General features: G+C 37.8%; 8 protein-coding genes and 4 pseudogenes across 12 annotated transcripts; 5 read left to right on the forward strand and 7 right to left on the reverse strand.

The window, feature by feature from the left end:
- Nucleotides 1–626: 626 nt before the first annotated feature.
- Nucleotides 627–4014, reverse strand: LOC149004074 (small ubiquitin-related modifier 1-like). Its single transcript, XM_089169535.1, has 3 exons — nt 3751–4014; nt 1549–1698; nt 627–1371 (listed from the first exon to the last, which is right to left on the reverse strand). The coding sequence occupies exons 1-3, from the start codon at nt 3832–3834 to the stop codon at nt 1291–1293; spliced, it is 315 nt and encodes a 104-aa protein (XP_089025661.1). The 5' UTR covers nt 3835–4014; the 3' UTR covers nt 627–1290.
- Nucleotides 4015–8474: 4460 nt separating this feature from the next.
- On the forward strand, nt 8475–10850 carry LOC149004075 (glucan endo-1,3-beta-glucosidase-like). Its single transcript, XM_089169677.1, has 3 exons — nt 8475–8657; nt 8740–10092; nt 10362–10850. The coding sequence occupies exons 1-3, from the start codon at nt 8522–8524 to the stop codon at nt 10403–10405; spliced, it is 1533 nt and encodes a 510-aa protein (XP_089025803.1). The 5' UTR covers nt 8475–8521; the 3' UTR covers nt 10406–10850.
- Nucleotides 10851–14678: 3828 nt separating this feature from the next.
- LOC149004076 (ENTH/ANTH/VHS superfamily protein) lies at nt 14679–17055 on the forward strand. The gene has a single exon (XM_089168554.1). It carries the CDS (start codon nt 15087–15089, stop codon nt 16965–16967), a length of 1881 nt encoding a protein of 626 aa, XP_089024680.1. The 5' UTR covers nt 14679–15086; the 3' UTR covers nt 16968–17055.
- A 4505-nt stretch (nt 17056–21560) lies between these two features.
- On the reverse strand, nt 21561–25542 carry LOC149004077 (ARM repeat superfamily protein). The gene is made up of 2 exons (XM_089169143.1): nt 23447–25542; nt 21561–23323 (listed from the first exon to the last, which is right to left on the reverse strand). The coding sequence occupies exon 1, from the start codon at nt 25182–25184 to the stop codon at nt 23472–23474; it is 1713 nt and encodes a 570-aa protein (XP_089025269.1). The 5' UTR covers nt 25185–25542; the 3' UTR covers nt 21561–23323; nt 23447–23471.
- A 9451-nt stretch (nt 25543–34993) lies between these two features.
- On the forward strand, nt 34994–35608 carry LOC149004078 (uncharacterized). Its single transcript, XM_089168534.1, has one exon. The coding sequence runs from the start codon at nt 34994–34996 to the stop codon at nt 35606–35608; it is 615 nt and encodes a 204-aa protein (XP_089024660.1).
- A 288-nt stretch (nt 35609–35896) lies between these two features.
- LOC149004079 (uncharacterized) lies at nt 35897–51588 on the forward strand. 2 transcript variants are annotated; one of them, XM_089168087.1, is made up of 14 exons: nt 35897–36178; nt 36257–36891; nt 37236–37396; nt 40412–40472; nt 40952–41017; nt 41870–41955; nt 43430–43496; nt 47853–48065; nt 48778–48843; nt 48926–49005; nt 49086–49206; nt 49359–49422; nt 50200–50258; nt 51065–51588. In XM_089168087.1, the coding sequence occupies exons 1-11, from the start codon at nt 36037–36039 to the stop codon at nt 49198–49200; spliced, it is 1692 nt and encodes a 563-aa protein (XP_089024213.1). In that variant the 5' UTR covers nt 35897–36036; the 3' UTR covers nt 49201–49206; nt 49359–49422; nt 50200–50258; nt 51065–51588. The 2 variants fall into 2 exon arrangements, with proteins under 2 accessions (XP_089024213.1, XP_089024214.1); XM_089168088.1 differs by lacking the exon at nt 50200–50258.
- A 61-nt stretch (nt 51589–51649) lies between these two features.
- LOC149004080 (light-induced protein, chloroplastic-like) lies at nt 51650–53338 on the reverse strand. Its single transcript, XM_089168089.1, is given in 4 exon segments — nt 51650–52138; nt 52258–52453; nt 52540–52991; nt 52993–53338. Coding segments are annotated over 4 exon segments (1029 nt in total). The 5' UTR covers nt 53059–53338; the 3' UTR covers nt 51650–51823.
- Nucleotides 53339–62762: 9424 nt separating this feature from the next.
- On the forward strand, nt 62763–64197 carry LOC149004081 (uncharacterized). 3 transcript variants are annotated; one of them, XM_089169457.1, is made up of 3 exons: nt 62763–62930; nt 63053–63143; nt 63276–64197. In XM_089169457.1, exon 3 carries the CDS (start codon nt 63348–63350, stop codon nt 64008–64010), a length of 663 nt encoding a protein of 220 aa, XP_089025583.1. In that variant the 5' UTR covers nt 62763–62930; nt 63053–63143; nt 63276–63347; the 3' UTR covers nt 64011–64197. The 3 variants fall into 3 exon arrangements, with proteins under 3 accessions (XP_089025583.1, XP_089025582.1, XP_089025584.1); XM_089169456.1 differs by having other exon boundaries at nt 63056–63143; XM_089169458.1 differs by having other exon boundaries at nt 62763–63161.
- A 139-nt stretch (nt 64198–64336) lies between these two features.
- Nucleotides 64337–66978, reverse strand: LOC149004082 (L-type lectin-domain containing receptor kinase IV.2 pseudogene; annotated as a pseudogene).
- Nucleotides 66979–67589: 611 nt separating this feature from the next.
- On the reverse strand, nt 67590–69064 carry LOC149004083 (uncharacterized; annotated as a pseudogene). Its single transcript, XR_016175708.1, has 2 exons — nt 68904–69064; nt 67590–68708 (listed from the first exon to the last, which is right to left on the reverse strand). The product of XR_016175708.1 is annotated as an uncharacterized LOC149004083 (transcript).
- A 13064-nt stretch (nt 69065–82128) lies between these two features.
- Nucleotides 82129–84352, reverse strand: LOC149004084 (L-type lectin-domain containing receptor kinase IV.2 pseudogene; annotated as a pseudogene).
- An 11869-nt stretch (nt 84353–96221) lies between these two features.
- Nucleotides 96222–98615, reverse strand: LOC149004085 (L-type lectin-domain containing receptor kinase IV.2 pseudogene; annotated as a pseudogene).
- Between the last annotated feature and the right edge of the window lie 8450 nt (nt 98616–107065).

Consider the following 107065-nt stretch of genomic DNA (forward strand, 5'->3'; position numbering starts at 1 on the left):
CGAAACTTTATCAGATATCCAATTATAATCCGTATTCAAATCCGAAACTTTATCAGATATCCAATAATAATCCGTTTCGATAAACTATCCGATTATTGATTGATAATTGTCACTTTTTTATATTTTTTTATTATAAATTTCTAATTTTCCATTATCGAATATCAATTTCCAAATCCATATCCAATTAACATCCATCTATTTTTAAAGAAAAAAAATGTTAAATACTTTACTTTATCAGGATAAATTTTTATCCAAATATTATGCAATCCGATAAACAATTATCCGAATCCGAATCTAGTTGCTTAGCAAACGGATATTTTCCAGTAAGAAAATTCCAACTACAAATACCCTTAAACGAATATGAATTCGGAGGCAAATTTCGACTATCTATTTACAGGTCTAACAGCGAGCGTGTTCCTCAACTAGATTCGGATTATTCCTCAACTAGAGCGTGTTCCTCACGTACTGAGTATTCTTGGAGATTCTTGGCGCTGTAGCTTGGTGGTTACCCTACAAATCCAATATGGATCTTTAAGCCCCTAACACATCGGGCAACTTCTATTAGAAGGGGGGGGGGAAACGCATTGTTACAAATATTTACACATGGCGACCATTCCTGCTATAAAAATGCTCCCATTTTTTTGTGGTTTCCTAAGACACATTTCAAACACCCTACATATAACCTCATAGGATTCATTTGACCTCTTGTTTTTCCCAACACTTTCTAAACCGTCCAGTCATTTTACCAGGCAACGTGAACTCATACGTTACTACCAACGCCAGCGAGACCAATACATAAAAACCAGCACCAGCAATAACGACAAGTATCTTGAACCAAACAGGATTTTTTTTGTCAGCAGCCGTGACAAGGACCGTTTCAAATGGCCAGCATGTACAAATCCTAATCCAGTTATTACTTCCACAGCATCCACATCAAGGCAAACGGGTAAGACAGAAGTGCATATGGCATTATGCATGATGCATTCAGGATTTGACAATTTCCGTAATCGTGTGAGCAGGTTCTAATGACTAATGAGAGACATAAGGCAGCACTATAGTAAGAAATCACAATATACTTCCAAGAGATGACGACTGATGGCATCTCTGTTACTATTCAAGGAACTTTTAGTCCTGGACTTTCTACATTAAAATTCTTCAGCTACTCTTTTTACATACCAAGAAGCTTCCTTGCAAGCCTAGGATTAGAAAAGAAGAAATTCCATGGAAAACCAATTACCGATTATATCCATATGTGATCTGGTCTTCCATCAAAACCTGGAACTAATCCACCTAACCATTTATAGCAGCACCCAAAGCGCCGCCTGTCTGGTGCAGCATAGCATCAATCTCATCCCCATCTTCCATTTCCAGCTGTTACCAATAAATAGAATTAGAGCATAGCATTTGACAACAGCAATCCAAATACTAATCCAAAGAACATAGGAGACAAGGAATGAGTTTCTTCTTTTCTTTTTGGGGCAGGGAATGGGGGAGAGAAGAAAACCGGACGGGAAGGGGCGGAGGAGGGGGGATGTAAGAAAGAGAGACCTCATCAGGAGTCTGCTCTCCTCGCAGACGACGACCATCAAACAGAAAGGCAATTGAGTTGATCTCCACAGATTGGCGATCACAGTATGCATTCATGAGCTTCCGCAGTTGAGTGCTTCTCTTGATCCTAAAGAAAACTTCATTCCCATCCTAGAAGCAGATGCAGCAAGACCAACAGAAATAAGTATTGCAGGAATGAGTTCACAACTATGGTTTTATTCAAAACATGATGGTGAAATCCTAAAATTTGAACCAGAATAGATCAGTACAATCCAAACTCTGATCAATTTTCACAGCCCTCTTCTTAATCGCTCATGATGGCATGACCCTTATTAATGAATTCCCTCCCCCACCCCTTCCTCCCTTTTAGACACTGAAACTAGCAAAAAAAGAATCAATGGAAGTCACCTCTTGTAGGAAGATTTACATGCAATGCTGAGTAAAAACAATACAAAATTAATATATCTGAGAAAATCTTTGCTTCTTTTTTTCAATTCCAAATTCTAGCGTTAAGCTGATTCTACCCGAATTCTGTATCTTAAAACTTTGAGAAAATAATAGCTCTGGAGCAAATTGAACCAGCAAAAACAGTCATAACCATTGAAACCATTACAAAAATACCACTGGAAAACATAACTGAATTATATAATAATAATTTGGAAATAAAATATGACTGGGAAATACTAGGAATAGGGATAGCGAAAATAGGGCCAAGAGCATTTAGTATTAATTAGCAGGTTCATTTACTGCTGGTTCAGGACTAAAAGAAATAAGCATTTTTTTTTAATTCAAAATGTAAAACAAAGCCAAGAGAATGTCACCTAGGTTGACATAAAAAAAGAACAAATTCAGGCTCATGCTAAACCTGGAAATTTTTCAATGTGCCCATTTGGCAGTACTCATAGCCCTATAAGAACAACAATGCCCATCTGTTCTACCAGAAATAACATTTGGTGCAATCTTCTGTCTTAGTAGCTGTGTGCATAAGTGAACATTCACAATACAGTCATTACATCGAAACATGAAAATAAAAAAGAATGAACAGCCCGTACAGATCAGCCACAGTCTGGAGGTCTGAACACCACATCCAGAGCAGGTGAAAGAACAACATAATATTGGATCACTGTCTAGATTCCAGAAACAATGAAATCCATTAAAAAACCATGTTGTGTTGCATTAAATCAGACCCACAACCTACTTATCCAACATTGCAAATATACCCAGTAAAACACAAATCGCCAGTAACAAAAGCCATCTCAATTTAATAGAACTGTGGTTTACACCCACATTAGTTGTTCATACTACAAGGAACACGTTTAGATAATCCCTACTTCAGAATCAACTCAACAACTCCCAAGAAGAGTTCCTCACTAAGAAGCCTGTCAAACGAGGGGTGCTATTGTCTTCTATTATAAGAGAGCAGCAAGCAGTTTCATTAAATGAATCTAAGTCAAACACTATCCTTATGGAAAAGGAACTTGAGTAACAAACTGCAATTTCAAGAAGTGACACAATTGGAACAAGAACCCAATTATTAACCAACATGGGAGATTTATAAACTAGAATACAGAATTGTTCTCAGATATATTAGGATCTCAAAGATTGGAACTATCTTCCACCCATTCATGCACGCATTTCTGTAACTACCAACGCATATACAGGTTCACCATTTGATTCCAACACTACCAGTGTTCCGATGACAAGAATGAAGACCTGCTACCACCGTGGCTCCACATGCGAGGAAAAATAAAAGAAAGACCCGCAACAAGATGGAAAATAACTCCAAAAAACAACTGAAACCTAAGCACACCTATCTAATCCGCAAATACCACATATAGATAACCTCTCAGAATTCGCTCATCAAAGAAAAAGATGAAGGCTAAAGTTCCAATTACATTACGAATGAGGAGTTTCGAATAAGTCCTAAAATCAAGACATTCTTGTAGCTACGGAAAACTCTAACATCAAAGAAACTGACAAATACAAAGTAGCAAAGTAAAGATCTGTACAAAACATTTTGCAGGATTCTTTTACCCCCCCCCCCCCCCAGGTAGATTAAATATGCCCCATACATCAAAACCCTAGAATCAAAATGGAAGGAAAGGAAAGGAAATCAATAAAATGAAATTAAGCACCAGAACAAAACCCTAACCAAACCGAATCGGGAAAGAACAGCGAGAAGCAAGGGAAAGAGGATCAGACCTGGCCCTTGACCTTGAGATTGATATGAGCCCCAGACTGATCGTTGGGCTTCTTATCTTCTTCCTGGTTTGTCACACCCGACATTCTCTCCCACTTTCTTTTAGGCCAGTGACGAAGCGAGAGCGAGACGATGAGGCTTTGTCTTCCTCCCTCCTGCTACTGCTGCAAATCCACGCAACCAGATCGGGACTTCGGAGTTGCTGCTTCGTCTCTTTCTCTTTTCTGCTTTGTTCTTGGGTAGAAAAGAATAATGATATACGAGCACAAATGAATCGAACGGCTCGGATTTTATAAAGATTTCATTTTCCAACATCCATCAATGCAAAAATGAAACGACGGCTCGGAAATACGTGATGGTTCGATTTCCAACATCGTCATCATTGCATTGCAAACCATCTCTATTCTCCTGCTTTCGTTCTCATTGGTCTTCGTGTTGGTGTAGGTACTACACAACCATCTAGCTCTTGATCTAGCTCAGCCTTGCTCTGTTGTTGTATATGTGGGCCCAGGTGTGAAATGATTGATGCCTTTTTGAACACAGTCATTGATAGACTTAGATTCTCCCCTGGCTCAACCGGCAGTTTTCCCAGATTTACTATGGGCTTGGGCATACTGTAGACTGTGGACCAAGACCAACTGTAGCCTTACACAGTCAATCTTGTTTTTGGGATGTCAAGCCCAAGCCCAAGCCCAAGCTCAACCATTTTTCAAACTTGAATTAACGCGGGTTTTTCTTGGGTTGAGTTGGGTTGGGCTCACCTAGGTTATATCAGACAAGAAATTATGAAGTCTGAAAAAAATTAAGTCCAAACTTGCTTTTGCTGAAAAAGGGAAAAAAAATTAAAAACTTGCACTACCCAAACTTGAAAAGAAAAGGGTCCAAAGTCCTAATTTAAGAGCTTGGGTTTTACCAAGTGAGCCCACCCATTAAGGTTATCTTTTCTATTTTCTATCTTTTGTGATTAATTTTCTTGTAATTCCTTATTATAATTTTCAGAGCTGATTTAAGAATCATTAGTGAAGAACTCTATTTTCTTCTAAAATCTCTTCAAAATTTTAGGAAAAATCTAGTAGTTTTTTGGAATTTGAGATTCACGTTGTTACACTAAAAATATGAATTAGATTTATGGGTAGATTTCAAATCTAGAGATTTCAAATAACTATATATTTGCAAATTCACAAAAATCACAATTTATAAAATTAAATGTTTGGTTGTGGAATGAAATCCACAATTTCATTCCCATCCTAAACATCTAATTTGATCAACTATAATTCTTGTGATTGTGTAAATGTATAGATTTTTTGAAATCTCTAGATATTCCCCTGAAATCTCCAGATTCACGTTTTTAGTGTAAAAAGGTGAATCTCTAGATTTTCTCAATCTAAAGATTTCTTCAACCAAAGTTTAGGATTCTCGAAATCATGAGTCCAGTCTTTGAAATCTCTGGATTCATGTAACCAGACAGGCCTATTTCAAATATTTAGAGATTTCAAATCTATTGAGTCATAATTTATAAAATTAACTGTTTGGTTAATCAAATATGTGGAATGAAATATTTGGAATCATCAATGATTTTTGTGAAATGCACAAATGTTTAATATTTTTATAGTAGGGATGAAATCTATGGATTTCACCCGATACCCATAAATCTATAGATTCACATTTTTAATGTAAAAATATGAATATTTAGATTCCATGAATCTAGAGATTTTCACAACCAAACGAGTATAAATATAGCATTCATGAATCCAGAGATTTGAAATCTCTGGATTCATGTAACCAAACATGCCCTTAATCTGATTTTTAGTAACTGCCCTTACGAGGAAATTAGGTAATTTATGGAGGATAACAATCCTAAATCCCTCGTTATTCAATCAACCACAATTCATCTTGACCCCCCTTATCCAGGTTGTTGTCTAGGCTAGTGCCATGTGGTGGTGTTTATTGGGCCTACTGTTGGTTCAACACTATGAATTTCATTAAATCCGTGTTGCTCAAAAAATGGTTTCATTCATTTCAAAAGAAAATCGATTTCTTTTTTCACTTGATATAGTTATATATGTACACATGATATTTTGAGCAGTTGGGATTTAATGAAATCTATGTCTCATCCAACCAAAGGTGAACACCATAGGCACTACCACGTCAGTGGCACTAGCCTAGCAAACATTCTAATGCAAAACTCACAGCTCATCCTAATTTTATAGGTAGATTTTTCAGATCATTCGTGCGATAGCACCCAATCACCCACTAGGGCGGAATCATCAAACTTAATCTTCACCACTCAACAAAACATGCGAACTATGTTTTTCTTTTGTAAAGATGTATGATTTTCAAACCATATAAATATGGTATTAGGCGTGATAAGGATGGTTTTTCATCATGTCCTTAATTGTCTCTAATTTGAATTCTTTCCATATCATTTTATCCCCTCATTTGAATTATTTCAATATCATTTCATCTTCTCATTTGATTTCTTTCCATTTATCACTCCTCTCATTAGAATTCTTTCCATATCATTTCATCTTCTCATTTGAATTCTTTCCATTCATCACTCTTTACATTTGAATTCTTTCCATATACCATCTCATCCTTCCATTTCATCAATATCCTAATTTGGCTTTGGCTTGATTTGGTTTCTCTATTAAATCATTTCCATACAAACATTTTCATGTATCATATTTTCATATAAATATTTCCATGTATTGTATTTCTATGTTTTATATCTTTCTTTTATTATTCATAGTTATCTATATATTTGAGGTTCTCTAATATGAAATCATTCAACCATTTTTTTCATTGATGTTGTTTCTTAATATATGGTCATATGACTATATGAAACAGAGTTATGTGAATTTCTTTACATGTAGAATTTTATGTGTGAACCAGAGACATTAAAGTCTATGTAACCTTGAACCATATGCCAAAAATTTCTGACTATAGACGTAAATTTGGTATTCAATTAATCTTATCCAAACTTGTTTTGTAGTCTTACATTCTTACCTACTCCACAATGTTTTGAACTCCTTTCTCCTGTCACCATATTTCCACCTGCCTAAATTTTAAATGTCAAGTAGATGAACCATATCTGAATATCCTGCTCTGCTCTGCTCTGCCAGCCTCCATTTTAATACAGTTTTTGGTGATGGTGGGTGGATCATAGTCGTCTGATAGATCTATAGTTCCTTCTCATATATATATCTCCACCTGTTTACACCTGCAATACCTTTGTGGTGACTTCATGCATCAGTTCTTGTTCAGGAAAAATGGAAAATGGGTGACAGAACTCAAAAGTATCTCCAAACAAAAGTCTTTCTTCCTCACTTGTAAATTACCAACCTATAGGATTTCTTCACTTTACACGAAATTCTTTCTTTCTAATTAGAAAAATATTTCAGGAGCCGTGTTTGTTTTTCTTCTTCTTCTTTGTCTACAATGATGGAAGTCCCACAAATTTATTTTCATTGATTCTCCTGTTATCCAGACGTATCAATGCAAACCAAATCTGAAAAATGCAGTTTAGAAAACAGGGAGGATTAGAAGAGTACGGATCCTCATCCCATCGGGAGCACACACTGCTCCCCCATAGCTTTCCAACCACACAAATACGTAGGGCCCACAGGTGAAAAACACTTTTTGAAAAAAAAAAAAACTTCAAATTTTCATCTATGGGCCTTACGTGTTTGTGTGGTTGGGAAGCCGTCGCAGAGCAGTCTGTGCTCCTTCGACGGGGTGAAGATCCGGAATTGGATCAAATTTATTTTAATCTTGAACTTTAAATATTGGTTAATTAGCCTTATGATTTTTTTGATAGATTGATTGGGTGCTGTACAATTAAAGTGCAATACCTGCAACGAAGTCGAGATTTTGATATCAACCGTCCATTTCAAAAAATTTATTTTTACACTTATGAGGAAAAAATGATCGACAATCTCTACAGTTTGCGGCACAATTGCACAATACTGGCTTGTTGTCTATACTGGACTAGACCGGTTAAATTACCCACTCGAGTCTGAGATTATTTAAAATTTACTTAATTTTATTTTTAATTTTTGAAAAAATTGAGATGTCTGAATTAGTTTATTTTTATTTTTATTGTGTTCTCGAATTAATTCAAAATGTTTGATAGGTTTTACGTTTTCCAAGGTTGATAACCTATTGTTGGGTTTATAAACCCCAAAAGAAACCATATGTTCAGAAAAATGGAATCTTTCAAGGACACGTGTCTGGTCAATAAGAAAGATAAGACATCAAATTATCGGTATAACAAGACAGAATTGTAAGGAAGGACTCTTTAAACGGTCAAGTTGGTGGCAACGTTCATAATGCCGAAAAAGACACACATTTTTATCACCGTTATAACGGTCGTCAAAAAAAATAAAAACAAATATTTTTACGTCCCAAAAATTTAATTATTTCATTTTATAAGTATTTTAACGGTCGGATGAAATGACCCTACAAGCAAGGTTTTACTTGGCTGCGCAATTCTGTACAGCCTATGATTCAGATCTTAACATAAAATCTTGACCACACGTTTTGTTTTGTCGTTCAACTATACTATACAAGAAAAAATCACTTAAGCGAGATAAAATAAATTATCAAAATTTCGATCTATACGTTAAGCTGCAGTTTGGTTACATGTCATGAAGCGGGACCCACCACAAAGAGCCTCTATGATCCCTCCCTCCATTCTCTCCACTCTCCCCACGTCGAAGTCTAGATATCGTTACTGGTTCCCCCAGAAACATCTCATTCTGAGTCTATAAATTGATGTGTTCACAGAGGAAAGAAAGCTTCTCTGCTCTCCATAACTTCTTCTTCTCTTTGTTCTCTCCAAATCAGATCATGGAACGTCTCTGTTTTCCTTGTTTGTTCTTATTTCTCTGCATCTTCTCATTTGCAGCAGGTAATATAATCCTAGTTCAATCACTAATCACTATGTTTTTCTGTGTAATCTTCTTGGTTTTTAACGATTTGATGATTTGCAGATGCTGGTTCCATTGGAGTGAACTATGGGCGAATAGCAAATGATCTTCCTCCTGCAGCAAAGGTGGTTCAGCTCCTGAAGTCTCAGGGTTTGGATAAGGTTAAGGTCTACGATACTGATCCTGCAACGCTCAAAGCCCTGGCTGGTTCGGGCATCAAGGTGGTCGTGGATTTACCAAACGAACAGCTCTCCAAGGCTTCTAAGAATCCATCTTTCTGCAACAATTGGGTCCAGAAGAACATTGTTGCTTACTACCCAGCAACACAAATCTACGCCATTGCAGTCGGCAACGAAGTTTTTGCAGATCCGGCGAACACGACAAACTATCTTGTTCCAGCAATGCGCAACATCTACGCTGCGCTCGTCAAATTCAAACTCGATTCTTCCATCAAGGTGTCTTCACCTGTAGCCCTAAGTGCTCTCCAGAACTCTTACCCTCCTTCTGCGGGATCCTTCAAACAGGAGTTAATCGAACCGGTCATCAAACCGATGCTGCAATTTCTGAGCCAGACAGGATCGTATCTCATGGCGAATGCTTACCCTTTCTTCGCTTACATTGATAATTCCGATGTTATCTCCTTGGATTACGCTCTGTTCAGGAACAATACTGGCCAGGTTGATTCCGGCAGTGGATTACGTTATTACAGTCTCTTCGATGCACAAATCGATGCTGTGTTTGCGGCAATGTCGGCTTTGAAGTTCGATTCCGTTGGATTGATGGTGACGGAGACAGGATGGCCGTCGAAGGGAGATTCCAATGAGATCGGTGCGAGCCCAGAAAATGCAGCGGCTTACAATGGCAACCTCGTGAAGAGGATTCTCACCGGCGGAGGAACTCCGTTGAGGCCCAAGGCGGAGATTGAGGTGTTCTTATTTGCTCTGTTCAACGAGAACCAGAAACCAGGAGCTACCTCAGAGAGGAATTACGGGCTTTTCTACCCGAACGAGCAGAAGGTATACAACATACCATTGACGATGCAGGCCGTGACACAAAAGGGATCTGTGAGCGGCGGAGGGAATAACCAAGCACCCACAACCGCACCAGCACCCACAGCCGCACCCTCACCTGCAAAGGGCAGCGGCGGCACCTCTGTATCGACGAACTTGGCTGGGCAAACGTGGTGTATTGCTAATAATCAAGTAGGGAATGAGAAGTTGCAGGCGGCTTTGAATTATGCGTGCGGTGAGGGAGGAGCAGATTGTAGCCAGATCCAACCGAATGGGTTTTGTTACGATCCGAATACACTGGAAGCACACGCTTCGTTCGCATTCAATAGTTACTACCAGAAGAATGGCAGACGCACTGGAACCTGTGATTTCCAAGGAGCTGCTTTCGTCGTTTCCCAACCACCCAGTAAGTGTTCGATCTTTTTCTCACTCGTCAGCCATTGATGATTATTGTAACCCATTTGGACGAGAGACCAGTTGCAGGTGAAGGTGATGGTGACTGTAGAGAAAAGTTCCCTTTCCCTCTGGTTTTTTCAAAATTTTCACCTTTCACTTTCACATTCAAAAGGGTTTCCCTATCTGGTTTCGATTTCTGAGAAATTTTGGGTTTTGTTTTCACCTGAGAAGTGCAAATTGATGACTAATCTATATTTCTCTTGTTGTTTTTGTTTGCAGAGTATGGGAAATGCGATTTCACAGCTACTGCTACTGGTAATTAGACATGGAGGAAAGATATGTAATTTTTTGAGATTTCGTTCGTATTATTTATTATTGGTAGAGAGAGATAGAGAGATTATTTAGAAATTTATTAGAGTGCATTGATGGGAGTTGTAGACTCTTAATATTAGATGGTGGTTATGGTTACAAGAACTACCCAAGATCCAACATTCTTCTGGATATGATCCTATATTCTTCTGTACCATTTTCCAGATTCTACTTTTGTAATTAAGAAAACCTACTTATTCATTAAATCGATAATTAAGAAATAACTGGATCCATCACCCAATGTTGATCATCCATTTAAAGTGTGATGATATCTCCGCAAGAACTCATAATAGAAGTTCCACCCAAGAGAAAATTATGAATATAGCTATCAACCTAATTGAGTGATAGCCATTATGAGAGGTGAAGGATTTCTTTGAGGCCAAAGTGTTTATACTTGAAGATAATTGGCAAAAAGTACATATATTAAGTATATCAAATTGGAAGAGACAGTCGAAAATACTTCTTAAATTTGCATAATTGTACATTTTGTTTCAAATCATGGTTAAATAATTTCATATAATCCTTTTAGCATAATTTTGGAATGTCTATACTTTTTGTCAATTATGTTGGGATATCGCTGAAATATTTTCTTGTCAAAATGTAATAGACATTTATAATAGAGTGTTTTTACGTGTGGATCCTCTCTTAGTGGACCACAAACTAATGTTGAATCCATTTAGTATATTCAAATTTCAAATGTGAAAGGATCAAAATGTCTTTCAAATTACTTATTGCATTAATGGACCCCATTTTTTGATTTTTTTTTTTTTTTTTGGTACTAAGGAGCTTTATTATGAGTCAGGATCATCTTCCTCTTCCCGACCACAAAATCAATGGGGCCCACAAGTGAAAAATACTTTTTAGAAAAAAATAAAAAATTTCACCTGTGGGTTCCATTGTGTTTTTGTGGTTGAGAAGCCATCAGGAGCACAAAGGGGTGATGATCCCGATTCTTTATTAAGCCGGGGGATGGGGATATTAATATACCTCAGCGAAATTCAAACACACGACCTCTTCACTAAGAGGTGTTGGTTTCAACCACTAGAACAGATCTACGTTGGTTAACCCAACATTAGTTTATCGTCCATTGAAAAAACTTGTAAAAAAACTCTTTATAATATTGACAAAGATAATTCAGATAATTCATCCATATCTAATAGACTAATATGATAACTTTTGAAATAATAAAGACATTCCAAAAATTGACATTTTATCCGTTGTACTCCTTCCCAAATTTAATATATACCTGTTCGTCATTCCGATAATTAATTAATTTCATGAATTATCTCTTTTTCCATGAGCGAGTAACAGATAGAATCTATTAGTTTCCATGAGCAGTTAACAGCTTGCGTTTTAAATCCATAGGCAACGTTGCTTCTGTTCTGGTAATTCCTCAGCTACATATATACAGTAAAGGAAGGTAGGTAATTAAGTAGGTAGAGAAGTTGAGAATTGAGAAATGGTTGTTCATTTCTTGCTGGTTTCCTTTGAGCCGAAAGTGCTTGTAACTACTAAAAGAATAAAGCTTTTGTCATCTTCTCTGTGATTTCCACTGTATTTTGGCTCAAGCAAAGTACAGCTTAGTGATAGTGAAATTGATGATCATGATGAACCGTCCCATTTGGATGATTACAAAAAAGAAGAACTGGGTTTGGTCACCGAAGGCCCAATGAGTAGCTGGAACCTTTGTAAATAAGATAAAGAGTGTCTTTTTCCAGATCAAGTAACAACACTTTAGCTCCCTTCTGTAGATCTCTGGGTCATTTTTCTATTCTGAAGCAATCAGTAATCATCTTCTTGCCTTTAGCCTTGCTCAGATTCTCCTCTGGCTCAAACAAATGATACAGAAACATGAGTGGTGACCGACCACATGCAGTACTATTTGCTTGTGTTCCTGGAAACCTTGTTTTTCTTCAACACAATCGAACACATCATTGTTTCATTTGCTTGCTTGGGTCTCCCCAGAAAAAGTTGACACTTTATTTCATCTCATCTCCAACCACTATAACTACTCCACCAATCTTCTTTGAAAATTCTATCCAAGTTGGTGGCATCATGATCGATCCAGATCCAACCAGAATCGGTAATGATCCTTGAAACATAGACTCGTTTGATGACTTAATTACCAAATACTCTTTGTTTTGAGAAACACCAAAAACAAAAACACTTTTTTGGGCGGTTGATAAAACTTATTTTTGAAGTCCAAACACTATCTATAGACAAATTGAAGAACTATATCCAAGTACGTGAGGATTTTAACGGATTATCATGTTTAGAGTGCCAAATTTCATAAATATCATTTCTAACACTTAAACCCAATTCATGTGCTACTTTTGTTTTGGAAAACAGCTGCAACAATTATTCGAAAGTGTTTCTCAAAGCAGGTATATTCATAAATTTCAATTTATGTTGTAAAAAGCATGCAAAAACAAAAAGGTTTTATCAAACTATCAAATGTTTTTCTATCTCTAAAAGTTAGAAACATCAAAAATATTCTTTGGTGAGTTATGCTAACCATTGTACAAAATGTGTGATCCCTCCAAAGCTAAAATTTATTTTTTGAATATAAGATTTTAAGGATATAATTGACATTCAATATAGTTTTTATATAATGAGAAGTAATGTCATATTTTTTAACTTCCTAATTTTAATAAAGGGCAAAATTGACATTAAGTTTATTCTAAATCGGTCTAGCACCAACAGAGTATCCACTCTGAATTCTGGCATGGTCCATAATTCGCTTTACGGATGCATGTTTAGGCCACTCAGTCCAACCCATCAGAAGCCTGAGAAGGACTTGGGCTATCATGGGCTTTAGTCATGGTCGGCCCAGGAGAGGGATAAAGTGGGGCTATAATAATTTCTCATTTTTTTATAATATTTCAATCACAATTTTTCTGCATTTCCTGGCCCAGCTTGAGTCGAGACCAGTTCCTGATGTGACTGTTGCAGACCATGTCATACATGTACAACATTAAAATAGATAATGACTAGATAAAAATTCTCTATTGTGGTGTTCATGCTCATATGTTCTTCAAGTTGGCCAATTGACATGATAACTAAGCTGTTTAGATTGACTTCAGAAACCCAAAGCATAATGCCTAGGCCCATTGAATTCTCAAACCCTCCTTCCCAAGCAATGTATACATCCACAAATATGGAACTATAAATTTTAGTATGGGCTTCTATATATATATATATATAATTTATTTATGTGTAGGGACCCACATCTAAGTATTGAGAAAATAATTTAGAGATAAGATCCTAATAAATTTCTCATGGGCCCACACAATGTATGATAAAAAAACATTACGAGAATTGGTGATTTGGACTCACCTAAAAGTTCTAAACCTTTCTTTTGCCTCCATAGTTTTGGCAAGCTTACCTTTTACCTATACATGGTCAAAATGTATTGATTACCAAGCCAAAACTAGTTCGACCCAATTAAATTAAACCAAATTGACGAATTCTAGATGACCTCCTTGTCAAAAGGAGTTCAAGTGCTTTCCCGATGCTAATTTATCATACTCTTTTTTTTTAAATCTATAATATCTCTAATTTTTTACATTAGTAGATGAATGTAGGCCACACATGATACATGTGATATAAAGCATTAGAGGAGCACTAACGAGAAGATGATTGAGACTCTAGTAAACACTCCTACCCTTTGGCAAAAAAAAAAAAAGTGTGGATCATCTCCCATGACGGTGTGCTCTTCCTGAAGGTATTACAAGTTACAACTACAAATTATGTAGAACTCACAAATAAAAAATAATAAAACCTTTAGAAAAAAAGAAAAAAAAACCATTAGCCGAACCCTACGAGTCCTCCTGTAATTCATGTCAACGACTGTCAAGGGAGCACAGAGGAAGACAATTTGGACTTAAAATAAAGGGACACCCTACCTTAGACAAACATCTATCAATTTTCATGTTAAGGTGTTACTTAGACTGGTTTACCTGGGTCCGACTCCAAAGGGGAGTCCAACTATACTATTACCCAAAAAGGAAAATAGAAGAAATGTACACGTTTTAAAAATGGGAAAAATAAATTCAACGTGGAAAAATGAAAAGTTAGGTGCGGAATATATGGCCCACAACACCGGTGGTTCCAAATAAAGGAAATAGGAAAAGGAAATAGGAAGAGGTCAACGAAATTGTGAGTCCTCCTCACGTCCATTGTACTGGAAAGACAAATCTTTGCCAAAAAAAAAAAAAACTCTCTCTCTCTGTCTATATTTTTCTGAGGTAAACCGTAAACGCGAACTCATGTGTCTATCCTTGTCAACCATTCGAAAACTACTCTTCTTCTTCGTCTTTTCCTTCCCTTCATTCCCAATTCAATACCTGTAATCTCCTCTTCCTTTCCTCCTCTCTCGCTTCTTTCTCTCTTCCTCCGTTTTCGCTTGCTTAATTAATAATGTGAACCAATCAAACTCCTCCTAAGGAAACAAATTAACCCAGAAACAAGAAAATAAGGAGAAGAAGTGGTGGCGTAATTGGGTCTCTGAAACTCTTTTGCCACCTTCTTCTTCTCCTCCTCCTCCTCTGTATCAACAAATTCTGTACGTATAAGCTCTGTTACCTTCTGGGCGGAGAAGAGAAGACGAGGAGGAATTATTGATTAAGAGTAAAGATGTCAAGCAAGCTGAGGAAGGCAATAGGTGCAGTGAAGGATCAGACGAGCATTGGGCTTGCATTGGTAGCCAAGAACAACTCGTCTAACCTGGAAATTGCGATTCTCAAAGCTACAACTCATGATGCAGTGCCAATTGAAGAGAAGTATGTGAAGGAGATTCTCCAACACGTCTCCTCTTCCAAGCATTACGCAGCTGCCTGTGCTCAAGCCATCGCTAGGCGAATCGGTCGAACACGCAAATGGATAGTGGCACTCAAATCCCTGATGCTTGTCCTTAGAATTTTCCAAGATGGAGACCTTCATTTCCCATGCGAAGTTCTCCTCACCATGAAATCTGGAGGAAAGATCTTGAATCTCTCAAGCTTCAGAGATGATTCCAACTCAAGCCCTTGGGACTTCACCGCTTACATTCGCACCTTCGCTCTCTATCTCGACAAGCGTCTCGAGGGTTTTCTCACGGGTAAGCTTCAGCGCAGGGCTGTCTATAAAGAAGAGATGATGAGAAGACGCAGCAGTGGCCAGCGCAGCAGGAACGAGTCTGTTTGCGACATGAAACCCCCTGTTTTGCTGGATCGAATCGCTCACTGGCAATGCCTGCTCGATCGTGCCATCGCTACGAGACCCACCGGTGCCGCAAAATACGACCGTATGGTTCAGATCTCTCTCTACTCCATCGCCAGAGAGAGCTTCGATCTCTACCGTGACATCTCCGACGGCCTAGCTCTTTTACTCGACAGCTTCTTCCACCTCCAATATCAATCCTGTTCCGATGCGTTTGAGGCTTGCATCAAAGCCTCCAAGCAGTTCGATGAATTAGGTGGGTTTTACGCCTTGTGCAAGGAAATCGGTGCAGGACGCTCGTCGGAATATCCAAGTGTTCAGAAGATCTCCGATGAACTCATTGACACTTTGAGGGAATTCCTAAAAGATAGCGCGTCTTTCCCTACTGGGGCTCCCAAGCCGCCGCTCCAACCTGCTGCCTATTTGCTTCTTCCTTCTCCTTCACCACCACCACCTGATTGCTCTGCATCGACTTCTGGGCGGCTTGAAACTGTTGATCGAAATTCCAATGTGGGTTCCGAGATTCACAACAGACACGCTTCTCTGGAGGACCTAATCAGTGTGACTGATGCAGGAGGCTACCCATCCAAGTCGATGGATGAATACCAATATGAGAAATTTTCCAGATTTGATGAACTTACGGGTGTGGATACGAATTCGAATGCAAATATGAATACAGCTTGGACGCCTTCCATGGATCTGGACCTTGTTTTCTTCGACGACGATGATGATGTTCAGCACCCATCGCAGTCTATAGAATATGCAACCAGCGAAGGAAGAGAAGGGTGGGAGCTTGTTCTGGCAGAGACCGCGAGCGACATATCCATGCCATCTTCAGCTCAAGCAAGTTCTCGCTTCGAACCCTCGTTACTAGATAGCCTTGAGAGCCTTTACAGCAATCAGGCTCTTGTGGTTCAGCCTCAGCAACCCATCTACAACCCCTTCCTGCAAGACACTTGTGACATTGCAGAGACATCAACCTTTGCGGACATTGGAGAGACATCAACCTTTGCGGACATTGCAGAGATATCAACCTTTGCGGCTCCACAAGCAGCATTTGACGCCATTGTTGCCGTCTCCGATACCTCATCTCCTCTTCCCACATTTCAGGCAACCCCAACATTCTCTGCTCAGGTACCTGATGACTTCTTGCCATCCAAGTGGCCCGTAGAAGATGATCCTTTCGCGCCGCTTCCTTCTCCAACAGCTCAAATCTTGGAAAGTTCCACAAATCAACAACAACAACTGCTACTTGAACAGCAATTGTGGTTACAGAACCAAAACGAAATCATAGCTAGGCATGTAAATATCACATAAAATTTTGTTGGTACATAATATTACATAATTCATCTCCAAATTTCCTGTATTATTTCATTACAGAATGCATTAGTCCATATAAAATGATTCAAAGAAACGAAAATTCTTTTCAGTTCATTAATTTGGGCTTAAATTTTAACTCACAAGCCATGGAGCGCAGAAATAGATCAAACCATCCGCACCCATAGGGCCATCTGAGCCAGAGTCAGCAACCGTTTTCCTCAGTTAAAATAAAGAGAATTCTAGGAAATAGGAAAAACAAAGATACATCATCATGGCACAACTGAAAAAATGGCATACACTTTCAAAACAGTTGGTGGTTGTGCAACGAACTGACCTATAACATAGACCTTTGCCATGCGGCCATGGTTAAACACCAAGGCCTGATTCACTGAACAAGAAATCTAACTGTGATTTTGAAGCTGCCAAAAACTTCTCAATAGACCTGGGCTTCTGCCCATTCTGTTCATGCATAGGTCCAATCTTTTGATTGGCTGGCCCAGCCCAAGGTGGATGTTATGTGGTTCAGTCTAGATATGATAATTAGATTTGTTCAGCTTAAAATGAGATAAGTTGATTCCTTAATTGGTTCACCATTTTTATATCCATTTTCTAATCTCTTCTAATGGAGCTCCTTGGTGACGCATGATTATTGTCAAGCTTTGTCTCATTTCAGAAGCAACTCAACCTCAGATTTAGTGGGCTTGATTGCAATTACATATCCAGGCCATTTTGAGCTGACCGTTGGGGCCCCAAACAAAGACCCTTGCTCCTTTTGGTGAACATGGCTTGAAAACCCAGGTTCTCATTTGTGGTTTCAACAACATTGAATTTTCCATTGACAGGAGCCTTTATTAGGCTTCTTGCTTTTGGTGGTTTCAGGTTCAGGCACCACATTTGTTTTTACATTCCTGATCTGAGTAGGACAAGGTTGATGTTAAACCAAAAGGGTCTACAAAAATCCACATTATTTAAGACAAAATCCAACTGTAAAAATGATTGAATCAGCATCAATCACTCTTTTTTCTACAGAATATCGACATGAAATTTATCTTCCCAAAACTTGTCATCTGGGAGGTGTTAGTGTTAGGTGAAGAGCAGCAACAACTAGAATTTATCATGCAATTATATGAGCGAAAGAGAGATGTTGACTTGGTATATGGGAGTAGTTGGGTGAAAGAGCACCACTTGACAAGAAGATTTCATGCAAGAAAATCTGGCTTTTGGATTTCCCCATTGACATGTTGGTTTTCTCTTCATTCTTCACAAAATTCAGTTTTTTATCCTTGTTTTTATGTTGAGCTTGATGTTGGAAACGGCGAAGTTGATCTAAGATACCCAACTTCCAATGGAATAAGCAAATAAAATCGATCTAACATTGAAAGATCCTATAAATACAGTATTAATCCAAGTGAAATTAAAAAACGTTCTTGGTTTCAGAATGGACGTTAGTTGTTACTTTGTGAAAGTGAATCCCCAGTTCCCCATCAAATGGCATGAGCAGACACATTGCTGAAAAGCCGAATAAAGGTTGGCTTTGTTGTTGGGAGGAGCAGCACCCGTAAGTTTTGACTTCTCTGCATTCGAGACAAAAAGGATTAACTTAAGACTGCATCAAATCAAGAGACCACTAACCACCATTCTCTTCTCTTCTCTACTCACCAGCCTTCGTGCTTCCGCTTTCAGATTTGTGGGTGAAACTTTCAGAGCGTGACCTGACTCATTAGCTAAAGGTCCACAAAGTCGTCCTTGGTATCTTCGTCCTCTCCAAGGATGCAGGTTAGGAGTATCAATCAGGCCAAGACTTCAATGCTGCCCATTAAATGCGCAGCACCTACCGGCAATAGTTGAGTTCGATCTCGACTATCAATCTTGCGGGTAGTTGAACCGATCAATTAGGGCATTCCATGCTTGTGTGTTTTCTAGAAGCATTCTATACTTGACTAGTCTCACACATTGAAATAACCCATTATCTGAATTTAAACTTCCATCAGCTGTTGAGTTCTCTGGAGTGATCCCATTTTGATTTGATTTTTGTGATTGTAGTCCAGTCAGTCTGTACCCAACCCTGCCCTAGGGAGCCTCAAACCATCGAACTTAAACCTTAACCAACACTCCCATGGATTGAGAATTCCAAACCCAAAACTTACCCTTGATTTTTCTAAGCCACACCTGCATTAATTTACCAGGTCATGTGAGTCCTGTTTTACTTTTATCCTGATGAGACCCTGATTTTTAACCCTGAAAATAAAGCAAAATGCATGGTTAAAGTTGAACTCTTACTTTTCTTTATTATTAGTATTAGTTGGTTATGAATATTAGTATTTACCAACTAAGCTAATTCATTGAGATAGTTAAATACTTGGTGAAATAATTATTAACACTCAATTTAATTCTAATTTAACTAAATTAACACAGGATCAGACAATGCCAGATTAGGTTAGCCTGAGGGTTAAACTAGAATCTAGCCGACCTTGCCAAGGTCAGTCATTTTGTAACTCAAACCCGTCCTAGGGGTTAAAAAGTTGGGCAAAGTTTGTATCAAGCTCAAGACAAGTTTGTGTAGTAGTATTAGCTATTTGAATTTCACATAGTAATGATATATTTTATATATAAGTTTTATTTATTTTTTAAGTTCACCGAAAATTAGATGAAAAATTAAATTTCAACAAATACGAAATTATCTGGGATTAGCATTCGTGTTATTACATGGATTGATGACGACAATTTGTCAATGCAGGGTTAGTTGAGTGGTAAAGATCCATACTTCTCAGTGAAGAGGTCCTGGATTAGATCCTTGTAGACGGCATTACATTTCCAGTATAAAAAAAAAAACTCTAGTACCAAAAAAATGAAAAAATAATAATAATTAAAGAAGTCTCTACCAAAAAATTAATAATAATTAAAGAAGTCTATCTTCTTATTTAAAATTTTCACTTCCCTTTCTTTCCATTTAATTACTTTCATCAAAACAAGCAATGACAACAGTGTCCCACAAATCTTTATCCGTTCCTCAGATGATGAATAGATTTTGATCCCATCTGGGCATATCTTATTACAACTTATCCAGATCTAGTCACACCATGTTCTTGATCCCGGTTTTCTCTTCTAAGAACATCAAGCACATGATGGTCTTTTGCATGATGACATGGTCGTCATTCAATCAGCACATGGTCCTGTGGACCATAAATTGCAGAACTGGTTCTTTATGATGCAGAGACTGACACACAATAATACTCGGATCTAATAGGACTTGGCTACTCTTACTTGGACCCCTACTATACTGAGCTCCAATTAAATTACAATCAAGTCCTGTACAACGACACAAATTCTTAAGGGCAATGAGATTTTTTCGAGACACCAATTCTTGGACGAGTGTGGATCATCTTCGCAGACTAGGACCACTCCTGATATGATTTTATACGCACAAATATATGATTTGGACTTAATGCGGAGAATTTGATCTTGACCATTCGTGTCACAAGTAAGTGAAAGCAAAACAAACGGTTGAGATTTCGATCTCGATCCATAGTGTGCACAGTGCTGCGTATTAAATGTGCGACACTGAAGTCAAATTACAAATATATCCATGGGACCAATAAGTAAGAAAATAGAAAAGAAATTTAACGAAGTAGGACCATTGCAAGTGCCCTGTGGCTGAAAAGCGACGGAGGAGAGCATCCGAACTCTTTTGGCTTAGTTGGTTTATTGAGACTGTGATACTTGATTTCTGCAAACCATACTACCAGAAAGTTCGCACAAAGAGCTCCAACTAAAGCAAGAAACAGTCGTTACAGATCCGACTTCCTTAATTGCAGGTAAATATTAACTTTCCCCTCTTGAGTTCTGAAAATTCAGTAAAATGGCATTAGTTGCCCTAGAAGCAATTTTTTTTCTTCTATTTGGTAGAAGCCTTAAAAGCAGGAAGCAGCAACATACAACAGTCATGATTCCGCGCCATAACTGTCATTCTAAGTTCTAACTGCCTTAGAATAGCTAATAATGGAAACCACAGGAGGAAAGAGTCAGAGAGTTAGCTTTACAGCTTGTTTACGCAGAATCCTGAAGTTTTTCGCATGATTTATAGCCAGAAAAGCCACGTACATTACTTTTATCTGTGTGTGTAGGAGAGAGAGAGAGAGGAATGGGAGACCGAAGACATGTGAAGACTGATAACCATTGGACCACAAAAGATCAGAGTGGGACCCCCACCACCGTATCTAACTCTTAGCTTCTTCACCAAACACTATACAAAACTTTCCCATGTGATGTCGCTGTTTGCTTCTTTCTCCCTCTCATGTGATGTCGCTGTTTGCTCCTGACCCCTTCTCCAATCCAACTGTATTTTCTTTTTCTTTCTTTTTTTCCCAGTAAATTTGCTCCCACTATCCCTCAACTACCTCACATCTTCTAAACAAACAGATCATTCAACCATTCAAGTTTAGAGAGCATAGCCCACGAAATACAGCTTCTGGTGCGGTTGACTTGTTGGCCCAGCTCATCTTGACATGCCATGTTCACAAATAAACAGTTTTAAAGAGTGGAATAAATATCTGCATTGGTCCCAGCCTTACTGATTTCGACCCAAATACATAAACTCCGTTTTCATTCTGTAATGATCATATGTCTTACGGTTATAGACTTAATATCATTTCCTCTTCATGATAGAGAGAGAGAGAGAGAGAGAAAGACTAGGTAAAAAGAAAAGGAACGAGGGCAAAATAGGAGTCCTGTAATTTCTCCTCTGGTGATCTTATTAAACCAGATGAAGGCCAAGAAATCAACCATATGGACCCCCAGACTAAGAAATTGGGACAGGTTTTCTTCATGTCCCCGCCCCATGTAGAGAGCCCCACACATCCATTATTATTACTTCTTACAATATTGAATCTGGGAGGAAAGGGAAAAAGACTGCATCATTTTAACTTGGTTTCTTTTTCATTCTTTACCATTCCAACCAGATCAATCTGGGGCCAACCCATCACGAGAGACCACTATTATATGCCTTGATTCCAGCAAATACACTCTAATAAGGAAAGAAAGGCTAGCCTTTTGGACTTTTCCTCCCTAGAAGCTTGGCCAGTCTAATAATACCTTCAGACAAAGCAAACGGATCCCATTCTTATGCCTTCCGAGATTTCCTCCTGCGAATCTCATGGCATGGCCGACCTATGTTTAGAAATCCAAGTACCAACCCATCAGGTTAATTTGTTGTAGGAAGTACATTTCTTTACAGATTTGTCTACTACTTACAAGTATGGTTCCAAAGTCTTCCATTTACAAATCAAATCCAAGGCCATGCTAAACCTGAGTTCTAGAAACATGCCATAAAGATTCAAATGAATCAGGATCAGTGAAGAAGAATTTCTATCAACCATGGCCATCATATCAGTATTGGTCTATGATTATTCCGGCCAGACTCATTGAAAGGTTGGGTTAACCTATCAATCACTCTTTTCCAGAGAGTGCTTAAGGCTTGGGTACAATATAAGCAGGAGAACCCACAGTCCCCACCAGGGCCACCACTCCATATTTGGAACAACGAAGACAATTGAAGCTTTTCTCCTTCTACCATACCTTGGTGCTGAAGTATGACCTATATCCATGTGCCTGTGTGCATTCAAGACTGATTCAGTGACTTCCACATGGAAAAGTTATTATGTCATTCATCAATGACATTTCCTTTTCCTAACTCTTGACAGTAATTAGTGAAACTCACCACAATTTCATTGCTAAAAAAACACCATACATAAAGGAAAGAGAAAATAAAGGAACCAGAAAATGGAGATCCACTAATTTTTTTTGTTTATACAACATTGTAACACACCAAATTAAAAGAAAAACAAGTGAAAACTCAACACTCATTCACAAAATCAACCATCCATAAAAAAAAAAAAAAAAAAAGTAAAGGAATGGCTCCTTACAGTTACAGATAATGTAGAGATCCCTCACCCATGTACATCATCAAACAAACCTTAAATTAAATCCTCACAAGTCAAACAATAATAATCAACAAAATAAATTCCTAAACAAAAATCTATACCTATATATATGTATATAGAAGTTAAGAAAGAGGATACTCCTTAAAAAACCGCATCCATGCTTCTATTTTGTCACTTTTATATACCATAGAGAACAACTAGAAACCCTTATTTCTCTTCTCCCTATGAAAAAGGCTGGAGACATTCCTTTTCTTCTTCTTTTTTCCCTTTCTTTTTCTTAGGTTTCTTGTTTCCTAGAAGATAATTAAAATAATGTTAAAATCTTGGAGTATTCGAAATGTGTTTGTGTTTCTTACTTTCATGTCTGGGGAAAGTAGAAATCCTCGACGGTTAGCATTACAAACCAACGAGTCCCTGTAGAAAATTACCAAACAGAAACAAACGAAATATTAACAATTCATATCCTATCCTTAAAACGGTATCTTAATAGATCTGACGGTTAATATAATCAAATGAAAAAGTGAACTTTTTAATTACCTTTGTGGGTTAGTATCTTTTGTCACTATTCCTTCCAAGTCCTGGTAAAAATGTTCTTGATTCGGTTACCGGAGAGTCTGTGTAAAGCCTTTTTTGCGCCGGCGACGTCAATGTCAGCGAGTTTCTGCAGGTGTGGAAAAGCTCCCGCCGCTGCAATCCTCTTCCGACTACCCTTGCCGCTTCCGGCCAAGATCGCTGAGATCACCGCCACCGGAAGTTTTTTGCAGACTGATTCGTTCCTTGGATCCAACATCTGAACCAATCTCAGCACACTCTTTTCGTCTCTCGCCAGTTCCTTCCGATTCGATCGAACAGTTAGCAGAGAGACAAGAGCTTGTGCTGCTACATCCTGCAAACCTGCGGGTTTCGAAGATTCAAGCATTCTCACGAGTGAAGTCATGCACCCTGCCATAGCCCGCTTACTTCCGTCGCTTACTGATAGGTTAGCGAGTAGAGATGCAGAGATTTGCTGAACCGTTAGGTTTCCGTTCTTGATCAGATCGAAGAGACGCATCAGGAATGGGGAAGACGATGACAAGATCCTCGCTGCTGAAGCCGAAGCAGAGAGTGCGTAAATAGCTCGTAGGACTTGTTCTATTGTATCTGGACTCGTTGATTCCTGTAACAACTGAAGAAGTCTCTGTAATCCTCCTTCATCTTGAATGGAAACCCTACAATCTTCGCCCGATGAGGCAAGCATCCAAAGGCAACCGGCAGCTTTCTCTTGGGCGGAGCCGGTGCCTGAAATCAGTAACTGGACCAGAACAGGCACCACGCCTTCCTCCGCGAGAGCTAACCTGATGTCTTCGACGCTGACAACATTCTTTATCGCACCGGCGGCGTGCATCTGCGTGACAGGCGATCCCGATCGACACGCCTCTACCAAAACAGGGACGCCGCCGTATGCAGAGATCGCCCATGCATTTTCGAGGTCGGCGGTGATCGCCTCGACCGCCATCGCGGCCTTCTCCTTCAAACCAGAAGAGCCCGTCTCGAGAAGACGAAGCAGAGGACCCAAACCCCCTTCCTCGAAAACGCAGTTCCTGGATGAATCGCTGGCAGTAGCAAGGAGAGAAACAGCTAAGGCCGCTTGCTCTCGGACCGAGGGATACGGATTGCTGGAGTCGAGCAAATGAACTAAGCAACCAACATCGCCCTCTTTTGGAACCAAAACAGCAGCCTTGTCGTCTTCTCTGAGGAGCTGAAGCAGCGAATCAAGAGCCTTCTTCTTGAACTCAATCCCTCCGATCTGCAAGCGAGCGAAGAGGTCGCGTATGAAAAAACCTAACTCCTCTTTGCCGGATCCCGGACCGGGTTGGGAGAGAACGATTGCATTCGTTTGACGGAGGACGCCCGATTTAAGGAGCAAGTCAAGGTCGTGGAGTATAGAAGAGAGGGAAGCGGAAGCCATATCGAGGTCACTCTGCAAGAGAAGCTTGCCGCCGGTGTAGGAGGAGGAGTCATGGCAGAGGTCGGAGAGGGACTTCGTCTTGTGAAGGGTTGAAAGAAGGTTGGGGAGTAAGTCATGGAGGAGTGGATTCTCCGACCAGTGAGGGCAATCGGAGATATCAGAAACGGAGGAACGGAGAGAGGTGAGCTTGGTCCGAATAACCTGCCATCGACCAACAAAAGACTTAACGGAGAGAGAAGAGAGTAGGAGAAGCGGAAGGAGTTGGTTGATGAGTTCTAAGACTTCGATTGGTGTCTGCGGCTGCGCTGAATCGGCGGCGGGATGCATTTGCGCCGGAGCCCGGCCAGGTTCCGAAATGAATCTTGATTTTGCTCAGCACTTCTCAGGTGTTCGATACATATCTTCCGCTATGGTTTGGTAAATCACTGCGTGAGAAGGAGAAAAATCCTCGTTGTGTTCGTCGAAGCTCGAAGCAGACCTAACCAAGAGTTGGAACAGAGCGGGAAGAAGAAGCAGAAAGAGGCGGAAAAAGGGACGAAATGAGTAAAAATGAGACCAGTATTTCCTGTTAAGTGTGTTGAATACTCAGAATCTGTTGACGGAACGCATAGCCTGGACCGCTTGAACCAAGCGGCGCGATTGGATTGGATAGTGGACAAGGCACGTGAATCTACAAGGCACCGTTACTTCCCTCTTATCGTTTTTTAATGAATAGATATATTCTTTGTTTCTCCGTTCTTCCATAAGGCTGTAGAGGAAGAGTTGACGTTGGGTTATTATATCCAATGGAGAATGTGCGACGTATTCGTTGACGTCAGATTGGTATATATTGACTTTCATACTTTATTTCGACGGTTGAATAGATAGCAGTTAATTACCAAATAAAAACAGAGGATAGCAATCCCGAGGGGTGGCTCAATTGGCAAAAAGACCAACGCTTCCACATTCGAGGTCAGAATTTGAATCCCCTCGAGGTCAGAGGCGAAGCCCTGCCTATATTAATTATATAAAAAAGCGTCTTGAGGATGTAGTCCACGAGTCGTGGTGCACGCAAGCTGGCCCGAATGAACCTCATTCAAAAAAAAAGAGGATAGTAGTTCCAAGAGTTCCATAACTCTGGATCCGTAAAAAACGGAGACCAATATGAGGTACATTTCTGACAACGAAATGGACCATCCATTTTCTTGCAGAACTGATTGATGTGACTAAAATGAATTTTAACCTAATGTGATGTTAGGACACATGGCACACCGCACTCATCTGATGTGATGTTGGAACACTTTTAACCTGATGTGATGTTGGGACACATGGCACACCCCCACATATTTGTAAGGAATGGATAGTGCATTTTGTGACAAGGAAATGGACCTGAAAATTTTCCGTATGTAAGGTTGATAGCTGATCTCAAGTCTCATTTGATCATCTCATGCCATATATGTACATAACATGAGGAACGTGCACATTTATGCAGAGAAAGAAATTTGATATGTACCACATGAAGCAGTTGAGTAGCAAACTACTAAAACGACGGATGGATGATGGATTTCACAACATTGAAGTCATTACAAAATGATCATTAGGGTCGTTACGCGTTTACATCAAGTAGTTCATTTTTTACCAAAAAAAAAAAAAAATAGTTCATTTGACCAAAACTTTTCCTTCATAGAATTGACCATTTATATAAATATATGTTGGGTAGGATTATTAATAACGTATACCATAGGAAAGATCAAATCTTTGACTTCTGAGTAAAAGCGTGTTTGGCAATTGGTCAATGAATTCTTTTAGCGTTATTTACTTTTATAATACTGAAAAATAGCTAATAGTATTTGGTATATGGTCGTTCCAATTTTCATGTTTGAGAAAGGTTTTTGCACAGACAGCTGTGACTTGTTTCGTCGTTCTCAAAAATAAAAATTATGTCTTAAAATTACGCACAAATAAAGACACTCAATCTAAATTTCATATACATATAATTTTTAAATCTTTTTTACCATCATGGGTGAATCCGTCTTCCTAAAGTCATGATATAAGTCGATAAAACATGGCTAAAATCATTCTTAAGAATAATAGTTACCAAAAACGAGTTTGTTCCATAGACAATCTCAAGTGTTCTTAGCACAAATTTGATTAAACAGTCAAAATTGTTCTCAGACTACCTTTTTTGATAAAACGCTAAATTATTTTTTTCATAAAGAACATCGTTTTCAGAAAATATGGTTACCAAGATTTGTTGGTTTAAATTTAATCAATCTTTTATGGTGATCCTGACTGAATTTGACAAAAAAAAAATGATATCATTCTCGATTCTCAATTTCAATTTCAATCTGATCCGGTCGATCAATTTCCGTTATCATCTCAGCGCGATATTTTGATTGTGGAAAGCCCCCAAAGTCCCAAACGCGTTTACTTGTGGATAGTCCCGGCAATACTCCAGTTTAATTGCACTGGTTGGTCCACACATCAAAGTTTTTTTTTTTTTTATAACAAAGGCGGTTGAAGCCGCAACCTCTCCACTGAGAGTTGAGGTTTAATGTTCAATGCCTCAAACCTCAATTTCCAATCATAGGAAATGGCAATAAGACCCCTAACCATCGAGGCAAGGACTACTTTCCTGCCGGAAAGCGCAATGGATCAAATAAATCCACCAAAGCCCATCACCAATACAACTGAGCCCGTAATTGGATTTTCTTGAAGCAAAGCTGACTTCTAACCCGTCATGGGCCTGGAGGAGAATCCTAAAAGGGAGAAAGGTGTTGAAGGCTGGTCTATTATGGAGGGTTGGTAAGGGGAATAAAATTTAAGGTGTGGGAGAACAGTTGGATCCCTACAAATCTTGGGTCTGAGGTCTTATACCAGGAGAATAGAAGCCCTACAATTACTTGGGTTGCTGATTTAATTGACCAAGACTTGAGAAGGTGGAGAGAAGAAAAAGTTAGGGAGTGTTTTCATCATGAAGATGTTGAGGCTATTTTGCAGATTCATCTAGCTCTTTTCCCCAAGGAAGATCAACAAGTCTGGGGTCCAACTTCGAATGGTCTATTTTCTACTAAATCTGCATATCATTTACTTTATGATGATCTTGACAAACATAATTCCCAATTCAGAGGGGCTGAATTAGTACAAATGCAAACCCCAAATGTGGTGTGGAGATCAATATGGAATGTTAGAGCACCCCCAAAAATTCAATGCTTCCTGTGGAGGTCCCTATCTGATGGTTTGGCGATTGTTGTTGCATTGAAAAAATTAGACAAATTAATGTTAACTCTTGCTGCCTCTAGGGTGGGGAAGAAGATGAAACTATTGAACATCTTCTATTGAACTGTCATGTGGCTAGGCTTGTCTCTTGGTTTTTCAGCCCCATCCTCTAATCTCTCTCTCCCCTCTTTCATGTAATCATGGAGCAGGTTGGGAATGGACAAGAATGATAGCCAAAGCACAAGGCAAGGTGCAAGTTACTCTTCAAAGGAAAAAAGTTGTCCCCGATGGAAATTCTCAATCAAGTTGTCGCGAGTGCTAAGAAATTTGTATGCCAATTTAATCTCGAATGCACCAGCTAAGGAGTCTGAGGAAGCTGTGGATTGATCACAAGTTTGGGAACATCCTCCATCAAGATGTTTCAAGCTAAACACAAATGTAGCCATCAAGGGCTGCAAAGGGCACCTCGGGTGTGTGATTCATAAAGACACTGGGGAATTCACTGTAGCAACGTCAATTCCCAACACCTTCAAAACAATTCTGGAGGGTAAAGCTTTAACTATCCGAGAAGGTTTGATGCTAGCACTTGCGAAGGGGATCAATGATATCTTGATGGAAAATGACCGAAAGGAGCTGATCAGGATGCTAAACCTTGAGACATAAGTTCCTTTTAGACTGTTAAACATTGTGAAGGATGTCACCCACATATCATCATTTTTTCTTTCTTGTTCTTTTGGTTTTATTTCTTTTAGACCGATTTGGTTTTAATGCTCTTTTTTTTTTTTTTTGGTAGGAGATTTTAACGTTACTTAGAAAGTAGATTTATAGACTTTAAGTACTCTTTGTTTGTAATTTTACAAATACCATGTGTTGAGATCATGCAATGGCAAACAATAATTTGAAATGACCCCCTCCAACCTTTTGTGTATACCTTTCACATACATATGCACAAGTAGCTGTATACCAAGGTATGGAGAAAGATATACCAATTGAGAGGAGTAATATATCTTATAATATATATATATATATAACTAATCAGTTTTTGAACTGGATAATATGAAGTAGTGAATTAAATGTTAAAATTGTGATGTTTATTATAAATGCTAATCATGTGAGACACTTTAAGAGTATTTCATTTCTTTTTTATTTTTTCTTAGTAATTTTGAAATACTTTGTTCATACACTATGCATGATCTTTATTGGAAAAAAATATAGGGACACTCCAAGATAATTGGCAAAAAACATAGATACCCCAAAACTATGTCAAATTGGCAATGACCTCCTTTATATATATATATTTATATATATATATATATATATATATTTAATAAACATTGATTAGTTTAAATTAATGACAGATATACCTTAATTGTATTGTTTTATATCTTATAATATAAAATGAAGAATTAAAGATAAAGCAACAATATGAAATTAAAGATTCGATCTTTTTTTGGGGCAACATCATAAAATAACAAGAGATTAATAATAAGTAGGAATTATGAAATTATCCAACGATGACTTAATGAGATTTGCTAATGGGGGAGTGTACCATTGTGAAAGTTTAAGAGACACGTTTGGTTGTCTTTGTCAAGTTGATATCTTTTTGAGGTGTCTATAATTTTTATGAATTGTCTTGGGTGTCTCTTAAATTTTATTTTATTTTATATTATTATTATTATTATTTTTTAAGAAATAAATTATGCATGATTGAAGATAATATATAATCATACAAAAACCCGCATCATAATCAAAATATTTGTGGCTATTGTATTTAGTTATTCTATGTTTTAGTTTTAATACAATGATTTTCAATTTATATTTTTTGAATAATATATTTGACATATTGAAGGCAATTGAAATACTACTAATCTGTAAGAAGAAAATCTCAGGTAAATTTTTATTTCTAATATCATAACAGTATGAATTAAATTATAATATTTATTTTTAATTAGTTGAATGATTTTTCAAATTCTTCAATTACAACATGTAACGTATTTCAATATATGTATTGGGTGCTTCTTCACCTATTCTTTTTATCATGAATTATAATTTTGAAAATTTACTAAAATAGAGAAGAAAAAAAAACTATAATTTTGAGTATTATTATATAAATTAGTTGAATAAAGTTACAAATTTATAATTGTGGAGCAAAGTTATATTGAAATAGTTATGATATAAAATTAATTTGATAAGAGGACTTATATCTATAATTTTTAATTTATTTTTTATTTTCTTCCAATTGTGGGTAAATAACTTATTTTATCTCCTACAATTGGGATGAGTGGAGAAAATAACTACTTAATTAAATTAAGCACAAATGATAATAATGAAAAATATGTAATATTACAAAAATTAATTAATATAGAAGATAAAAAATGATTATCAAGTAATTATGTATTATTGAACAAAAGATCACAATTAATATTCATTAATATTATATTGTGAAATAAAATTATAATTTCAGGTAGGAGAAGATCACCTCAACATGGAGATGCCCTTGGGAAATTTGGTTTAAGTGTAATAGCGATGTTGCTATTAATATTTTTTCCAATAATAGGGTCATTAAATATCAAGCAATAAAATTTAGAAGTTGATTCGCAAGACGGTCCCGAGTTTACGAGGTATTGGAAGCCAAACTTATTGTAATCAGAAAACGAGTGAAACAGGTGTTGGAGATGGTAGTAAGTTTGACCATTGCTTGTTGAATTTGATTCGCTTAAAGCCATTTGACTTTTGGAATACAGACCACAAGAGTGGGAAAGGTTTGAAGGGATCGTCAGGAAAATCATTTGCATGTTCAATTCATATAAACATGTGTCTTTCAAACATGTGGGAAAAAATAGTAACAAGACTGCCGAGTGGATATCCAAAACGCCTTTGGTGACAAAAGATTAACTATATCTACTCCCGCGGCCTCCTATGGAAGATGAGGAAATTCCTATAAAAGATTTACATTGTAGTATCTCTGTAATTTCACTTGTTTTGCTTTTGATTTTGCATTTTGGGACATCTTACCTCGTAAATCAATAAATGTACAAAAAAAGAAATTACCGTTGTAAGCATTATTTACTTTTATACGAATTTTGATTACCAAAAAAATAAAAATGTTTATATGTATGGTATGGATTTAAATTCTCTTTGACTTTATGTTTATAGGACTCTTTGTTTGTAATTTTATAAATACCATGTGTTTACATCATGCAATTGCAAACAATAATTTGAAATGACCCCCTCCAACCTTTTCTGCTTATGGTAAACTTTCATATATATGGTAACTAATTAGTTTTCAAATTTATATACAGAATTATTAATAGATCTTTTTGTCTATAAAGTTCAAACATTCAATAAAACTTGTTAAAACTAAATTGGATAAGCTCTCAATCAAATATCAAATAAACCAATTACAAATAATATTAATAGATGACATTAATTATAAGGTTATAAATATTTTAAACTGTATAATGTGAAGTATGAATTAAATGTTAAAAATTGTGGTGTTTATTGTAAATGCTAATCACGTGAGACGCTTTAGAAGTATTTCATTTCTTTTTTATTTTTTCTTAGTAATTTTGAACTACTTTTTTCATACAATATGGATGATATTTATTGGGAAAAATTTAGGAACACTCCAAGATAATTGGCGAAAAACACAAATACCTTAAAACTATGTCAAATTGACAATGATGATTTTATTTTTATTTTTTTATAAACATTGACTAGTTTAAATAAATGACAAATATACCTTAGTTGTATTGTTTTATATCTTATAATATAAAATGAAAAATTAAAGATAAAGCAATAAGATGAAATTATAAATTCAATCTATTTTTGGGCAACATCATAAATAATGAGAGAATAATAGTAAGTAGAAATTATGAGATTATCTAACAATGACTTAATGAGATTTGCTGAGTGTACCATTATGAAAATTTAAGATACATCTTTGGTTGTCTTTGTCAAATTGATGTATTTTTGAAGTGTCTATCATTTTTGTGAATTGTCTTGGGGTATTTCTTAATTTTTTTTTTAAGAAATAAATTATGCATGATTGAGGATAATAAATAATCATACAAAAACCGCATTCATAATCCAAATATTTGCGACTATTATATTCAGTTATTTTATATATTTAGTTATAGATTAACACAATAATTTTCAATTTATCTTCTTTTGAAGAATATGTTTGACATATTGGAGGCAATTGAAATACTACTAACTTATAAGAAGAAAATCCCAGGTAAATTTTTATTTTTAATATCATAACAATATGAATTAAATTACACTGTTTATTTTAATTAATTGAATGATTTTTCAAATTCTTCAATTACAACATGCAATGTATTTCAATATATGTATTGGGTGCTTTTTCACCAATTATTTTTATTATGAATTATAATTTTGAAGTTTTACCAAAATAGAAAAAAAAACTATAATTTTGAGTGTTATTATATAAATTAGTTGAATAAAGTTACAAATTTGTAATTGTGGAGCAAAGTTATATTGAAATAGTTATGATATAAAGTTAATTTGAAAAGACGACTTATATCTATTATTGTTATTTTCTTCCAATGGTGGGTAAATAACTTATTTTATCTCCTACAATTTGGATGAATGGAGAGAATAACTACTTAATTAAATTAAGCACAAATGATAACAAATGAAAAATTATGTACTATTACAAAAATTAACTAATATAGAACACAAAAAATGATTATCAAGTAATTATGTATTATTGAACATTAGATCACAATTAATATTCATTAATATTATATTGTGAAATAAAATTATAATTTCAGGTAAGAGAAGTTCATTTCAAGATGGAGATGCCCTTAGAAAAATTGTTTCTAATGTAATAAAGATGTTGCTGTTAATATTCTCTCAAGTAGCACAGTCATTAGAGATCAAGCAAAAAACTTTAGAAGATCAGTTGTAAAATGATCTTGGGTTTACCAGGTATTGGAAGCCAAATTTATTGCACTTAGTAAAGGAGTGAAATAAGCATTGGAAATGGGAGCAAGCTTGGCCATTGTTGGTTAAATCTGACTAGCTTAAAAGCCATTTGATTTATGGAATACAAGCCACAAAAGCAGGGAATATTTGAAGGGATTGTCAAGGAAATCTTAAACATGTTTATTTCACATGAACATATGTGTTTCAAACATGTGAAGAAGAGATTAACAAACCTGCAGAGTGGATATCTAAAATGCCTTTAGTGACAAAAAATGAACTAGTTCTAGTCACACAGCTTCCTATGGAACTTGAGGAAATTCTTAGCCAAGATTTAGATGGCAGCAGCTCTGAAATTTAACGTTGCTTTTCCTTTTGCATTTTGGGTCTTCTGACATTTAAATGTTAAAAAAAAAAAGAAGAAAAAAAAATTATAGTTGTAGCCTTGTAAGTATTATTTACTTTTTATACGAATCAAATGTTTAATGATTTTATTATGAATATGGCGGAAAATCAAGGGTTAATTAAAGGAATCAGTGTAAAGAACAGGGCCCCTCGTATCTCCCATCTCCTCTTCGGTGACGATTGCTTGTTGTTTTCTGAAGTTAATCTTCATCAGGTTAGCCACCTCAAAGCTTGCATGGACCTTTATTGTCAAGCTAGTGGCCAAGCAATCAATGATAGCAAGTCATCTTTTACCTTCAGCCCTAATACTCCGGTTCGTTTTCGAAGATGGTTTGCTCGGGTTCTGAAGATAAAATATGGTGAGGGTCCCTCTAAGTACTTGGCCTCCCTTCGATTTTGGTGTCAAGAAATCGGAGATCTTCAAAGAAGTTGGGGAAGTTTTCAAGAGAACCAGGGTGGGCGGTTACTTTCCCGCGGGCGGGAGGTCCTCATCAAATCTGTGGCCTCCGCTATTCCTTCATATGCGGGTCTCATTTCCTCTTCCGGCGACTCTTCATAATGATTTGAGGAGTCAATGTCAAGCTTCTTTGGGGTCGGGAGGAGGAACACGGGTACATTGGATGTCTTGGTCTGGCTGTAGATCTAAAGACAAGGGGGGCTGGTTTTCGTGATCCTATCCTTCATAATCGGGCTCTATTGGCTAAAGTAGCTTGGCGATTATGGGCTCGGCTGACTTCATGTGGGCAAAATTTATAAAGCTGTGTACTATCCCCGGTGTGACTTTATGGAGGCTCGGAAGGATCTTGTTCTTCGTGGGCATGGCGAGTATTATTGGGAGAGAAATCCTCCGTTTGGGTCTCATAAATCTGATTGGTAATGGTGAAAAACTCAAATTTGGGACTCTAATTGGATTCCGGATTAATTAATTTCAAGGTGGTCTCTGGAAGCCTAGAGGATGTTCACTTCATGGGTCTCTCGAACTTATCGAGCCCACTACTAGATCTTGGAATAGAGGTTTGCTACAACAATTATTTACAATCTGGAAGTGAATGCTATTCTAAAAATTCATCTCGGCAATTTACCATCCGATGATTCGATAATCTGGGAGGTGCTTCAACGGTGTTTTCTCTATAAAGTCTGCTTACCATGTGCAATGCAATCACAGAGATGCCCAAGCTATGAGAGCTCCTTCATCCTCTCACCGCCACGAGATGGGAAGAGGTTTCAATTGAGTCTTGGAAGAGAATTTGGAAAGCTCAATGTTATCCTAAAGTCCGGTCTTTTGTGTGGAAGGCCATTAATCAAGCCACGGCTACGTGAAAATCTCCAAATCGGACGGTCGAGGTGACTTTACCTAGAAGATGTGGCATCGAGTCGAGTCCATTGATCATCTCCTGTTTGATTGCGATTTCTCTCGTGCTATATGGTTTGGTATGGGGCTGTCAGGTCTGATAGAGTCGCAGACTCGAAATCACTCGATAAACGTCATCAACAATTGGGGCAACCTGCGGTTTCCAAATTCATTAGTGAGCGGAGAGACATTAAGCATATTCTTCTTTACCGCTGGTTCATATGGTTAGCAAGAAATGATCCGGACTGGGGGCCCCGAACAAATTGTGAAAAAATCCAAGAAAGCTTGCAACGAATTCTGGAATGCACGACGCCATTGCGATGAGGTTCCGGTTGTGGCTAGGAGTTGGATCCCTCCTTCGGTTCTTGCAATCAAAATCAATACCGATTTCTCCGCTTCTGTCTCTGAAAATCTAGCAGGTTTGGGCTTCATCGCAAGAGATAACGTTGGTGCTTGTGTGTATGCGGCCTCTATTCCTTGCTCGGTCTCTTCTATTCTCGCAGGTGAAGCTCTTGCACTACGGGAAGCTCTTTGCTGGTCCTCTCAGGAAGGTCTCAAGAACATCGTGTTTGAATGCGATTCTTTTACCCTTTGCAGAGTCGTGGTAGACCCGTTTCTTCCCCTTGAGTTGGATGCTATTCGTGTGGTAGAGGATGTGAGAAGGTTGCTTTCTCTTGAACCAACTTGGTCGGTTCAATATGTTTCTAGGTGGGCTAACTCTGTAGCCGATTCCCTAGCTAGGAAGGCCCGGTCCATGGCAAGTAGGACTGTCTGGTCTAATTCTGTTCCTTGGCTTCTTGAAGCTTGTAATCAGGATGTCTTGGGTTTTTCTTGCCCTTTTGCTAATTAAAAGTATGTTTACCAAAAAAAAATAAAAAATGTTTAATGATTTTTACTAAAATAATTCTCTTGACTTTATGTTTAAAAACATGGTACGGATCTACCAAAATAAAAAAACCCTACCCGGTTACCCTGGTCGGTCCCAACCCATGGGTCGACAAGCGTGAATCCCAAGTCGGCAATTCCTAAGTTCTATTTCTATCCAAAGAGAGGCATCGAAAACGGGTGTGGATTTTGTCCGGGTCTAGATATTTCGGGCCAAGTTTCACCCCGGGACAGATTGAGCTGAGTATGATGAGGCCACGCCATGGCCGCCACAGTGGTGGTGCGAAAGTGGTGATGGTTGCTGTGTAGTTCAAAACTGACTGAAGCAGGCGCAGCAGCAGAAGAAGGAGAAGTGCAGAACAATTTGATGAGCGACGGAACGAATAGAGAATAATGTCGAAGAAGGCGTGGAAGATCATTCCGCGTCCATTGTTAGAGACGGTGCTGAACAATCATGTCCAGCACCACCGTGTCTCCCAACCTCTCATTCTTCACGGCCCGAGAGGAGCCGGCAAAACTACTCTCATCCTCAATCGTAATCTCTCCCTCAATTCAATCTTCAAATCTATATCTTTTATCCTTGTCAATTGAATCTTACTTTTTGTTCTTTCAGGTCTTCTCGACGACTGGAACAAAGGCCCCCATATCACCGGCTACGTCGATTTTGGTCTGTCCGGCGATGATCATCATCACAGCAATGAATCCTTTCCATGGTCCTCTTGGTCCAATTTTCCGCCGCCCACCCTTCCTTCTCTTCGTTCACAGCTTGAATGCTGTCTTGAATCAATGGTCGAAAAGGGTGTTCGTCTCGGTACCATTGGCTCTCAGCAAGTCTTCTCTACTCTCAATAAATGGTTCAGTCTGAATTCCCCCCTTCGCCGCATTCTTCAAAACCACACTCGTAGCTCTCTTACCCTTGACGACAAGGTTCCCACATCGGTATTATGGTCCAGGGCTTTATACGCGCTATCTACTCGATCAAAAGCCAGTGAGATTGATGCGATCATTGGGTTGGATGAGAAAGGTAAGGATATGACACTCGAAGAGACCTCATATTTCAGAGAAGCTCTGCTGTCTCTTCGGCTTGCCAAGGAGGTTATTCAAATTCATCAGAGCTGGAGAGCAAATGCAGTTGCCCACTTGAATAGAACTGGTGGGTTCTCGAGGCCCCTGGCCAATTCTTCTACTGATTGGCCATATTTGCTGTTGGAACTTCTCTCTGCCGCTGCTGAGTCTGATTACTTCCAGGTAAATAGATATAGGTTTCTTTTTTGAAGAGAGAAACAAAAACTTTCATTGGCAATGGGTTTCTTTTGAAGACAGAACATAGAACTTTCGCTAGCAATAACCTAAAACACTAGATAGCACATGATACCCTTGAGTCAGAAGCTACTCAGTCTCAAGCATCCTAAGTCACCAGCTCCTGTACATATCCGCGTTGACATGTGAGAAACTAAACCACGGATAGAAACCACAGCTAACAATAAGAATTTAATCTGGTTGGCGCTTCTAATTGCTCGTTTAATCTTATGATACTGATTTTAAAAATGCTCAATTGACTGATAGAATTGTACCCTTACCATATTGAACAGCCAAAGCTGGTCATAAACAATATCGAGGTTCTCCGGAATGCAGTCCTAACTGATGATTCAACAGTGTCTGCATCAATGTATCATGACAGTCTTCTTTGGAGATTAATAGCATTGGGTGTGAATGAAAGGTGCTTGCCAGTCATACTTTTAACATCTGATAGGTAAGTGTTAATCTTTCATTTGTGTTTCTGGTCATTTGATCTTCTCAGCTTATGTGACAGTTGATATTTTGATATATGGTAGTGTTCTTCTTTTTGGAATTTCACCCACAAATAAGAAGTAATTAACTTGACTAGCTGTACACATTTAAATAAGAAGCCTTTATTTTAATTAAAGGCAATGCTACACAGTTAGACACTAAAACACACCAAGCTTAATTGGAATTCATTTGGAGTTCAAGTTCAGTGGTTTAACTTTGAATATGCGTTTCTATCAAGCTAAAACTCTCAAGTTTCTGTCGATTGACCTGGCTGTTACCAATCAAATTAGCTGTGCTCATATGAGCAACTATACCTCCTCAAGGAGTTTGTTTGGAAGAGGACAAGGAGAGTGGGGAAGAAACCAAGACGGCTCCTTTAGTGATGGGCAACTTGGCTGAAACTCCTGGACTTCTAATGAATCTCTAAAAGCACTTTTAGTAAGATTAGAGTTCTTATGGATCTCTAAAAACTTTTTCTTTTTTTCTTTTCTTAATAGAATTTGACTTCTTATCGGACAGGAAAAAAAAAGGATCTCTAAACATTGATAATGCTAACTCTGACGTCACAGAGTTATATAAATTTCATTGATATTGAAACCGACAGATAGGGTGCTATAATCATATTCTTTGATTAAATGAACTATATTCAGTTGACTTTCCAAAATGCATTGTAATTGTGAGTTGGTGGCCAGAGTCCAGTGTCCTTCTCATAGGAAGAAGTGAAATAAATGAGGAGTCTGTTTGGCTGGTCTCCATGGCATGAGGAACTTTGCCAACTAGTTACATTGCTCCCCACTCGGTCCCTATGGAGAAAATAGATATTGGTTATGCTATATCAAGGGTCTAAGGTGATGCAACCAGCGCCTCTCACAGTCAAACAAATAGGCTTGGCCTTGGCCCCATTGAAGTATGAGAATCACTTGTCTGATGACTTCCTTGTGAAACATTTAACAGAAACTGCCATAATATAAACATGCTATCAGATTTTATTCCTCAGAGATTAAACAATTTAGAGAAATTTTTATTGCTCACAGAACTATTTTGTATAAGAAGCGTGGCATTAAGTTCTGGGATGTCTGATGCAGTCCATCATCCCTCCTTGTTTCCTTGTATTCATCTCTGATTTATGGTATATTCTCCTATCAATAGACCTTTCCTGTTATCCATTTATGCATCCTTCAGCCATGTTTTTTCATTCTGTTTCTGGTTACCTTTCCCTCTGAACCAAAGTTTCATTTTGTGCCATGGTATGGTAAGAAGCTGTAGTGGTGCTGGTGTTTAATTGACCTTTCCCGTTATCCATTTATTCATCCTTCAGTCATGTTTTTTCTATTCTGTTTGTGGTTACCTTTGGTTTTCCAAGATAAATTTTACTCACGTTCCCTCTGAACCAAAGTTTCATTTTGCGCCATGGTATGGTAGGAGGCTGTAGTGGTGCTGGTGTTTAATTGAACCTATTTGTTACATAGTCACAAAGCGGATTAATAATGAAAATTTACACGAAACCTTTGGATCTTGGGGGCATTGTGTTTTACTTTTATATTTGGGACCAACTTTCTCAACATCCATAGTGAAGAATTCTCTATCCTCATATTTCATTGAATCAGGATAAGACCTTTGATTTGCCTCACTGTAGGTGAAGTAAAACTTTCTCATTATATGTGACATACTTTTAGATTATCAATGGGCAGATGCTATTGTCTTTGGGTTGATCTGTTCATCTTTGTATTGCTGTATAATAAATTCAAAGGGGGAAAGGTTCATATTCACAACCAGCAGATGGCTTTTGTTGGTTCACTTGTCAATCATGCCCTAATTGTTCTATTGATGTTTACAATATGGGATGGCATTTCTTGTCTTTTTACACTAGAATTCGATAGCAGATAGTTTATGTTCCATCAAATACCATGGCTGTGGTTTTGGATGATCTTTTCTCCATGAAACCAATATAAAGCACTGAAGCTGCTAGTGTTTAACCTTGGTCTGCAACTTCACTATTGGATGGTTGTTGTTCCTTTCCTGAGCGAACCTGAACCACAACTAAGTGCTGGCACTGATGGCCCATATTTGAGTGCATGGTACTCAGATAACTCTTTTCTTTTCTAATGTTGAGGGGGGGGGGGGGGAGATTTTCCCCCTTTCAGAGTATCCATAATATTTTAATCTATTGTAGACTTGTTGTATTTCTGGGCAGAGGCAAAACCAGGTATCCATGATCACTCCTTTGAAGACTTCAGTTTAGGTTTCTTTAGACTGAACAAGGATTTGATGAGGATGATGGCTGCATACCTTTGCTTTTTTTTCCCCTCAGTATTTACAGGCCATACAAATCCCCCCCCCCCCCCCCCCAAACAATCCCACATTTAAGAAAAAATAATAATAAGTGCCACAGTTGTTTTAACCCCAACGCTGAACTGCTATATTGGTAGGGGATGTGATACTTCTGTTGCTGTTGAGAGCTTATTGTCCTTTTTGATCCTTGTTAAAGTAAGATGGATTTCTAAGATCAAGTGACTAAAATCACAAAATTGTGAATACTGGAGGATGAAGATGATCCCTGCTGAAGGTTGTTAGTTACGGCAAATGAGGTCACAGGGGAATTTGAAGTTTCTCCCTTGCTGTTACCCTATTTTCTGATGTTATAAATCTGCCCATCTAATGTTTGAGTAGTGTTGATGGGAAGGGTAGGTTTTGGGGCAGAATTACTCATTTGAATTCCACAATGTATTTAACTTAGGGGCATGAAGAACTTGTGAATCATACACTAAACTTTGTGACTATTTCCAGGATTTAATTGATAAGATCTACTACTTCATTATAATCAGCCCCCAAATGTTTATGTTTGTTTTCCCTTCTGTTTGCTAATTCCTAAAACTCTACCTCTAGAAGTCCTCTAATTGAACCTTTTTTTTTCCTTCTTCCTGAAGCCTTTTTTATTATCTATTTAGTGGCTCTAATACATGTTCATGTTTCTCAGCTACTACTCATACCGAGCCTATATGGATTTTGGACATCCAGACATATTCATCTCTCGTGAGGTATCCTAGTTAAATTATTTGAACTTCCCTCTGTTTTTACTTTGATGATAAAGAACAACATCTAAGACAGAATTGAGATGCATCCTCTCCTACAGACATTTGACAACAATCAGGGTCAGTGGTTCAGGCTTCCAAATCAGATATCTTTATATGCCACATCCTTTGTTATCATTTTCCATATTAGATATTGTAATGAGGATGGTTCATAAACACTTCGATGGCATTTGAGATTTCTATGGGGAACACTCCATTTTGCCACTTGATGCATGATTTTAGAGAAAGCAGTGGCTGGCTTTCTGTTATTGTGTCCAAATCTTAGCATTCACTAATGGAGAAGGCCTGCCAAATATCTGTCTTGTCGTGTATTTATGTGTTTCTGTTGCCAGTTTTGACATAATTTTATCTAATCATCAGTTCAAATGCATGAGATTGCTTAGTGGCTAAATATGTCTAACTTCTGTTATAAATTTGACATGAAGGCTTTTGGATGGACTCCTCAAGAAGCTAAAATGCATATGGTTACTGATTTCTTCACTGAATCTGAGGTGTGGTTCTTTTCTCCTTGTCACTAAATTTTTTTTGTAAGAAGTATGCAAAATCTTATGCTTTAATCATCAGTTTGCTACTGTTTGGATTCGTGTAGCTTTCTTGTTGCATAAATGTATTGATCTTTTGTGTCTTCATGTCTTATTTACTATGATCAGTGGCACATGAAACAAGTGTATTTCATTTTTTTCATGTGTCAATCTGAAGCATCAAAATGGGTTTACCCATTGCAATCTGAGGTGTGGTTCTTTTCTCCTTGTCACTAATTTCTTTTTGTAAGAAGTATGCAAAATCTTATGCTTTAATCATCTATTTGCTACTGTTTGGATTCGTGTAGCATTCTTGTTGCATAAATGTATTGATCTTTTGAGTCTTCATGTCTTATTTACTCTGATCTGTGGCACATGAAACAAGTGTATTTCATTTTTTTCATGTGTCAATCTGAAGCATCAAAATGGGCTTACCCATTGCTCAAGGATCCCACCTTGAGATGGCTGGGGAGGATCATATTGATGCAAAGTTACTGCTGCCTTTGCAGAGAGGCTGTTTTGAGACCTGAACCAACTTGGTCATATTGTAGCAACCTTTGTGTTGCACCAAGGCAACTCCCTTGATCTGGAACATCAAACTTCATTTTCCTCCTCATCTCTTCCCAACTCCCAGGAGGAAACTGGGATAAGAAAAGAAAAAAAGGGTGGATTCTTTTTTCTTTTCACGCATTGATGATTTTCACTTCAGACGTCCAGATTTCATGTTGAAAGAAGAAAGGGCCAAGTTCGTGCTGTCACATGTGTTGTGCATTTTACTTCAAAATTTTGAAGTTCTAATATTGTGTTTGTTGGATTTTGTAGTGGCGGCTGATTGCTGAGGTGCTTGGACCAAATCCACGGCATCTCTCTGAACTTTATGCTCTAAAACTAAGCAGTTATAGTGAGAAGTGAGTACTCTTTGTTCTTTGCTTAGCAAGTATCTTCTACTTTAGTAGTGGCAAGAATCCTCATGTATTGACATCATAGCATACAGAAAATAATGTAAAACTGGAACTGAAATAGGTCCAAACCTAGGCAGGATCAAATAGAAAACCTGCAGATAACAAGAAAGAGAATAATAGCTGAGGAAACCTTAACTTCTTTCTTGAAAACTGATGGTAGGGTTTTCTCTGCTGATTCGGTTGGAGACTGTATCCTGGAAGAGGGAATCTGTCATCTTGATTTAGAAATCTTCAAGAAATTGATATGACAATTAGTTGAAACCCAAAAGTTTTTAGCCCTCCTGAACTTGATTTAACTGAACTTGGGATTTGGAATCATGAACCGGGTGGAAGGAGATGAAATAACAAAGAAAAGCAGATTAAAAACAAGATGCCAACTAAACTATTGAAGTAATGACTTATATACATTAGAAGACACAGTGACACTGAAGTTGAGTTATAAACCTACCGCTTTTTGTTGGAAATTAATTGACAACCATGTTGGAAAACCCTATGCATTTAAGTGTAGCTTTTAAAGTTCTAGTTTTGTTAATATGCTGAAGTTCCAACTCAAAGCAATCTAAGCATAATGTCTGTATCTTGAACCTTTTGGCATTAAGACTCCCGTCTCCTCCCCCCCATGGGGAAAAAATAGAGAAAAATTTCTGTATTGGTGCTCAAGTCAGTAAACCTGCTACAGCTTTGGGAAAAAGGGTGATAATCTAATCTGTGATTCTCATTCAAAAAGAGTTGAATAGAATCTCATGTTAATTGGGTGGATTCAGTTGGAGTTGCCCTTCTTGTAGGTAGTCTTATCCAATTGGGATTCTGGGCATGCCCAGCTAATGGCTTCCTTGGTTATATGTCATTCTCATGGTTCTAAACTGGCATGCTTGGAGGCAGATGAATAATTCATTCTGCAAGTCACTAGGGAAATCAATCTTTAGGACACAGACACACACAGACACACATATCTTGCATTTTGATTTTCTCATATATAATGTCATACATTTATGAAGGTTTTTTTTTTTTTTTTTGGGGGGGGGGGGGGGGGAGATGTTTGGTGTTGTCAAAATAAAGTTTCAAACCACTACAGGAAATTAATGCCCATTTTTGTCATTTGACTGGCTTATATCCTATTTATCTAAAGTCCGGTTCTAATTGTATATTATTTGCTCTAGAAATTTGATGTTGATGGGGAAATATCATGCAGGATCAAATTGGACCATTTTTTTTTCCCAAAGATTCTGCAATAGTGGGTTTTGTATTATCAACATCTACCCATCCAAAGTGCTATCATTTGTAATTAGTAGATGAGACTAAAACCATAAATATGAAAATAATAGGGGTAGAAGGTATTGGGCAAACTATGTAGTTGCTGCTCATCTTTTTAGCAGTCAAGCTGTTTCACATACAAGGATTGCCTTGTTCCTACTTGCAGGCTTATTGAGGATGGTGGTAAGAGTACGTTTGAGGATATTCTAGATGCATACCTGGCATATTTGCAAGTAAGTAGTATTTCAAACATATTCAATTTGGGAATGCTTTTCTTCTTCTTTTTCTTTTTATTTTAAAGAAATGACTTATCTATTTGAAAATGTTAGCCTTGGTTACCCTCTGCAAGGTTAATATTTTGAACGTCTGCTTCAACATATATGCATCCATGGGAATGTATAAATGATTTTGATGATGCAGTGAAAAACAACAATAACAAACCCAGGCTTATCCCAACATAATGGGGTCAACTGCGTGGATCCGAGCAAAAACAAAATAAGAAAATAGGTGGATCCAGATGGGAATAGAATTTAAGAAGGTAAAAAATAAGAACCACTGCCAGCAGAACTGGAAAATCTTAGCTAAATGGGGTCAGCTACATGAATCCTTACCCTCCCTGGTTTATCAGAGGTTATACTTTGGACAAGCCCAAGGCTGAGCATGTCATTTTGACACCTCCTATGGTCAATTTACGTCTGCCCGAGGCTAAGCATTTAAATCAATGATGCGTGTATGCACATACAATAAATATGGAGTGGGTGGTGGGAACTGAACAGGCATCATTAGCTTGCAAGGCTAGTATTAGATAAAGAAAAAACAATACAAAGAGTGAAAGAGAAGTGCTTATCAAGCCTTGACCTTTTAATTCTTTTTGTAGGCAAAATATATTTAATATATTGTTGTGCTTTTGGTTCTGATGCTCTTTAATTTTCCCACCCTGTCCTACCAGAAGTACTTCTCTGAACTGTTAACATATCAGTCATGTAGAACTTATTGCTACATTTGCTTTTTGAAACACCTGACTTCCATAATATATTACAACTGCGTATCCTAATGGTTGAGTTGTTAAGCAAGGGCTACAATAATGTATGTCAACCCATAACAACACCCCCCACAATGCAGGTACACACACACATGTTGCTGTCTGTGACACCATCAGGTGATGCCGTTTTCATGTAGAGGCAAAAGGACAATGTGTACGGACACAACAATGCATAACACAAGCCCCCTCACATTTTTACCAGGAATTGTACACCCATCCTCCGTGCTCTTGTACCATGTTACAGCTGCTTATCCCAAAATCTGATCTATTAAGGGTTAAAAGACAATGTATATCAACACATAACAGTAACCTATAACCGTTGTTCTTTTTTCTGCTTAGATGATATTGTAATTTGTTTCAGCAAATATATATATTTTTATCAATTAAAAAGGGTAATTTTCATTTGGACCCCCTAGGTTTGGTCCAAGTCATTTTTTATCCAAAAAAAGTAATACTTTGCATTTGGCTCCCCTGTGGTATAAAAAACAAAACAATTAAAAATACACCATTTTTTTAACCAAAATGCCCTTGCATCCTTCACTGTTAGGATTGCATCATGTAGGAGACTTTCAATCCAACAGTTCTAATAAAAAAAGATGGATATACTTATAATTATGATTCTTTTTTTTTTAATCTTACATTCAAGGATTTTAACATGTCAAATTGACAAAATTAAACCCTTGGTTGAAAACTCGATGAAACCCTAAGATAGAAGACAAAACCTATTTCTCTCTCCTCCCTTTATCTTCTCGTCTCTCATGTCTCAGGGAAGTTTTGTGGTTCTGCGAGTACTCACATCCCCCCGCCTCCGCCACCAATCCCTTCAAAGGGATCCTCACTCGAAGGAGGTCAGAGATCTTCCCCAGCTCAACAGATCAGGCCACGTTCGTTCCTATTTTTCCCACACAAGAAAATGCAAAACCTGAGTCTAGTTGTTTGATCAATATAGGGGAAACCTAGAGCATCCAACAGTGAAATCTCAACCATCAGATTTCACTCTCAAATGAGCATTTAAAATATCTCTACTGTGTTTTCCACTCTTCTCCCTGCATTTACGGATTCATTCTTTTCTAAATTTTCATTTTTTTGACTTTTCTGTTATAGCATTAGAACACACCCAGGGGGGGGGGTTGGTTTTTAATCCTTTCCCATGTCTCTGTTAGTACCAGCAGGGTGTTATATTTCAATCAGTCCATATTCCTTCCATTCATGAACGAAACTGTTAAGACTTCAATAGTAGGTTCTGGAACAGGGTATTGCAATAATCCATGTGGGAAGATCACATGGGAAGAGAGTCCGTAGGGGTCCTTGAGGGGGTTATATAGCGTGAAACCGTAATTAGAGAGGGGGGAAGAGAAATGAGTTGGGTGTTTAGGGCAAGCTTGCTTGCGGTAGTGAACTGGGGTTAGCTTGCTGGATAGGTAGCAGTGGGCACCGTCATGTTGTTTGTAAGGGAGTTCTCAGTTCATTAATGAATTCAATTGCATTTGTTTGTTAATTAGTGGCTACTCCATTCCTGTTTTACCAATTTTGTGGGTGAGTGTGTGAGGTTGCAGCGCTGAGGCATGAACTTGTTGCTGAAATTTGTAGGGGAACTACCAAAGTTGCCAGAGGATTTAGAGGAGTTATTCAGGGTCTTATCAGAAACCTTCTAGTGTCCCATATCGTCATTTTCTGTTTTTTGGAGAAGCAGCATATTCTCTCTCTCTCTCTCTACCTTGGGGCTTTCATGGGGTTTCATTCAAGGGCTGGATTTTATAAATTTGAAATTTTAAAACCCTGCAATGTAAAATAAAATAATCATAGTTACAAATAGTACCTTGTCTTTTTCTATTGGAACCGTTGGATCGAAGTTTCTAATGTGGCACAATCTTGTCAACCGTGCAACCACAAAAGAAATCCATTGAAGAAAGGAAACCAAAAAAGCGTAGGGTATTTTGGTCATAGAAATGATGGTGGGTCATTAGTTGGTCATTTTTTTGGTACCACAGAGGAGCCAAAGGGAAAGTATCACTTTTTTTGGATAAAAATGACTTAGACCAAACCTCAAGGGGTCCAAATAAAAATTACCCATTAAAAAACATGGTTGTCTTTAAGCTTCTGTTTGGGCATCATATGCACTGCAGGTAGTGACTTTGCTCTTCCCACTCCTAACTAGTGTGGAATACATCCATACTCCTCATGTGTAAGTGGTCATAACAACCCATCCAGGTGGAGGAATCCACGGAGACAAGCTTGGAAACCTTCTTGTTGCCATGTCTGATTCCATCCCAAGAGTCAGGGCGTTAGGTGGAAGCAGTGACAGGTAGATGGAAACATGGACATCTTCACACTGAATGGGTGTGGGCTTTTGACAGGGTTATGAAAACTACTATCAGTGTCCATTTGGAAACTCTCTTATTTTCCACTGGAAAAGTCTGTGCAGAGTCAACCATAACGCATGGGATCTTTCACAGACGGAATACCCCCAGACGGAATACCCCCACCCCTTGGGTATTGTTTATAGGGTTCTTTTGTTGTTGTTGTTGTTGTTGATTATTTTCTGTTCTTTTGTGTAGTTGTTGTTTTTTCTTGTGTGTGTGTGGGGGGGGGGGGGGGTTTGTATGCAGGGTGTGATGGGGCCTCAAAATCTTGAGCTAGTGGTTAATTTTTTGGGAAATATACAAGAAAGGGGTTTTGGGATTCAAGGGTAGATGATATAGATATTCATAATAGAGTCTGAATGATGTAACTAGTTGCTGGTTATGGTTATAGTTCAGAATGTTGAGAAATAGGATGAGATAGAAGTTTCGCATTATGAACATTGGTCTGTTTTCTTCAGTTCTGGCTTATTGACTCGTTATTTTGAGTTTGGTCAGCTTTTTGTTCTTGTAAAATATATGGAACTATCGCCTTACAGATCAAATAAATTGAAAAGTGAGCGTTCAATTTAAAGAATCCACACTATCACAAAAAAAATAAAATCATGCTTTATTATTTTAAATTACTGGGAATTGTAAAATTAGGACTGCTGCAACACTGTAGTTTCTGTTCACTAAAACAGTGACCATCATGTCTAGAGAAAAGTAGTAAACATTGTATTGACACTCCCTTCTCCCCACTCTCCACGAAAAAAGAAGGAAAAGAAAAACTAATTACCAAGAAACCAAAGAAAATTACTCTCTGCCTGTCCAATTTATTGGTGTCAACAGGATTGCTTTGCTGGACTGTTAAACTGTTGCCCTAGATTGACTCCATGGTGAAGAGATGAGATCAGATGTATCTTTATCCTTCCATGTTGAGTAACACACTAATATTCTAAGTCCCCATAGCAGGGGTTTTATTCTTTATTGTGCAATTAGCTTAGCATATATTATATGCAATGATACACGGACATTACAGCTTGTATTGATATTTATATGTTGATTTTACTTTCCAATCGAGACATGTAGTGCATCTTTTGTTTCTTATTTTACTTTTCTTTGTTCTTGGGGTTGATTCAGTTGTTCTGTTCTTTCCAGTAAATCACTGCGCATACTTTTACTGAGCCTTTCACATTCTGATATAGGTGACTGTGGTGAATCCTGCCATGGAATCAACACTGTCTAGGCTGCAAAAGTTCGCTGTTGATGTGTACAATGGAAGGATCTCAAAAGATCGATTGCGTTTTGGTGCTCCATGGAGACATCCCCCCCACACAGACGATCCTGCACTTTGTTTAGAGTGGGCCAAGATTCAGTTAACTGATTTCATACAATCTCTTGTGAATGCTGAATTTGGGGTAATTTGTTTCCCGTTCCCCCTTAGTGCTTCTTTTGAATTCCCTTCTCTCTTGCTTGTGGACTACTAACTAGTGTCAGAAGGAATATTAAAATTTTCATGTATTTAATTGTTATGCTTAATACCTAATGGCACTTAAGAACATTCATTTGTTTATTTAGCATTTCATGAATCATCATTGCTTGATTCTATGTCCATTACTTAGGTGAAAAGTCCCCTTGTTCCCAAGCATGTGCATTTATGCCTGGCCAGCTAACATTTTGTGTCAGTTGTGATGAAAAATGAATAGAGGGGGCTTTTGTCACATTTGCTGCTGGCAATAAAACAATCAGTTAGTTTGTTTTGACATGAATCCTGAAATATTTTCTACTAGATAGTGGAATGTTTGAAATGGCATGGGCTTCTGTTGAGCAGGCTCTAGGGAGTTGGGTGAGGCTTTGTTTTGTTTATGATGCTGATTTACCAAAGGATGATGCATGGTCTTGTTAAGGTGGATTTTTGCCTTGTGGATGAACTTTCTAGTTGCAAAAATAAATGAAACTGATCAATGACAGAAATAATTGGAACCCATCTTAGGTTCTTGTGTTTATCTTCTAATGGCAGATATGACTGGAACTTATTTTAGGTTCATGTCTTTATTTTGTCTAAATACCTAATCAGATTTCATGCTGAGTTTACTTTATGTGTGTTGTTGCCTGTTTGCCTTCTTGCAGTTTAATTATTTGGCTGATTGTAGCCTAGAAATCCTGGATGATCCTTCTGCAGTCGCAATGATGGAGGTACTTCTCTAGTTCCATTCATGATTTTTTGCTTTCTTGATTCCTGATTATGTGATGTTTTCTGAGATGAACCTGCTTTCAGGTTGGTTTACTCTACGCGCAGCGGGATCCATCCTTCATTCGTCCAGTATCTCGAGGCATTCAAAGGTGTCTTGTCAGATGGTAAGCAATTTGAACATTAGTCCAAAGAGGCCTGTAATTGATATCTTTCATGTTCAAATTCTACTTTGCCTGGAGTGCAGGCTTGTCAAGGAAAGGATGAATATGTCCTTTCAGCAGTTAGGAAAGTACCTGTGGCAGAGAATAGTACGAGGCCGAAGTTATCGCCATTTGATGAAGGAAGCTGGATACAAGTAGTCTGAAGTATGTACCAGGTTTCAGTCTTGTTTAGCTTGAAGTCAGTTCATTTTCATTTGCTCATGAGCCAGCTCAAGGTTTAGTGTCTTGGGAACTGGAAAGAAATAACTATTCTTTTCCAAGTTGTGGCTTACAAAATTTTATGGACTTTTACGCAGGTTAGCTTGCCAAAGGATCATTTATATTGATGGCGTGTCCTCTTGTACTCCAGGAGGTTCACATGTAAGTATTTGTTGAGGATATCTTACTGTCAAATGTTAATTTATAACCTCCTTTTCATTGAAGGGTGATTTTGATGCGTGCAAGTTCAACTTGGTTATCATGACTGATGAGTAATCCTATTATCCATTCAATGGGGCTAAAGGTATCCTACAGGGTAATGATTGGATTTTGATTGAAAGTTAGCATTGCAGATATGATGCCTTGGACTGACCCAAACTCAACTGGGTTTCCAGATAGAGATAAGCCAGCTGTAGTCTGAATCATGGGTTTATAGAATTTGATAGGAACCCTCCTATCTGAACTAAGATTGAATTAATATTACTAGAGTAATAAAAATGAACACTTTGATAAGAAAATAGCAAGATAGTCTGGATATAATGGTGCTAGTCACTCCCTACAGTAACATGCTGTCCTCAGTTGATGGCTGCCCCAAAAACACTCATAAAATATCTGATATCCTTTCGTCATGCCATCCCCACTTTTACAACCAGCCAGCAGTTGGTTATGGTAACCTTCTCTCTCCTCCACATGCCATGCCCCCAAGGCCCTAACATTACCACCCCCCTTGAATTTCACCTTGTCCTCAAGGTGAGGGAAGATTAAAAGCTTGGTCTTCACATGCTTGCTGAACAGCCATGCTCTGATACCAGAATTTTCTTCCTCAGCTTCAACATAGGTTTTATATGCTTATTTCAGTCTTAAATGATGTTTGCTCCCTGTTGTAATGGCATTTGGACCTAGTATCTGAATTTTCTTTTTTCCATCCCCATTATCAAGCAACAAGCATTGGTGGAATTCTGCAAGAAGGAATTTTTGTTTCAAGCTATTCTTGTGAGGTACAATCTTTCCAAGTTATATTTCTCATTCATTTGGTGTTTTACTTGTGTTCTTCATGTCTGGTTGCAATTGACCTAGGGGAGAATCTTGTTGTTATCTTATACCCACCAAATGCAATATATATTAGAGGAAAGAAGTGACCTGTTGCTGGTAAAAGCTGATAATTATTTCAGACTTCCACCAATTTCTTGTTCAGGAGGGCATGGGTCCCTTGCTAGTTTTATTCTTATTGAACAAGTGGTAGAGGATCTGAGATTTCAGAGCCCTGTGTAGAGCATATAAAATTCAAAGTTAAGCTGAGGAGGGGCATGACTTCTCTACAGGATGCATGGCTATTTTCTCTGCTACCACTGTGCTGGAATATCTGTAATATTTTCTTGACTTCAGCTCACATTTCATATCTGGGGCCCTTGCAGATCCTCCTGGAAATGGATTTGGTTTGTATATGAAGTAATGAAAAATGGAGTTTGATGTGGTTGGCTGGTTGGTGTAAAATGCATTCTCCTATGGAATTGCAAATACTTCTCTCCTCTGGCGAGAAAGTGATTGCAACATCACTCTCTTGCTAACTGTTTGCAGACTAAATGTCGGGAGTTGATCTTGTGAAGCTTTTAGCAATTGGTGTTGGGTGTTTAATGATGCCATTTTTTAATGGTGGTTTACAATTGACGGAAAATGTCTATTTGAAAATTTAAATTTATGATGAGTTTCTTGTCTACAGTCAGACATTTTCACAGTTGCATATTTGGGTCTCTAGTTTCAGCCAAGTGGTGAAGCCTAATGGTTTCTTGCTTTCTGTTTGCAGGTAGTGTTGTTGCAATTACTGGCATTAGTTTCTCATTCATGTTAAAAGACTTGAGACTTTTGCCTGCTTTTTCTGACTGACTACTGAAAAATGACTATTCAATTGGTGCAATAACACGAGTTCACCATGTACTTTGTCAATAAACTTGGATGGAAAGGTGTCCAAGCTTTTGCCTAAATAGTATTAAGTTCAGTTGTGGACTTCGTCAATTTATGATCTTTACTTCCAAAGAAAAAGGATAATGTTTCTGATTGCTGACCAAAGCCAAACATGCAAGAACAAAGTTGATGGTATGGCACTTTAGTGGTTGCTAGTCTGGATGGTACCTTCAATTGGCTCAACAGGGATCAACTACTTCTGAGATCATGTACTGTAATCTGTACTCAGGATGATGCTTGTAAATTTGAATATCATATGAAACTTAGATGAACAATGTTTCACTTCTGTGTAATTTTGTTGGCTGATGTATCACATTGGTTAGCATATTCTTTCTTTATTTTAGTTTTAAAATAATTTATTTTGTTCATGAATTTGTTACCAAGCCCTGGCATGTCTGCTTGTCAAAAGAACAAGATTGTATGGATACAAAAGCCCAACGTTCATAGGAATGTTTAGGTTTTCAATAGTTACAAGCTTGTATTTTTGAACCAGTATTATCCACTAGTCCATAACATGTCACACAATTTACAATCAGCAACACCTTTCACTCTACCCCCACCCCAAAAAATAAAACAAAAAAGAAGTCAGCAACACCCTTATTTAGGAGGTCAAGAGGTAGCTGCCTTCTTTGATGAGTACAAACACACTGCCAGCATCACCCCTGGTTATGCGCAGTTCATCATCAAGATATGTGGTGAGTAACCATGACTGGGCATTGTCGTTGGTGATAGGAATCTTCAGGGGTGGTTGGCTGGAGATGGTTCTTACAACAGATGAAGCAGTATCTTGAAGTGAGGTGATCAGGCCTCTAAAGGGAGCGAGGTCAATCTTCTGCCCTAGAACATCCACGCTTTCTGGTGTCTCAATGGAGTCCGTTAACTGGGGTGTTCCAATTATGCCTTCTTCGAACTTGATCTGCACACATGAGTTTTATTAACATACAGAAGATCTATCTTGGCCTTTCCCATTTCAGATTTGCAGGTCTTAGTTTCAGAGTATAGTTAATGTAGATTTCTGGGTTCTTAACTACTAACCTGGACGCGCTTGGGGCTTCGGATTTCGAATTTGGCATTGGTGACGAAGGAAGTTGTGGCCAAAGGTCCACTGAAATAGACTGAATTCTGGACTGTGAAGTTTTCTGAGTCGATCGTTTGGGATATTTCCTCCACCTTCACTAAAGGTAGTATTCCTCTCGAAAACAAGGGGAACAAGCCCGAGAACGAAGTGTACCTGCACAACCGCCCGCCATGAATATTACATCCCATCAGTAATCAAGAAAGACTCACGAGGACTTATTAACAAGCAAAAATACTCACGCAAGAATCCATTTGCCATTGAGAAGAGTCAAAGCTTCGGTGGGAGCAGGGGTTGGATTTAGGGCTTCAAGCTGCGTGATGAGCTCGACGATCTCGGCTCTCGTCTCACTGGAGGCCGTCAAACCTCTTTCGGTGCCATAGAGTGAATCTACCAGAGCCTTCTTGAGTTGATCCACTTTACTGGGTTCTTGAGGCGGCTGAGGCTGCTGAGGCGGCTTCTCTTCCTCTCCCAGCGCCGTTGCAACCGCTTCACCAGTCCATTCTTCGTTTTCAGGTCCCCACTCGTCGTCGTTATCGTTCGCTGCCGCTCGTATCCTCAGAATCGGTCGTCTAACCTGACGATTCGCCTTGCCGATCGAAATTCTCGATCCTGCAACCTCCGCGCCCTTCGCTGACGGCTTCGCTACAGAATGAACTGTAACAGTGGACATCAAAATTTTCTTCCTGAAAGCACAGATGAAGCTGCGTTGGGTTCGCAGACAAGAAGGGATTGCAAGATGAAACTCCTGCCATTGCCATTTCTCTTATTCTGTGGTGGTCAATCTATTACACAAAGGCAGTAGATGGAAGAGAAGGGTTTGCAGATTATTCAAAGAATTTTCTCGGAGATGAAATCTATTAATTGAGTCCTGAATCGATTCATAAATATAATGTTGGGGGTAGGTGTGGAGAATCGAGGTTCAGTTCAGCGCAAATTGCATTTGCAGTCGTCGGATTGAGATTACGTTTCATCTCTATCACTTGTTTTGTGACGGTCACATAAAAAATTTCGACCGACATCTTGATTCGATGACTGCACGTCTGCACCTTTTGAGTAGTGAACATTTGCCGAAGCAAAATCCGGGTGTGGAGTTGTGGACTGTGGAAGGGCAAAAATCTCCGTCCATGATTGATATTTTGACACGTGGATGAAAGACGAAAACAAATCTTCTGGTGGTAACCGCCAATCGCCATCCACATCGGAAGATCGACACAAACTTTGCTGCTAGACCTTTCTACACATATCTAGAAGGTTCTTATTAAAGTATTTTATGATTTTTTTTTTCTTGTTTCATTTGGTTGTGGGTGAAAGAAGGAAGGAAATACAACGATTTGAAGTATTCGGCTCCTGTATTTTTTATTTTTTTGGTAATCAAAGTCTTTATTTCATAAAAAAAAAAGTGATATAAGAATTGGAGCCGAGCAAAACTCAAGCAACTAATTAGAGTAACATGTCGATAACTCGTGTATGAAACCAAGTGGGCTTTCTAAATTAGATGATCCACAATTATATTGGATCTTTAAGAAATATTCTTGAAATTGAAGCCCAAAAACTTAGTGGCGAGAAGTCTTATATCTTCTAAAATGGGCAAAATCTAGGTCGGAGTAGGGGAGTTGACAACCAAAACACAATTTACGAATTGTTTGCAATTTGACTCCACCTCAATGAAGTCAAAACCATTCGCCAAAGCTTCAAGAATTCTAGTTCTTAAAGATGTTGCTTCTCTTTCTAGGATTGAGGTGAATTGCTTCAGTTTTGACACAACAACTAATGGTTTTTCAAGTGCATCTCATATGATGATTTTCATTTCACCTGTTCTTGTCTTTGGCATCCAAGATACATCAACATTAAGTTTGACAAATGGATGAAGTGGACATCTCCTGCTAGCACCTTGTTGAGCCGTTGCCTCATGCGTGTGTAGCTTCCTAACATTCGAGCTATTAAAGGCATCTCAGAATTTTGTGTGGGCAAATTCAGCAGCTAAGACAACTTCCTATTAAATCCATTTCTTTTTTTCCCCAATCACCCTTGAGTTTCTTGCTTTGCACAAGAACTAGAGATCGAATAAAGGAAATAGTTTTTTTTTTTAAATTTTTTTCCCATCATGTGAAACTAGATAACTCACCTGATCCCAACTTTTCAACCAATCTGCCATGCTAGTATGCTGTCAATTTATAGAGGCTTGCCACATTAAATGGGGGTTGCATTGTTTATTTATCATGTTAGTCTTTTAGGATGGGTTCCTTACAAAAATATATGATGGAAAAGTATGGGAGAAATATAGAGACCTCTATCCTTGACAGATGAAAGTTTTCCAAACTAATTTGAAGCCCTCATAAAATTGAAGCACAATGTCTTGAATTGAAATTGTTTATTTCTCATAGACCTATTGTTGTGGATAAAATTTGTACCGAACTGGGTCTACTTTCAGTTCAATCTTCAACCCCGGCGAATACGGCTCAGCCACGGTCAAGTCATGGATCTCGGTTAGCCCCAACCCCATGGTTGGGACCGGTTCTTGGTTTAAACCATCAGTTGTGTGAGGATGACTGACTTTATAGTTATAAAATATAGACGTAACCTTGAAGAGTTTGGGATACGTGATTGAGTTATAAACGGTTACTGCTACTCTGAGGAGGGGGCAATCGTGTTAAACATAGAAATTGGACACTACTTCCACCTTCAAGAAAAGGGGAAAACCCTACAATCAGATGTCCACCAAGAAGGATCATGAACTAATCCAACGACCGAGAAAAAGAGGTAAATCCTATATAATGTAACAATCACTACAAAGGGGAGGTAACTGAATCGTTCTTCTATTCTATCTCTCAATTAAGCTCTGCAACTTGCCAGAGCTTTGTGATCAGTTCCATTACTGACTTAGCCACTACAATCGGATGGCCACCAAGAAGGATCATGAACAAATCCAACGACCGAGAACAAGAGGTAAACCCTATATAATGTAGCAATCGCTACAAAGGGGAGGTAACTGAATCGTTCTTCTATTCTATCTCTCAATTAAGCTCTGCAACTTGCCAGAGCTCTATGATCAGTTCCATTACTGACTTAGCCTTCGGAGGTGGCTTCCCGACCCTGGGGTTGGGACACGTCTAACCTTGTTTTGCAGGTTCATCTTCAGGGATCTAATTAAAGGCTAAGCAGATTTTGGACGCATCACCTATACATTTGATGTGCCTGATATATTATCAGGTTATCAAACATGAAGCTTCATCCATCCATGTATATGATGGAGAATTTAAACCAAACTCAAGCAATAACTACGGAAGTTGAAGTTATCTATGATAATGAGTCTTAATAGTCAGTTCTTTCATATTAATTTTACTGAAAAACATTATTTCAGTTTATCCATGATTTGTTATTTTTTTTAATTTTTTGGTGTCTGAAGTTCATCTGGGCCAGCTTGCGCGCACCTCAATTACATCCTTACAGAGAGCTTTGTTGTCCGCAATGGTCGAATCCATGACCTCTCCACTAAGAAGTATAGATCTCACCACTTACCAACCTTGTATTGACAATCCATGATTTGTACATATGTTATTGTCTACGGGTAAACAAGAAATTGTAAACGATGACATTGGTTTATTTATATGTGATATTCTTAGTTTAGCTCAGTTGTGGGTTTTCTTTATGTTATACTGCCAGCAACCGGATCTGTGAAGTCCAAATATATATTTTTCATGCTTAATTTCTATCTTTTTTTGGTGTGGGGTAATATGCCTAATTTCTATCATGCATGGTTGAATGGGAGATGAGCTTCTTGTTTAATGGTAGGTAGAAATACAATTGGGTTAAGCATTAAGTCTGGGAGAAGTTGAAAATGCGACACATGATGTTGGTCAGAGATTAATCTTAATTTTGACTAAGCCAAATCTGATATGGTTCTTATACAAAAGCATGCATTAATGGATTCTTAGGGGTTTCTTCTTTCAATTCATATTCTAGCACGGGTGCGTTGGCAGGCCCTTTTGCCTACTGTGCTATTTATGATTTTACATTTCGTTTTTCAGAGAAGATTTTGCAATTTCTGGTATTAAGAAGAATAAAAAGGTAATGAATTCTGATAGCTAGCGGTGGGTTAGAATCAGGGAGATAGAAGCAGGAAGGAGCAGATGGAGAAATCTGAAAGAACGACTGGGATTTGAGGGGATGGAAGGAATGATCTGTGGAGCTTCTTGGAGCTTTTTAAGGCTTCGGATATGGCAGTGAGAGACAGTGACAAAAAGGAGGTGGAGGAAGAAGCGGGAGACCAAGATTGAGTATAGGCAATGGAAATGGTGGAGGAAACAGAAATGCAGGCGGGGATGAACTTGGCCACGGCCCTGGCAGCAGAACGTCATCTCGGCGCCGCCCAGGATTTAAAAGGAACCACCACTTCCGACGTTGCTCCGTAGCTACCACAACCACTACCCCATGCATGTACACCATTAACCTTTAGGGTTTCTCTAATAAAACTGCTGCAAGAGAAAGGTGAGAGTGGAAGGAATATGTTGCGTCTGTATGGAGAGGCGGAAAGGTGCAGCTTTCATACCATATAACGGAGAGAGCTGGTTGGGGAAGAGTGATCCTAGAAGGAGTACGAGGTAGTGGTGTTGGAGAATGAAATCCAAGAAGGCGATCTTGGCAGCTTCGTTATGAGCTTCATCGGAGGTTTTGCAGAACCCAGTGATTGGAAAGGAGACTCCATTGATGGTGACCGAAGATCTAAACTAAGGGTACTAAGGGGTGTCATTGGGCCAATATGCAATTGCCATTCTTTCTCATGGCAGAGCACTTGTAGCTTCGATTTATCCATTTTGTTGGACTAATTTCGCTTTCGTCACATCTTCTATTTTGACTGAAACAAAGACACGAATAAGAAAGCAATGCATACCAGCAAATGCAGGGTTGGTTGAGTGGTAAAGGTCCATACTTCTCAGTGTAGAGATCGTGGATTCAACCCTTGCAAACGGCATTAAATTTCCAGTATTAAAAATGTACACCATAAACCCTTCCCCTAGAGTTACAAGGGAACTTGCTCTCCCACAGCTTACCATAAATACCTGCATGCTTTTCTCACTTCCTCCAAAATTCTAGACATCTTTAAATTTGATAGTTAGCTCATGCTAGGCTCACTATAGGCCTTCGAGCTTCTAGAGTATGATTCGATTTGATGAATCGTCTCGTTTTCTCGGTTGGGGTCTATATATGTATTTTATGTTTGTCTACTATATTATTGAAACACTTAAAATTTTAAATTAGGGTCTTTGATGAGAGTTAAAATTTGGGTTTTTGATGAGAGTTCTTGTAAAACTATTTTTGACGATTAGTTGTGAGATCTCTTTTTGTACTTCTTGTATATAGTGAAAATCTCTTCCTTTTCGTCCGTGACGTAACACATTGCATTGAAGTGTGAACAACGTTAAATCTTTATGTGTTTTTATTTTATTTATTTCTTGATTTACTATTTTGTGATATTTGTTTCAACACTACGCTAAAGTAGCAATTGGGTGAGCAAAATGAAAGAGGAGGGTTGTAGAGTGGTCAAAGTATTTTCTACCGAGATGAAATCTTTTTTATGTAACAAAGTCGCTTTTTATATATAGGGAAATTGGAGTTGGGATATTACATATGTCGGTAAGGATTGAACCCACAATCTCTCCAGGTGAGTTCTCAACCACTGCACTATCCTTCCATTGGCACCGAGATGAAGTCTTATTAATAGAGCGATGAACCAATCCATTCATGGTTTACCAAAAAAAAACCCGATCCATTCATGAATATGGTGTGGGGTTGGTGAGAATCTCCGGCCATGATTGATATGTTGGCATGTGAAGGGAAAGGGGATGTTTGTGGTTGCTAACCACCATCACCATCAGGAGATTAACGCCAAACTCATCCAACCAAATTAAATGGTGATTTGGCCAAGTATTTATTAACTGAAATACCCCTTAGACACCTTATTCGCGTACCTAAAAAAAATGATTTGGGTGAAAATTGTAAATCACCAGTTGTTGACCTTTCTTATACATATCTTGAAGGTTCTTAGAGTATTTTATGATTTTCTATTTTTACTTTGTTTTGATTGTGGGGTTTAAGTGTGGTTGAAGTAACGGTTCAACTTTGGTGCTGTGCATTAAATGCGTCTCACTATGCTGTCAATAGTCGAAATCTAAATCTCAACCATTCGTCTCGCTTTTAGCCACCTACGAGATGGACGGTCGAGATTTCGATCTCAACCCTTGATAGCAAGTGTTGTGCATTTACTGCACAACGTTCAAGTCTGCCTTGTGAAGTAAAGCCTACAATTTGAAGAGTTTGTATCTTCAATCCGCCACGATAGAGGCGGAGCAAAGATTTAATATCATAAGGAGACCAAGTAATTATATTTTATACAAAACACAATGAATTTTATATTTATTATCTTTATTGTTAATTTTTTTTTCCCAATCGGGTCGAAATACTAACATTTACACATGGTCTGAGGAGAAATTTCAAAATTCCACAAAAAAAATATGGGAAATTTCAGAAAATTAGGGGGACTGGGGGAGGGATAAAAAATGTTAATGTTTCACTTATGGAAATAGGTCTATAAGGAAAATTTCAACAAATTGGGGTGGGGGATATAGCCCCCTGACTTCAATGTAGTTCTGTCCATAAGTGTGGTATGTGCTCTTCTTATCTTTAATTCATCTTGTAATGATTCAGAGGTGAGCACCCTTCTTGATATGTGATAGAAAATTCAGAAGAGAGTACAAATCTTTGCCGATACTTAAGAAAAATCTAAGTTCAATTTGAAGCATTGCTTTCAAATATCACCAACCATACTACACAATACAATTGCCATTACATTTTGAATTGAAAAATGTTGACTTCTCATCAATCTATGCATCTCATGGGTCCGACTTAAGGATTTATATTGAATAAAAGGATTGTCGGACTGAAAGATTTGTGGAGTCCAAATACATATGCTTCATGCTTTTAATTCCTATCATGATTGAACAAGAGATGAGCTTTTAGTTCATGGTAGGCAGGATTAAAATTGGGTCAACCATAAGTCTAGAAGTTGAAAATTCGATCATTGATCTTAATTTCTAGAACTATGATCATATTAGAATTGGTTTGAGATTAATCTCAACTTTGACTAAGCCATATCTTATGTGGTTATTAAACAAAAACAGACATTAATGGATCCTTGGGGGTTTCTTCTTTCAATTCATATTCTAGCAAGGGGTGAATCATGCAAAATTTTTTTTACATTTGTGTTGTCCCTAAAATCTTAGGTTGATTAATGGAATAAGTTTCTCTTTCTTTTCTTCAATATGTTTTTCTTTGTAGATTCTTGTGATTGGATGGAACACCAAATCATTGACAATAGAGAAGATGATAATGGGATCACATTTTGGATGGTTACTTGAAAAAAAATTCAATCATAAGAGCAAATGGTTGAAGAAAGAAATCTTAAACAAATGGTTAACTTTTCCTTAATCTGAGTTCTCTATCAATCACCGCGAGGGGGGGAAAAATATTTGACATGCAGCTGCTAGGTTATTATGATCATGAATTCATAGATAAAAAGAAAATTCTCTCTATTCGCAAAGGAAAATTTTCTCCTAATACTTATATCATTAATAAAAAATAATGTATTTTCAATTAAATTAAGTCAAAAAAATAGTTTGGATGTTGTTTTTGGGTTAGAAAATTTGGATGCGTTATAGGAAGGGCATTCCAATGTTATTCGTTTTGTTTTGGGTATAGGCTTTATAATCTCATGATCAGTGTGGATCAATATTGGTAATTTTTACAAACTATTGGTGCAAGAAATGTTATCTTGGCTTCAAGGTTCGCTCCCGATCCAGCTCCAGCTCTTGAGATTAGAACAAGGTGAAAGTGGGCCGCCTCTGAGGACGGGAAGTCACCTCCGACGATCTAGTTAACTCAGGCCAGCAAATGATAAACTCCATTGAGGAGGAAAGACCCCAAGAGATGATGAAGATCAAGCTCTTGAAGGGTTAGAATGCTAAAGAGTGAAGGTTGGAAAATGTAAAGTTTATCCTTCTTCTTGCCTCTCTTCTCCCTTATAAATTGGATCTTTTACCTTTTATCGTGATTTCCTGGCTGTCGATTGAACAAGACAAAGGTCCCTTCAGCCATCTCTGTCATTTGGCGAGTAAAAGCCGACAGACCTCCTGTCGTCTTTGGGCTCGAGGAGATTCAAGGCCCTGCAAGGTGTTGATCTCATTCGGATATACTGGCTAAACACGTTGGCCACCTACCACTAAGATCTCCTGACGAAGATAAGTGAACTTGACGCCCCGGGCCGACAAAGAACGGGCCTGACCCTATTCAAGTGGGCCAGAAATATCTGTGACTATAACACAAACCAAGAGAGTAAAATGTTATGTAAATTCAATGGAACAATTCTACCTAATCTAGATTCAAAGCATCTATAAATACATGTATTGACTATGATTGATCCCAATATTATTTTCAATACATTATTTATGGTCACACGTTTGACAAAAGGGGAAAAAAATGATCGGACATGCCTATCTAATCCCTTGCTGTAATGCAATCAACCAATAAAGTCTAATTTGATTAAAGAGTGCTCCAAAACCAAAATTAAGAACGACTCTTTAATTCAAACCAAATTGATTATGAAAACAAAGTTTTTCTTTTTCTTTAATATGATTTAAAAAAAAAAATAATAATTACTATTACCTCCTTATACTATACCTTTAATTACTATTTTATTTTCTATACTTTTTGAAATTACTAATTCAACCTCTAACTTTGTGTGTGATTAATGTTGCCCTATTTGCCTTTGAAATTACTAATTCAACCTTTAACATTTATCTGTAATTACTGTTGTCTTCTTTGCTGTTAAATTATGATTTCTTAGCATATTTATTTATTTAAAATTTCTAAATTAATTGTACGATTTTATATGGTTTTTTTACACTTTATATTAAATTACATTACTAACCTAAGTAATTAGGAAAAATTTAAACTTAATTTAACAATCTTCTTTCTAGTCAAAATAGAGAGAGAGAAAAAGAAAAAAAAACTCATTTTCAATTTTATATATCTACTTTTCAATTTGGCAATAAAAAAAATAGTAATTCCTAATTTTTGGTATTATTTTTAAAATATTTATTATTTACTTTCCCGTTAGTATTATCAATTTTATGAAGTTTATACTTCCAATAGATTTTATTTATTTATTATTTAATTTGATGTTAACAATTTTAAGAAGTTCCTAATACCAATAGGGTGCTCTTTTTCTTTTTCTTTTTTTTTTTAATTTAAAATGATAAAAATATACATGTAAAATTATTTCATATGATTTTTTTTTTAAAAATGAAGATAATATTATCTTTGACTTTCTTAATTATAAAATGATAGAATAGACATTAAACATTCAATCATAAACTTAACACCGTTAGAATTGAGGGGGATAATAGTAATTTCATAAAAAGTAATGTTCTTTTAGTAATTAAGTTATAATACAAGAGAACAATAATAATTATCCAAAAAACAATCCATCATAACTAAAATGTAATTCATATAAATTAAACCAAAACAAATCATAATGAACCTTATTATTATATAGTTTTTTTTGATAGAATACTAGAATATTTATAGGAAAAAATATCCTATGCTTTGCACGTCAATGCATTTTTATACTAAATGATTGGTTGAGAATAAAATCTTAATTTTAAAATTGTTTTTTTGATCTGAGGTTCATTCGCGCCAACTTATGCGCACCAGGATTACATCCTCAGAGGAACGCCTCTATGTGGAAGCGTTGGTATTTTACCAGCCACCTCAATAGTCTTGTATTTTCTTTGTTTTCTCAGCCAATCATTTAGTATATATATGCACTGTTATGTACACCAAAGACTTGGGTACAACCGATGATATTTTCCTGAATATATAGCTATGGTTATCTGAATTGTTTATTTGCATGTTCTTTATTTGATAATGCATAGATTCCACAATTGAAATTCATCTTCTAATTTTGTTCCAAATTGTCATCAATTAAAAAAAAATTCCTTCCTAACTTTTGCCTGTTTTAATAAATTATTGTCACCTAATTTTTCTTAATCAATTCTTTTTTTATTTCTCTTTAATTTTACAAGTTTTTTTTTGGTGGTAAGAGAAAATTCCGATAATTGCGGGTAATAATTTTAAGGGAAGGGTAATTATGGTATTCAGAGGAACTTTAATTATTCATTTATTTGTGTTGTCATTCTCAGATAATGCCCCTGGCAAACTTTGGTTTCCGCGCTCTGGTGTCGATGACTTTTGACTTCTCGTTATGGCTGGCGAGGAGAATCTATGGAAGAACGAGGGAAAAAAAAGAAGTGTAGAAGACAAATTAACTTAAATTAATTAATTTAATTAAAGTATAAAAACAGAAATGATTAAAGAATTTATACTTCTTCTGATTGCAAGAAACACTTTCTTCTTTAAAACTCTCATTTTTTTTTTCTTCCTTCTCCTCTTCCTCTCTCCCCTTCTTCTTCTTCTTCCTCTGTTTTGTTCTTTCTCAAAAGTTTTATTGAATTGAACTCTCTATAACGGAAACTGGAAAGGAGATCCGAATATAATACTTTGTCATGTCTCCAAAGTAAGAGAAAGCCCATTTCCCTCCTTCCCAACTCCCTCTTTCTGCTTTTGCAATAAATTTCTAAATTCAACTTGTGTTTCTTCTTCTGTTTAACTTTGGGGTCTCTTTCTTATTTGAATTAGAAGGTGGTAGAGTTGCTGTTCTTGAAGGAGCTGGTGCATATTTTTTCTTATCTGGGGAAGAATCACCATTCAATTCGACTGTGATATGCAGGTCATGTACTTTCTCCTGGTAACCCAATTTGTCTTTGGCTTCATTGACTTTTTTAATCATTATTGCTGTTTATGCTATTTATGATATTATATTTCGTTTCTGATGATGAGAGAAAGGGTTCCGCAATTGCAGGTATTAAGAAGAATGGCAAGCTAGCAGAAAGGGCTCAACAAATTCTGATAGTTGTGGGTTAGAATCTGAGAGATGGAAGGAATACAAGGAGGAGCTAGCAGATGGAGGAGTTTGAAAGAACGGCTGGGGTTTAAGGGAATGGGATGCTGTGGAGCTTCTTGGAGCTTCAAGGCATCGGATATGGCCGTGAGAGAGAGCGACGACGAGGAGGTGGAGGAAGAAGGGGGAGACCAAGATCGAGTTCAAGCAATGGAAATGGCGGAGGAAACTGAGTTTCTGGATCCGGGTTGCATGAATCAGGACAACCCGCCGGCTGCGGCGGCGGGGATGAACTTGGCGACGGCGTTGGCAGCAGAACGTCATCTCCGGGCGGCCCAGGATTTAGATGGAACCACCACTTCCGACTTTGCTCCGGAGACGACTCCGGCGGTTACAGCTACCACAGCCACTACCCCTGGTACGCCATTAACGTTAAGGGTTTCTCTAATGAAACTGCTGGAAGAAGAAGGGGAAGGATTGGAAGGAGTTGCAGTGAACGGAGAGAAAGAAGGAGAAGGTGGAGGAGGAGGAGGAAGTGACGGAATGTGTTGCGTCTGTATGGGGAGGCGTAAAGGTGCAGCTTTCATACCATGTGGACACACATTTTGCAGGGTCTGTTCAAGGGAGATCTGGTTGAATCGAGGTTCTTGTCCCCTCTGTAATCGTTCCATTCTTGAGATTCTCGACATTTTCTAGATCATTCTTTCTTTCTCTCTCCTCCTCGTGACTTTTCCATTATAGGTTTATCAAAAAAAAAAAGACTTTTCCATTATAATATTATTACTGTAATTGTTTGTTGATGATGATCCATGGAAATGAGCTGTGTTACATATATGAAGATCATATAGAAGAAAGATTATGTTTTTTTTTTTTCTTTTTTCCTTCTATAATCCCATTCTGTGGTCTTTAAATCATTTCCTACCTCCAATTATCTCTCAATTATCGTTCCAATAATTCCACATTTCATTAATTAATTACTTAATACTGGGTTTGTTGGGAATTGGAAAAAGGATATGACCTGCGCATGACTGGATAACTGTTGTCAATGGCAACCGAAACTAGGATGTATTTGGTTATATCCATTAATTTTTTCAAGCCCATTAGGCCCATTTCTAATTTAAGCACATTTTTTCCCTAGCCCATTTGATTTGTCACGTGCTGAAAATTCTCCATCACGTGAAAGGTGTCACGTACTTACGCGACAATTGAGGTTTGTCACATTACTTTCCAAGACAACTGAAATTCCTCTTAACTATTCAATTGGAATTTTCCTTCTCATGTGGTTCACAAAGCCACTACTTGGCACTACGTCAGCTTTGGAACTTTGGCAGGTGATACAACACTGAGCCCAAGCCCAAGCCCTCCATTACTTTTGGGGCTGTTTTAGTTTGGGCCCCCATTACTTTCGTTTCACTCAGGTTTAAAGCGAAAACAGCTCTGGTATTCTAATAGCATTTTGATTAGAAAGGCAACAGGGGTCAATGACTTACATGAGTTACACTTGCGTCAACGTGCTCCGGAGAGTATCGACGAGTCCTGAACAGATAGTGATGAAGACGATGCAAAATCATCAGTGTTTTTGACATCCATATATGTTAAGCCATTAGAACCCAAAGTAAGACATGAGGGATCTGGTAGAGAAAATGGAAGCTCTCCCTCCAAATACTGCACAATTTGTCGCATGGTTGGCCTTGCAGCTGGATCCCAACTTGAGCAAAGATATCCCAGCTTCAACACCATCTCCATTTCCGTCTCCACATAATTCATTCCCAATTTAGGATCCACAGCATCAAGAATTGCCCCTCTTCTCCAGCAATGAAACACCCAATCCACCAGCACCACATACTCATCTGCTACTTTTTGGCATATTGGCCTCCTTCCACAGCCAACTTCCAACATAAAAGGCCCCAAATGCATAAACATCTGTACTCGTATTAGGTTTGCCGGTTCTTGAAAGTTCTGGTGCAAGATAACCAAGCGTTCCAACTACATGTGTTGTTTGAGGTTCAATTCCATGGCCATACGATCTTGCAAGTCCAAAATCACCCAGTCTTGCATTGAATTCGCTGTCCAATAGAACATTACTGGACTTCACATCTCTGTGAATCACAACCTGCTCGCATTCTTCGTGAAGATAAAATAGAGCAGAAGCCACGCCTCTAATAATTTGAAATCTTTGACTCCAACTCAGCAACGGCATTGATGGATCGAATAGAAACTTGTTTAGACTTCTATTAGGCATATATTCGTAAACCAAGATGAGTTCTGCTTTACGTCGGCAATACCCCAAGAGTGTTACCAGATTACGATGTCGTAGTTTACCTATTGTAACAATTTCGGCTACAAATTCCTTCATCCCCTGTGTCGATTCATGAGATATTTTCTTCACTGCAACTTCGACTTTGGAGGTGGGTAATACGCCTCTATACACTTGACCAAAGCCACCAACACCCAGCATCTCCTTTGGCTTAAACCCTCCAGTGGCCATGTAGAGATCTTTATACTTGAACCTAGTAGGTCCGTATTCTAGTTCCCATTCTTCAAGCACTTCTTCATATTTACGCTTTCTTTTCAACACAATCTGGAAGCCAAACACCATGGCCAACACCAAAACAGCAGTAATTATCGGAAGTCCAATGATCAGATGCTGCTGGTTATGTTTTTGTTTAGATTCTTGTAGGGGCAGTGAGGGAAGTAGGGTGAGATTGAGTTGTTCTGCTTGGGCGTTCAATTTGAAGCTCCATCCCAACACATAGTGGGATCCGGTAAGCTCACCAGTAGAGGACGAAAAACCAACAAACGTGGGTTCCGTCAACACCGTAGAAAGATCTAAAGACAGAGATAGCAGGGGAAGAGCCGGTTTAGAGACGAAAATTGGAGCTAATGTGACGTTAAGCTCTCTGTGTACACCATCATAATCAATCCAGACTTGCATGGAGTGGCCACTGATGAGGCTTAGGTTTTGGGGCTTACCATTCTTATCGAAATAGGATGCTGGTGTGGAAGCAACAGACACCAATCCATTGATATCGACACCGACGTGGTTGTCGTTGATGTCTTGGAACCCAGGATTTTTGAAGGTGTCGAGCTCTACTGCGAATACATGATTGCTTGAACTGCCAACATTAGACTCGTTGAACAGGCCAAGATATCTATTTGGAAAAGCGTAAGGAAGCCCCATGGTTGGTGCCATAACAAAGGCGATCCCGTGACTACTCTGATTGGGGGTTTGGGGGACGATGGCGAAGACAAAAGTAGTAGAAAAGGAAAGAAAATCACCTGGGGAGGATGAGGATGAGGATTTATTGTGGAGATGAATCGGATTACGGTAGAAGGCTTGGCCCTTCTGTAGCATGGTGGCGTTGGTCAGCACGAGGAGGCCATTGGGTTCGATCTTGGCCAAGCTGTCCACCTGCATATCAGCACTTCCGAACCCATTATAAGTGAAATCGATTTCTTCTCCTGGAGAGGCTACCCCAGCTCTGCCGAGCAACCACAAAGCTATAATGACCTTGAAAACGAAAAACATGGCAGCACTGCTGCTCACACCGGAGATTTTTTTAATTTTTCCCAAACTCTCTTTAAAAATAATTAAACATGAAAGACTTATCTTCGGTAAAGTCAAAAACCAGGAACACGCAAAGCGTGGTCTACAAGAAAAGGCGGTATAACTTTTTTTTTTTTTTTGGTAAACAAAGGCGGTATAACTTCACTGATTGAAACAACTTTTATCTGGACAAAATAAAAAAAATAAAATAAAAAAATAAAAAAAATCCCACTAAAGCCACAATCAATAACATTAAATGATCAATCAATGAATAATGAGAACCACCCAACAGGCGAACACCACCAGCCAATTAGAACAAAAAAAAAGTTTTAACATTTTATTACGAGTGTCAGCGGTTCGAGTTGGGCCAGTTCGGCTGGGACTAACAGTTTCGAGCTACAAAACACTGAGTCTAAACACGGTCCATTAAGAAAATAATGATTTCAGATCGGTGCAGTTTGGGTTTGGGTTTGGACTGACTAACGGTTTGAGCTAACGATTTAGAATTGAGTTTACTAACAGTTTGGGCTTGGGTTTACTAACGGTATGTTTGGAGTACGTTGTTGATTTGTAGAATTTATCAAAAGCAATGAACGCATATAAGCATTAAGTTCTCTCAAAATCTTTTGTGTAAAGTGTTCAAAACTAAATTGTTTTTCTACAAAGAAGTAAAAATTATATAATTAATATACAAGAGAAAGTTGGCATCTTAATGAATTTTAGTGGGTTGTTTTTGCTTATTCTCCTTTCCCTTCCTGACACTTATATAAAAATGGATCAAAATAAAGCATTAAAAGATATAAAAACAAAAAGAAAAAATAATAATCCATCTTGTTCAAATTTTTTTATCCTTTCTCCACCGATCCAATCGATAAAGTATAAAAACAAAAATTTTTGTACTTCGATCAATGAGCAGTGAAAGCTTTCCTGGTTTTCCTAACACCTTATTTTATCATTTCTAGATATAAATCTTTATATACCGACGGCGACGATTCAGATCGATCCTTGCTTTGAATAGAAAAGAAAATAATAAGGGTTGAATAAAGAATAAGAATTTCAAGAAATTAAATTTTAATACGTTTCATTATCTTTAAATAAAAAATAATAAAAATTCAACTAAAAAGTTAAATTCTAATGTTTCCCCTTAATCTTTGCTCTCGTGAGCCAATTTGTACCATATCGAATTGCTATTTCGCCAATCATCATTATCAACTTCGTTATCATCCACTGGCACCTCCTTTCTATCAACTTCGTTAGCATCCACCACCACAGGCACTTTCTTTCTGGAAGGTAGCCCTGTGATCACATAGAAAACCAAGAAAATACAGAGAACGAGGAAGAATATGAAGCCAATTATAGTAAAAGACACCCAGAGAGCAACGGAGGAAGCTAACACTGCGATGGTGCCTGAAATGAATGCTAGCTACCATTCCAACAAGGCCCACAGAAGTAAGAAACACAGCAAGCGAAAGTAAACCTGCCCGTTTTTTAAGACGATAATCGATTATGATTATGAAGTGGGTTGCAATTGAGGCGGCTGAGAAACAGAAAGCAAGAGAATTCGATACGAGGAATGCTTGGAACGCTGTCTTCTTTGTCAAAGTCGCCATTCCTTGATGTGGGGCATCAGCTCTGTATCCACCAGGCATGTTCAAACCAGCTGCAAAGCTTACTGTGGCAATAAGTGTCGCCGCAATCAAATGGATACTTGCTTTGTCCTTTATGCGCTGTGATACATCATTCTTTCCTGTTTCTCCAGCCTCACTATCTACCATAGCTTTTTTCGTTGCTACTTCTTCTACCATGGCTTTTTTCGAATCTTCAATTTTCGGTGGTAGTTCTGGGATCTGCAGAAAGTGCAAAACATAAGGTATATGTGAGGGTGCATGGGTGCAGCTAGCTGGATTGATTGTTTGTATGGAGTAGTCACCGTTTTTACATTTCAGCAAATCCTTCAATTATTAATAAGCCAGCTGAGCAGGGGAAGTGGGAACCATTTAAGTAGCTAGCTAGCTAGGGAGTGTACGTAGAATGCTTTTTACCTCATGATCATCACTGTGCTCCGGCTCGGATTCAATCGGAAGCTTGCCTGCAGTCACCTCTTGAAGGAGAGTTATGTTCCCATCAACTGCACCACCATCTACTCTGGGATCATCCATGATTGTGCTAGTCGATGCGTTTTCTCTGCTTTCGAGGAATTCGATCACCGAGGAGGGAAAGATGAACCAAGAACAAAAAGACCTAAAATGCAGGAGATATATATGAGGTTGTACGTTGGAGTCAAGTCAAGTCAACGAAGATAAGGTAGCATGGAAAAAAGCTGGTTCACAGGTCAATATTCCTATACCCCACTGCCCACTGTGAGAGGAGTCCGGATCAGCTATCCCGATTCTGTGCTTCCCCACGGCTTTACCACCATAAATACAGGGGTTTTTTTTTTTAATTATTTTTACTTGTGGGTCCCACCAAATTTGTGTTGGTAAAGCCATCGGAGAGCACTAAAAGCTGGTTCACTGCTCATTGAGTCATTCCTAACTCCCCCCCCATAGTGAGAGACAACATCTTTGATTGTCCTCTGCAATTACTTTGTAGAGCGAGCGTGGGGCGGTGGGTGTGTACTGTACTGTGTTCCTTCCTTCATCTCCTTCGGCGAAGCAGAAAAGGAAGAAAATGAGGGATGCATGGCCAAGGATTAAATGAGGAAGCTTCTTGGATTTTAGAATTTGAAAACTCTGGGTTTCTAAGGTTGAAGAAATAAAATTCCTTTGTGATGGTATTTTCTTCATAATGTCAATACACTAAGGCTGCGTTTGTTTGTAAAGGTGGGGTGGGAAAAAAAAATGTGGGTCCCATGTGTAGTGGGGTGAGGGAGAAGGAAAGGAAAAGAAAGGGTTTTGTGAAAAAGTGAAAGGGGTGGGTCCCACTTTTTACTTTTCCCAATTTTTCCAGTAAGTCCCACCAAATATGTGAGGTTTTAAAATGGCATGGGGTGGGAAAGTTGGACTGCCACATCAGCAGACAAGTTTCCTTGATTTAAAGGAAACTTGTCTCCCACTTTTCCACCCCAAGCAACCAAATAATATACCATTTTGAGATTTAAAGGAAAAGTAAGAAATTTACACGTTTTTCAAGAATTTTCACACCTCTTTTTTCCCACCCCATCTTTATTCCAACAAACAAACGCAGCCTAATAGAATTCGACAATTTGAAGGGTTCAAATTCTCTACAATTCTTACCTCCTACAATTTTTTGTGATTCATATTTAGATTGTGATACGTGACAATTAATTAATCAAGGGCCATGATTAGAAACTAACTAAGAATTTAACCTAATAAATCTTTAAATGTCTCCCAATTTTGTCTCTCATCTTTTTTTCGAAACTTAATTCTAGGGATTTGTTAGGTTCAATTACACTTCAACGCCTTCCTATTTGCCTTTGTTACTACTTTCCAATTGCATGCTTAAAGTTTTCACTTTTTGGTTGATCAGAATCATTTCCTTTGTTTCTAATATCCAACTAGGGTATGCAAATTGAGGGTTTAGAGTGAGTTAGAACAAGACACTATTTCAAAAATTTACAAAACATTGAAAAAATTTGAATGTGAAAATTACATGATTAGCTACTTATAGGGTTTTTTTTTGTTTTTATAAAAATAGTTACTCAATGTTTCAACAAACAAAACTAACTAGAACTAAATTTAAATTTACAAAACTAACAAAAATAGTGATTTTTCATCTCATTTGAACATTTTTTTTATCCTTAAAATTACCCACATCAAAGGGAAGAATCACTATTTTTTCATATCTTTTAAACATTTTCACCCTTATGTCAGAATGATCAATTTTAGGGATAAAATTGTCTAAAGAGATAAAAAAAAAAAAAAAAATCACTAATTTAATAAATTTTGTAAATACAAATTCAATTTTAACTAATTTTATTAAGTAAAATATTGAATAATTACTTTTGTAAAGAAAAACATAAAACGTAAAAGCAACTAACCACGTAATTATTATTTTTAATTTCAACAATTGAATATAATATCGATGTCATGGTGCAGATCTAAATCCATGTAGTGGAATCTCACCGTTGGATTTTGGCCATGCCAACATAGATGGGACACTATCAAATCATATGCTATGAATTTCTTGTTGATTGATCTTACAACAATGTGAAGATCATTGCACAGTACATCAGGGATCCATAATCACCCTCCCTAGTGCAGGATGGACCTTGGGTCAAGTCCCACTCTTGGGATGTCTCTCTAGTAAATTATTTCTTGCAGTTGAATTTGTGGCTCTGCTTGGATTTTTCCACAGCTGCCAATTTTGAACACTTTTCAGGCTTTGAACACGTCAAATATTTGAGCGGTTCAATTATTTTATTTATTTATTTATTTTTGAAAATGATTTAGATTGATGATAAACAAGTAATTAGTTTTCAGCGTAATGGTTGGTAGATCACAATTGTAACTGGAGGTCAATAAAAATGCATTGTAAAAATACCTTTTTACAAATTTTGTTCAATGAAACTTGAAAGCCTTAGACACTAAATTTGCTGCTCTCGTCGTTTCTTCTTCTTCTATTTGACACATTTAATAATAAAAATGAAGTTATCCTAAGCATCCCCACGGGTGTTGAAAAGCCAAATATAAAAAATGTCAAGATTAAACAGTAGGGTTTAGTGAAAACTTAGGCATAAAGTTGATTAACTTTATTGATGATTTCCTGTTAGTTTCTTCTTCTTTTCTCCCAAGCACTCAACACGCATGTCAATCCAGAGTCATATAACTGGATTTTCAGCAAAGATCAGTCATTGCTGCCCATTTTCATTCACACCTGCAGGACTTTTCTTGGGTAGAAGAGAGAAGGGTTGTTAGGTTTCAGAATCATCGACTCTGATTTGAGAAAAACCCAAATCTCAGAGAGGGGCAACCACCCTCAGAACCTGCAGGACTTCCGAGTGAGAACCCCCACCCTACTTATTTGGTACTTCCGCTTCCTTAATCAGGGTAATGGGTCCCGCCTCACCTTGTTGGGGACCATCTGTGTAGAAAATGAAACAAAGAAAAACCCAAACACAATAGAAAAATACTACCATATGTATAAAACCACATTTCAACATTTCATTTCATTTCATTTCAACATGGTTTGCTTGCCTCATTAAACACATGGGCGACCTTGAAGCTAACTGTAATAATTTGTTGCAGTTGTTACCCCCACCAGGTCTACTGCATGAGGAGAGTATGAGAGATATTTATTAGAGACACTGAATTTTAAATTTTGAATCATATATAAGAACATTTAACCAGCAACAAAGCCACAAGGCATCCGATTATGAATTTCCTTTAATTCCAAGGCCTTGGTTAATAATCAATCCATCAATTATGCCTAAAAACCACACATAGATAACGGTAAAATCACCATTTTCAAAACAACATAACAACGAAACACACATCTAAATGCATATATATCAATTTATTAGTTTTCACTGAGTTCTCCCACTAAACAAGCATGAATTTAATTAATAACAAATCATAAGATCAATTAAATTGAAAATAATAGTAATGTGAATGAATAAGTTCAATTTTCAAAATATATATAAACTACAAAGAGAAATAGGCTTTATCTCCTAGAATACTCTTTCTTCCCATTCTTTAGCGACTTTTTTCTCCAGCCAAGATTTATGTGCATTAAAGTCTCTTTTAAAATGCCATTTTTTATCACACCAATAACATGTAATATCATCATGGTTCTTCTTTTCTTTGTTATATGGATGATACTTTCTTTTTTTAAAGAATGTTGTTTGTTCTTGTGAAACCTACTAACAGATGTCTTGTAGTCTTCAACCAGATTTATAGTATTGATTCTTGTCTTTTTTTTTAAAGTACATATGGAAATGAAGTCTTTCATGGTCTTTTCCTTTGTCTACATATTGAGTGAAGTTTTAAGCGTAGCGTATGACTCTAAAAGAAATTTGATAGCCAAATAAAATAAAAATTCATCATCAATCGTTGTCCCAAGATCCTTTAATTTATTTGTTGTAAAAAACATCTCCATGAGATATTTTCTAATACTTCCCGTACAATCAAATGTCGAAGAAATCAGCTTGGATATAGTTCTCCTTTTTCACCCTTTTGTGATAACTCAAACATTGCTTTTACCTCAGCAATATATTTTATTTTTGTGTCATTTATCTCCACACTGTCATGCATGGACTCAAGAATGGAGTTTTTTCATTATTATTTAGCTTTTATTGTTGTCTATCACTCATTCTTTATACTTTAACTTCTCCTCAAATAAAAGTATTCAAGCAATTATATCATAACCATATGAAATAAGAATAATATGTCACCCTCAAATATACATGCATGAAAAACACATCATACCAAATATGTTAAAGACATAAAACTTTAGCTAACATAAACCGACCAAATAACATGCAAATCTTTGGGTTAAAATATACAAGTCTCACATGTAATCTTGCAAATACCGTGAGATAATACTAATTTTTTAAAACTCCATTTACCTTGAGTGATAAGATATTCCTTATACTTATCAAAATATCTTAATGAATTAATTCACATTAAAAAAATGAATGCAACAATAATTCCTAAAAGTCTCATTACCTTTGGGTAAATTAAATTCTTTAAATTATTATTCATCCAACTTGAGTGTATATATTATTATTACTTAAATGATATCACCTTTGGGCAAATGTTATTAAACTTTGATTACTATGGCAGACAATAAGAAAGCAGAGTGATGATACTTTGATGGATTACATTCCATTTTTTATTATCTCCATCTAAAATTTGTAGTTTGAGTACGAAAATACATACAATATATTTGTATAAAGCACAACTAGCTAAGAAAAAAAAAATTAAATGTAAAAAATCTAAGAGATTAATTTATTTAATTATGAAATAATGCTGTGACACAAAAACAGATTTCAGAAACGTTTCTATAGCACAAAACCGGTATGCAATAATGTTTCTGTAGTACTTTTGTTTCAAGAAATTATTTCTATTTAACTATTTGTAAAAACAGAAACTATAAATCAAACCAATCATATTTTTATTAATATTTTACAAATAAAAAATTTAAATTAGAACAATAAATAGATTGGGGGGGGGGGGAAAATAAAAAAAAAAAAAAAAAGAAAAAAAGGGCCCCCCTTTTTTTTAAAAGCAAAAGAATGTTAGCCCCAGGGAAGAAAGACCCGCAAGAGATGAATTCTGTTTGCAAACCGAGTAAACCTTATTAAACTTCTTTTTTTTCCTTATAATCTACATTACAAAAACCAATTCGGTTGGCTGCTGCATTTTTGCAACATGGATTACAATTTACAATGATGGCGTTCTCAGCATAGATTGTTTACTGATCAACAGTTTATTCAGTGGCCAAAATAGTTTTAATCTTCACATACACAATAAAATATGAAGAAAGGAGTAGCTTACAGTGCCTTCCATCCCCAATTTATCTTGATGCTCTAGTCAAAACATCAGAAATTTTGTACAGAAACTGGTAGTCATTTTGCCAATCATCAAGTTCATCTATGTTCTCTGATATAGATGGATCTTTCTCTTGCCCTTTGTCTACTGCTTGTTGAAGTTTGTTAACATCCACTGGCACTTTCTTTCTGGAAGGTAGCCCTGTGATCACATAGAAAACCAAGAAAAAACAGAAGACGAGGAAAAAGAAGAAACCAATTATAGAACAGGCAACCCAGAGAGCAACAGGGGAAGCTAACACTGCTATCGTGGTTGAGATGAATGCTGCAACCATTCCAATAAGGCCCACAAAAGTAAGAAACAGAGCAAACGAAATTAGTATTGCGCGGTTTATAACACGGCGCTCGATTATCATTATGAAGTGGATTGCAATCGAGGCCGCTGAGAAACAGAAAGCTAGAGAATTTGATACCACAAATGCTTGGAAAGCTGTCTTCTTTGTTGAAGTTGCCATTCCTTGATATGGGGCATCAGCTCTGTATCCACCAGGCATGTTAGTACCAGCTGCAAAGCTTACTGTCATCATTCTTTCTTGTTTCTGACATAAAGCGTTTGTAGTCAGTTAATCTTATCTGTATTAGCTTGTACATTCTGAAAATTGGTTTCGCATCTAACTGTGCAGAACATCGGGGCCGGGAGGGTGGAGGGAAGAAAAAGAGCTTAACCATGTTGAGGGTGATCAATGAAGCTGCTTTACCTTTGCAACAGGGACTTGAGAGCAGTATGTGTCGTTCAGTCTTGTGAACAGAAAGAATGTAGTTTTGTGTTTTATAATAAATCTTTAATGTTTCATTTATGTGATCTTGTTGTCACTGAATTCTTAGTGTTTCATATCCTCTATATGATGTATTCAACAACTTTACATGAATTTGGTTTTACTAATGAAAAAATTTTCTTAAATATTATAATTTGGTGATCAGTATGGTCACATTAGTATTAAGGTGTAATTTGACAGCATGGGATATTGTGTTTAACTATAGTAGCAAGGCTAGATGATATCAGTTTTGCTGGACATCTAATACCCACTCGGTTAAAACTTGAGTCTAGATGATATAAGTTTCGCTGGCCTTCCCTCATCTTGTTCTTTTCCCTGTACTCTAGAGAGTCTAATGTAGTAGCGGATTGCCTAGCCCGGATGGTTCTATCTATTTGACTATTTGATGGATTGTCCATGGTTTTGAGAGATTTATATAATTTCCTAGCTTTTATGCTCTTAAGTTGAATAAGATCCTACATCACCCCTCACCCTCACCTCTTGGTCTTCTGCACAAAATAATCTTAATGTGCGCAAAAATGTAGGCATAGATGGAAAAGCAAATCGATTGGCTGCGTATTTTTGCAACATAGATTATAATGATGGCGTTCCCAGCACATAATGTTTATTTAGAGGACAAAATAGTTTTGATATTTACATACACAATAAAATATGAAGAAATGAGTAGCTTACAACGCCTTACAAAGATAAAACAAAATCTATCTCCAATATATTCTTATTAAATTTATCATAAACATTTACACATAAGAATTCAACCATTAACGTGGTTTATTATGTTAAAATAAAAGGAGTTTCATTATTATAGGTTTTATTATATTTAAATAGAAAATTAAAAAGGCTCTACAAGAAGTTAAATTTTAATATGACCCTCTTCTTTGCTAATCGCTTTCTGCTAGAATAACGTTTCTTTCTGGATCGTTGCTTCTAAATGCATCATAAGGATCGTTGCTTCTTAATGAATCATCGCTAGAAGAATCAGGAATGGTGAATAACGAAGTAACGAAGCTTCGTTTTGAATCAACGGACGAATCGAAAATTCGTACCAAAACATGCAGCCATTATGCACTTTCTTTATGGAAGGTAGCCCTCTGATCACAAAGAAAACCAAGAAAGCAACCGGGATGAAGAAGAAGGCAATTATAGTAAAGGCCACCCACAGAGCAACGGAGGAAGCTAGCACTGCGATCGTGCCTGAAATGAATGCTAGTACCATTCCAACAAGGCCCACAAAGTGAGAAATATTTACTAAGTCCATCTTCCAAAAGCAAAGGCTTTAGCAGGCTTATTGTTTGCATATTCCAAAACATTTTCCTGTCTTTTATATTTGAATTTATTTATAACATATTAAACAGGCTAGTTTCGGGCCAAATGGTTTGGGCTAGTGGGCCACACATGGACTGATCCGGACTAGCCTGAACCAGTGCGGACTAAGGTTGTTTAGCCAAACACAGCCCATTAAGCTTCGATTTGGGCCGGTTCGGGTTAGGTTTTGACACCCTTAGATTTTACAAATCCTTCAAAAAATTATCCCATCCTCTCCATTTCTAATCCTAACTTATAGTCTAGAGTCATTAACATATGGCTAGTTTGAATTTATCTGTCTCCATATTATTTTTAATTATTATTATTATTTTTTTTTTGTGATACAAAGGGGCTTTATTGGGCTGGGGATGGGGATGTTAATATGCCTCAACAAGAGTGGAACCTACGACCTTTTCACTAAGAGGTGTTGATTTTACCATTAGACCAGCTATGCGTTGGCTCTTAATTAATTTCTTAAATCTAAGTCAATTCCTATATCTTTCCACTATTCTCTCACCCTTTCCACGCATTAGGATCATGTTTGTTTCTTTTTTCACTCTCTCACGGGGAAAAGAAAATTGTGCTAGCCGCTTTGAAGAAAAACCCTAGCGCTGCTTTGAAGAAACTAATCGCCACCTCCACACTTAAACCTTGTGACCTGCTACCTCACCTCCTCTCTCCCTCTCTCCGCCTCTCTGTTCGCTGTCTCCACCTCCACGATGAAGCTCCATTGCCTCCTCTCTCCCTCCACCCCCATCCGCCTCTCTGTTCGCTGTCTCCACCTCCACGATGAAGCTGTAAGTAATTCCTAGCATATGATTTTATCTCCAAGATAAATTTATCTTCTGATTCAATCATATATATATATATATATATATATATATATATATATATATATATATATCCTTCAATAGATTATTTATTTATTGTATAACGTTTTTATTATTAAGATAGATATCGGGTTAGGCACTCTTGCGAAAGAATACCCAACAATTAACAAGTGGAGTTACACGGGGTTGATTGAGCCTTCCTAGCCAGTAGGGCTGCAACAAGGAAGGGCTGGGCTGGGTTGGGCTTTTGCAATACCAAGCCCAGCCTTATATTTTCTAATTTGATCCTATTCCCGCCCTGACCCTAGTTCAGGGTCAATGATTATTGTCCCTAGCCCTAAGCCCTACAGGGTCATGCCAAGCCCATTTTTGCTCCAATTGGCCCTGTCCCGGACCCTGATTGGCCTTGTCCTTGACCCTAATTAGCCATGTCCGTGGCCTTGACCTTGATTGGCCTTAATTGACCCCTAATTGGCAATGCTCCTGGCCCTGATTGGCTCTGTCCTTGGCCTTGATTGATCCTATCTTTGCCTTGGCTTTGATTGACTTTGTCCCTAGCCTTAATTGGTCCTATCTTTGGATCTAAAATATCAAATGTAAATTTATAATAATAATAAAAATTAAAAAACAAAAAAAAAAAAAAACAAAAAAATACAAAAAAGTATCACAAAATTAAAAATAAAATTCATAGAAATATAAGATGACTTAAGCTCCTACAAAATGATAAAATAGTCAATAAGTTGATAGTGTTGCTTTAAACATTAATAAATTCACACTCCAACCCTCCATAATTTTATATTGAGTTTTCAAAGTGTTCTCTTGTTTTGGCGATGGAAATTGAAAAACTCTCCCATTACTTTGGTGATGGCAATTGAAAACCTCTCCCATTGATATCCTTATTCATTATTCAACAAAAAAATTCATATTCAAAACCTTGTTAACAAGTAATCAACGATAATTTAGTATTTGTATTTTTTTCATAGTTAAAGAAAATGATATTTTAGTTATAAACACAATTATCTGTGCTTAATAATTTTTTCTAAAATATCACATTGGAGGCAAAAGAAAGATGTCAATATTCATGATGAAAAGTTGGGGTGTAGATTTGTTAGATATTAATTCTCTATATACTAGTTTTTGTTATTTATATTATATTATCTCGCCTTAGTCCAGAAAAAAAAAATCAATGTTTTTTGGGAACTAAAAATGACTTAGTTCGAAAAATAAAAATTACCTTAAAAATAATATTAAAAAGTGAACTCATAGTTTAATATGATCAAAATGATTGAAGGTTAAAATCGAGACTTATAGTTATATTAATGTTAATATGAAGATTAGGGTAAAAATCTAGTACATGATTAGGGTCAAATTAACATTAAGACTATAACCAAAATTAGGGTCAGGAAAAAAGGCCAAAATCAGATGGATGCTTACTACATTAGTAATGATGATATAATTTATTTTTATAATTTTCTACAAAATATGATCATGTTTTTAAAATTTGACACGTGTCAAGTATTCCCCCATGTGGATTAGAATTAATTCATTTCCACATGGGTGGAGGGTTCAAACTTAAATTATGGTCAGGATTGGGGCCAAAATCATGGGCCTAGATCAGGGCCAAGATCATGGCCAAAATTAGGGCCAATATCAGGGCCAAGATCATGGCCAAAATTAGGGCCAATATCAGGGCCAAGATCATGGTCAGAATCAGGGTCAAAATCATGGTCAAAATCATGGCCAAAATTAGGGACGTCTTGGGGAGGGGTTGAGTGAGCCAGAGAGTAATCCCAGACACGCCCTTGGTCATAGTTTAGAGCTCATAATATTTTGGCCCTAACCCACCCTTTGGGGCCAAAATCTTTAGCCCAAGCCCTATTCCAGCTCAGAGACAGTCAAGGCCGCTAGGGCCAAACTTGCAACCCTACTAGCCAGGTTTGTCAGCCAAACTATTAAATAACTTTACTACAAACAAAAATTACTAAGATCCAAATGATTCTATGACATGATGGACAACATTGAGGACATGGTGCACATCCACTAAAGATCTTAATGATGGCCTTGGGACTAGAAGTTAACCGCTTGGCTATCGAAGTTTACCAAAATACACTATCATCCACATTAGATAAAATGTCTAACTAAGCAAAAACATAGACTTACTTAATAAATTCACTTAATAATTTATTATAATTTAGAGACACTCCAAAATGTATAGCAAAAAACACACAGATACCACAAAAATATATTACGAATATGCCTTTATCTTTTTTTTTTACCCATTAAAATCTTGATTTTGTTTATTATCAAAAAAAATAATCTATATTTCTTTATCTATTAAATATATTTCATGATTTTTTTACCAAAAGAATAAATTTCATGATTTTTGGCAAAATTGGAATGAAAAGTCAATTTCCACCACTTCAGTTTTGTCGGCAAAAATTAGGGATTTTATGAAGACTTCAATCATGGTTGATATTGAGTAAGGACAAGTGAGCTTGCACGCACCTCGATTACATCCTTAAGGGATATGGATCTTACCACTCTACCAACCCTGCATAGACAATGAATGCATTAGAATATGTTTGATGATATAGATGTTACCAAACCCACTTGGTCGTATCGAGAAGACTAGCAATACCCCTGATATCAATTCTCAATCCGATCCCTTTTGCAATGTGGGGAATGGATTTGATGGGAAAGTTTTTGCCAAGGTGTCGAGAGGAAGGGAATATTTAGTATAACTATCGACTACTATAATGCCCGAGTAAAGAACCAACAATATTGCCTAGGAGATCTAGTTTTAAGGATTCAGTTGCTTCAGACCCTCAACATTAAGGAAAGTTAGATCCAACATGGGAGGGACCATATACTGTCCTGAAGAAAGTTGGGTTGAGAGCATACCAACTAACAAACCCAAAAACAGGTCAAGAGCTTGATCGACTGTAGAATGCGAAAAACTTGAAAAGTTTTATCAGTAATCTTTCTTTTTTATGTATAACGCACTCACTTGGGCATTTTGTGACACGGCTTTGACCAATAGGTAATTTATTTATGTAATTGTTTCCTTCAAAATCCAAAGTCCCTTAATGGGGGCAATCGGTCGGTTAATGTCCATGTCCTTTAGGGATTTGCAGGGCTTTGAATTTTCCAAATAAGACCTCATAACAGTTTGAAAATTTTAGCTAACACTTAAAGGCTTTAGGCTTTCCCAAGTAAGACCTAATAAGATGGGTTTCATACAAAAGAATAAGACCCAAAAGATACTACACTTGGAAAATTTGTGTGAATTTTATAAGGAAGGGCTTCGGTAATATCTTGGTTAAGACGCACACGGAGATACTTTGGGAAATTGAACAAATGTTGAAAGGGCTTTGATAATATCCCGACTAAAACCCACTAGGCATCAACACTTAATAAAAAATTTTGATGAAAGAATGTTGGATTTTTGTTTTTAAAATAAATAAATAAATAAATAAAATAAAATATATTATTTAGATAAGTTTCAAAACATTAAAACTCTATCTCCCTAATGTTGTTTTAGGACTCTTGTTTGATTCTTGCTTTTATAGGACTTTTTTGGATGTGAAGATTCCGATCCAAGAATTTTGGTAATTCAGCACATATATAAGGTAATTTAATTTACCATACTTCTTTAATCCCACATTGGATGGAGCTAATGAGAATATCAATTATATATACGTTGATTGCTCCTAAGTGGGGTGTATGTTTGTAAAGAGGTAAATATGGATCACGCGCATTTATTGAGCTGGGGCTAGTTGAGTGTGGTTGTGGTTTGTGGACCCTAGTTTAACCAGGCCATGGGGCATTAAAATATTATTATTTAAATAATGTCTATGATAATCTAGAAAAATCAGGTTTTTCGGTCGTTGTTTTCCGCTTCTTCTACTTCATTCGGATAAGTGGTTTTGACATAAGGTATACTATTTTTGAACCTAAGATCACAAGTGCGCCTCAACTCCCTTGTATCGGTTGGAGGTGAGAACGTTTTCCCCGTCTTCTACTTCATTCGGATGGAAGCGGTTTTACATAAGGTATACTCTCTTTGAACCTTTCGGAAAAATTCAAATTCTCTCACCTTTCGCTTCTTCTACTTCATTCGGGTAAGTGGTTTTGACATAAGGTATACTATTTTGTATTCTATTTCTCTTTGTCTGATATTGGTCTGTCAATATTGTGCCTCTGGTCTTCTGGTTCTAACAAAGAAAGTCGTTGTTGCCCGGACTAGGTCGCACAATTATGTACTTAAGAAATTCTTACAATCATTGATATGGACGGCTTGGGACCAGGAAGGCTTTAACGCTTAGAAGATTGATCCCATACTTAGGGAATTTTCACATCAAAGTTTAGTCTCCCCGATTGAGACTAAACTAATTAATACAGGGTTAGTTGGAAATTGGAAAAAGGATATGATCTGCGCATGACTGGATAACTGGTGTCGATGGCAACCGAGACTAAGATGTATTTGGTTATATCCATTAATTTTTTTCAAGCCCATTAGGCCCATTTCTAATTTAAGCACATTTTTTCCATTCCATTTGATTTGTCACGTGCTGAAAATTCTCCATCACATGAAAGGTGTCACGTACTTACAAGACAACTGAAATTCCTCTTAAGTATTCAATTGGAATTTTCCTTCTCATATGGTTCACAAAGCCACTACTTGGCACTACGTCAACTTTGGAACTTTGGCAAGTGGCACAACACATTTAACTAAGATTGAGCCCAAGCCCATCATCTTGCTTTAAAATTTCGCTGTTGCCCTCCATTACTTTTTGGCAAGCCCGGTTGAAGCCCTATATCAAGGCTGTTTTAGTTTGGGCCCCCATTACTTTCGTTTCACTGAGGTTTAAAACGAAAACGAAAACAGTTCAGGTATTCAGTATTCTAATAGCATTTTGTTTAGAAAGCCAACAGGGGTTGATGGCTTACATGAGTGAGTTACATTAACGTCCTCCGGAGAGTATCGACGACTCTTGAAGAGATGGTGATGCAGAAAATGCAAAATCATCAGTGTTTTTGGCATTCGTAGATGTTAAGCCATTAGATACCCAGAGTAAGACATGAGAGATCTGGCAGAGAAAGTGGAAGCTCTCCCTCCAAATACTGCACAATTTGTCGCATAGTTGGCCTTGCAGCTGGATCCCAACTTGAGCAAAGCAATCCCAGCTCCAACACCATTTCCATTTCCATCACCACATAATTCATTCCCAATTTAGGATCCACAGCATCAAGAATTGCCCCTCTTCTCCAACAATTAAACACCCAATCCACCAACACCACATACTCATCTGCTACTTCTTTTTCATAGATAGGCCTCCTTCCACAACCAACTTCCAACATAAAAGCTCCAAATGCATAAACATCTGTACTCGTGTTAGGTTTTCCGGTTCTTGAAAGTTCTGGTGCAAGATAACCTAGTGTTCCAGCTACATGTGTTGTTTGAGGTTCAGTTCCATGGCCATACGATCTTGCGAGTCCAAAATCTCCCAATCTTGCATTGAATTTGCCATCCAATAGAACATTACTGGACTTGACATCTCTATGAATCACAACCTGTTCCCATTCTTCGTGAAGATAAAACAGAGCAGAAGCTACGCCTCTAATAATTTGAAATCTTTGACTCCAACTCAACAATGGCATTGATGGATCGAATAGAAACTTGTTTAGACTTCCGTTGGGCATATATTCGTAAACCAAGATGAGTTCTCCTTTACGCCGGCAATACCCCAAGAGTGTTACCAGGTTACGATGCCGTAGTTTACCAATTGTAACAATTTCAGCTACAAATTCCTTCATCCCTTGTGTCGATTCATGGGATATTCTCTTCACTGCAACTTCGATTTTGGAGGTGGGTAATACCCCTCTATACACTTGACCAAAGCCACCGACACCCAGCAGCTCCTTTGGCTTAAAACCTCCAGTGGCCATGTAGAGATCTTTATACTTGAACCTCGTAGGTCCGTATTCTAGTTCCCATTCTTCAAGCAATTCTTCATATTTACCCTTTCTTTTCAACACAATCTGGACGCCAAACACCATGGCGAACGCCAAAACAGCAGTAATCATCGGAAGTCCAATGATCAGAGGCCACTGTTTATGTTTTTGTTTAGATTCTTGTAGGGGGAGTGAGGGAAGTAGAGTGAGGTTGAGTTGTTCTGCTTGCCCGTTCAACTTGAAACTCCATCCCAACACATAATGGGATCCAGTAAGCACACCAGTAGAGGACGAAAAACCAACGAACATGGGTTCCGTCGTCAAGACCCTAGAAAGATCAAGAGACAGAGATAAAAGGGGAAGAGCCGGTTTAGAGACAAAAATTGGAGCTAATGTGACGTTAAGCTTTCTGTGTACACCATCATAATCAATCCAGACTTGTATGGAGTGGCCACTGATGAGGCTTAGGTTTTGGGGCTTACCATTCTTATCGAAATAGGATGCAGGAATGGAAGCAATAGACACCAATCCATTGATATCGACACCGACGTGGTTGTTGTTGATGTCATGGAACCTAGGAGTTTTTACGGTGTCGAGCTCGACTGCAAATACATGATTGCTTGGACTGCCAACGTTAGACAAGTTGAACAGGCCAAGGCATCCGTTTGACATAGCATAAGGAAGTCCCAGGGTTGGTGCGACCGTGCGATAACAAAGGCGATTCCATGACCGCTCAAACTGGGGTATTGGGGGACGATGGCGAAGACAAAAGTAGTTGAAAAGGAATGAAGAGTACCTGGTGAGGAGGCCATTGCGTTGTGGAAATGAATCGGACTACGGTAGAAGGCGTTGCCCTTCTGTCGCTTGGTGGTGGAATTGGTCAGTATGAGAAGGCCATTCGGTTCGATCTTGGCTCTGCCTTCCACCTGCACATCAGCACTTTGGAACCCATTGTAAGTGAAACCCATTTCTTCTCCTGGAGAGGCTACCCCAACACTGGCGAACAACCACAAAGCTGTAATGACCTTGAAAACGGAAAACATGGCAGCACTGCTGCTGGAGACACCGGCGATTTTTGTTATTTTTCCCTGACAGGATGGAGTTTACTACTCTAAACTCTAAACTCTCTTTAAAAATAATTAAACAAGTAATGTCTTTCAAGTCTTTCAGCTTCCATATATCAAACCCTTTTCTTCGGTAGGTAAAGTCTAGAACGCGGTTTAACTTAAAAGTCAAGCTCTTTGGAAAGATAAAAAAACAAACACCATATTTAAATTATAGAACATAAGACTTTTTCGGTACACTGCACTTATAAATGAAACAACTCACACCCCAAAAGGTCAATTATGAGAACCACCCAACACCACCAACCAATTAGAAGATAAAAACAAATATTAGAAGATAAAAAAGTAACTTTTTATAAATCATCCGAAAAAATTATCCCATCCTTTCCATTTATGGTAAGAGTATGAATCTGCATCCCATTTGGGGAGCGCTCTGTGCTTTCTGATCGGTTTTTTTTTACCACAAAAACATGTAGGATCCACAAAGATTTTGGATCTGCAGTCTCCGATACGTTTTTTCACCATACAAATATGTGAGACCCATAAGGTAAAAATATAAATCATAACAGAAAAAAAAAAAATCACCAATCCATGTGAGTCCAAAATATTTTTATGGTGGAAAATCTGTTGGGGAGCACATAGAGCGGTGCTCGGGGCTCTTTCTAGTCCTAATTTATAGTCTAGACTCTAGAGTCATTAACACGTGACTAATTTGAATTTATCTATCTTCATATTATTCTTAATTAAATTTTAAATTAATTTCTTAAATCTAATCAATTCCTATATCTTTCCACTATTCTCTCATCCTTTCCACGGATTAGGATCAATTTTAAGCACTCGGGTGAAGGTACACGGGGTTGATTGAGCCTTCCTAGCCTAGTTTGCCAGCTAAACTATTAAATATCCTTGCTACAGACAAATATTACAAGATCCAAACTATATAACATGATGGACAACACTGAGGACATGAAGCACATCCACTAAAGATCTTAACGACGGCCTTGGGAGTAGTGTTAACCGCGCTTGGTTATCGGATGTATACCAAAATGCACTACTATCCACACGAGATAAAATGTCTAATTGAGCCAAAATTGAAACTTACATAATAAATTCATTTAATAACTTATTATAATTTTAGAGACACTCTAAAATGTATAGCAAAAATCATAGACTCCACAAAAATATATCACGTTGATAGAGGCACTCTAAAATGTCTTATAAAATGGCCACCCTTGCCTTTTATGTTACAATGGTAAATTGAATGAGAGAAAAACACCAATATATCCTTCACAATATTTTTGTATTAAAACCTAAAAAAAACGAATATAACTTTATCTTTTTTTTCTTCTTCTTCTTTTTTTCTTTCCCATTAAAAGCTTTGATTTCTGTATTACCAAAAAAAAAAAAAAATCTATATTTCTTTATTTATTAAATATGTTTCATAATTTCTTACCAAAAAATAATTTAATGATTTTAGGCAAAACTGGAATGAAAGGTTAGTTTCCTCCCCTCCTGTTCTGTTGGCAAAAATCAAGGATTTTATGAAGATTTAAATTTGTTGTGGTGAAGATGTATTTGTGACTTCTTAATTCACTCATGATTCGGGATTGGTTCTTGAAACTACAACAATGGTGAGAGTGGGCCGTCTTTGGAGATGGGAAGCCACCTCCAATGATTTAGTTAGTTCAGGTAAGAAAACCAGAGTCTCCCTTGAGGAATAAATGCTCAAGGAGATGAAGAAGAGAATATTCTTTAGGAGTAACTGCAGGAGAATAGTGGTAGGAGTATTCAAGTCTTACCGTTGGTCAGGCATAGTTGATTTATATAACTAGTCCATACCTAAGCTGATAGTGGACGCTCCATGGCCCTCAGATGAGTATGGCTTAGATGATGGGTGGAGATGGCTTCTTGGAGAGGCTTGCTCAACAAGCTAAATCGTGTGATCTTCACGACAATTGGAGACTTTGTTGGTGAATCAAATGATCAGCATTAGGTCGATCTTGATGTGACATCAACCCATAGTTAGGGGGACAAAAAGGTGCATATACAGTATTCGAGGCAAAATGTGGACGAATGAGAAGCTTCATCACCAGCAATGAGCATTTAATAATTCTCAATGCATTCAATGCTGAATTAAATGTTGTGATTGACGTTTGGATAAAGATACGCTGAATCTCTTATTTGCGCTATTTTTGCCTGGAAGTCGCATGAGGACAGTTGTGTGTCACACTGCATGGTCTTCTTTGCAGCTTCTCAGCTGATATCTCTTTCAAAAAGTGTCAAGTCTGAGAAGTACCAGATGAATCATCTTGGACCAGATTTGAATCCTTGGCTCGGTCCAAATGATCTGCTTTGGTTTATTGGCTTGAACCATAATGACCATAACAAAATTAATCGTTGAAACTAGAATGGAAAGCGAAGCGAAAACCAAAAACCGAAAACCTTGGAGATTCTTCATGCCATCTAGACCCAGCAGTGTTTTATGATTCTATTGCTTTTCCCTCTTTGTTATTGCTCGTCTTGTTTTGTCTTTCTTTGTTTGACAATCGTGTGTTTGTTTGAGGTCATAGAACGAGAAAGTTGAAATAATTTTCAAGAGAGGAGTTTTCTTTTCAGATTCTCACAGAAGATTTTCCATAGAAAAGTAGTTGCTTCCATGGGCCTTTGGCTTAATTGAAGATTGATTTCATAGCATTTTTCCCACGTCAATGAGTCTTTGCGTTGTACTACTAAGTAATCATTCTCAATGCTTGAGAAGGGTCAAATACTGATGGGGATTTTCTTCTCCTTCAACATGGTTTGCACTATTATAAACATTTTGGTTTAAACCCTTGGACCTGAGTAGACCACGCGAACCCGTACGTTTGGTTCAGTCCTAGATCACAGGATCCATAAGGCACTTCTCGGTAGAACACTTGCTAAGAAGTGCTCTTCATGGTGACAACCAGCTGTCATGAATCATGATGGGCTTCTCGGATGGCCTCTTAATCTTATTAAGCGCCCGACAAGTCATATCTTGGCTAAAGTGATGTTGCAAGAGGATTCTGCGTATCTTCCTCCAAACATCAATCAACGCATTAATTTCAGCATTGAATGCATTGAGATTCATTAAATGCTCAATGCTTGCTAGGAAGCTTCTCATTCGCTTAGGATTTCCTTGAGTATTGCACCCTTACGTTTTGTCTGCCAAAGTGAGGGACTGCTGTCACATCCACATCAATGTGAACCTGATCACCTACTTGGGTGGAATTATGTATAACTGTCTTGAAGCTTCTTCGAGAAGTTTGGGCTCTTGGCATGCTGATCAAGCTACCCATCAGAAGTCATCTCAACTCTTCATCTGGAACAAAGGATCTGAGGGCTACGATGCTTCTTAGCCACCTTAGAGGTATGAACTCTAATATATATTCCAATACTCTACATAAGTTAGGTTAAGTCAAAGAACACTAACTCTGGTCATTTTATTCTCCTGCAACCACCCAATAAGACATTCCTTCTTCATCTTCTTGGAGCATTTACTCCTCTCTACGAGGATTTGTGTTCACCAGATTCTGACTTAGTCATTGGAGGCAGCTTCCCGTCCTAAGAGGCAGCCCATACTCACTTTCTTTATTTCTCAGGAACCAAGCTTGGTCTAGTAACGAACTAGTTGGCTCATGGTCAGATTTTGGAGCAACATTTGGCGCCGTCAATGGGAATCACTAACAAAAAAGTTTCAGTAGCTTTTCCCTTTTTTGTATTCTACATAGTTGAAAAAAGATGGCAAGAGATAATTCTGGTGATCATGGTTCCAAATCTTAGGGACACACCCGCACCAAAAAGAAGGGGGCTGTCCGGAAATGAGGAACCTTAAAAGAGACAAATGCACCCTAGCCATGTGAACTACAACCGGTAGGTGCAGGGGTGGAGACACATGCTGAACCCCTTCTACAGGGAGCGGCCCCAACTTTTTCTCCGAATCCAACACAGTTACTGGATTTGCAACAAAAAATGTTAAACATGATGAGTTCCTTCCAATCAATGGTGAACCAGTGGAGTCGGCTCATGGGTTTCTCAATTTTGTAAGACCTTTTACAACATGAAAGATCTATGGATTCATGCATGCAATTATTAAGGGGGGGGGGGGTCTTCTTTCCTTCTTTGTCGATCCACCCCAAGCAGAAGTGGAGAGGGAGTAATATAGTAAATACACACAAAATTACAATTTAACTTTCAGCATGTGCCCAAAAATACAAATTACAATACCTCATTTTTAGTTTCAGAAAAATTAGATTAACCCAAACAAATTCAAGTTCAATGAAAATAAACAATTCTAAACAACTACAACTAAAGTTATTAGAGGATGTATTGATACCCCATAAACTTAAAAAGAATAAAGTATAATTTCCTAAAGCAAACCAAGCATTAGAATCAACACAAATTGTGAAAATTAAAATAGAGAAAAGATTATTTACCATCTGTTCAAGTTTCAAATTTTGTAACCCTCAACTTTGGCTGATTAATTTAAAGAAACAAGACAGAAGCTAATATTTTAGGATCAAACAATCAAACAAAAAGATACTAAATAAAAAAAAAGAAAACAAAATAAAAAAGAATCGGCTTTGCTTCAGTGTTGCGTAATAAATGCGCAACACTGAGCTGCGTGCGGTCCAGATGAAGCCACGACATCAATTTAAATAGTAACCGTCCAATTTCAGCATGTGCTCTTCACCCCATTTAAGTAAAGCAAACCGTATAAGGTTCGGTTTAATGATTTGAACCAAACCCAGCCTAACTCAACCGGACCGAACCCCACCCACTAAAGCTTCAATTTTCAAATCCCAAAACAGAGGGAAAACGAACATTTCGTTCGTCTGAGCGGAAATTTCGTGTTCGACTTCTGAGTTCTGAGAACGAATATAGCCAGAGGGGAATCAACTTGCTGCTTCTGTAGTCTCCTTGCTGCATCGTTTCAATAGCATCTGTTTTCTCTCATTTTTGTTCGACCTTGGTTGGTGTCAGGTTTGAAGGTCTCCATAAGATCGAGGTCATCTACATCTTCTTGCGGAATTTCTCGAGCTCTGTGCGCGGGGGCCTGGGACGACATTTTTCTGACGAATTTCGCTCTGTTGGTAAGCTTCCATATTTTCCCCTTTTTTTAGGGTTTTGATCTCCCATTTCCCATCGCATTTTAGGTTTCCAGATCTGTTCTTTCTCTGGTTACGATAGATATTGTTATTTGCTTCAAATTCATGGGTGGATCAGTAACACCATTTATTTCTGCATTGGGAAGAGCACGATTGAATATTTATGTAGGAGGTTGAATATTTCATAGGTAGTATGAACCCAGTCTTCTTTCCCCTGTTGTCGACCAACAACCAAGCATGCCCTAAATTTTGAGGAATGCTAGCCCATCCAGCTTCCTTCTATTTTCCTTTCCAGTGGATTTGCTGTTTTAAGTGTTCATGAGACTTCATCAACTGAATTGAAGGAAACCAAAATGATTCAGTAACAAGCAAAATATTATAAAACGTAAACACATGAAACTGTCTGACAAACATAACCACTTATATCTTCCTAGGCGTTGGTGGACACTGTCAGTACATGGTGATGGCTAACTTATAATTTTCCTCATGAACACAAAAGACCCGCCAAAAATTGAAGAGAGCATCATTTATTTCTCTGTCCAAAAATACATGCAGCAGGAATTGATCAGAATATAATAGATATCTTAATCTTTTGTTGATTTTTATGGTTTACAGGGACTTGTTTTATAATAATCTTAGCAGTCCAGTGCCTGGGTTCCTTGCAAGAACAGTCTAAGTAAATAATTGTTCACTCTTGACTTTTTCCAGACAATTCTTTTTTTTTCAAAGATTCTGAAGTTGTTCCTGTTCTGTGCTATTTCCTTCTTTGAACAGCATTGTGGGAAACCCTCAAATCTGTGCAACCGGCTCAGAAGGAGATTGCTATGGAACAATGTTGATGCCACTTAGCTTCAACTCAAATCCTTCACATGGTATGGAATTTTGGAATGCCAGCATCTTTAAAATTTCCTTACTCCTTCCTTCCCACCATTTGAATTTTGAACTTGAATGCTAACTTCATGAACACCTTTTCTGATGTTATAATGAACCACTAGTTGCACACATAACTTTCAATATTCAATTTCCTTGACAGTTCTTTTGTTCTTAAGAAAAATTCTGTTACCTATTTGCTTTTCATTGTCACTTTACTTCCCCTTTCAATTCAAATTAAGGAAATGTTATGATGTGGTCTCTCTTGCTCTCCTCCCTCACCCCCACCCACAAGAAAGAATAAAAACCAATTATTCCACTGTCTCTCTATGCGTAAGCAGGGTTTCCCCTGCAGCTACGTTTTTTCAGAACCTGAAAACTTATTGCTAAGTTTAATTCTATCTTGGTGATTCTACAGTACCATTTATTTTCTCTCTCTCTCATGTTGATCCTGAAATCTGATTTTTATGTTTCTCAAGATCCTCAATCTGTAAGGAGACCCAAAAGTCAGAAAGTTGCCCTTATTTTAGGGTCAAGCCTGGGCTGCAATATTTGTCTCCTCATCCTTGGATTTGGACTTCTTCTTTGGTGGAAGCAAAGACATAACCAGCATATATTCTTCGAAGTTAATGGTTAGTAAACAAATAAAAATCTAACAAATTAGGCATGATTAATTTTAGTAGTTGTATACCAGTTAGCTAATTCAGCCTTCTTAATTACATTCTTTCACTGAAAACTTCAGACCAAAATCATGTAGAAGTTTGCGTTGGCAACTTGAAGAGATTCCAATTCATCAAATTGCAACAGATAACTTCAACAGCAAAAACATACTTGGTAAAGGGGGAATTGGTAATTTCTACAAAGAATATCTCCAAGATGGAATTCTTGTGGCTGTAAAGAGGCTAAATATGCAAATGCAATTGGAGGGGAAATCCAATTTCAAACTGAAGTCTCAATTACTAATTAGTTTCTTGGTTATGATGCAGGTGAAGAAACTTTACCAAGACAGAAGCTTGATATGCTTGTTGACAAGGATCTAAAGAACAACTATGACAGAATTGAACTTGAGGAGATTATTCAAGTTGCTCTCTACTGCACCCATATCCTTCCAGGATAGAGACCGAAGATGTCTGAAGTGGTTTGAATGCTTGAAGGTGATGGACTTGTAGAGAGATGGGAGGCTTCTCAGAGAGCTGAAGCAACCAAGTGCAAACCTCATGACTTCTCCTCATCAGAGTGGTATTCAGATCTCACTGATGACTCTTCACTACTTGTTGAAGCAATGGAGCTCTCCAGACCAAGGTGATTACTTCTTATGAAGAAATAACTTTTAGTAAATACCTAAAATTAAGAGGACTAGATCCCATGCCATAGATTTCCCCCCCAAAAGTCAACTTACATTGAAGGAGATTGTTATAGTGGTAGTCACATCTCACAAATGCAAAGGTTTGCAATATATAATCTGATTTGAGGCAGTAATGTAGTATACTAGAGGTTATAAGATATGGGATATTGGGATGTGTCATTGTGTCTTGCTAGTTGGAGATTTGGTTGTTATAATTATTTTCAATTTTGATAAGAAAGTCTTGCTTTGATTACTAATGAAGGTTTCTTGTGTTTCATCCATTTTTCAGTTGGGGACTCATCAAAAGTCTCAAGTTTAGTCTATGAAGCAAACGGGCCTCCATGAATAAGCTCTGAGAGCATTCACTGATGTGCTAACTTTCAAATCCATCCACGTCGCAAGTATGGTCTCTTTTCGTGCTCTTCATGCAAATTCCTCTGCTTGGTACAACCTCGGGCTACTGTGTGAAGTTGTTGGTGATGCATTAGGAGCAGAAGGAGTTCATCCCGCAATGTCATCTTCTGCAACTGGTTGGTGCAGTTATCTTTGAAGGGCAAGAACATTCCCTTGGGCCTTGAGGAAGAGTTCACCACCATTGGATGCTTCTTATATTTACATGTTGAGAAGTGGAGCTAGAGTTTTTATTTAATTTATTATTATAAAAATAGAAGCAGCAGTAGTAAAGGTTGTAATTGCACTGTATTTTAGTTTTTATACCTAGATTCTTACTGGGCTAGGATTTTGGAACTGACTCATCAAACAATTACAAGATTTAACTAACCCTTCAATCCAAGTTCTAACCAAAGCATTCTTAATATATCTAGATTATCAGGATTAGACTTTGATTTAAATCCATAGCAATGATGCTTGCAATGCAGGAAACAATACTATTTCCCAAACCAACAATTTGCTAAGAAGTAAGAAGATATATGATTCATCCATGGCAAAGGAGGGGAAAATTTTTGAAGAAAAAAATTAATAGAACCAATTTAATTTGCCTTCACCATTTAATTAAAGGAAAAGATGCTCTCTGCTCTTGGTTGCTATGTTTGACTAATTTGTTTTTAAAGTTCTAAAACCTGGATATCTTATAGTTGGGATGAGTCAACCTAACATATCATCTTATAGTTGGGATGAGTCAACCTAAGCTGATATGTTAAAGGCAGAATTTTCTTTCATGAAGTAGAACAACGGCATCTCAAAACACTCCCTTTGGTTAAAAGACTTGTGACCATATGCCTAAACAGTCAGCAATGCTTTATGAGGAGGACATTCATTGATTAGCATTACCTTATATTCATATTGGAACTCAACTTCATCCTGGTGCGGAAGTCAAATTCGCTTCAATCAAGTTACAAAATACATGTCCAGAATTTGTATGAACAATTTGTAATTCTATTTCCTCAAATCATAATTACATTTCCAATATACGAAATGGTTACAAACAGAGCCATACTTTGGATCTTAAAACACCAAGACCCAAAACAAATTATGTATGGTAAGTCTATTGTGTGCAGTAAAATAAAAATGATATTAAGCAGCAACCGGCTACTCCTTTGTTGCGAGTTGGTTTTGGATGTGTTGGGGGACGACATCAATTACATCACCCAAGTGTTCCTCTACTGTGACAACTTCAGCACGCATAATGGGTTCCAGCATCGTTGGAGCAGCTTTCCTCATAACCAGTACCGGCTTCCATGTGTTCAAACCTTCACAGTGATGTCCGCAAATTGTCCTACCTCACTAGACTGCTTCTTGTGCACATACTTCACTTCTGTGATTTTAGAAATGCTTTCACGGTAACTCACTTGCGGTGCACCTATATTAGCTTCAACCTATGTGCCAATCAAATATAAACTTGTGAGAAGTTCACAATTAGTAGTTCTAGATATCCTATCTGATGAGCAATGCATGGTCAAAGAGCTCATTTTTAGAAAAACTTACCAAGGTGTATAATTTTATTTACCAACAACTTTAGACACTTCACATGAATAAAACGGTAGAGTTCACTTTTTCACATTAAACGTTACAAAGCTAGCCTTTGAATAATCAAGAAACAACTTGGCTTCAACCAACCACCAAGATGGGCTACTCCCATCCTTGCCAAAAGGAAATAACAATATTATGGGTGATGAATGTTCCCCAAATCAAATCTCAGGTAAAGATTTTATTGTGAAGAAATCATGCAACCTCCCCCTTCTCTAAATTATTTTTATCCTAATCTTGCAGCAAGAACATGACATTGTGCAGCCATTTTCAGAGGCTGTTAGGTTTGATGAGACTCCAGGCCAAGCACTTGTTTCTTGATGATAAAACATCTAAAATGTAGATAAAAGATAGATGGATGGATTAGAACTTCTCTTCCTATATAAGTGCCTACTCTATTATTTCTCTAGACCAATACATAATCCATTACTCTAATTACACACTTTTTTAGTCCAACTCCTGTTGGTATATGCTAAAAATTTTACCTATAACATTAATCATCTAAGTAACACAGGATCATAGACAAAATTAAGATACTAAGAAGTGCAAATATATTGCAATTGTAGAAATATGGTTCATCTTAACAAAAGAAAGTATTCTTCCCATAATTCCCGATCCCAAAACAAATGATTCAACTGAAGTTGAGAAGAATGAAACAAACATGGTTAGTTCATTTACAATGCCAATAATTAGAACTACTAGTTTTGGTTCAAACTTCTGAACAGTAGAGAGACCACCAATTCATTCATGGCATACTCATATCCCTGATCACCATTTCCATTAGGTAGAGGTATATTCAGATTAAAACCTAACCCTTTCCCTTCACCAATTTCATCAAATGGATCCATTTTATAATGCCATAATTTACGCATGTGTAAAGGCAGAGATTTGATGGAGATGGAAAGAGTTTTTCAAGCACATGAAGGAGAAGAGTTGTCCCCCTGATTTTTCAACGTACTCTATTATGATGGAAGCATCCAGACAAGAAGGTATGAATGACATGCTTGATCTAGAGCAGGAGAAGCAGCTGTTGCCTGTTTGAAAATGACTGATGGAAATAGGAATGGACATGGCTGGATGAGCTATGGTAAAAAATGCAGAATATAACTGCTTGTTGTTGGAGTCAGATTTGGCGCATAGCAAGCTAAGTTGCCTCTCAAAAGATATGCTGAACTCCATTAGAAAACTTGCCAGTACTATTATAATTTAATATTTTTAGTGTGAATTGCCCCCATCTATTTAGTGTTTCAGAATAGGAACATGCTATATTGAACATAGTGTAACTACATTGTGATATCTATTATATTTTGATCAATTCCTGCTGCATGTATTTCTGGACAGAGAAATAAATGATGCTCTCTTCAACTTTTGGTGGGTCTTTTGTGTTCTGGAATTTTCTTAAATTTGCTTTATCACCATGTCTGTATTTCGTGTCCCCTCTGCCTAGGAAGATTATTATTTAGTGGTTATGTTTGTCTGCCAGTTTCATGTGTTTACGTTTTATAATATTTTGCTCGTTACTGAATCATTTTGGTTTCCTTCAATTCAGTTGATGAAATCTCATGAACACTATAAACAGCAAGTCCACTGTAAAGGAAAAGAGAAGGAAGCTGGATGGGCAAGCATTCTTCAAAATTTAGGGCATGCTTGGTTGTTGGTCGACAACAGGGGAAAGAAAACTGGGTTCATACTACCTATGAAATATTCAACCTCCTGCATAAATATTCAATCGTGCTCTTCCCAATGCAGAAATAAATGGTGTTACTGATCCACCCATGAATTTGAAGCAAATAACAATATCTATTGTAACCAGAGAAAGAACAGATCTGGAAACCTAAAATGCGATGGGAAATGGGAGATAAAAACCCTAAAAAAAGGGGAAAATATGGAAGCTTACCAACAGAGCGAAATTCGTCGGAAAAATGTCGTCCCAGGCTCCTCTCGCCGCACTTAGAGCTCGGAATTCCCGAAGTGTGATGACCTCGATCTTATGGGACCTTCAACCTGCACCAACCAGGTCGAACAAAATGAGAGAAACGTGCTTTGTACGTGCGCGGAGACTCAGAGCGCGTCTGTTCCCCCTCTGGCTTGTTCGTTCTCAGAACTCAGAGTCGACACGATTTCTGCTCGCGCGTGTTCGTTTTCCCTCTGTTTGGGTTTTGATTGGCTTTGTGGGTGGGGTTCGGTCGGTTGGTTAGGCTGGTTTGGTTCCATCTTACCGACCTTTCGGTTTGCTTCACTTAAATGGGATGAAGAGCCCATGCTGAAATTGGACGGTTCGTTTTTGTGTCGTGGCTTCTCTGGCCGCCGCAGCTCAGTGTTGCGCATTTATTTGCCCTGGCTTCAAAACGGGTAACAAGAAACAAAAGCTAAAACGGAGGAACTCGTACCACCAATAGCAAAAGCTTCAATTTTTGCCGATATTTTGTTGGTTTGACGATTTTCCAATAACTTTTCGGCAATTTTTCAGAGACTTTTGGTTGTTGTCGTTTCAATGCTTGGTTACACATTGCCCTTGAGCGACATGCCGATTTTTCGCCGAAATATCGCAACATTCGATAACATAATATACCTTGCTTGGCACTACGCAACTACGTTAGCTCTGTAACTTTGGCAAGTGACGTAACACATTTAACTAAGATTGAGCCCAAGCCCATCTTGCTTTAATATTTCGCTGTAGCCCTTCATTACTTTTGGGCATAGTGGTCGAGACCACACCCGGTTAAAGCTCCACATCAAGGCTGTTTTAATTTGGGCCCCCATTACTTTCGTTTCACTCAGGTTGATAACGAAAATAGTAGCATTTTGTTTAGAAAGACAACAGGCATCAATGGGTTGAGGGCTTATATGAGTTACATCAACGTCCTCCAGAGAGTATCGACGACTCTTGAAGAGATGGTGATAAAGACAACGCAAAATCATCAGTGCTTTTGGCATCTATAGATGTTAAGCCATTAGAACCCAGAGTAAGACATGAAAGATCTGGTAGAGAAAATGGAAGCTCTCCCTCCAAATACTGCAAAATTTGTCGCATGGTTGGCCTTGCAGTTGGATCCCAACTTGAGCAAAGCAATCCCAGCTCCAACACCATTTCCATTTCCGTCTCTACATAGTTCATTCTCAATTTAGGATCCACAACGTCAAGAATTGCTCCTCTTCTCCAGCAATGAAACACCCAATCCACCAACACCAAATACTCATCTTCAACTCTTTCTTGATTTATTGGCCTCCTTCCACAGCCAACTTCCAACATAAAAGCCCCAAAAGCATAAACATCTGTACTCGTGTTAGGTTTGCCGGTTCTTGAAAGTTCTGGTGCAAGATAACCAAGCGTTCCGGCTACATGTGTTGTTTGAGGTTCAGTTCCATGACCATATGATCTTGCAAGCCCAAAATCACCCAGTCTTGCATTGAATTCGCTGTCCAATAGAACATTACTGGACTTGACATCTCTGTGAATCACAACCTGCTCCCATTCTTCGTGAAGATAAAATAGAGCAGAAGCTACGCCTCTAATAATTTGAAATCTTTGACTCCAACTCAGCAACGGCATTGATGGATTGAATAGAAACTTGTTTAGACTTCCATTGGGCACATATTCGTAAACCAAAATGAGTTCTCCTTTACGCCGGCAATACCCCAAGAGTGTTACCAGGTTACGATGCCGTAGTTTACCGATTGTAACAATTTCGGCTACAAATTCCTTCATCCCCTGTGTCGATTCATGAGATATTTTTTTCACTGCAACTTCGATTTTGGAGGTGGGTAATACTCCTCTATACACTTGACCAAAGCCACCGACACCTAGCAGCTCCTTTGGCTTAAACCCTCCAGTTGCCATGTAAAGATCTTTATACTTGAACCTTGTAGGTCCGTATTCTAGTTCCCATTCTTCAAGCAATTCTTCATATTTACGCTTTCTTTTCAACACAATCTGGACGCCAAACACCATGGCCAACGCCAAAACAGCAGTAATTATCGGAAGTCCAATGATCAGATGCTGCTGGTTATGTTTTTGTTTAGATTCTTGTAGGGGCAGTGAGGGAAGTAGGGTGAGATTGAGTTGCTCTGCTTGGGCGTTCAATTTGAAGCTCCATCCCAATATATAGTGGGATGCTGTTCTAATCTCACTAGTAGAGGACGAAAAGCCAACGAACATGGGTTCTATCAAGACCCTAGAAAGATCCAGAGGCAGAGATAGAAGGGGAAGAGCCGGTTTAGAGACAAAAATTGGAGCTAACGTGACGTTAAGCTTTCTGTGTACACCATCATAATCAATCCAGACTTGCATGGAGTGGCCATTGGAGAGGGTTAGGTTTTGGGGCTTACCGTTCTTATCGAAATATGATGCCGGTTTGGAAGCAATAGACACCAATCCATTAATATCGACACCGACGTGGTTGCCATTGATGTCATGGAACCTAGAACTTTTTACGGTGTCGAGCTCAACTGCAAATACATGATTGCTTGAACTGCCAACGTTAGACCCGTTGAACAGGCCAAGGTATCGGCTTGAAATAGCGTAAGGAAGTCCCAGGGTTGGTGCGATAACAAAGGCGATTCCATGACCGCTCAGACTGGAGTTTTGGGAGACGATGGCGAAGACAAAAGTAGTTGAAAAGGAAAGAAGAGCACCTGGTGATGTTGGGTTGTGGAAATGAATCGGACTACGGTAGAAGGCGTTGCCCTTCTGTGGTCTGGCGGTGGAATTGGTCAGCATGAGGAGGCCGTTGGGTTCGATCTTGGCTCTGCCCTCCACCTGCACATCAGCACTTCGGAACCCATTGTAGGTGAAACCCATTTCTTCTCCTGGAGAGGCTACCCCAACTCTAGCCAGCAACCACAAAGCTGTAATGACCTTGAAAACGAAAAACATGGCAGCACTGCTGCTGGATTTTGGGATTCAGCCTTCCACTGATCTAATCGACCATGGATGGTAAGACGGTAAGACTAGATGAGGACACCGGAGATTTTTTCTTTCCCTGATGGGAGGGAGTCTACTACTTTTAAATTCTGAACTCTGAATTCTCTTTAAAATAAGCTTCCAATTATCAAAGCCTTTTCTTCGGTAAACCAAAAGAGTGGTTTAGCTTTTGGAAGATGGAAAACAAACACCATAAACGTGTTATCAAAAGTCAAAGACCACGAACACGCAAAGAGTGGTCAAGCTTTTGGAAGGAAGAAAAGCAAACACCAAACTTAAATGATAGAACATAAAGACTTGACTTTTTCGGTGCACTGAACTTAAATGAAACCACTTTTATTCCGACCCAAAAAATTCCATCGAACCCACAATCAACATTATTGATTATGGCTCATGTTTTACATTGTGTTGTCGACACTAAAGCCTGTAGAGAATTCATATATTTTTGGACCTTGGATTTTCTTTTAGTTTAGGCTTGGGCCCATAAATAGCTGCGGCTTAGGATTTCTAAGCGCTTATGTATATTCTCTTGTAACAGAACATTAGTAATAGTTGTTTGAGAAGAATATAGTGAAAACTTAATGGTTGGACGTAGCCTCACATTGAGGTGAACCAGAGTAATATATGTGTCTTTTTCTTTTTTGTTTTTTGTTCGATTGTGTGTGATTGATCGCTCTAATCTTAACAAATATTAAATGGTCAATCAAAAACCACCCAATACCTCCAACCAAATTAGAACAAAAAAAAAAAACCTCTTACGAATAATCCTAAAAAATTATCCTATCCTCTCCATTTCTAATCCTAATTTTTAGTCTGGAGTCACTAACACATGGCTAGTTTGAATTTAACTGTCTCCATATTATTCTTAATTAATTTCTTAAATATAATCAATTCCTATAACTTTCCACTATTCTTTCTCACCCCTTCATCAATTTATAGTTTTTTATTTTTTTCTCTCTCACTGTGAAGCTGCAAGTAATTCCTAGCATATGGTTTTATCTCCAAGAAAAAATTGTCTTCTGATTCAATCATTATAAAAAGATAAAAAAAAAAAAATAAAAAAATAAAACGATTTTATATCTTGAATTGATTTTTTTTTAATTGTACAATGTTGTTATTATTAAGATAGATAATGGGTTAAGCACTTGGGTCAAAGAATACCCAACAATTAAGAAGTGGAGGTACACACAGTTGATTGAACCTTCTTAGCCAGGTATGTTGCGAAATTATTAAATATCTTTGTTACAAACAAAAATTACAAGATCCAAACCATTCTATGAATATGATGGACATCATTGAGGACATGACGCACATCCACTAAAGATCTTGATGACGGCCTTGGGATTAGGAGTTAACCATTTGGTCATCGGAGTATACCAAAATGCACTACCATCCACACAAGATAAAATGTCTAACTAAGCCAAAACCGATACTTAATAGATTCATATATTAACTTATTATAATTTTAGAAATACCCCAAAATATATAGCAAAATTCATAGACACCACAAAAATAAATCACGTTGGCAGAGGCACCCTAAAATGTCTCATAAAATGGCAACTACGTCTTTTATGTTAAAATGGTAAATTAAATGAAAGAAAAACACTAATATATCCTTCACAGTATTTTTGTATCAAAAACTAAAACTACGATTTTATGCTATTCTACATATTGTAACCTAAAAAAAACGAATATACTTTTATCTTTTTTTTTCTTTCTTTCATTAAAATCTTTGATTTCTTTATTACCAAACAAATCTTTTTGTCTTTATCTATTAAATATATTTCATGATTTTTTTACCAAAAGAATAAATTTCATGATTATTTTGCAAAACTGGAATAAAAAATCAGTTTCCTCCCTCCCGTATTGTCGGCAAAAATCGAGGATTTGGAGATTCTTTATCCCATCAAGACCCAGCGGTGTTCTATGATTCTATTGCTTTTCCCTCTTTGTTATGGCTCGTCTTGTGTTGATTTCTTTGTTTGACAATTGTATATTTCTTTGAGGTCGTAGAACGAGAAAGTTGAAATAATTTTCAAAGAGACGAGTTTGCTTTTCAGAGATTCTCATGCAAAATGTTCCATATAAAAGTAGTTACTTCCATGGGCCTTTGGCTTAATTGACGATTGACTTCTTAGCATTTTGCCCAGGTCAATGAGGCCTTTGCGTTGTACTACTAAGTAATCATTCTCAATGCTTGAGAAGGGTCAAGTACTGCAGAGGATTTTCTTCCCCCGTCAACATGGTTTGCCACCAAAGTCATAGTTGACGTGGAAGTTCTCATCCACATAAGATGTCCAAGTGGTAGTCATGAGATGCATCAGACAATCTTGAAGGTATACAAAATGCATTAGCTGAAGTCTATGAAGGGATTTGTGGCGCATGCATGGGAGGACAAGCGTCAGCTCACAAAAAATCCTAAGGCATGATTTGTATTGGCTGAGGATGCAAGAGGATGCATTAGAATATGTTTGACGATGTAGATGTTACCAAATCCATTTGGTCGTATTTCAAAGACCAATAATACCTTTGATATCAGTTCTCAATTTGATCCCTTTTGCAATGTGGGGGATGGATTTGATGAGAAAGTTTGCCAAGGTGTCGGGAGGAAGGGAATATTTAGTTGTAGCTATCGACTACTATAATGCCCAAGTAAAGTACCAACAATACCGCTCAAGAGATCTAGTTTTAATGAATACAGTTGTTTCAGACCCTCGGCATTAAGGAAAGTTAGATCCAACATAAGAGGGACCATATATTGTCGTGAAGCAAGTTGGGTTGAGAGCATACCAACTAACAAACCCAAAAATAGGTCAAGAGCTTCACCAACTATAGAAAGCGAAAAACTTTGAAAAGTTTTATGAGTAATCTTTCATTTTTATGTATAAGGCGCTCACTTGGGCATTTGGTAACGCGGCTTTGACCAATAGGTAATTTATTTATGTATTGTTTCCTTCAAATCCAAGCCCCTTTAGGGGGCAACGGTTGGTAAATGTCGCGCTTCGTTGTAGGGCTTGAATTTCCAATAAACTTCATAACACTTTGAAAATTTGCTTACCTGCTTAAGTCTTCCCAGTAAAACCTAATAGAGTGGGTTCGCCAGAATAACCCAAAGATACTCCTTGGAAATTTGGTAATTTTAGGGCTGGTATTCCTGGTTGCCCGAGATACTTGGAATTGATAAACTTGAGGGATTCGGTATATCCTACTGGCCCCACAGATACTTGGAATATTGAACATGTTGGGGCTTTGGTACTTTTGACTGCCCCTGAGATCTTAAATTGAACGTGTTTTGGTTTGTATTCCCGACTCCCACTGGCTCACCACAATTTTTGCGGGCCGTCGCTGGTTGCTGGTCGCACATTCTTCTTAATTCTTGCATTATTGTTTTTATTGTTATGCGCTCGGGACCATCGCCCTTTTGCTGCGCTTTGTGCCGGGGTTGTCTTTGGGGCCTGTCTTAGATGTATCAATTGCAGTAATTTGTGCCTTGGTTTGTTGGGCGCTCACTGGGCGCCCCACCTTGGCCTCCTCGTCTTTGCGTTCCTGTTTCTTGGTGTGTGGGTCTTCTGTCCTGCTTCCGCTCTTGGTTTTCGGGGGGTGGTTGGCCTTGTGGGGTCTTGTGGTTCCATCTATCGGGTTAGTCCTTGGGGGTGCCGACGGTGGCGGTGCCATTTCTTGTGATTAAAAGGACACATGCCATCAGCAATGATGCTTCCTAATCAACCCAATTTGCCCTTAGGGCGCTTTGAGAAGAAAACCCATCTTGGGGGACAAAACTTACTTAAGTAATAAAAGTGTGAAAAAGGGATAGAGATAGAGTAATTCCTAAGTCAAAGCACAACCCTAGGAACCTGATTATGTGGCACCAATAGTTCAGGAGGGGCATCCCATGACACAATTCCAAATGGCTCAAGATGACAACAATTAAGGGGAAAAGAAAGGAAACCTAACTCCACTTTATAGAGTGTCGTTGAAAAGCGAGAATTCCTCGAGAGGATTTGAGTTAACTCTTTCATCATGGTTGGGGACCCTAAGATGATAGTTTGGAGGAATTGATCACAAATACCTTCTAGTTCTGAGGGGTAGAAGTGCAAAACGAAGTGGCTTGGACCTCTTGAGGTTCTCCTAGACTTGTCGGGAACTGTCAACACTAGCGTCAGTTTTGGCCCTTAATAGTTGAGGAGCAAAAGGTGATGCAGTTGCATCATCCCCTACCTAATTCCTTGGTTGTTCCCATCAAGTAGAGCCATTTGAGGGAGAAACCAACGGCTGTAACTCTTATGGTTCTATCTCCCGACATTTCAATGAAAGCAGAGTGCTTAGATAGCTAGGTAGATTCTTCACCGTTGACCATACGGTCAACAATATCCCCTCTAGAGTTTTCTTTAGAAGTTTCCCTACTTCCTACGACTCAAGAATAAGTAAAATAAGGATTGGGAGTCCTAAACAGGGTGTCACACCCCCCACCTAGTTGGATCCGGTCATACTCAAATATCCGTGGGAGTGATACACCGCAAGACCTAGGTTCAGTGACAACTCCATACAAGATATGATATAACATAATGAAATGGAAAATAATAAATCAAGTTTAAGTAATAAGTTATCAAATCTGAAATAATGATTACAATCGTCCAAAACTTCAATTCAAAGGCTAAAACATTAGAGTTTGAGGAGAAAAGGATAGTTTGTTTGCAGCGGAAAACTCTAAGGAAAACTCTAATGGAAGGCGACTCCATAAGAACAATCCTGATACGAGCATGAAGCATCATGTGTGTCCACATCTTCCCAGATTATGCTCTCATAAGAATTTACCAACAATGAATCCTCCATGGGAGTGGGGTCCCTGCCTTGGAAAATCTAAGAACATCACAATGGGTGAGTTCACGCGTGAGGTTCTAACTCCATGTCATTCATTCATCCAAAATTTAACATCATATCTATAAGATAACCATGTAATTAATAATATAAATAAACGGATGCATGATTATGATATGATGTTTCTAACTCTATCTGTGTCTCTGTGACATGCTTGTTTATCTTGTCGCCTGGTTGGTTGTCCCACTCTCTCACATCACCATTTGGTGTGGGATTTGGCGCTTGTCGGTTCCTGCCTGTGCGTCTCTGTCTCGTCTTTTGGTCTGCTCTCTCCTCTGCCTGTGCCCTCTTGGTTCGTCCTTCCCCCTTGTGGATCTCCGGGGCATCGTTGGTCCTTCCTTCTCGGTGGTCTCTCTTGTGGCATGATGCTCTCCATGTCCTCTCATGGGTTGGTTACCGGTCTTGAGTGTCCATGACCCCTTGTCTATTATATGCAACCCTACCGCTCTATGATGATAGTGGGCCTGCATGGCACTCAGGACCCAGCCACTAACATCACAGGTGGTTAATCGACTTCAATACCCTTGCCGGAAGGGTAGTAGTACTCATAGGGATTTCTAGCCCAATATTCTTGACACTAATCATTCATGCAGTTTGGTCTAGATGCAATCACATAAGGTCATTAGGGTAATGGGCGAACCCACAAACCTAGTTGATAAAATAAGATAAGAAGAATAATCTCATTCAATGTCATCCATCTCATACATTCTCATATCTTTCTCATATCATTAATATAAGATTGAGAATAAAGACTAATATCCAACATCAAATCTTACCTTCCGTTCACGCAAAGTCACTATCATGATACATATCAATTTAAAGCAATTTATATCACCAATCGAATAAAAATAACAACATTTAATAATACAAAACAAGAGTAGTCATTCCTCACCTTCAAACTGGATTTCTTTCCTCAATTTCACAATTTTAGTTCACAAGAGTTGATGATTAAACTCACAAAAATTCCTAATCATACAAGAATATTAATAGGCACAAATTAGAATTCAATTGGGTTTCAAAAGAGTTCCCAAAATCACCAAAAAGAAACCCAATTCGACAACTAGTTCAAACATGTCGTTCACAACCTAGTTTCAGCAAAATTCACTATTTTGCCATTGATTCCAAGTTGAATCGTAACGAAACTTTGGAAAAGTCTAATTGGCAGCAATATGGTTCTAAAAGTACCTTCAATTTGACCCAATTTGTTATAGGTCAAAAAGCCCCAAATTTGGCTCTCTAAATCATCCGCAGGCGTCTCAAAGAATCAAAACGCGAAATCTTTTGCAAGGATTCGCACCAACAACTTTCATACTAAGGGGAAACATTAATACAATTATTTAAGAGTATTCAATAAACCTAACATGCTTCCACTACCGAAATCCCCAAATTATGATTAAAGAGAAGGGTTTAAGGATTCTCACATTTTTCCAATGCTCCGAGTCACAAATCACCTTTGGTTGGATGGAATCTACTTTTCTCATTGGTTTCTTCTCTTCCCAACGCCTCAGTCTCATTCTAGCAATAGAAAATGCTTTTAGAGGTGAGTTAAAACATAAAATAGGTTTTAAAACTCGAAATCCCGATTATGTCCCGTAATTGGAAAAGGGATGGGGGGTTGGGGTGATTGACCAGTCCAACCGACCGGTCCAAGTCTTGGACCCCCATCAGAACTTCTATTTTGGTGATTTTCGGCTTGAATGAAAGGTCTTTCGATTATCTACATTTGGATATATTTACCTCATCAATTGGATTTCTCATCGCTAGTCTACGGACATGCCAAAATCGTCTTTTAATGCCATCATGATTGACCTTCTCTCTCCTCTTAAACTTTAGGATAGATGTTGAGTCATCACTAGGGTCATCCATAATCATCGGGTCCACTTCCAAACTTTGGGTTTAACTCAAATGGCCCACATTTGTTGCCGACTCGAGGCTCAAGTTCGCGGTCCTTGAATCATGGGTTAAACGGTTAGAAAACCGGGGGACTATAAACAGGAAACTTATGAAGGCTCACTAGTAGAAAATGCTAAACTAGTGGCACAATAAAACCTCAAAGGGAAGAACAATTGAGCAAAAGAACAGAAGGAAGAAAAGGAAAAATATGCAAGTAAATAACAAGAGAGAATAAGCAAATGCACAAAGAAAATGGAATTCACTTGTCTAATAGAGCTTGCACAAAATAGAGAAAATTCCAAGTTTGCACAAAATAGAGAAAATTCCAAGTTTGAAGAGGAAGGCACCGAGGTCACTATAAACTCTCGAATGAAGATTTTTCTCAAATGCTAAAGTAAAGAATCCAAAGGCCATGTGTTCGGGCTAAAATACCCTTAGAGTGCGTTTGTTTGCTGGAATGAAGGTGGGGTGGGAAAATTCTTGAAAAGAGTGCAGATTTCTTACTTTTCCTCTAAATCCCAAAATGGTAGATTGTTTGGTTACTTGGGGTGGAAAAGTGAGATTGTCTGCTAATGTGGCAGCCCAACTTTTCCACCGCAAGCCATTTTAAAACCTCACATATTTGGTGGAACTTTGTGGGAAAGTTGTGAAAGGTAAAAAGTGGGACCCACCACTATCACTTTTAACCATTTTTTTTTCTCCTTCACCCCACTACATATGGGACGCACATGTTTTTTTTTCCCACCCCACATTTGCAAACAAACGCAGCCTTAGAAAATGCTTCATCAATGGTCCAAAATTAAGAGGGATTGACTAATGAGAATGAAGGACGGTTCATATAATAAGGCGCCATGATGGTGCCTGTGTTAGAATATTAATTGAATATTCTACATAAGGTGGGCTTCATTGATTGTGTTACACTTTGATTTGGTTTCTTATTGGTCTGATATGGGTAATATACGGTTACTAGAACTCTTATATGGGTGGCTAGTGTGGGCTAATAGGAACCGTTAGATCTTGATGGACGATCTAACGGATTTGCCTATATAAAGGATGCTAGGTCCCTCCTCTAAACCCTAATCATAATCACAATCACATCTGCTTAGTCAGAAAGGATATACCATCAAGCCAGTGAATAGGGAGGAGTCTAGAGGAGAAGATCCAACATCAAGTTGATCATAGAATCAACTTCCACCTCAAGTTTGTTCATAGTGGGAGACATAAAGAAGATATTCCGCTGCGCTTCGTCTCCAATAAAACCATAGAAAGGTATGCTCATCATCATCTTGTGTCATTATCATACTAAGGTGTTTTTAGTCGATCTATGCGATCTTGGATAGAAATATTCTTACATGTGGTATCGAGCCTGTATAGAATCGATTAAAAACCCATAGGATTGTTGATGATGAACTTAGGGTTCTAGAATGGAACCTATGAAACTTGTGAATTTGTTCTCCGATTTTTTTCAACAAAACCGTGGGGTTTTTTGTCAATAACTTTTTTTCAGAAAGAATTTTGAAAATCTAAAACTACCACTCGTAGATCTCGGAAAAACGAAGAAATTGATATATTATGGGTCTCCATCGGACTTCGACGCCCCATCGCTCCATCCCGCATCTTTTTGATCTTTTTTAAATTTGTCGTGTTGACGTGCAGTTTGACCAGTCAACGTCGGGTCAACCCACCCATGACCCGCCAAGGCGACCCGATTTTGAACCCGTCAGGTCAAACGGGTCGACCCGGTT

Source organism: Hakea prostrata, chromosome 9 (assembly GCF_041222555.1).
Source record: "Hakea prostrata isolate BN-2017 chromosome 9, UWA_Hpros_2, whole genome shotgun sequence".
NCBI lineage: Eukaryota > Viridiplantae > Streptophyta > Magnoliopsida > Proteales > Proteaceae > Hakea > Hakea prostrata.

Excerpts from the sequence above, each read along its gene's own strand:
- LOC149004077 (XM_089169143.1), bottom strand. The coding sequence starts at position 25,184 with ATGCATCCCGCCGCCGATTCAGCGCAGCCGCAGACACCAATCGAAGTC.
- LOC149004076 (XM_089168554.1), top strand. The coding sequence starts at position 15,087 with ATGTCAAGCAAGCTGAGGAAGGCAATAGGTGCAGTGAAGGATCAGACG.
- LOC149004074 (XM_089169535.1), bottom strand. The coding sequence starts at position 3,834 with ATGTCGGGTGTGACAAACCAGGAAGAAGATAAGAAGCCCAACGATCAG. Across the intron at positions 1,699-3,750 it reads ATCTCAAGGTCAAGGGCCAG|GATGGGAATGAAGTTTTCTT; the intron begins GTCTGATCCTCT and ends ATCTGCTTCTAG. Across the intron at positions 1,372-1,548 it reads GAGAGCAGACTCCTGATGAG|CTGGAAATGGAAGATGGGGA; the intron begins GTCTCTCTTTCT and ends TATTGGTAACAG.
- LOC149004079 (XM_089168087.1), top strand. The coding sequence starts at position 36,037 with ATGTCGAAGAAGGCGTGGAAGATCATTCCGCGTCCATTGTTAGAGACG. Across the intron at positions 36,892-37,235 it reads CTGAGTCTGATTACTTCCAG|CCAAAGCTGGTCATAAACAA; the intron begins GTAAATAGATAT and ends CATATTGAACAG. Across the intron at positions 41,956-43,429 it reads CTAAGCAGTTATAGTGAGAA|GCTTATTGAGGATGGTGGTA; the intron begins GTGAGTACTCTT and ends TCCTACTTGCAG.
- LOC149004078 (XM_089168534.1), top strand. The coding sequence starts at position 34,994 with ATGATCCGGACTGGGGGCCCCGAACAAATTGTGAAAAAATCCAAGAAA.
- LOC149004075 (XM_089169677.1), top strand. The coding sequence starts at position 8,522 with ATGTGTTCACAGAGGAAAGAAAGCTTCTCTGCTCTCCATAACTTCTTC. Across the intron at positions 8,658-8,739 it reads CATCTTCTCATTTGCAGCAG|ATGCTGGTTCCATTGGAGTG; the intron begins GTAATATAATCC and ends GATGATTTGCAG. Across the intron at positions 10,093-10,361 it reads CGTCGTTTCCCAACCACCCA|AGTATGGGAAATGCGATTTC; the intron begins GTAAGTGTTCGA and ends TTTTGTTTGCAG.
- LOC149004081 (XM_089169458.1), top strand. The coding sequence starts at position 63,348 with ATGGAAGGAATACAAGGAGGAGCTAGCAGATGGAGGAGTTTGAAAGAA.